This window comes from Ovis aries, chromosome 7 (assembly GCF_016772045.2).
Source record: "Ovis aries strain OAR_USU_Benz2616 breed Rambouillet chromosome 7, ARS-UI_Ramb_v3.0, whole genome shotgun sequence".
Taxonomy (NCBI): domain Eukaryota; kingdom Metazoa; phylum Chordata; class Mammalia; order Artiodactyla; family Bovidae; genus Ovis; species Ovis aries.
Window position 1 is genome coordinate 12,252,764 of NC_056060.1, and position 142,600 is coordinate 12,395,363.

Below are 142,600 nucleotides of genomic sequence, written 5' to 3' on the forward strand. Positions count from 1 at the left end.
CCCCAGGTGGTCCTTGGATGGCTCAAGTTGAAGAATTTCTGTGTTTGTGGAGTGCTGCGTAAAGAAAGGCAAGGTATTATTTCTATATTTGGGCTTAGTTCCTTCCTCTGGGAAAATCAAGACAAGTCAACCACTGCTCACCAAGACCCATGACGGTACCATGTGGCCTCAGGCTTCTCTCCCAGCTCAGCATCCACTGCACCATCACTGTCTGTGGCCTGACCTTGGCCCCAGCCGCCCCTGCAGGCCTCTTCCAGAAGTGCCAGGCCAAGGGCTTTCAGATGTTTCTTTTAGAAGCAGTACCCTGTTTTCTAATGAAAATCTCATGCAGAGTTCAACTTAGAAGACAAAAGAAGTCAAGCTGCTCTAGGTGTGATGGGCAAGGAGGCTCCCCCAGACCCTCTAGCCACAGCTGGAGAACTCAGCTTGCCAACCACTGTCCTTGTCTGTTCCTCTCAAAAGGTGCCTCTGGGTATAGAACCCATTCCTCCAGACTTGCAGAGTCTCCCAGGGGTGAGCCTTGGCTTTCCATTTCAGCAACAGAGAGGACATTGACAGTCTAAGCAGTTGCGTTACACCATTGCTTCTTCCTAAGCTTGAGGCCCACTGAGACCTCCGGGTCTTTTTTAATTTTTTGGACTTGCTGTGCGGCACGTGGGATCCAGGGACCAGGGATCAAACCTGTACCCCCTGCATTGGAAGGGCGGCGTCTTAACCAGTGGACCTCCAAGGAAGCCCTGAGACCTCCAGATCTTTGTCAGCATGACACTTTTAAGCCCCGTCTCTCTTGGCCTATTCTCAGACTCAGCAGCTTCAGGAGTCTGGACTGAAGAAACCACAGGGGGAACAGAGAGGCCTGGCCAAGGGTCTGGCCGTGTGTCCTGTAAAGCCTCAGCCAGTCAGGGCCCCAGTCTCCTCAACTTTAGTCCTTCCTCATAGACAAGGCAGAAAAAAGCACATAGCTGGGATTTCTCTGGTGGTCCAGGGGCTATGTCTCATGAACTTCCAGTGCAGGGGGCTCGGTTCGAGCCCTGGTCAGGGAACTAGATCCCACATTGCCACATCTAAAGATCTTGCATGCTGCAACCAAGACCTGGGGCAGCCAAAGTAATTAACTGATTATTTTTAAAAGCACATAGCCCTGCCCAGCCACCGGCTCCGTACGGTGGCCTGTCAGCATCTGGTGGAAGGACTAGTCTTGGATCCCTTCCTGCCAGCTAGGGAGGCACGAGCCACGGTCAGAAGGCAAACTCTGGAACCAGGCTACCTGGCCAGGATGCGAACTGATCTCGGCCGACCATGCCGAGATGGGCCGTGTGGGATATAAAAGGTTTCCTTCATTTCTCATCCTTTCTCGGTTCCATCATTTGTGAGAGGAGATGGTGATAACGAGAACATCAAACTCCACCCCTCCAACCCCCGCCCAGGGAGGCTGCGAGAACCTACCTGGCCTCTCCACCCACGGAGAAGACCCAGCAGGCTCCTGTAGGACCACCCAGGGCTCCGCTGTTACCACGCTGGGCTCCGACCCTGTCAGAGTCCGCCTGGATCGCCCCGTTATCCAGCACTTCCACCCCTCCCCTAGGACCTGCCACAGGCACCCAAACACGCAAGCTTCACTTTGGCAACAGGACTTTTATTCAGTCAAAATGAGTGTGGCAAACCCAAGATGGGCCAGGTGGCCCCATCCGCCCTCCCGCATGCCCACCCTTCCCTAGGGAGAGGGCATTCCAGGAGGAAGGGGGTGTGGAGACAACTCTGCAGGGACCACGGGGCACTGCCTGGGAGGTCTGAGGCACCCTGGGCTCAGGCCCAGCACCGGGGAGAAGGGACAGCGCCCTTCCCCAATCCACATGGATGAGACTTCAGTCTTTCAGGAAAACCCCGTCAAGTGTACCTCCTTCAGCTAATCCACTAAAGTCTGGGGTGGGGAGTCCCTAGAGGGTTGGGAGTCAGGGACTTTATGGTCTAATCTCATACTTAAGAATACAGTTTTATTTTCTTCTTTAAAACAAAAGTTTTCTTTCTGCTATTTAAAAAAATGTTTGCGTGTAACCAAAAATACGTATTTGTTTCCTTTGCCTTTTTTCTTCATCTTTAACTAAGTCTTTCGAAGAACACAACAGAAAAGAGAAACAAGAAATCACAAGAACATAAATCCTTAAACACACCTCGTATAAAAATAGTTTCCGGCTGTAGCTGCTGACAGTGGTTGGTCCACTGCCCGGGGGAGTGGGTCAAGCTGGCAGTGTCCCAGGGGACAGAGGGCTGGGGACCCCCCCCCCCCACCTCCGCCAACATGCACACAACCAGCACACACAGTACATTCCTGGGGCCAGTCTGCTCCAGCGGCTCTGTGGGCAGGCAGGCTGCAGGGTGACGGCCCACCCTCCCAAGGCCCAGGTACAGAGAGGGTCCTTGGGGTCCCAGTCAAGGATGAGTTGGCTGAGAGGGTCAAAATGGGAGTGGACAGGCCGACGAGATGGAGCTGAGAAGCGGCTAGTCTGGAGCAACAATTTACACTCCCAGGAACAAATTTTCCTCTTATTTTTGGCTTTTCTTTTTTTTTTTTTTTTTTCACATTTTCTTTGACCAATTCCATCTTTATTTCTGCAGGCCCCAAGAGACCCACCCTTGGTGAGGAGCCAGGAGGGACGGTCCAGTGACACAACACAGGCCTGAGAGCCAGTGAACTTCGAGGTAGACATTTTCTTTCACACCTGGAAATGGGGAAGTGTTTTTTTTCCTTTTTTTTTTTTCTTAACTCTGGGCAATAATGTGGGGAGGGAGAAGGGGTGCCCCCAAAGGGGCTTGAGGTAGGAGTGCATTCGGGGTTCTGTGGAGCAAGGGGCTGAGGCCACGGCCCCACTCCCCCGAGGACATTCATTCCGGCTGAGGTAGGTGCTGAGAGCCAAAACAGCAAAACTCCATCCTGAGAAAACAAGGTCGCAGAGGCTGACAGTGTCGGGCGCCCAGCCTCAGCTGGCGCATAGTTTTGGAGTCTAATTCACCTTCTCTCTTCTCTTTCTCTCTCGCTCTTTTTTTTTTTTTTTCTTAAGTTTGTTCTTTTTTAAAGGAAAACATTAGTTCAGTTTCAAGTCATGTGGGTACAAGCAGAGGTGAAGGGGGTCCTTGGCCCAAGGCGGGGGCTCCTGTAGGAACCCTTCTGGGTCCTTGGAGGGGTTCTTGCTGACGCTACTGTAGGTCTTGAGAATCAGAGGATCAGTCAGGACAGAAGCGCCTTGGAAGCCCCTACGTGAATCCCACATGACAGGAGAAATCTTGCCTTTGACCTGAGAATGGGGGTTGCTCCCTGCAGAGCCTGCCAGACACCAGCTACGGTCCCGAGGGAGCAGGCTGGGCAGCCAGTCCTTCACTCGGGAGGCCAGGGCTCACGTCCTGGGGTGGCGGGGCCTCCGACGGCATCTCCTCCAGGAGGCTGAACCCCTGAAGCGGCAGCATGGAGAGCTGGGTCTCCTCACACAGGGCAGGGGCCTCGGGGTCCTGCTGGGGACAGGGCGAGTCACACAGGCCTCAGCAAGGGGGGCCAGAGGCCCACGAGCCCCGAGTCAGAGGGTCAGGCGCCGGAGCCCATTCCACTCAGGGGTTAGGTCTCCAGGCCTTCCTGCCTGACTTGGGGGCACAGAGAGAGATGCTCTGTGTCTTGTAGCTTGGCAGAGGCTGGTGACCGAGGCCTATGGCCAAGGTAAGGAGGGCACAGCCTAAAGCAGGGGGCTGGCTCAGGCAGGAGCACTCACCGTGGGTCTAGGGTGAGGCTGCATAGCCCCTACTCGGGGGAATAGCTGCTCCAGTTCCTTCACGTCCACACGTTTCCTGTCTCGGCCCAGCTGGGCCCGCTCTGCCCGTGCCGCCCCATTCAGTGCCAGGATGCCAGAGTCCCTCTGGCTCCGGGGGCCCTGAGGAGGGGAGAGCTGGTTTTCCACATCCTTGCACAAGAGGACCCTAGGGGATGAGCCAAGAGTTAGGAGGAGGGATGTGGGAGCGGCAAGAACACAGGGATAGAGACAGTGGGCCCCAAACTGCCCCTCCCGTGTGGCTCCCCTGCCCTGTGCCGGCCCAGGACCCACCTGCCCCTTTGGCCAAATAAGAGGAAGAGGACACAGAAGATGATGCAGGTGACCCCAATGTGGATGCCGATGACGATGCCCGTGGTGGACGTCTGGTTGGTGGCCTCCTCCTTCCGACAGTCACATGGTGGGCTCAGGGCTGGGGTGTAGAAGCAGGGGCAGGTTGGGGGCTGTGGCTCCCAGACACCCAGCCTTTGTGGGTTACTTCTCCCACATCTGCTCCTACCCCCCTAGTCCCCATGGCGTTTGCCCTTGTCTACGGGGTCCCAGCCCATCGTTTTTGGTTCTTTTTACCAATGACTGAACACTAACTTGGTGCCAAATACTAGGAATAACACTTGAGATGGACCATTTCATCCTCCATACACTTCTATAAAGGTATTCCATCTCTGTTTTATGAAGGAGAAAATGAGGGCTCAGAGAGGTTAAGTAACTTACCCAAGGTCACATAGCCAAGCATCAAGCTCAGATCTAAGCCTATGTTCTCCAGCTCTTCGTGTACTGTTTGAGCCTCCTTTCCCTGGATGCCTGCTCCCCCCGCCCCCCACTCAGCTTCTGGCCTCCCTTCCTAAGGGCCAGTCTTTGGCCAGACCCCACACCCACCCCTCACCTGTCCTCTCAGCTGCTCCCCTCAGAGACACGAAGCGGACTGTAGCATTGCCGTCCCCATGCTGGTTGTAGGCAAGCAGCTTCACCTCGTACACTGCAGTGGGGTCTGGGGGCAAGGGCAGGTTGCTGAGGGACCGCCCCAGGCCCCACCAGGCAATGGTGTCTCCAGGGTGAACTGGAGAAGACCCCTGGGAACCGCCTGCTGGCCCCAGGCACCGCACCCCTGCCCAGCGCCCCAAGCCCCGGGCCGCGTCTGCCTCACCGAGCTGGCTGAGGTTGTAGGAGGAGACAGCTCCGGGAAGCAGGATGGGGCCAGTGAAGGAGGCCTTGCTCGCGGGGCGGTAGAACAGCTTGAAGCCGCCCTCGTGCTGGGCAAGCCGGGGCCAAGGCTCCCACAGCAGCTGCAGGGTGGAGCTGCCCAGGACCCGCACTGACAGCGGCGGTGGGGCGGGGGCTGTGGGTGGAGAAGGGGGCTGAGATGTGAGGACGTGGTGGCCACTGAAGTGCTTCCCTCCCACCAGCCACCTACGCCCCACACCCCACTGCCCCCGAGAGCCCAGTTGCTGACTCTACCCAGGGCCTCTGCTTGCTCAAACAGCGCCTTTGCATGAATTATCAACAGAAAAGGGCACCCCTTCTTCCAAGCTGACCCAGCCCCGTCTCAGCCCCAGGGCGAAGCCCTATGTGCCCTGCACAGCCTGAACAACGGTGCACGTGGGTTCTGCCTAAAACCCTGGGGCTTTGTGCTCCACACCCAGACCTCACCTTCGCCTAGAGTGCTAGCCAGGGTGGGGGCGGAGGCTGAGCTGGCTCCCCGGGGCGTGTAGGCTTTGATGTAGAAGCTGTAGGCAGTGGAAGGCTCCAGGTCGCTCACCAGATGCTGGAAGGTGCTCTTGCTAACTGCTTCCTGGTACTCCAGTTCCGGGGGGTCTGGGGAGGCCAGGGCGGGGTAGGCAGTGAAGGGGCAGGAAAGAATCCTGCCCACACTGGGGAAACGGGGGCGGCCGCCAGGGGGCAGTCCAGAGGAGCAAGGGAAGGTGTAGGGTCAGGAGGGTCAGGACGCGTGGGAGTAAGAGGAAGGCGCTGCAGAGGCAGCCTTGCCCTCCGGGGCCCCACCCACCGGCAGCCTTCCTGATGTGCAGGACATAGCCGATGATCTCCCTGGTGTTCACCAGGGGCTCGGTCCAGGACACGCGGACCTCGGTGGACGATACGGAGACCGCCTGCACGTTGAGGGGGGGCCCGGGCAGCCCCTCGGCCCACAGCACGGTCAGCCTGGCGCTGGCTTGAGAGGAGCCGGCGCTGTTCTCGGCCACGCACTGGTAAATGGCCTCATCTTCAGGGCCGATTCCAGAAATGGTCAGGGTGCTGCAGGGAGAGGGGGAGTCTCAGACCCCTCCTCCTCTCAGAGTCTCCTCGGAGGTGGGCCACATCTCCCCACAACAACAGGCTTGTCTGAGGTTTCTCAGCTAGTTAGGGGCAGACCTGGGACTCAAATCCAAGTCTCCAGACCCCCAGTTTAGTATTCTTGGCCAGCAGGAGGTGCATGGCCTGCCTGGACCACTCATCCGAAACCCCCTTCCCCGATACCTCCCCAGGCCTCACCCCCACACACGCCACGCACGTGCCTGTTGTTATTCTTGAGCCTGACGTGGCCTCCGGGCCCCAGGACCTGTCCATTCTTCAACCATGTCACGTGAGGAGGTGGCTCGCCCTGAGCTTGGCAGGTGAACATGGCTGTGGTCCCAACCGGCCTGGAGATGGACTGGGGGTGCTGGACAAACTCTGCCGGGGCTAGGGTCAGGGTAGGGGCACAGAGAAACGTGAGGGGTCAGGGGGAGACGCAGGGGACACCTCTGAGTGAAGGGATGAGGAGGGGAGAGGGCGGGGCCAGAGACCTGCAGGAGAGCCGGTGGGCGGGGAGAGTCCCCCCCCCCCCGCCCCGAGTGGGGCCCACCCTCCAGCCTGGTCCAGCCTCCAGGATATGGCAGCCCTCACCTCCCTCCGCCTCGGAGAGGCAGACCCAAGAGAGGACTCCATTTCAATGACTATTTAAAAGACTGACATTTGTATCCGAAAGCAATCAAGCTGAGCTCCCTGTTCAGGAAATTGTTAAATAAATAAATGTGCTAATAGGTTTGGCTGCACCTTGAAGGCGGTAATGACGGGGAGATGGATGAGCCCTCAGTACCGGCTCCCCTCACCCCTACATTCTGTTCCACTCTCCTCCAATCCCAAGCCTCGAGCTTCCATTAACACCCGAGAAATGAAATGCTCCATCACTTTCATTTGGACAGATTAACGGCACATGGAATGCTAAACAAACAGGCATTTAAGTTCCTAATTCCGCTCTCTCCCATCTCTTCCCCAGCTCTCCAGGAGGGAACAACCACAGAACCCGCCCCCGACCCCCACCCCGAGAATGGATCCCCGAGCCCAGTTCACAGAGACAGCTGAGGTCCAGGACAGGAGGATGGACAGAATGACCTGGTCAACTGCAGAGGGCCCACACGCTTCCGGAGGGGAGAATGTGTGTGTCTGTGTTTGCGTGTGTGGAGGGAGCTGGGGTGTGAGAGTGTGAAATGACAAACATGCTGAGAGCGTGCGTGCAGGTGTGAGCGTGGAAGTGCCACATGTGTGAATGAGAACAGCATGTGACGGGAGGGACCCAGGGAGGGGGATGGCACAAGTCAGGCAGACCCGCTGAGATTACAAGGTGGAAATGAATGGGGGGTGATGGCACCTGGAAGGACCAATGACCAAAGATGCCCTTCCCTTCCCAACACATACATTCCTGGGGGGAGGGGCCTGGAGAGGGGAGGGGCCTGGAGAGGGCAGGGGCAAGGTTAGGGTGAGGACAGGCACGTGGGCAAGCATCAGGCCCTGGGCTTGGGCAGGATGGGGCAGGTGAAGGGGCAGTGTGGGGCGGCGTTGGGTGGGGGAGCCCGTACCTTGCACCACCAGCCGGCCCTGGGCTGTTCTCCTCACCCGGGTGCCGGGCCTGTTGGCTGCACAGACGTAGACGCCTGAGTGCTGTACAGTTACGTCTGAGATGATGAGGTTCCCCGTGCCCAGCACCTGGATGCCCTCCACCCCAATGGGGCGGCCATCTAAAGAGGAAGGGAGGGTCAGGGAGGGAGGTGTCCAGGAACGTCCCAGCTTGAGCACCATCAGTCCTCCAGGGAGCCCCTGTCTTTGCCTCTGGCTCTTCTCTCCAAGCATCACGGCATGCTGGAGGGGCAGGGGCAGCACAGGAAACTCTTGCCCCGGCAGGAGGGAACTGGGTCCTAATCCTGCCTCTCTGGTGACCTTCAAGTCCCCTCCGCCTCGTTTCTCAAACAGGAAAGTAAGGTCTTACGTGGATGTTCCCCAGCCTGATTTGTCTCTCCTGAGCAAAGTTCCTTGATCAAATATCCATTCTGCTCCTTGACTATCCCAGTGCCCATTAATATCAAGGCTCTGACAAGTCCCGCAGCCAAGGCATCTGGTTAACTCGGTTTCCCAAACTTGCTAGACCACCAAGCCATCCCTTCCCCTTGCAGATCACGCTTTGGGAAATGCTCTCCCAGATGGTCTTTACCAGGCCTATGGGCTCCTCCTAATGGTGAGGCCACTCTTTTCAGCCTCTCCCAGGCCCTGGGCCCTCCCCCCACCCAGGATCAGATTAGCACAGTCAGAATGCGAGGAGACAGCTCCCCATTCAACCTCTGAAGTGGTGAAATCTACTCCATTATCCTGCCTGCTGCCCCCTCCTTCCCCATCACTCAGCTGCTACAATGTACTGCAGTCTCCTTGTGAATGCGACCCCACCCCGTCCCCTCCAGACTTTCCTTCCCCCAGTGACCTCTCCACTCAGACAATGTGGGCCCATCTGCACCCTTTCATTTCTCTCCTTCAGCTGCCTGGGGATTTAGGCTGGGGATTTAAGGGACCAGGCTAGAGACTCGGGCACTCGGAGAGAGGGTGTGACTACTGGCTGAGATTTGGAGGGGTTTGGGATTGCATCGCTGGGTAAGATGGCCAGGGTGTAGAGGACAGAGATGAGCCGGAGGGGGAAGTGACTAGGGGTGCTGAGAGCTGCAGAGAGGTTCTGGAGGCCCCAGTGGTGAGGCCAAGGGTGAGCGGAGCATGGAGGAGGTGAGCTGGCACAGGACTGGAGGAGGACTGGATGAGGTAACCCGGGGAGCTAAGCCATCTACACGGGGGGGAGGGAGAATGCAGTGGGCAGGCGGACCTCCCTGGTCCTGCCAAGGAGAGGGAAACCACCCCCTCCCTAGGACTCGAGAAAACGGACCCCCACGGAGAATAAACAGGATTCCAAGTTCCCCCAGCACTGGGAGAAGAGACTGGCCCTCCCAGGGTTGGGGGAGGCGGGGGCTGCAGGATGGGGCTCACCCAGGCGGCTCCAGGACACAATGGGGCGCGGGTTGCCCGTGGCGACACACTCGAGCACGGCGGTCTGGTGCACAGTCAGGGTGAGGTTCTCAGGCCCCACGAGGATCGTAGGTTCCTTGTAGGCCCCAGAGCCGGAGCCTGGGAGGAAGATGCCACATTGCTCACTGTAGCTGGGACCCTTCCCACCTCCTCACCACACTCCCCCCCCCCCCGCCCACCCCATACCCATATACACAGCTTAGGCCATGGGGGGTGGGAGACAAGTTGCAGCCCCAAACCAGGTCCGGTGGGTGGAGAGAGGTGACGCTGGCAGTCCCTGGACGTTATCACACTCATCTCTCCAGTCAGGGCCTCTCGCGGTGGGACAGCCACCCCCACCCAACCACCTAGAAGCAGAGGGTGGGCTTCCTCCAAGAGATCTGAGCTAGCGAGGGACCTCGAGGTCCCTGCACCCTCCTCGGGGTCCCTGCGCCCTCCTCGGCTCCTCCTGAGCACAGAGCTAGGCGCTCAGAAGGTGCTCGGTACACACTCGACAGTCCAGGCCCTGGAACTCCACTGAAGGGAGGGTGACGTGGTGGTGGGGAAGGATGCGATGGGCAGAGGCCCGCACCTGTCACGGTGAGCCTGGCCCCGCGGCTGACCCGGACGCTGGCGATGTTCGAGGCCACACAGTGGAAGACGCCGCTGTCCTCAGCCCGAAGGCCTGTGATCTGCAGGACTCCCTTGGGCAGCAGCGTGTACCTGTGGTGGGGGGCACGGTCAACCACCAGCACAGCACCCCTGGCCCAAGGACACTCAGCATCACGGACACAGCCCACCACCCAGCCACGGTCCCAGTCTCACTTTCGTCATCGCAGACACACTCTGGGACTCTCACTGGTGGACACACCTGCAATTCCAGCCTCAGCAACAAACGGCCACACACCCATCTTCTCACTGACTCAAGTATTACATCTGGGTCCACAAGCCACCCAGATACTCAGTCTCAACAAAGTTGCAGGAATACCACCCCAGAGGCTGCAGGCAGGCCTTCTTCAAGGCCCAGACACTGGACTGGGCCTGCCTCCTGGTCATACCATGAGCCTCCCGGTCACGCCCACCCAGGGCTCACCTCTCATTGTCCGTGTCAATGGGGACCCTGTTCTTCTCCCAGGTGATGAGGGGTTTGGGGAGCCCGTGGATTTGGCACTGGAAGCGGGCCACACCGCCCTCCTCGCCCACGGTGGCCTGGGGATGCACGTGGAAGTCTGACATGGCTGGAGAAAGAAAAGGAGGTGTGCACGGGGGAGGCACGCTGCCGAGGAGCAGAGGGGATGGGAGAGGGTGTGGGGGCCTCAGATCGCACGGCAGCGCTTACCCTGCCTCCTACCTGTGGGAACATCTCCCCCAAAGGCACAGTATAGGCCTGGCTGGACACTGAGAAAGGTATGGACGAATTCTTGAATGATAAACCTCTAACACTGAAACAGTGGGCTGTGGGCACACAGAGGCCAGTTACGGAAAGCCTTGCTCCCAGGGCCTGCTCCCCACTTTTACAGCTGCTTTTGGATTTATTTTTTATAAACTCCCCCTTAGGTGGTGGTGGTTGTTCAGTCGCAAGTCATGTCCAGCTTTTTGTGACCCACATGGACAGAGGAGCCTGGAGGGCTACAGATTTCCCAGGCAAGAATATTGGAGTGGGTTGCCATTTCCTTCTCCAGGAGATATTCCCGACCCAGGGATTGAACCCAAGTCTCCTGCATTGGCAGATGGGTTCTTTACCACTGAGCCCCCAGGGAAGCCCCCCTCCCCTGGCTAAAGTATGCAGGTGCTAAATAGTATGCTGCACATTTTACAGAATAGGAAACAGGCCCAGAGAGGGGAAGTGACTAGGCCAGCGTCACCCAGCAGTCCTTAGACCCTGGTGACCAGAGCCCAGTGGCTTTCTTTGCCCTTCATCCTCATCCCTTTATCCCCGGTTCTTCTGCAGCTTCTCAACGTACCCCAAGAGGGTGGTATATCCATCGAAGGTGACAAGCCTCTCAGAAGACTGTCAGACCCACCAATCTACATTTCAATGTGTCATAAATATTCAGGGACTGCCTCCCCACCTTTCGGGGATCTGAACTAACTGCTCCAGCGCTGATCATGAGAGGGGTTGATCATGAGAGGGGCCGTAGGCCACCCCCCTCCCCTCACTCCATTTTCAGCTGGTTAAGTGTCCCTGCCCACCCTCATTCCCAGCCATCCCCACTCCCCAACCTGTAAAGCCCCGGGGAAGGGGCCCCTCCCACGCGGCTTCCCAGTTTCAGCACCAGGGCTGTGATTTCATTAAAATCCACTTTGCTTCAAGTGCGGGAAGGCGGCTCACCATCTGTCCAGGCAGGCAGCCCCTCCCCTCCAACACTCCATCAATGGGGACAGTTGTCCCCTCCCAGAAGGAGCCCTCCCCCACAGCAGCAGGGACCCTGGAGCTTGTCCCAGCTCCGGCTCCCAGCTCCCTGGTTGCAGGTGGGCACACCCCATGTCAGACCCCCTCAATCCTCCAGCCTGTGCAGGACTCCAGGGCAGCTCAGAAAGGCCAAGCCTTTGTGCCCTTCTTGCCAGAGTCTCTGGGGGCTGACTCTTTTGTGGCACGTTCTCCGTCTCATTTGCATGTGGTTCATTAAATATAAACATGCATAAAAATCCCCAGCCTTGCCTCCTCCTCTTTCAGGGCCTCCTGGGAGTGTGGCTGATGGGTGTGAGCACCTCCTTGCACATGTGTGCAGGGCTGTGTGTGCGGGAGGACGGGGCTGTGTGTGTGTATGTGTGGTGTGGTGTGTGGGTCTGAGGCTGGATGTGAATGGGGGTTTGTATCCCTCAGCTCCTGTGGCTGGTGTATGGTTCCGCTTCTGTGGCTTCTGTGTAGGTAATCCATCACACATGTCCCCAGGTAGATATAGTTCTTACAAAGGGCACCTTGGGCCCTAGGGGAGGGGGGTGGGGGCAAGTGCCCAGCTGGTGTCCCCATCAGGCTTGGTGAAATGATCCCCAGGGAGCATCGTGAGGTCAGTCTACCCCGTCTCAGGCCAAAGGCTGTGTTTGGCCAATAGCCTGCAGGTCAGCCCAGAGGTTCAGGGGAGGGGGCAGACAAACCAGTGGGACCCCTCTGCTGCTTCCAGGCCTCAGCCTCCAGGAGGGCAGGGCTGGAGGCAGGCCTAGGGAGTGGAGAGGGCACCCAGACTCCTGGGTCAGCTGTCTGTGCCCCCACAACCCAGCCCGACCCACTCAGGAGCTGAGGAGCTGCCTGCCACCCCCCCCTTCTCCCCCACCCACCCCCTCACTCCAGCTGGAGAGGAGCCTGCAGTCCCCCAGGGGATTGGGGCGGGGACTAATGGCTCTGCTGAGTACAGATGCCTCCTCATTAAGGAACCGAATCCTTTTGTGTTTCCAGCCCCCATTCTGGGCTCCCTGGAGGTACAGAGAGCTAGGAGCTGGCCTGGGGAGAGATACCAGGGAAGGGACTGCTTCTCCTCAGGGCACTGAGGATGAACAAAGTTTGGCTTCTAAGCTTCTTCCTCCCCCTAAAACTAAACAATGACAAAGCCTGGCTTGAATGCCCTGCCGGATAGGAATGCTGGAGCAGGAAAAGGCGGTAGTTAAGGAGTCGTTAAGGAGTCGGTCTGCTCATCTTTTCACTGTACAAGAGTCTGAAAGGTCCCCAGGGCCCCTGGGAGGCAGCCAGGGCCCCTCCCCACCCAGGAGGGCTGCTCTGCTCCCTCAGAGCAGCACCTTGATGAACCTCTCTATCAGCTTCACCCAACTGCCATTCTGCCAAACATCTCCTTTGAAGCGTAGCTTTGTTTTGAAAAGTGCATGAAAACAACTCATCGCGAGCCAACCCATTTACTTTAGGAAGGGGAAACTGAGGCCCAGGCCCAGTTGGTGGCTCTACCAGCCCCAAATCAGAAGTTCCACGCCCTAAGCCCTGTGCTGGGGTGTCCCTTAGTGCTCCAGCAAATTGTTCACTCTCCAAGGCCAGGTGACCCCAGAGTGGACTGCAGGTGGGACTAGCCTTTTCTCACTGGTTGGGAGTTACCACCGTGCTGCAAGTTGTGGTGAGCCCCGGAGACGGTTCCTAAACCCCACCCCTCAAGCCCAGTTGGCTGCACGGTGTGCTCCAGGTGGTGCAATAGGAGGGCTGGCCCCCTTTATCGGAGGCTCCTTCTTCCCCTCCTTTCCTCCCACTCCTATTCAACCCTTGGGTCAGCCCCGTGAATCCCTGCAGTGTCCTGGGGGACTACAGTGAGGCCCTGGGCAGGCAGTGTCCGAGGGTAATAAGGAAGAGCAAATCCGACTCCATGCTGGATCCCTTTCTTTTACTTTAACCTTTTATTCTACTGCTTTGGCTACAAGTTCATCTCTAGAGTGATGATGCTGAAAGTATACATAATGGCCCATCTCTGGGAACCCTGTTTCCACTGCTTCAGTGTAACAAAAGCGCCTGCCCTCCCCTCCACAGATGAAGGGGTGAACAGGAGCTCCTCAGGGCCTACCATCTCTGATTCCTGCCACCTTCATAAACAAGCCTTTGCTTCCTAGTGGCTCAGACAGTAAAGAATCTGCCTGCAATGCAGGAGACCTGGGTTTGATCCCTGGGTTGGGAATATCCCCTGGAGAAGGGAATGGCAACCCACTTCAGTATTCTTGCCTGGGAAATCCCACGGACAGAGGAGCCTGGCAGGCTACAGTCCATGGGGTTGCAAGAGTCAGACCCGACTGAGCAACTAACACGTTCACTTTCTTTTGTCTATTCTCAGCTGAGCTGGGGTCTCTGGGAATTGTCCACTCACTCCAAGTTCACTCCTGAAGTCAGGGGAGAAAGTTTCTAGGGTCCACTTAAATCTCCGATCTCTCAGAGTAGGACGTGTTGGGTTGACAAGTCTGTTCTGCACTGGATTGTACAAGCTGGCCTCGGAGCTAGGGGAAGCAGTCCTTGATCGTGTCTCACTCTGGGAAAGGGTCCCTGGGCAGCCATGGGGCTGACGGGCTGAGGACTGGACCTCCAAAAACCCTGATCCCTGAGCAAGCCATCCTGGAGGCCACTGTGGTAGATAACGGCAGACACGGGTCACTGTGGGGGCTGGAAACACTGCCCAGAGGCCAGTGTGGGTGGCAGCGTGTCCGTGGCTGGCGGATGCGAAGGTGAGCTGTGGCTTGTGGCTGCCGATGCTTTATTCTCCTGCTGACACCTGTTGGTCAGGTAGGGGCCATTGTGGGTTCCTTGCTTCAAGTTGGGTTATGGGAGGGGGTCGTGTTGGGACGCCCCTCTGGGGTGAGGACCAGAGAGAGTGACAGGGTGGACAGAGGTCTGCTTGCGTGGGGGGGGGGCGGTCACTGTGGAGAAGCGAAGAAGGAAGTAACTTTGTCCCCCAACAGTCTGCAGAGGAGTCTCCCAGCCACTCCCTGTTTCCGCTATGGGTATACACACGCCATGAAGAAAGAGGGTTCAGAGAGAGAGCCCAGCAACCCACCAGCCTGGAAGGGAGCAGAAACAGGCAGGATATGGCTCCTGGATGCCCCTATAAATCACCCAAGGGGAGGGGAGTTCTCCTGAGAGCCAGATCTAGAGTGGCTCAGGGAGGGGAGGGGGCTTTCCTCCTGGTCCAGGACCTCTGGCAAGGTCAGGCCTGGATCTGATTAGACAGGCTCCAGGGGGACGCTGCGGGGCAGGAAGGGTCGGGCCAGAGTTCTGGGAAGGAAGCCGGCCACATCCCCCTGGCCCAGCCTCTAGCCCTTGGCTACAGCCAGACTCCTGTCTGGTGTATGATGACAAAAAGATCAGTGGGCTTGCCAGGATGGAGCGTTCAAAACACAGCCTTTGTGGAAGCTGGAGGCCCTGGGGGTCTGAGGCACCAACTGCCCCCATCCATACTGCCCTTCAAGAAGAACAACCACGATCTGCAAACTCTTCCGAAGGCCATCAAGGCCAGTCCCTCTCTTTGGATCCTTCCCTGCCAAGGACCAGGGATGTCCTGAATGCCCTGCTGCCCCTCAAGCAGCTCAGATGTGAACACTTTTCCTTGTGCTAGAGACATGCCTGAACCCCATATGCTTCCACCCAATGAATGCCCCAACTTTCCCCCTGAGAATTTCATTTTCCAATAGAGGAGCCAGCTATTAAGCACTTGAAATGTGACCAGTCCAAATTTAGTTGGGCGGTACCTTTAAAATACACACTGGAATTCAAAGATTTAGTACAAACCAAAAGACACTAAGCATTAGAGAAATGCAAATCAAAACCTTAATGAGATGCCACCTCACACCCATTGGGATGGCTACGATCAAAGCAACAGCAAGAAATAACAGAAAATAACAAGTGTTGGCAAGCCTGGGAAAAAAATGGAATTGTCGTGGACTGTTGGTAGGAGCGTTAACTGCTGCAGCTGCTAGCAAAAACAGTGAGGGCGTTCCTCAAACACTTAAAAAGAGAGGACTTCCCTGGTGGTCCAATGGTTAAGAATCTGTCTGCCAATGCAGGGACCACGGGTTTGATCCCTGGTCTGGGAAGATCCCACATGCCACGGGACAACTAAGCCCGTGGGCCACAACTCCTGGGCCTGTCTGCAGGAAATACTGAACCCCCCCTGACTAGAGCCCATGCTCCACAAGAGAAGCCACCACGATGAGAAGCCCGCCCACCACGACTAGAGAAAGCCCAAGTGTGCAACAAAGACTCAGCACTGCCAAAAATAAACAAATAAATAGAAACTTAAAAGCAGAACCACCATATGACCCAGCAATTCCACCTCTGGGTATCTACCCCCAAGAATTACAGGTCTCAAAGAAGTAGCTGTACATCCACGTTCAAAGCAGCCTTATTTACAATAGCTAAAATGTGAGGGAAGTCCAGGTGATCATCAACAGATGAATGGATAAACGAAATATGTTTACACAATGGGATATCGCTGCTGTTGTTTTTTAGTCACGAAGTCGTGCCTGACTCTTGTGCAACCCCGTGGACTGTAGCCCGCCAGAATCCTCTGTCCATGGGATTTCCCAGGCAAGAACACTGCAGTGGGTTGCCATTTCCTCCTCCACGGAATCGTCCCAACGCAGGGATAGAACCTGCGTCTCCTGCACTGGCAGGCAGGCAGATTCTTTACCACTGAGCCACCAGGGAAGCCCACAGTGGAATATTACTCAGCCTTCTGACCCATGCCACAACGTAGATGAACTCTGAGGACATTCAGTTCAGTTCAGTTCATTTCAGTCGCTCAGTCGTGTCCGACTCTTTGCGACCCCATGAATCGCAGCACGCCAGGCCTCCCTGTCCATCACCAACTCCCGGAGTTCACTCAGACTCACGTCCATCGAGTCAGTGATGCCATCCAGCCGTCTCATCCTCTGTCGTATGCTAAGTGAAATAAGCCAGTCACCAAAAGACAAGTACTACATGATTCCACTTATATGAGGTACCTAGAGTAGTCAATTCATAGAGACAGAAAGTAGAATGGAAGTTGCCACAGGCTGATGGGGAGAGAGGTTGAAGGAATTACTGTTTAAGGGGAACAGAGATTCACATTGGGGAGGGCAAAAGAATTCTAGAGATGGATGGTGGTGGTGGTTTGCATAAAAAATGAAGGTACTTGGAGAATCCCAGGGACAGAGGAGCCTGGTGGGCTGCAGTCTATGGGGTCGCACAGAGTCGACATGACTGAAGCGACTTAGCAGCAGCAGCAGCAATGCCACTGAACTGCACACTTAAAAATGGTTAAGATAGGGACTTCCCTGGTGGTTCAGTGGCTCAGACTCCTGGCTCCCAATGCAGGGGGCCTGGGTTCAATCTCTGGTCACGGAACTAGATCCCACAGGACTAAGACCCAGCACAGCTAAATAAATTAAAAAAATTTTTTTTAATGGTCAAGACAGTAAATTTTACGTTACGTGTATTTTACCACAATTAAAAAGTTGGAAAAATAATTTTAATTGATAATAATAGCTAAGAATTTTAAATACTGATGAAGTTGAAACGATAATAGTTTGGATTTTTAAAGACAGTCGAAAATATAATAAAGTTATTAAAATTTAAAAGTAATGATTTTGTGTTGGAATAATACTTTGTATATATTAAGTAAAATAAAGTTTATTATTAAAATTAACTTCTCTGTTTTTTTTTTTACTTTTTAAAAAAATATATGTGACTATTAGAAAATTTAAAATTATCTATGTGGTTTCTGTTATATTTCCACTGGACATTGCTACTCTAGAAGACAATTCTATTCTTCATGTAACAGACCTTCAAATACTTGAGGTCCAGGGTGTTTCCTGAGAAACATCTTCTGAGAGGAGTGAAAGTTGTTCAGTTATGTTCGACTCTTTGTGACCCCATGGACTGTAGCCCGCCAGGCTCCTTTGTCCATGGATTCTCCAGGCAAGAATACTGGAGTGGGTTTTGGTTCACTTCTCCAGGGGATCTTCCCAACGTAGGGATTGAACCCGGGTCTCCCACATTGCAGGCAGATTCTTTACCTTCTGAGCCACTGACGAAGCCCACTGAGAGGAAATACCCTTAACTCCTTCAGTCACTTGTGATGATGAGTGACGCTCAGGTGTCTTGAGCCTGAAGACCATGGGCAACGCTCTGAACCCACAGAGCCTTACACCACTGGGGACTTGGAGCAGATTTCAGCTATCAGCTGTAGTGACCATCCCTGTGCTATCCAATATGGCAGCCACTAGTCACATGTGGTCACTTAAAATTAAATTACAAATTCAGTTCCTCTGACTCACTAACTGCCTTTCAAGTGTTCAGCAGCCACAAGTGGCTACAGGCTACCTTATGGGACAACACCAATAAAATACTTCCATCGTCACAGAAAATCCTATTGGACAGCACTGGCCCACACCCAAGGCAAAGCCTCAGACCCACAGCTGCCTTCTGCATCGTTTCCTCTCTCCTGCTACCCCACCGGAGAGCCCCTGCCTTCTTCTGTATCGTCATCATTAGCCCAGCTTTTCCCCTGCCAGATCCCCCCTCTCCCGGCCACATGGATTCAGAGACTGCTGACAAGGCCCATGTTTGATTGCATCTCTGCATGGCAGGAAGGCCTCACACAGCAAGATTTCTGTTCCTGGTGGGGGAATACTTGCTAAGAGCATTTTGAGGGAACGGTCCAATGAAGAGGTTAATGGTACAGGCTCTGGAATGGGACAGAACTGGGAACAAAACTCAACACCACCACTCTCAGCTCTGTGACACTGAGTGAGTTACTTAGTCTCTCAGAACCTCTATTTTCTCACTTATATTAATAAAAATAAGGTTGATAATAGTTCATGTCGTTAGAGCCGCTGCACTGGGGGAATCAATGAGACCTGTTTGTAAAATACTTGGCCCAGTCCTCAGAAAATAGCAAAAGCTTGCTACCTATTGTTGAGGGAAAATAGAGGAATTGAGTTAAAAGATGCTGAGAGGTTATGGGACTTCCTTGGTGAAGCAGTGGTTAAGACTCTGTGCTTACAATGCAAGGGGCTTGGGTTCAATCCCTGGCTAGGGAACTAGGATTCCATATGCGGCACAGCACAGCCAAGAAAATGAAGGAAAAAAAACCAAACAGGCGCTGAGGTTATCGTAGAGCACGGTGGGATTGGGGGTTGGAGCCATCTCCTCCAAGAGAGTAGCCATATTCTCACGGACAGGCAAAGGCTCAGAGAGTTAGCAGTAGAGGCTCTGAAAAAGTGAGTAAAGATAGAATTTGCAAGGCTTGAATGGTGAGAGGGTCACTGCAGGGGGAAGGGGGCAGTGGGGTATAAACCAAACTTGGCTTCTATTTCACTTCTGCCTGGGGGCTTCACAAAGGCTCTAATAGGCGAGCTGTCAGTTGGAAGAAGCCATTGGGTAATTGAGGCCTTGACTTCTCTAGTAAAATGTTTATGAAGCCCATAAACTCATGCCTTTATTGGCCAAGCTCATTCCGGTGGATGGATGTGGCTCTCTGAGGTGCAGTTAAAGCACCTGCTGAACTCTGGCACCCTGCAGCTACTTCGGGCTCCACCCAGACCCACCAGGCAGAGCAACCCTGGAGGGGTGAGGAGGCCAGCCAAGTCCCACCTCACGTGCCCTTTAAACTCCACAAAGCACTTGTAAATGGCCTATCTCTACATGTGAATGGGAAGGAGGGAAGTGATGGCAGAGAGTCCCGAGTCCTGGGGAGGCTGGCAGCTTGCCACAGTCCCCATGGGGTATTGGTTTTATCATCAGGCTTCTCTGGCCCAGGCTCACCCTTCCTAACCCCTCTGTCCCAGTCTCCCCAATATCTGGGTCCCCGCCTCGCACATGACTTTGGCTCTGTTAGGGAAGAGCACCCACATTGATTGGCTGTTGACATTTGGGATGGAGCAAAGTATGAACTCAGAAGACCTGAATTTACTTCCCTGGGCCTCCAAAGGGAAGTCAGAGTTGAATTAAGGTTTTGAATCCAGGGAGTATGGTGTTTTGCGGGGAGGAGGCTCTGTGTGGGGTTTGGGTGGATGGGTATGGGTGGATGGTGTCTGGGGCTTACAAACAGCCCCAGAAGACTGCAATGGCTCAGAGGCCCTGCTCAGCTTTGCTGGGGGTGATTGATTCATCTGGGCCTTTGCCTGGTGACCCTGCTCTGAGAAGCCTCTGGATCCTTTTGTCCCCCTCCTCAAGCCCCTTACCCCCTGCCTTAGGCCCCTGAACCCCAGACCCTCCCTCCCACCCTCCCACACCACCACCAGCTCACCACTCCCCCGGCCCCCATTCTAACACAAAAGGCAACTTTGTCTTTCAAGTCAGCAGCCATAAATCCACGTCTCTCCCCTGCCTCCTGGCAGCCACCTCTGACAAATGGGAGGAGTGGGGGACAGTGGGGGGCCAGACTCAGCTTGGGAAAGTCCCTGCATCCAGTTGTTGGCCCACCGTAGGCTGGTGAGCATCGAACCTTTATGGCCTGATCTTTGATTCCAACGGACAGGAAGACCCAAGGCACAGCTGCAGGGGAGGCAGTCGGGCTCTCTGCAGTCTCTGGGCTGGGCTTTTACTGCCCAAAGAGCATAAAACCTCTCAAAGCCCTCTTTTCAATTATTCAGCCCGTAATTCGGAGGCTCCGGTTCTTCCTCCACAGCAAGCAGTGGGCTCCCCATCCCTCCCCTACCTCCAGCCCACCATGGAGGGTGTAAAGGTGTCTGGTGGAGTGTGCTGTGGGACACGGGGGAGGCCCTGCCCAACGCGGCATCCTGGCTGAGCCACTAGGTGGGTGTGTTCCCTTGCTGTCAGTGTGGCCCCTACACACGGGAGGGGAAAGGCGAAGCGAATCACTCACCCCATGAGACCACCCTACCCACTCCACTGCTAGGTTTTCAAAAGCAGTCCCAACTTCAAATATTTAGCTCCCACATATCAGGCAGTGAGTCAGAGGATGCGTCCTCGTCTGGGAAATACAGTCATCTGTCCTATGTTTACATAGCACACCCACTAAATCAACTCTAAGCATTCATTCAACAGATACTTACTGATTGCTAACGTGTCAAGATGATGTCCTGGCACCCTGGGGCAAACTCCCTCCTCCCACAGACCCTGCCTTTAGACTTTCTGCCCAAGCTCCTAGAAATATCAGAAAGGTGGAAACACCGGAGCCAGAGTCTTAGGGATGGTCACAGTCCTGTGACCCTGAGAAACAGAAGCCTGCAGACACCACTGATGAGCAAAGCTAAGGTATTATGTCAGTATAACCCTGAGAGGCAGGGGTTATTAGCCCTTCTGAAGCACAGAGAGGTTAAGTAACTTGCCCAAGGTCACACAGTCATTTAATAATGATGCTCACGCATTAACATTTAATGATGCCACAGCAGGCATTTGAACTTAAAATGTTCTAACCCATGCTCTTTCCTTGCATCACAGCTGTGAGACACACATTCAAATGCTTCTCAAACACGACTGACCATACCTTTGAACAATGGTACAGAAAATCACAGAAGCACAGACATCCTAGACCCTTAAAAGTACCATGCCCCCAAAAAAGTATCATGCCCATGTACATTCAAAGACACCCATGACATAGCAGGCTTCACTTTAACTGAATTCCCCCAGGGTTTGAGGTAGGTTTCACAGAGCGTAACTAATGCAGATAAGCACCATGATATGACAGTGTTATTAGCCTCCTAATGGTCACTGAGCCCACACATGTTTCCTAAATTCTATTAACACAGGTAAATAAACAACCCAGACGCCAGTCCCCAGGTAGCCCTTCCACGAACACTTGCATGCTCGTGGAAATCGGCAAACCAAGAAACCAAGCTGCAAGGATGGAGCCTGCAGAGTTATTCCTGTCACTTTCAGGCCTTACAAAACAGAGGAGTAACTCATGCGAAGAGTTGACTCACTGGAAAAGACTCTGATGCTGGGAGGGATTGGGGGCATGAGGATAACGGGACGACCGAGGATGAGATGGCTGGATGGCATCACGGACTCAATGGACGTGAGTCTGAGTGAACTCCGGGAGATGGTGATGGACAGGGAGGCCTGGCGTGCTGCGATTCATGGGGTCGCAAAGAGTCGGACACGACTGAGCGACTGAACTGAACTGAACTGATTTTCCAGGTTTTGCAGGAAGAGGACAAAGCACTGAGATGCCAGTGGCTTCCATGGCATGAGTCGGGGTGGTGGGGCAGGAGAGGGAAGGTGAATGCGTTAAAGAGAAGGGTCGCCGTGACTGTCTCAGTCCTTTTAATAACTGGGTCTTGATAAAGCCAAAGCCCCTCTCTGGGACTCTTATCTCCTCCTCTGTAAAATGGACGAGTTGAACTGGGCCGATTACAAAGTCTATCTGGCTACAGCCTGAGACGCACATGCTTGCAGGCGGCAGCCGAGGGTGCTGGACTGGGGGCTAGGAGACAGCTTGGGAATCCCTCTCTTCCTTAGACTTGAAACTGTCCAGGCCCGGCGGGGCCCCTCTCCACAGACTGCACGTCTCCACCTGTGTCAGGGTCACCAATCTCCCTTATGTAAACGTGCCTGGGCCCACGACATCCTTAACTTCCGTCATTCTGGTCGGGATACCGGATCTCCCTCACCTCCCGGAAGGACGTCTGGCTTGAGGGCACAGGCTGGAGCTATTAAGTAAATTGCTTTCACGTGACCATGAGGACAACTCAACAAAAACAGACACTGCCCCCAAATTTCCAGAACCACATATTAGGATTTGTAGGGGACTAATCTAGCAGGCATTAGGTAATGGAGGGGTGACCTGATCATGTCTGACTGTCACAGATTCCTTATGTAACCTTTCCATTTCAACCTTGGTTTGCTCATTTTTAAAATGGGAGTGGAGGAGGATAGACGAGATAATCTGTAAGGTTCATACATTTAATATTTTGGGATAACACTAGGTGAAATGGTCTCTCTCCTCCCATGAAAGGACTTCTCTTCTCAAACCTTGATCTGATGCTGTATTTATCTCTCATGATTCTACAGAATCTCCCTGCAGACCCTCCACCCCGGCAACACTGCAGGAGAAGCCTTATCTGCTGGGGGAGGAAAGAGGCCTGCATTCCATGAGGGGATCATGAATTTTCTTGGCTGAGGCACCAGCTCTTGGAAGTAGACTTATTTGGTGAACGCCACTGCTGTCCTCTAGTTGTCAGAGGTCTCCCACAGCCCTAGGAATATTCTATAGGTTTCAAAAGCCTTCCCTTAAATTCAAAGGTTTCACACATCCACCCCTAACCTCTTCCTTTTCTTGCGATTCTTAGTTAGAGCCTCACCATGGGCCAACTACCCAAGCTGGAACAAAACAAGGGGTCACTGCCACACCTGTCGCCTTCTCCCCCACAGTCAGCTGGTCACTAATCACGGGCTAATCTCCCTTATTGCTCCCACCGCCTTGGCTCAGGCTCTCGACACTCTCAACTGCTTCTGTAATAGATTCCCCTGCCCAGCCTTCCCATTTCTAGGGCTCCCTTCCTCCGCTTCTTGGGCTTCCCTTGTGGCTCAGCTGGTAAAGAATCCGCCTGCAATGTGGGAGACCTGGGTTTGATCCCTGGGTTGGGAAGACCCCCTGGAGAAGGGCATGGCAACCCACTCCAGTATTCTTGCCTGGAGAATCCCCACGGACAGAGGATCTTGGCGGGCTACAGCCCATGGGGTCGCAAAGCATCAGACACACCTCCTCTTCTTAGTCCATCCTGAGGCCATAATCATCTTCCTGAATATCCAATTTAACACCTTTGGTGGTTCTCCATTGCCTTGAATCAAGGTAGTCTCCTTGGGATGGCATTCAAGGTCTTCATTATTAGATCCCGATTCATCTTTCCAGCTTCAAAGGCAGCTAGTTCTCTCTTCATGTAATTTGCACTCCGACCGTGTGAGACAGGCTTGTCTTTTCCAGACATATCATAGATGTTCATACTCCTCTTTGGTTCTGCTGTCCCCATTTGCCTGGAACTCTTTTGCCATTTTCTCTACTAGCATCTCATCTTCTACAGCCCCCAAAGGAGGCAGAATTAATTCCTGCCGTGAATGTGTTGCCTTTGTGCCTCTCTCCTAGCCTTTAACAAAACATATCACAATCTGTTGCTTACACATCAATCACCTACTAGCCTATGAGTCCCTTATGGGCCCAGAATGGTCTAATTTGCCTTTCTACCTCCAGCACCTAGAATAAATACTAGGTAAATAATAAGTCTTCATTAACTGTGTCCTGAATGCTAGCGTTAAGGGTCATATGATCTTGGGGGTCATTCATTACACATTATCTTCTCTTCCACCCAAGTCCCCACCCTGCCACAACTCATTGTTTATTTGGGGCAAGTTACTTTCTCTCCTTGAGTCTCAGCTTCTCCAGTGAAATGAAGGACTTGAGACTAAGCACCCCCACTCCTCTTCTCAAACCTGACTGTGTATCAGAATAACCTAGGGTGCTGAGTAACAGTGCAGATTTCCGGACTCCACTTCCTTGGTCTGGCGCGGTGCTCAGGAATCTCTATTATCACTATGAAAGCGCAGGAGGCTGTCACATGTGCACGGCCGGCATTGGGACCCCCTGGGCTGGCAGGTTCTCGAGAATCCTTATCGTCCCCCGAGCTCCAGCATCCGACAAGGGCAGCTTCTCAGCCCAGCACCCCTAACCCCATCCACCCATCCAACCCCTCCAGCAACGAGGCAGGCTAGTTAGTCCAGGCAGTCTGACTCCAGTGCCAGGAGCCGGCAGCGGGGCGGGTGGAGCATGTGGGAGCCCGGCCCCCGCGGGGCCCCCAGTGCTGGCATTCGGCTGCCGGGCGGGGTCAGGGCCCCCGAGCCTGGGGCCCTGAGAGCCGCTCGCTCGGCGGCAGGAGTAAGTGGGACCATCTGCTCCGCTCGGCAGAGGTCAGCGCTTTGTGTCAAGCTCCCATCCCCCCTCGCTCCTCCCTCCACCTTCCCCTCTTTGCCCTTTGACTCCCGGGACTCAAAAGAAAAAATAAAAAAGAAGCCCTTGAGGTCCTGATGAAAGTGGGAGTGTGATGGGGAGCGACACCGGAGCTCGGGGCCCGGGCAATGCTGAGCCTGCGCCGGCGGAGAGCGCGCGGCGGGCGGCTGCGGGCCGGGGAGGAGCAGCCGCGTCCGGTCCGCCGGGCCCGGGCCGAGCCGGCGGGGCGGCTCCCGAGGGAGGCGGCGCCGGTTCCCACAGCCGGCCGGGCCGTCGGGCCCCTTTGAAGTGGCCGCAGCTGCACACCCCGAGCCGCGGCTAATCCCCGCCAACGCGGGCGTCCTCGCCCCCCCGCATAGCAATAGTGTCCGCGCTGAATGGCGCTGGCTAATTACCTCGCTCGCACCGCCGCGGGTGAATGAGAGAATCCGGCATTGTGCGCGGCGAATGGAGAAAATAAGACAACCATTGTCCTCGCACGCCAAACGAGGGTTTGATGTCGCTGGGGCGAGCGAGGCACCATTTCCCGCCACCCCCTCCCCCCAGCGGGGCAAATGCCCCAGCTGCGCCCGGGGGGACCCGGCCGGCCCAGGGAAACTGAGGAAGCAGGTCCCGCCTCCCCACGGAAGAAGCCCTCCGCGCACCCCCCTACCCATGGAAGCCCGGCGGGGGCTACGAGACTGCCCCGGGGCTCCCCTCTACACCAGTGGGTTCTTGGGTAGGTGCCCTACTGTGATAGCTCGGTTCGGAGAAAAACCAAGCGCGGCCCTGCCTTCACAGCCTAATTAGATTTCGCTGGGAACACATGAAACAATGGGAAGAGTCGGATTTCTATTCTTCAGTGCCCAACTGTGTGCCACCAGCTGAAAGGGCTGGAGACGTTCACAGAATGGCTGGGAGAGATGTGAGGAGAGGAACAGGGCTCTGAAAAGAGGAGGCAGGAAGATGGGGAGCTGTGGGGGCTGAGGAATGTACTGGCATGTTCCGGGAGGAAGAGAGCATGGTTGGAAAGGGGAGGCCCCAACAGTCAGTACCAGTCAGGAGCACGGTTCAGGATTGGGACGTGATACCGGAAGCACCCAGGCCACTGCTTTGATCCAAGTAAAGGTCCCCTTGATGAAAATGGTGCATGGGAAGGAGGGACTGGAGTTTCAACCTCTTGCCTGTGAAAACCGACTCTTCATCAGGAACTGGACTAGCCTGAGGCACTTCCCTTTTCTTCTCGTATGAGGATCTGAGAGGCTGAGCTTAGAAATCAGCACTAAAGGAAAATCACGATGCAGATGGACAGGCTGACAATCACACTGTTAATCAGTTCAACAGATTCTGTGCTTTATCAGGCTGCCTTCTCTTTTCACCATCACCACCAGTTATGGTTGCTTTTTGGCAAGGCGGGAAGAGGAGCTCACATTCTTCAAGATCAGGAGGTGTCTTATCTTTCTGTCCCTCAGAGTCCTCAGCTTAGAGGCAGGTAGGTGTAGGAGAGATGCTCTTAGAGATTGGTTGATTTGATAACTGACCTGCTTTAATATCCTTCAGTTCCAGTATCCTTTTCCTGGAAACACATACTTCCTAATCCCTTCTGATGGGCTCTTAGATTATGTCTGCCTAAAGGAAGAACATACAAGATCCAGTGTCCTTTCAGGCTTCTCAACTGTTAAAAAGGTCCATTGCTCAGATCAACAGTAGGCTGTTGGGCTGACCCAGTAGCCCTTAGTTAGCATCACTTATGATGCATATTACTGGGCTCTTTCTAAGGCAGCAATCTTTTCTAATGTTCTATGGCAGCCCACTCCAGTACTCCTGCCTGGAAAATCCCATGGACGGAGGAGACTGGTAGGCTGTACTCCATGGGGTCGCTAGGTGTCGGACACGACTGAGCGACTTCTCTTTCACTTTTCACTTTCATGCATTGGAGAAGGAAATGGCAACCCACTCCAGTGTTCTTGCCTGGAGAATCCCAGGGATGGGGGAGCCTGGTGGGCTGCTGTCTATGGGATCACACAGAGTTGGACACGACTGAAGTGACTTAGCAGTAGCAGCAATGTCCATGTTACACAACGAGATTATGAACCCTTTGTGTACAGCCGATAACTAGATTCTGAAACAGGACCACCCATAAAGTGAAGTCGCTCAGTTGTGTCCTATTCTTTGCAACCCCATGGACTGTAGCCTACTAGGCTCTGCCATCCACGGGATTTTCCAGGCAAGAGTACTGGAATAGGTTGCCATTTCATCCATCCATTTATTTGAGAATAAAATTAAAGGCTGGACAACACTTGTTGAGAGACTAAACAGCCGCCAAAATGGTTCCTTGTTTTGACTGATCAACCACGTCTAACATTACCGAGTGCTAGTTGTAACAGTGATACATGAAAAAAGTATGCTTTTTAAAGGAGAGAAAAATCTAAGTATAGGTTATTATTTTCCTAACCCAATTCTCAATCAAGGTTTAATTTAACCTGGTCATAAGTGCCAATATGATCGTAATGTTTTTCTTAATAATTCTCCTAAATCTTCATCTCAGAGTCATGTTTCTTCTGCCTAAGGCTCTAGAATCTTAAGCGTATCTGGTATCCCAGTGCCTGCTGAACTACTCCCCTGCGTAGGCCAGTCTACCTAGTTAGCTGATATGCCTAGTTAGTTGGTCTAAAGAACTTCAAAACAAAACAAAAAGGTAATTCAGAACTGCTGTGGATATGGTAAATATAAGAAGCCTGAAGCTCCACCAATCTGACTTCTCTTTCCCTCCTCTGCAGTCCCTGAGCCCCCTTCACAGACCCAAGGACCGTAAAGAATGATCCTTAACGTCCCTTCATCTAGAGAAAAAAAGGACCTACCCAAGGAAGCAACAGTTAGTTTGTAGTAGATCAGAGATCATTCTAATGCCATACAGGCCACTAGCTTCATTTTACAAGACTAAAATGACCATTCAAACAGAAACTATAATTGTTATTATATAGGACTATACATGTGTCTTTATAGTTTGTCCAGATTTCAACAATCGCGCCTGAATGTCTAATCCCCAGAAAATTACACTTGGGAAATGACCCACTATTCAAAAAACATGAGGCGCCTCCAGGCCCAAACTGGAGATTCAACACTTTTAACTAAAAAAGTGCTTTTTAAAGGAAGCCTATTTCTCCTCACATCTCTTCTTTCCCCTCACATCTCTTCTTCCCCCAAACCCAAGACCATTAAGTAACTTTAAAAATAATGCTCCATGGGTGAATATTTTGATAAGAAGATAATGAGTATAATAACGAGAGTGTGTTTTTTCTTCTCTTATCCATTCCCACAGCAACATGCATTCACAGGAGGCTTTGTTATCATAGTTATGATTTTTCAAGATAACAGGAAGTTAGGCATGTACATATGCAAGGATAGTCCTTCCCAAGAGGATGCACATGAAGTACAGGGGAAGACGAACACTTCCCAGCATGGAACTAGCCTGTTAGCCATTTGGGGAATGAGGCCAAAGGTCTGGCATCCTCGGACTTTCTATAGCTTGTCTGGAAGGGTGTCCCACCCTGAGGTGACTGCGTATCGGTAGCCACCTCTCCTGGTAAACTGAGGTCTGAATCCACCCGGCCAACCCCTTCCCCCTCAGCACTCAATCGCCTCACCTGCAGCTTCGTCCAGTCTCGATCCTCCCCCAAGTGGCCAGTAGTGGGACCTTGGAAGAAGGCTGTTTCAAGGAAGGGAACAGAAGAGGGAGACAGGGGTGCCTCTTAAGACTACAAGAAGCTGGTTTAGGAGACGGTGATACAGTTAGATGCAGACATGGCTGCTCTCGGCTCCTGACAGTAGGGGACTCAGAAGCCTGCGGAGAACGGCTTCAGTGAAAGTACACTGTAGGCTCTCGAGAGATATCCGACCCGGCCTTCGTTGCCTCCCCCAAGTCAGGCTGTTGAGCTCCAGAGGAAGAGTGTGCTGACCACAGCGGGCAGGACATGTTCCCTCCCTCCCTTTCATATGCCTGGAGCTCTCCATTCTCACCCTTCCCAGGCACCACACTGTGCCTAGCACTGAGGATGCTCAGAGGAGCTAGCCCCACCCCTCAAGGAATCTGCAAACCAGTGGGAGGAACAAGCTTTATACTCACAGTCCCAGAGCAGACTGGGGTGTCTTCTGATTCTCCTCACCCCTAAAAAGCCAAGCTGGGCATACAGTTCAATGACTCCTTCCCGAATTGATGCAATAAAAGCTATATGGCTTTATTTCAGGGAAGCCTTGATCCCATCAACCTTATACTTAGCAGCCTTGCTTGTAATGATCTTGATTTTGTCACGGTTCACTGGGAAAATGACTGATTTGAGAAGCAAAATCAGAAACACAAGAGAGCAGGAATGTCAAACAGGCTCAGTCCTGAGACTCATTCTATGATATATTACGGGTCTTCTGATATAATGGAATCAAGGATATTCTAACCCATTCTTCAAGTGGGACCAACTTAAAACAGGGTTTCTCCAAGGTATTAGAGATTTGGCATACAATTTTCGTGGTGGTGATGGTGTTCAGCTGCTAAGTTGTATCCAACTTTTTGTGACCCCATGGACCATAGCCCAGGGTCCTCTGTCCATGGTATTCTCCAAGGAGGAATACTGGAGTAGGTTGCCATTTCCTTCTCCAGGGGAACTTCCCGACCCGGGGATTGAACCCATGTCTCCTGCACTGGCAAGCAGATTCTTTACCATTCATCCACTAGGGAAGCCCAGCATACAATTTTAAGAGGCCTCTAAAAATTTAGGGTGAAAGGAACTACTGCAGAAAGAGAGTGATATTCCATATAAGCTGGGATGTAAGAGGCAAAACAAAAATAACCCACGAAGAGCAGGGTAGGTGAGGAAAAAACAGCCAGATGTGAAGATGGCAGGAAAAGATCCAGGAATTGTTTATCATAAGCAAATACTGGGTTTCAGCGTTCTCAGATCCTGGCTCTGAAGTTAGAATCCCAAATCCCATTTGGCCAATCAGCTCATTGGAAAGAATGCCTGAATGCTTTCTGTCCCAGTTCTGTACACCCAGGACTTGGGGCAAGGCCTGCTCTCTGGGTCTCAGCTTCCACAGCAGTGATGTGAGAAACATGGGCAAGAGACTGGAGGACAGGGCAGAGCAGGGTGAGGGTATATCAGGAAAACCCGGAAAAGTCCCTTCTCCCTATTCCTGCCTGCCCCTGGGGGGAGCGCACTCCCAAGCACTGTCAGGGTGACAAGCACACATCTCCATTCCAGCTGCCCTTCTGTGAAGGTTCTGGGACCCACTCTGCTTCCTGTTCAAAAGATGGCCTACAAACTTTTGTCTAGCTCCCTCCCGCCCCTTGTCAGCAGTCCCTGGCCTGCACTCCAAGCCAATCGGGAGGAAGGAGGCTGGGAGCCCTAGACCTGGTGGCCTCCAGTCGGTGGGAGCCAGTTCCCGAGTTACCAGGTGAAGGCCAGGGAAGTGGTGGAGCATACACAGGAGCTCCAAGGAGGACACAGGCGCACTCGCAGACCGCAGGTCACTCACACACGCACACATGTTCTCACATCCAGAGACACAGGGCGCGGTGACTCGACAGCCCCGCGACTGCGGGCGCGGGTTAATTGAAGGCACATTGATTCTGCCGCTTTGTGCTGACGGTTGGGGGCATCCCTCTTCCCCGATGCAAAGGAATTGAGTCGTTTTCGGGAGCGCGGCTCCTCCCGGTACGCTCATTTCACACCGCGCTTGCCGCGGGGCGGAGAGCCAGTCCCTGAGCAGGGAGTTGAGGGCCCCCGCCACACCCCAATCCCAGGGACTCAGTAGCCCCGCTTCGGACACGTGCGCTGGCAGCGACAGACGGTGAGGATGACAAGAGAGCTTTGCTGTAGAACTGTGATCTTGACAGTTCAAAAAGGAAGAAGCCAAGCCCAGCCCGGGAGAGACAGAGGAGCGGGAGAGGGAGATGGAGGAGAGCGCTAGGGCCAGCCTGGGGAAGGGCAGAGGGGAGAGTTGGGGAGGGGGGAACTACCTTCAGGGCAGAACGAGTCAGAAGTGAGAAGGGACTTCGAGAACCTTGTAATCTGGTCCTTTCCACACTACCTTCCACCCATGAGGAAACTGAGGTCCAGGAAAGTGGACTTTGGGTTTTGTGGGTCCAAAACCACATGGGGATGAGTTGAATATTTATATATTACAAGCAGCTCCTGGTTGAAGTGGGAGCTAAGGAGGACACAGAAGTAATGATGACTCCTACGTCAGGCCCAGGCTCCTCCCAGTCCGCAGTCTTGGCAGACCCTTTCCCAGGTGGGAAGCGGGTAGACTGGGAGGAAGACATGCAGGCAGCTCCGCGGCAGGCAGGGCCCCAGGTCAGGGCATACGCCCCAGGAATCATCAGCCCCCAAACCAAGGCTTTCAGGTAGGGATGGGGGCAGGATCCAGGATCCTCCCCAGAAGTCACGTTGCTGAGAGTGAGGGTGAAGAAATGCACAGTGCCCAGGGCTGCCGCGGCGTCCCAAGAAGGTCTGGTTTGGCGCTCCCTCCCCACCCTCATTACCGGTTCTCACTCAGAGATCCGAAGTTCGCCCTGTTCTAGGGATCCCGGCCGAAACTGGCCCCCTCCCCTTGGCCAGTAAAGCCCCCGCCCTGTGCCCTCCCAGCAGGCACAGCCCGCCCCTCCCTGCAGTGCTGCTGGGTAGACCGTGGAGCCTGCCGTCCAACACACACTGCTCAGTGGGGCCGAGAGGGCAGGGGAGGGGCCGAGAGGGCAGGGGAGGGGCCGAGAGGGCGGGGGCGGGGCCGAGAGGGCGGGGGCGGGGCCGAGAGGGCGGGGGCGGGGCCGAGAGGGCGGGGGCGGGGCCGAGAGGGCGGGGAAGGGGCCGAGAGGGCGGGGAAGGGGCCGAGAGGGCGGGGAAGGGGCCGAGAGGGCGGGGAAGGGGCCGAGAGGGCAGGGAAGGGGCCGAGAGGGCAGGGGCCTCACGTCGACCAGTCACCCAGGATGGGGCAGTAGCCGAATCTTCCAGCTACCACAGCGGGCAGGGACTGTGGTCAGGGGTGGGGCCCACGTAACTCCACGAGGCCTTAGGCCACCTTGCTCAGGCAAGGGAACAGCAAAAGGACAATCAGCAGCCTGGCTCCTCCATCTTCCAAGGCTGATTATGTCTCTTCCCTACTACCCAGCCCCCACCCCCGGAACCCCTAGGGAGAAGGATCCTACTCAAGCCACACCAGTTCCTTTCCTGTGATTTGTTCTGAATTTTCAAACAAAGAGTAATTATGACAGATGTGGAGCAATCAGCATCATTATGCGGGGGGAAACAAGAAAGGGAAAGGGAGATGAGGGGCTCCGGGGAAGGGGAACTTGTCTTTCCTCCTTGAAACAAGCAATTCCCACACCTACAGCCCAACACCCTCCGGACTTCTGCTGGGAACCTGTATCCAGCCACTCCGCCCAGCCTCTCAGGTAGGACAACTTTTCTCTGCAGAGCATCCCAGTAGAGCACCCAGCCTAACTGCCCTCCAGATTCTCCCCAGACCTCCAGCAGCAGCTGGGGGTGGGGACCATGTAGCCCCATCTGGCACACCCAGAAGTGGCTCCCACTTTGGCCAGGGTTCTAAGTTGTTCGCTCCCAATACTCCCGCACAGAAGCATAGCTCTATTAATATTTTTTAGGCAAAAATACTGATTATGTTCTCAAGGGACTTCTAGCCCCCTTCAAGGACACTCAGGCCATTGAATTTTGAGTCAGGCAGACCAGGTTTAAATCCCAGCTTCTCTACTTACTGTGTACCCTTGGGCAAGTTAATTAACCAGTCTGGGCTTCTGTTTGCTGCTACTGCTGCTGCTAAGTCACTTCAGTCGTGTCCGTCTCTGTGCGACCCCATAGGTGGCAGCCCACCAGGCTCCCTCGTCCCTGGGATTCTCCAGGCAAGAACACTGGAGTGGGTTGCCATTTCCTTCTCCAATGCACGAAAGTGAAAAGTTCTGTTTACTCATCTGTAAAATAGGCCTAGTAATGCCTACTAATGGAAATCTGTGGGAATTAAGTAAATTAACATACAAAGGGTTTAGGACAGTGCAGGACTTCCTTGGACTAGGAAGACTCCTGCTACTACTACAGGTTCCCCACCAGAGCCAGCACGTAGCTAGCCCTCACACCACTCAGTTCAGCATCCCAGGTGCTCTGGAAACTCAGAGACTCTCTGAGATGTGCCATAGATGTCAGGAGCCTATACCCCCTGGCTGACGCACATTCAGAACCACCCCCACAGACAGGGGTGGGGGTAGATCGATCTAGGAGAAAAATGAAAATATATGTGCCAGTCTGCCCTGGAGGGGATATAAAAAGATCTCCCCCATCCCCAACCAGAAAGTGGTGAGGCACTGGGCAGGGCAAGCGGCACGAGGGACTCAAGGGGCTCTCCAACCTGCCCAGGCTGGAGGACCAATCACATCCTTGGGCAAGATACCTCCTCAGGGCCTCAGTTTTCACCTCTGTAAAACAAGGAGGTGGGACCAGGCAAGGTCCAAATGGATGCGGTCTGGATGCCTGTGGTCCCACTGCGGGGCTGGGCAGACCTCCAAGGTCCTAGATGGACCAGGAATTTTAGGCTTCTTTGACTGTAGCATGCAACTCAGTGAAAGGGCTAGAACTTGGTCCTCTCTCTTGGTGGTCTGCCCCCTCCTCTCCATTTAGGTGGTCTGGTCTCCATCTGCCCACTCCAAGTCCCTGGGGCCTCTTGCTAGTCCCCCCTCACATTCCAATGGCCTTGGGGGCAGCAGCCAGACCAGAAAGTCCAGTTCCTGCCCTTTATCACTGCTTGCATCTGCACTGCAACCCAACACCAGCATTCCAGAGAGGAGCCTGGGGCTGCCCCCACCACCCACCGTGGTCAGTGTCCGGGCTCAGAGACAGGGCCCAAGCAGGGGCCAGCGTTCTCAGATTCCTCTCCCGGGAAAGTGTGCCCCAGCGAGACTCTGACTTGCTGGGGAGGCCACGAACCCCTTCCTTTGGGGTCCTCTTTGCACCTCATCCTCTCTGACTCCCCTCTTCCCATCTCTTTGCTCTGTGCCGAGGCCTGAGCTCACCTACTTTTGCAGTGGTGTCTCCCTCCAAGCACAGCAGTGGAGGGTGGACACAGGAATTGCTACAGTTGGAGCCAGAGGCAAGAGGAAACACAGAACAATAAGGAGAGCTGGAGATAGGAAGAAGGGAGGGCAGGAGAAACCAGGAGGCAGGAGGAATGCTAAAGACAAAGAGGAACGTGGCCTCACAGGAGGGCAGAGCGTGGCCTCACAGGAGGGCAGAGTGGGGGGCAGAGTGGGGGGGGGGGCGCTGTAAGAGACTGAGGAGCCTAAGATCCAGGGACGAGATGGAGAGGGTGGGCTGGGAGCCCTCTGCATCGAATTGTCCTCCCTCTGCCTGAACCAGGTGGTGAGCTGGCCTGGATTAAGCCCACACTTCCATCCCCTCCGTCTGCCTGGGGTCCAGGGTCTGGCCTGGCACTCCTCCTTGCTTGCCCCTCTTCAGGCCCTTGCTAGGCCCCTGTCTTTGCCCTTCCATAGGTCACATCATCACCTGTCCAGGAAGCGCCCCTGGGGCTACTCGGATTCACAGAGAACAGTCTCTTCTCTGCTCCTCCCTTACCTTTGAGGGCAGTCAGAAAGGGTCAGCCTTTCTTGAAACAGGGTGAACAAAGTTGGGGGCAGGGGAAGCAAGCTCAGACATCAAAGAATGGTCATTTGGTGGTGGGGGGTGGGAGGGGGTGGGCACACGAGCAGCCCAGACCAGCAGGCTCGGATTGCAGCCAGATTGCTGGCACTCGCCTAATAAATAAGAAAACCACGGCCTAGATTCCCAGAAGTTACTAAGGCCAGGCCCCCATTCCCATCATGTAAGCCCCACCCTCCGCCAGTGACCTAAGGCTAGCTTTCCCTCCTTCCTCACTTCAGCTATAGGACCTAATAAAATGATCCATCACCCTCTCTTGCCCTGTACCAGTTCGGTCCATTCTAGATCTCTAGCCTGGTCACACTGCTCAGGGAGGAGGGATTCCCACAGTAGAGTCCTTTGAAAGCTGGACCCTCATCCTGAGCCCCATGCACCCTTCTTCCGCTCGTAGCTGTATGCTCAGGTGCCCACAGAGGCCCACGTGGCAATATACACACACATTACTGGTCTCCATGGGCTCCCTAGATGGCGCTAGTGGTAAAGAACCTGCCTGCCAACGTAGAAGATGCAGGTTCGATCCCTGGGTTGGGAACATCCCCTGGAGAAGGAAATGGCAACCCACTCTGGTATTCTCACCCTGTAAATCCCATGGACAAGGAGCCTGGCGGGCTACAGTCCATGGGGTCACAAAGAGTCAGACACAACTGAAGCAACTTAACACTAGCACTGACCTCTGCATTTCTTGTTGCAACAAGGCTAGGGCCAGAGATCTTAGGGAGCCATAGGTTAGTTACACAGGCAGACATTTTTGGAACCACTCGGTCCAGTTTAAACAAAGACAGCAGTGAGCTGTTTGGTTTTCCATCCTGGGTGCCTTTCTGTTCCATTCTACTTGTTTTTTTGAAGGCTGTGTTGAACAGCCTTCAAGCTGCTGTGAAGTCTCTTACACACACACACACACACACACACACATACACACACGCCTGCAAGGACTTTGGAGAGGCGAAGGGAAGGCAATACAAGAAGGCCAGAAGTGAAAAAGTCCTTTCTCCTGGGGGTGGGGAGGGAATGGGGAGCTAAGGGGGCTGGGGGCCTGTTTCATTTGCAGGCTGCAAATGCCTCCGCTATTCACCGGCCCGCATTCCCAGCCAAGGCGCCCGGCCATGGACAATGCCGGGAACGGGAACAGAGAAGATCTGCACATTGTGTTCAAGGGGCCAGCTGGCTGCCTGCGGCAGCGGAGCCAAGGTGTGGGAACCAGAAGCTTGTAACTTCCACACTCAAGTCCTGCTGCTGGGGTGAGGGGCGGTCCTCCCACTACAGTTGAGGCCAGCAGGCCTGGGGACACAGCCTTTATCCAGCCAGGGAATACAGTCCAAGGCGGGAGACCCCAAGACCCAGGCATGAGGGCTACCAAGCAATGTGGTTTCTGATTCACACGCCATCTGCTGAGGAAGAGAGTCTCAGCTCCTCCAGAGAAAAACACGCAGCCACAGCCACCCCAAGATTCTGCCCCTAGTGTGTTAAATTCCCCACTCACCAGCTTCTGTCCCTTTGAGCTATGCTATCAATTACGAGGTGGGGAGAAATAGGGAAAGTCAAAGAGAAGCAGAGAGCGATGGAGTTTTGCACCTACAAGGCCACATACTCATTTAGTTTTTATCGGGCTCCACAGGCAGAGGACGTGAGAGATACAAAAGAGAGAGAAGCCCTTTAGGAGCTTAAAATCGAGTTAAGGAAACAGATGGAATATCCAGCCACAAAACAGTTACTTAACAATGCAGGCAGCCCCCACTGAGAGGAAGGCTGAGCCTGAATGCCACAGACCACAAATACTCCCCGTCTTAGGAGGGCGAGGAAGAAATTACAGTGAATTAAGTGGTCTTTGGGGAGGGATCGGGTAAGGGACGAGCAGGGGCAAGAATAGACTGGGAAAAGGCTCAGAAAGGCAGGCAGTCCAAGGACTAACTGGATGGAAAGGAAGCCTTAATACCGCAGCACAGAGATGAACGTTGGTCCAACAACTCAATGTTACAATCAGAAAAACAAAGTCCAGAGAAGGTGACTGACTTGCCCAGAGTTACACAGGACTCCAGTGTCCAGGCAAGGGCCTTTCACCACGCCTCACAGCTTCTCAAGAGCATCAGAAGAGGTCAGGCTGTGGAGTACTGATTTCCACCTACCTCTGCACCCTGGCGTACTTACGGGTGACCTACCTGGTGTGAGAGTAGGCCCTGGCATGCCCATCACTCGTCACACTGGTGACACCTCAGCAGTAGCACCTGCTTTCTGCTCTAACAGGTAGGTGGAAGCATGTGAGGGGCAGAAGTAAGATTTCCTCAGGGTTACTTTGGAGAGAGTCCCCGGACAGAAAGCAGATCAAACCAGTCAATCCTAAAGGAAATCAGTCCTGAATATTCTTTGGAAGGACTGATGCTAAAGCTGATACTCCAATATGTTGGCCACTGATGTAAAGAGCCAGCTCATTGGAAAAGACCCTGATACTGGGAAAGACTGAAGGCAGGAGGAGAAGGGGACGACAGAGGAAGAGATGGTTGGATGGCATCACTGACTCGATGGATATGAGTTTGAGCAAGCTTTGGGAGATGGTGAAGGACAAAGAAGCCCGGTGTGCTGCAGTCCAGGGGGTCACAAAGAGTTGGACATGACTGAGTGACTGAACAACATCCACTTTGGCTGAGCTGCCCCTCAAAGAGGAGAGAAAAGCTTGGGTTTCACACACCAGGCCTCCAGGTGACAAAGACCTCCAGGGTCACTAGTCACTGTGCCAGGAACCACTTCCCTGCACAACTCGCTGCCCTACACCGAGGCACTGCCGGAGTCCCCTAAATATACCACACAAGCTGTGCCACTCAGCAGCTCCAGCCCATAGTTTCCCCAACCTGCCCACCCAGACCTGGCTCCACAGATCTGTCCTGAGACCCTGTCCCCACATCCACACAGGCATGGACCTTGCTGCTGGAAGAGATTTCAGAGTAGCTGGTGAAACTGCCCTCGCTCAGACAGGCTGAGAATGGTTCAGACTTCAGGAGCGGGTGACTGACGGCCTGAGCAGCAGGTAATTTAGTAAGGTGGAGACAGCAGGGGATTAGACCTGGACTTCCTTCCCTCTCACCACACCCCACTGCCTCTTACTAGGAGTCCAGGCTACCAGGGACCCGCCTGGAACCACCATATCTAAAGAAACTTAGAACCTCACGTCTCACCTTTGTTATCACCCCAGAATAATAACAGTATCTAAGGAACATTTTCTATGTGCCCTGCACTGCGCTAAGTTCTTTACACGTATTGTCATGGGGGATCCTCCTAGCATTCCTCCTTGCCAAGTGTTATTTCCTCCAATTTAAAGATGAGGAAACTGAGACTCAGGGATTCCAGTGACTTACCCAAGTCCATCCAGCTAGGGATCTGTTTCCCTCCACAGCCTACCCTCATAACCATCGTTGGGAACGCCCAGTCAGGATGGCTCCGGGCTACGGGGGAGGCAATCCTGGCACTTCGAGAATCCTACCTGTTGGAACAGGCTTGTCTTCATCCTAAATTAGTGCTCAATACCTATCACTAGGGGCTTCCCAGGTGACTCAGGGTAAAGAATCTGCCTGCCAATGCAGGAGATGAGGCAATGATCCTTGGATCAGGAAGATCCCCTAGAGAGGGAAACGGCACCCCACTCCAGTCTTCTTGCCTGGAGAATCCCATGGACAGAGGAGCCTGGAGGGCTACAGTCCATGGGGTTGCAAACAGTCGGACACAACTTAGCAACTAAACAACAGCAACAGCAAACCTAATACTAACAATAATACCTAATGAGCATTTCTAGAGGCCAAGCCCTGGGCCAGATACGTTCCATCCATCACCTCATTTGATTCCCCAACAGCCCTGATAGGATGACGGGATTATGCTTTTTTTTTTCTTTTCAAATGAAGGCAGAGACTCATTTGACTCAAGAGTTGAAAGTAACTGTGCTAAGGACATGGCATCTGTGAGTGGCAGAGCTGGGGTTCAAACCTGCCCAGATATGACCCTGAAGCCTATGTTCTCCAGACTCACTGTACTGCCCACAGACGCCCCTACACTAGCAGCTATGATGTGGGAGAGGCCCTCCTCTCACACCCGTGGACCAGCACTGTGGGCGTCACCAGGGATCCCTTAGACCTGCAGGACCCCCAGGCCTTGGCCTAGACCCACTGACTCAAAATCTGAATTTTATCAAGATCATGGGCACAGCAAAGTCCGACAAACTGTGTTCCAGATCATCTACCTCTTTACTCCAGTTTCCCAAAGGGCTCGAGACCAGGAACTGAGGCCAGAAAGTGGGCGGCAGGAACTAAGAGTATTGCCGTATTGCCGGAGGTGGGCTGGGGATGGAGGGGAGCTAGGGGTGGAGGGGAGTTGGGGATGGAGAGGACCTGGGGGTGGAGGGGGGTGGAGGGGGCTGGGGGTGGAGGAGAGTTGGGGGTGGAGGGGGGCTGGGGGTGTGGAGGGGAGTTGATGGGGTAGAGGGGACCTGGGGGTGGAGGGGGGCTGGGGTGTGGAGAGGAGTTGGGGGTGGAAGAGAGTTGGGTGTGGAAGGGGACCTGGGGGTAGAGGGGAGCTGGGGGTGGCGAGGGGCTGGGTGGAGGGGATCTTGGGGTGGAGGGGGTAGAGGGGGGCTGGGGGTGGAGGAGAGTTGGGGGTGGAGAGGGGCTGGGTGGAGGAGGGTGGAGGAGGGCTGGGGGTGGAGGGAAGCTGGGGGTGGAGGGGAGCTGGGGGTGGGGCCCCCACTTATCTGCCCTCCTTGTAGCCAGGCCATCCATCTTTGGAGTCATCCAGGCACACAGATCTCAACAGGTGTGAGTCACTGCCTATTGCCACTGGATCAGGTGTCCCACATGCCCTTCCTGGAGCCTCTCCAGGGGGATGGTAGAAGGTCTCACAGGGCAGCCAAGCTTCACTGGATGCTCAGAGGCTTGGGAGAATCTCCAGACCCTCCCAGGAAGGGGTTAAAACAGAACAGGTTGCACTCCGCCTCTGAAGTGCAGGATTCACTCCCTGAGAGATTTTCCTGGAGTACTCCCTAACTAAATCCCAGTGTGGGAGAAAGCTGGGGGCTGGGAGTGGATTCAGGAGTCTGCTTTTGCTGGCAATGTCACTGGGAGTGAAAGTTGCTCGGTCACGTCCAACTCTTTGTGACCCCATGGACTGTACAGTCCATGGAATTCTCCAGACCAGAATACTGGAATGGGTGGCCTTTCCCTTCTCCAGGGGATCTTCCCAAGGGGATCGAACCCAGGTCTCCCGCATTGCAGGCAGATTCTTTACCAGCTGAGCCACAAGACTGGAATAGCCTTTAAAAGAAGCAAAGAGGATTGACTCCATTACTGAGTACCAACTCTGTGCCAGGCAAAGCGTGGAGTGTGCTAGTCCTTACCACCATCCCACAAAGTAGGATTATATGTACATTTCACAGGTGAGGACACTGGGCCATGGAGAGATTAACTTGTTTAGGATCTCTTCCTTCACAAGTGTCGCAATTTTCAGCCCCCAGGCTATAACCACATGGAACAGCAAGGCAGAGAAACCAGACATGCTGGAAGCATGAGTATTCCTAGGACCCTGAGCCACTTCTTCCCCAACAGCAGACCTTTGCTACTGAAGCCCCCAAGGAATGGCCTGAGGTCTAGTCCATCATGGTCAGGCCATCTTTCAATGACAGCATCCAGGCCCACTGGATGGAAGAGGAGGTGTTCCCAGCCATCGGCCTCTGGCTGGTGCCCCACACCGACCTGCCTCACCGGGTGTGCTGGGTGGATTGTGTGTCTGTGAGGGGTGCTTAGCATCCTCCTGCCCCGTCAGCCCCTGTGGAGCAGGCAGGAGAAGCAGGGGCTCTGGAGGGCACCTCACACCCTTTCAGAAGGCTTCCTCCTATGTCATACGACATCTGCCCAGCCTGTGGGCACATGGGCAGGGCGTTGTTACCAAAGGAGAGAACCCAGGCGGCTAATCAGCTTTGGAGGTTTCTAAAACCTCACAGGGACATGAGCCTGTGACGTGAGGAAAGGGGATCCAACCGTCCAAGCCTTCCCCGAGGGGCCACAAGCCTTGCTGGGGAGAGAACCCGTATCAGACTGCCAGGGTTTGGAGGCAAATCCCCAGCTGTCCCCAGGACCCCAGAGGCTTAACAAAGCCGAGCTCACCCGCTGGCCCTCCCCGCAGCCAGAGCCCACAGCTCAACTGCTTATACTGTTAGGAGTTTAAGGAGGCTGAACATCTTGAAGGTATTACCATTTATAGAAAAGCACATTTACGATTAGCTCTATATAAACACCTGGGGATTCATCTCCCAGAAGTCTAGGCTGGTGATGCAGGAGCCATCAGGCCCTCGGAGTTGACGCAGGCCAGGGAGAGCTCCCTGAGAAGTCTCTTCTCTTCTGTCCAACAAGCTTCCTTGGGTCCCCACTCTCTGTCCCCACTTTCCCTCCTCACACCCAGCCATCTGCTCGGAAGACGCACCAGCCTCCCCTACACGGCCAGGAGGGCTGGAGGATGAGGGGTTGCTGAGCCAGAAGTGATTCCGTCTCAAGGTCCAGGGCCGCGTCCCAGAGAGCTCCATATGGGGGCCTAGAAGAGCCTTCGTTAGAACAAAGGGGCATCTTAAATCCAAGGAGAGGCCTCCTGCCTCGGAACAATTCATCACTCGCCAGCCATTCAGAGCAACTGTGCAAATGCCCTCGGAGCCAGGGAGAAATTGGTCAGTGATCAGACAGGGAGGAGGCAGCGTGCCACAAGGGTTAAGTGGGAGGCTGCAGGATTCAGAACACCTAAGCTGCAGTCCCGGCTTCTCTGCTCACCAGAAGGTCGCCAATCCCCCTAAGTCTCAGAGTTCTCATCTGTAAAATGAGGATGATGACTGCCTATCTTCCAGTGTCAACACAATGACTAATAAGATAATTCATATAGAGCACCTGGGCAGGATGCCCAGTACGCAGCAAGTGTTTAATAAGCATTAATTTGAATGATTACCAACCAAAATTAAAGCAGCCTTTTTAAGGGACACCACCCAGAAGTACAGAGATTATGGGATACAGAACATTTTCCACTTGGCAAAACTTTTACCCTTTCTCAAAAGCAATGGTTCTTGGGACTTCCCTGGAAGTCCAGTGGTTAAGACTCCCTGCTTCTAATGCAGGAGATGTAGGTTTGATCCCTGGTCAGGGAACTAAGACTCCACATGCTGAGCAACATAGCCAAAAGAAAGAAAGAAAGAAAGAACCAGAAGTCTGTGAGCAGACTTCCCACCCTCATAGCTTGCCACCTTCCCAAGATACATAAATAATTTTGGTTTATGTGATAATACCTATGAGTGTACACAGATTAAACAGCAACAGCAGACTTTTGGCAGGACAAAGCAGGAGAGCACGACCATAATTTCATCATCACAATGACTGCTGGTCCATCAGCTAAGCACAATTCTAGAGATGAAACACCTCTTCTCTCCCAATCAAAAAAGCACACCAAATATCAAGTAAAGTGTATCATAATGTACGCTTTAAATATCTTATAATTTTATTATCAATTACACCTCAATAAAGCTGAATTTTTTTTTTAAAGTACACCAGCAGGAAGGTGAGTGAGGGGAATATCATCACTGTGTTAACCCTGAAATTATTCTATCATATTTTTTGTAAAGCAAATTGTGAAGCTTCAGAATGTTATCACTGGTACAGTGAGGTTTATTCTACCCCAAAGGTTTGAAAGTCAGCACGTAATTAAAAACTGCATGTAATCAAAATTACCCTTCAAAATCTTCTTAAATCACCCCCAAAGTTTATCTTTAAACACAAAAATCATGCTCAAAAGACTGGGATGCTCATAATATACAGGCATATGGAAGCTAAGACATACTGAACCAAGAGCTGAATAAAGCTGGCTTTCTCTCTCCCTTTTCCTACAAGAGTGTTTGGCTACATTCTTGTCAAATTGCATTCCAGTCAGTTAAATGAGTAAATGATATAATTCCACCACTGCAAATTGCTGCTATGCTCCTCTCAACTGACCCATGCTGAAACAGTTCTCCAGAAGCTACATAAGATGGAACTGCTCCCTTTATCCCTCCATGACCTGGGGGAAAAAAAGTAAGGGCACCCACTTACTTGCAGCCTGGATTCGAGCCTTCCGACTGACCACCAGCCCAAAGCGGTTCTGAGCCACACACTCATAGTCCCCCTCATCTGAAGGGCTGCCTCCTCCATCCAGCAGGAAGTGGCGGATCATCAAGGATCCATTGGCCAGCACAGTGGAGTGGGTACTGTCCTCCAGCTCCACCCCATTCTTCCTCCAGGTGATTCGCACTGGAGGAGTCCCCTCTACCTTGCAGCCCAGCATTATGGGCTGCCCAGGGACTGCAACATCATCGCTTGGCTCCACAGCAAATGCCAGTTCAGCAGAGTGGCCAAGACCTGCATCAGGAGGGGGAGAGAGAGTAAAAGGAGAAGTTAGTGTGGAATGAACTCGAAAACACAGGGCTTCCAAGTTCTCTGGATCTGAGTGTCCCATCCCCATCATTCTGCGATATTAATTAGTCTCTATTAATATATAGAAATGTATGCATTATGAAGTATCATCTCATGTAGTACAGTTACTTAATCAACAGACCGTCTCAGAGAGATGGATATTATTTCTACCACCTTTCTTTTATTTGTATGGTTTTTAAAAATATTTCTTTACTTGGCTGCATTGCAGCATGCAAGATCTTCATTGTGGTGCATGGACTCTATAATTGTGGCACGAGGTCTTTATTCATATCTTTTACAGAAAAGGAAACTGAAGCCCAGAGGTGTTAAGCAGCTTGTCCGAGACCTCAGAGTTAATAGTTACAAGTCTGGGACCTAAAAGCAAGACTGATTCCAGCATAGCTGCTGCCACTTCTGTGGCCACCTGGTTAAACACTGAAGCCGCACAGACTTTCACAGTGTGACCTCAGGTAAAGTATTCAATATGCCCTGGCTTTTCCATCCTCATCTGTTTAAATAAGGAACAACAATATGGCTTGTGTCGTTTGTAACGTGCTAAGTCACTTCAGGCATTCAGTCACTTCAGTCCAACTTCGCAACTCCATGACCTGTGGCCCACCAGGTTTCTCTGTCCATGGAATTCTCCAAGCAAGAATCCTGGAGAGGGTTGCCATGCCCTCCTCTAGGGGACCTTCCCAACCTGGGATCAAACCCACGTCTCATGTCTCCTGCATTGGCAGGTGGGTTCTTTACCACTGAGCCCCCAGGGAAGCCCTATGTTAAATATGACCTACAGGCGTAAAGGCACTATGAAAAGTTAAAATTTCTGAACAAACATAAAGTGAGATAGTAATAAATCGCTGCTTCTTTTTGCTGACAACACCATCTGAACAGGGAGAAGGGTGTGTGGGTTTAGGACTGGGTACAGGCCAGGTTATGGTCCAGCTCCACTGGCCCACCCCTAGGATGCTCTGGGGTTTGGCAGTTCCGTTTGTTTTGCCTTTGTCATAAAGAGGATGAGGGATACCAAACATCTACTCCGATTTCTCAAAATTCAGAAAGAAGGCGGCTCCTAGAACCTTTCTCCCAGCAACCTCTTCACTCCTGCAGAAGAGAAAGGAACTGGAAAAGGGGAAGACGAGGGGGAGGAAGAGAAGGGAGAAGATGAGGGTGATCAGGGAACCAGAAGTGGGAGAGGAGGGACGAGAGCTCCAAGCCCAGGCATGATGCCAAGTCCCCAACTTCTCCAGCGAGCAACTTACCAGACCAGTTACAACTTCAGTCCTGGGGAAATGAACCCACCTGGGCTGAGAAGGCAGCCACAGACCCCCTCCGCATTTCTGGGCAACTAGTGATCCCGGAGCGGGCCCCTCCCTTCACGGGCCAGCGCGCTCCCTGGCTGCGGGGAGACGGGGCAGTGAGGGGGAGAAAGGAGAAGGAGGAGCGCTGCGGCGAGGGGCGTTTCCCCCACCTTCAGGGAAGTGTAATTCGTATTTTAAGATATTTGAGGGTCACGCCCCTCCAGATCCCTTCCCATCCTTCCCAAGACTTGCGTTTCAGCTGCCTCGGCTCCGCACCCCAACCCCGGTATTTTAATAGCAACTGGGGGATGGATAAACTTTCTACTAGATGCGCTTGCGACATGCTGCTTCTCCGGAGCTAAGAGGGGAGAGAATACTGCCCAGATGAGTGTCTGCTGAGAACTTGGGGTGGGAGGGGAAGCGACTAGATTTTCACCTCTCTCGCGTGAAATGGGCCCGCTACAGCCCCTGAGGGAACAGGGTGGTGGTGACGGAGCTCCGGGCAGCAAAGCCCGCAGACCCCGAGCTCTGCGTGTGCTCCCTCCGGGGCAGGGCGGGCACGTGGGCATCCCCGCCGCTCTCTCGCCCTCGGCCGGCTTCTCTTTCCTTTCCTCAGCTCGCAGGGTGTCTCCCCCTCCCCACGCACGGCCAGCCGGGGACCTCTTTCTTCCTCGATCTCTCCCTCGCACTCCGCGTCCCAGTCCCTCTCCAAACCCGCAACGCGCTCTCTTCACCCATCTCAGCCCGCTCAGTCCCGGACTCCGCCCCCGGGGTCGGCGGTCTCCTAACCTCGGCCACCGCGGGCCACTCGGTGCCCACCCTCGGGCTCCGCGCTCCCCAACTCGCCCCTCGGACCGGACTCAGCCCTGCGGTCTCCCAAGGCTTGTTCCCCCCTCTCCCCAACTCCAGCCTGCCCGCCGATCCCCTGCTTTGCCGCGCTCCTTGCCGCTTGGTCCGGGCTCGGACACTACCGAGTCTTGGAGCCGCAGCGGACTGAATGTGAGGCTCTCATCTGGGGGGTCCGTCCTCAGCATCGCCTGGCTCCGCGCTCCCGGCAGCCGGGCCTCCGCGCCCTCTCCCGCGGCTCCTCCCCGTCCCGCCCGTCTCCCCTTCTGGGGCAAGTCCCTCCAGCCCGCGGGCCGCCGGCAGGTCCGCGCCGCTCTCCCCAGGTCCGCCCCGCGCGCCCGCTCACTCCCTTCTCGCGCCTTCCGGGGCTCGGGCCCCAGCAGCCGCACCGCGGGCGCCCTAGCTCACCGTCGCTCGGCGCAGGCAACAGCAGCAGCGGCAGCAGCGGCAGCAGGAGCCGGGGCCGGCGGCGCGGGGGCGCGGCGCGCGAGGCAGCCATGGGGCTCGCGGTCCGCTCGGATCGGCGACGCGCGGCTCTGGGGCCTCTCGCGGCTCACAGTGTCCCGCGGGGCCGGCGCCGGGGCCGGGGCCGGGGCTCCGGCCGGGGCCGAGCCCGGGCGGCCGGGGGCTGGGGCCACATGCCTGCCTAGGAGCTCCGGGGGCGCAGGGCGAGCGCGGCCGCTTGCGCCATCTTGCACCCACCCGGGCGATCTGTCAGCCTCGCCCGGGGTGCGCGCTCCGCACTCTCACCACCCGCCCCGCCCTCCCGCCGCCCGCCGCCCCTCTTCCTTCCCCTCCCGGTCCCCTCCCCCAGCCCCTTCTCCCCGGAGGCCGGGTCTGGGGAACAAAAGAGCCGGCGAGCGCTTTAAGCGGCCGGACATTCCCGGCTGCGCGGCGGACGCGCCCCCTGCGCTTTGAACTGGGGCCGGAGCGGCGGGCGCCATCCAGAGCTGCAGCCCCGGACCCCTCCCTGCGGGCCAGCTCCGAACTTGGGGGGCTGGGGGAGTGGAAACCCAGTGGACTGCGGAGTAGGACCGGGTTGCGGAGAAACACGCAAAGCTGCTGGATTCTCTCCTACCCACTCTTTCTGCTGCGCCCTTCTGCACCGTGTCCAAGTCTGTATTGTCGAGATAATTCCCTGAAAGCTGCACAAAGTTGTCAAAGATTCGGTTTTCCATGGGTTTCTGGTTCTTCCACCCAAAGGTTAGGACGTTTAGCTGCAAGGTTGGCCTCTTTAGACTGAAGAGTTGTGGCGCTTGGGTGGACAGGAGGGAGGAAGAGTGGGAAGGCGGCTTGGTCCAGGGCCCTGAGAGAGCAGACCTAACAGGACAATGAGAACGCTAAAGCAACCCGGGATCTGACCCCACTTCTCCCTGCTGGTTAGTTCAGCAAACCCGGGCAGTCACTCTGAGAGCTCATCTGAAAGATAAAGATATCCTGTCTCCCCTGCTCACTCTCAAGGAAATGTAAAGGATACAGGTCATGACAAATGACCTGATAACTGGAATAGCACACTGAAAGTTAACATTCCCAATAACACTTCTGTGCCACAAAGACTCAATGTTTCATGTCAGGGAAGGTAAAAGGAGATGACATCAGTCTCAGGTAAGGATTGTTACGGGAGATAGGCATGCCTCTTAGGAGATACAGCCCCACGCTCGCCTGCAGAGACCATCAGTCTTGGCCACTCGCTATTAAATGATCTTCTGTTGAGTTCAGCATGATGTGCTAGTCCATCAAAATTACTGAGCATCTACTAAGTTCGAGGAGCAAGAGGTTTAAAGAGAGTAGTCTCTGCCTTACTCAGCTATTGGCATTGAATTGGTCGGGCAGAGGAGTAATTACATCTCTCTTTTGATACCAACTGTGGAATTGCAGAGCAGGAGTGTTAACATATATAAAACTAACTCGGATGCAGATAGGTAAAGAAAGGGCCTCCAGAAATCAGGTAAGTTTACTAGTGATGGGGTTTGTGCAGCCCAAGGACTCTGTAGTAGCAACTGGAAGATGAACAGGACTTGAGACATATGAGCAAGCAGTAGGAGGCAATGGAGAAATTCAGGGTCAGGGAACACACCGAAGTACCAAACCAATTTCCTTACAAGGAAGGGCAGGAAGGATGAGCCTCTATTGGCCATAGGAAACGGAGGGGTAGGGGCCTTCCCTGGGCCGAAAGGCCTGAAACTCCCTCCTGCAGGGCTTGAATTCTCAACAACCCCTTCTTGGCTTGTCCTAGACTCAGGAGAGGTCAAATTGGTGTCCTGAGTTGCTGTCATTTTAAATTCATTTTGACAAGTGTTTAATTCTTCTTTATCACAACGCTTGGTCTGAGAGTGATATGCAAATAATGGCTATTCTCCTGCATGCAAAATTAACTCAGGGCTGGTTCTCCAGCCACTTTGGGGGTGGTCCTGGCCAGGAAGGCCTCTGGTTCTTGGTTCCCAGCAGTAGAAAAACACCCATAGTCCAGGCACTATAAAGATCCTAGCAGAGCAGTTGCCAACTGTAATCCTGAGATGTGTGTGGGGTGTAAGTGTGGAGTCTGGTGTATGACTGTTGTGCCTAGGTTTGAGTTAATGGACACCAGCATGATTGTGAAGGTGAGAGTGCATGTGTGGGTCTCTGAGCTCATAGGCACTGCACCCATATGTGTGAATGGGCATCACGGGCCATTTTGGAAGCCAGATTTATACAAAGAAGATTTGTCGAACCCAATCTCTGGAGTTTGGTGGTTCACTCCTCCCTTGCATCCGACAAAGTTAAAAAAAATGTGTGTCCAGATGAAAAGAGATCCTTGAAGAGCCTAAAAGAATGCCATCAAAGAAAGCATCTTTCCTAAGTTCAGGTGTTTTTTCTAAGTGCCTGTTGAGGGAGGGAGATGGTTCAGTTCCTTTTTTGAGGTGGGGGGAGTAGTTCCTATCCTAGGAGTCTGAGTAACCTACTTTATTGAAATATAGTTGATGTACAATATAAGTTACAAGTGTACAATAGTGATTCATAATTTTAAAGGTCATACTCCATTTACAGTTATAAAATTCTGGCTCTATTCCCTGTATTTCGCAACATATCCGTGGAGCTTATTTTATATATAGTAGTATGGACTTACCCTATCTTGCTCCTTCCCCTCTCCCCACAGTAACCACTAGCTTGTTTTCTCTATCTCTGAGTCTGCTTCTTTTTTGTTATATTCACTAGTTTGTTGTATTTTTTAGATTCCACATATAAGTAATAGAGTATTTAACTTATTTCACTCGGCATGATAACCTCCAAGTCCATCCATGTTGTTGCAAGTGGCAAAACTTCATTCTCTTTTATGGCTGAGTAGTATTTCATTGGCAAAGGTGATGGCACCCCACTCCAGTACTCTTGCCTGGAAAATCCCATGGACGGAGGAGCCTGGAAGGCTGCAGTCCCTGGGGTTGCTAAGAGTTGGACACGACTGAGCGACTTCACTTTGACTTTTCACTTTCATGCATTGGAAAAGGAAATGGCAACCCACTCCAGTATTCTTGCCTGGAGAATCCCAGGGATGGGGGAGCCTGGTGGGCTGCCGTCTATAGGGTCGCACAGAGTAGGACATGACTGAAGCGACTTAGCAGCAGCAGCAGCAGCAGTATTTCATTGCTTAACCATACCACATTGTCTTTCTCCACTCATCTGTTGATGAACATTTAGGATGCTTCCATATCTTGGCAATTGTGAATAATACTGCTGTGAACATTGACATGCACATATCTTCTCAAATTAGTGTTTTTGTTATGTTACATACCCAGGAGTTGAAATGCTGGGTCATATGGTGGTTCCATTTTTAGTTTTTTGAGAAACCTCCATACTGTTTGCCACAGTGACTGCACCAATTTACACTCCCATCAACAGTGTACAAAGGTTCCCTCTTCTTCAGAGAAAGTCCAGTTCTTTCTTATAACCACCTGCTCTTCTGCTCAAAACTCAACATTTCCCATCCTGGTAAGAAATACATTCTTTAGGGCAGAAAGGCTGAAGAAATTCTAGTCACTTGGTTCTAAAAACAAGAACATTTTTGGAAAATAGTTTATTAATTCATTACAGGGACAGATATATGATCAATGCATTGGCTTAACACTAAAGAATATCATAATTGTAAGGAGAAAAAATGCTGGAAAAATAATTAAATAATACAGCAAAACTACAGACAAATAAATGAGCAGGTACCGATTATACTTGTCATGCATCAAGAAAAGGTTTTTAAATGAGACTCAAAAACCATAAGGCATCCATGGTAGGTGACAAAAGGATTAATACCCTGTAAAAGGCCAATGGACTCTTTTCTAATAAAAATACTGCTACAAAGACACAAACCTAACACTTCCAAATTACCCAGAGCCCAAATCATATATAATGCTAGTGAGTAATGGCCATGTTCTTATCAACTGTGAGTTATAGGCAGATACCAGATTTATTACTTATTTGCTTTTGAGAAACAATTTTCCACCCAACCTAATGGGTTATAAATTGTCTCATTTGCAGCTATTTAATTTAAACCAGAACCTCAGTGCCTGTTAAACAAGAACATGAAAAATGACTATGTGGTGTAATGCTAAGAGCCTACTGTTAAAACAGCTATTTAATTCAGGACAGTTTTTTTTTTTCCCCCCCTTTAGGAAAAAAAAGAAAAAAATCAAAGCAGCCAAATAAAATGAGGCTTTTGACCTTCAGAGCACTGATGAAACATATACAGTAGTGTTAGCCACAGCAATGCTGAATGCTACAGAAATAGTACAAATGACAGTTCTGTCCTTAACGAGATACAAAACCAACATTAATAATCTTTAGTGTTATCATAGGCTGCCTGAAGGGGGAGGAGGAGGAAATGTAGGTGCGGGTGTCAAACCTGAGTGACACCCGAGTGTAATAAACACAGATGCTGAAAGGGTCTGAGGAAGCTGCAACTCCACGGAGAGACATTTCACCATTAACAAAAAAAAGGAAAGATAGACTGGTTATTTCTAATTTGGCTCAGAAGCCAGAGTTAACCCTTGATGTGCTTGCTGCTCTGTGAAAAAAAAGGTGAATTCAGGGAGAAGAGACCAAGTCCTAAATGGTCCTCTGAGAGGCTGAGGTGCAAAATCAAATAAATGAAACAAGTCAGGCTTGTCCCTGTGTGGGGGGTCAACAGAAAATGACTTCAGGACTGAATTTAAAGAAAGAGCAAAATGAGATGAGCCCATCACCCTTGTCCTGTGCGAAGACCCTACTTCCAGCACCCTAGAGGATGAGATTCCTCCCAGCCCCACCCTGTCAGTTCCTGGACAAGGTGCACAGAGTGGGAAGCGAAGGGGCTGCCCAGCCCCTAATTCCCACCCCGTTCTCCCTTTCAAGCTCCAGCTGGGAAGGAAGGTGCCTCAAACGCCTCTGTCCAGCAAACCAGACTTACCGCATGGAAGGGAGGGAATAATTGTATCCCAAGCCTCTGGGTCATGTTCCCCCTTCCCTGTCTCAAAACCTTCAAGGATGACTTGCATTTATCCTCTCTAAGGAGAACCCTCCAGTCTCAATCCCAGGGAGAAAGATGCAAGGGAAGCTGAAAAGTCCTCTCCCCACCCACACTGGGGGTGTGCAGTCTGCCTAGGGATGGGGTCTACAGAGGCACAGAGAAGCAGGGGCAGGAGGAGGATGATGGCTGAAGTGGACGGCGGACACAGGAGTCCCATCACAGCCCCAAACAGACATGAGGTAGTCGTGTTGTGAGGGAAGGGTGCTGAGACTGAACCCAGGCAGGAGAGCCACATGACACAGTGTGGGAGAGGCGAGAGAGAGACAGCAGGGACAGACAGAAGCCCCAGAGAGGAGGACAGAGCCCCGGAGCACAGGGGCACAGAGAAACAAGACCTTAGAGGAGTGAGGGGGAGGAGAGAAGGAAGAGCAAGATAAAGCAGATTTTCAAAAGCAGGCACTTCCCCAATTACAAAATTAGGTGCAGACTCGCTCTGAGGGGAGCTGGAGACACCCTCTCAATTTGGGCTCGGGGCACATGGCAGATGGGAGGTGATGCAACTGAAGTGTCAGGCATTCAGAGCCTACTTGCACTCAGCCCAGCCCAACCGGAAAGTGGGCCGGGGCTGTCTTTGTCAGACAAGGCATTGGAGACACTCTCAGAGTGTGTAATAAAAGGCTGGGTGACAGAGTAGGGCCCGCAGGGCTGGGGACAGACCACTCTGGGGCAGTGTCCTGACCTGGAGGATCAATTAGGCCACAGTGAGCACTGCCTGGCCCAGAGCTTCCCAGCTCACCAACCAGCACACACACATGTGCTCCACACATGTGCACATCACATGTAACTGTGCGTCACATGTGTCACAGAGTATGGGGGGAGTGAATAATCCAATCCTTCCTCTCCCCGAGCCAAAGCACCCCAGGAGGCTCCAAGTGGCTTGATGACTTGCAGGCAGAGACGAGTACACGTGTAGCCACACACATGTCGCATGATCCAAACCAGCCTGTCCCAAACGGTGCCCTCTAGGGGAGCTAAGTAGAGGAGGACGGGACTGGGGCTTTGGGCAGGCTTGGGCTGGCTCCTGGAGGGCAGGGGGCCTTTGGCTGGCAGTTGTTCCCAGGGGCCTCCTCCAGAGCCTCACTGGACTGGAGGTCCGAGTAGGGGCAAGTATCGCTGGCTGCCTCTGGCAGGCAGGTGAGTCTGTCTGGCCCAGGGGCTGCTTGCTCACACTCTCCTGGCTCTCGGTCCAGCCAGTCTTCCCCTTGACCGAGATCCACAACACTTGAAGTGAGGTCAGGAGCCTCTGAAGGCAAGGAATCTTCAGGCTCCAGGTCTTGGAGGTGGAGGTCAGGGGTCCCATTGGATGCACTAAAGTCAGAGTGGACGATGACTTCGGCCTCCACCTGGTTCCTGCAGGCTGGGGGAGGCTTCTTCCTCCCGTTGCCCTGGTCAGAGCAGAGAACACAAAAACCGTCACTGAGCGTGACCATCAGAAGAATGACTGTCACTCTCGGGGTGGAGAGAGGCTGACCCCCAGCCTAGAGCCCTTTATATATCATGCGGGAGTTGGTAAGGGAAGAACAGTGACTGTCCTCTAGGAGATGATCAGATCCAGGGGAAGGCAGGGAAACACTACGATTTGCCCTTGTCACAGAATTTCAGAAATACCAGATACAGGCAGGGGTCCGTGAACACGAAGAAGGGCTGAATGCAGTCAGACTGGTACACCCTCAGATCCGTGGGAATTCTGCAGTGGCCCACTTCTGCCTAGCTCGAGGAGGGACTGTCTTCCCAAACACTGGCCTGCCCTCCACCCACTCACCTTTAGAGGCTCCGGGGGTCTCCAGGCTCGACTTTTACCCCCGGGGATGTTACCACCAGGGGGTCTCCAGAGGATTCACTACTTGCTCTTACCAAGCATGGGAGCTTCTCTCCTTCCCTCCCCCTTTCTTTCCAGGACACTGACCTTTATGGCCTCGTACACCAGAGCCTGCAGCAGCAGTGTCTGCCCAGTTCCAGCAGGGGGCAGCAGGGCCCGAGTCAGAGAGGGCATGGGGCCTGCCTGGGGCAGCTCACAGCCTGCCCAGGAACCTGCCCAGCTGGGCCCACCGGGCTGAGCCCAGGAGATCTGCACAGGGAAAGAAGCAGGAGCTGAGGGCTTGGCTGGGGATATACCCAGGAAACGGCTGGAGCCCCCTCCACAGACTCTTGGCCCCCTTTCTACTTCCCTCCCCAAGGCAGTGGGGACAGGCACAGAATGGGCTGAGAGTCTGGGGGTGGATTTGAGGGTAGAAAGATGCTCCTGCAGAACAGTCCAGGAGTTTCTGAGCCAGGCAAGGTCTCCTTCACCACAGAGTCAAGGAGAGGGTGAGAAAGGACTCAGGGGTTCGAGCTGGCTGGTCAGAGAATGCAGGACAAGCCAGCACTGCCAGCATGGACAGGACCCTCCCTGTGGGGACGCACCTCATCTGGGTCCCTGTCCTACCTGGCCACAGCCTACCGGACCAGCCTCCTTCCCCCACGCTGGGGAGAACTGGGTCTTAGCGCTCTCCCCAGCTCCCAGCACGAGGTGTGTTCTGGCCACCTTGAGTCACCCGCCAACAGCCCCTCGGGGGCTCTCCCCTCCTTCCTGAGAACCAGGCTGACCTATTCTGCCAGAGATGGAGGCCCATCTGCTTCCCTGCCTTGCCAACCCTTTCAAAGAGGAGGGAGAGCCTTTTCTTCTGCAGCTGGTCCAGGGAGGGGAGGGGGGAGCGGGCCTCTCACAGCGTCACACAGCGTGCTCTCGCGCCCCCTAGTGTCCTATTTGGGAATGAACCGCTGTGTGGGGCTCGGACCTCCCCGGCTCCAGGCTCACCTTTCTCTTGGAGTGACCCCGGGCGGCAGAAGCGCCACCACCCATAAGGCTGTGCACTTCAGCCCTGTCCTCGATGTCGGAGGGCGGTGGGGACCAGTCCTGGGGACGAGGGTGCACAAGGGACTCCAGTTCATGGACAGCTGGGGGGCTGGGGGGGGCCAGGCGGGCTCGGGAGTACAGTGCGGGGTTCCCAGCAGTGGCCGAGGAGGACAGCCCTGGGAGGGCTTCTCTGGAAGGGAAGATGGGGAACAGACAGTGTGGTCAAAGAGAGGGGCAGGGCTGGGATTGGGATTAGTCCAGCCTATGTCCCTGGGCAGGTTCCTACCCATCTCTGAGACTTAATTTCACCATCTGTGCAATGGATAAGAAATTCTGTGACTGTTCACAACAGCTGTCACACTGCACTGAGATCCTTCCTCCTCCGGCTCTGGGCATCTGGAGATTTGGGGGCCCTCTTTGCAAGACGCTAGCAGCTACCAAGGAGTCCATGAGATCACAAAGAGTTAGACACGACTGAGCGACTAACAACCACCAGCAAGGAAGCAGGAGAGAGGCAGCTATGCTATGCCAGCCCTTACTGAGGGGATACGCTGGGGGCGTCCCTAAACCCACTCCGCTCCGCATGCTCACGAGGACCTCACCCCAACCCATTCATCCCAGACAACTTAAATGGGGCCCCCAGGAGGGGCTAGAGCAAGTCACAGCCACTTTCCCTGCTCTCTCTTCTCTGCAGAGGAAGTTGCTCCTCTCTGTGGTCAGACTGGTCCTTCCACCCACCTGTGGGGGCTGCGGCGCAGGCCAGCACACATGCAGGCCAGGAGGCAGAGGAGGCCCAGGCAGACGCCCACGATGATGCCCGTGACTGAGTGCACATCCAAAGAGTCTGGCAGGGGAGAGGGAGGGAAGGGAACAGATCAAGGACAGGAGAAAACCCGAGGCTCATAGACCAGGACATCCTGGGGCTTCCTCTGGAGGCCACTGGCCTGAGTCTCTTCCTTTGGACACGTGAAATCTCTGATGCAAGGATCAGAGGGCTCCACAGATTCACAGGGACCACCACTACCTCTCTCTCCAACTGTCAGCCCCATTGGACAGTGAAACATGCCTCTTGCCTGCCTAACAGGGCTGGTTTCACAGGTGTGTAACACGTGCAGTGGCACGTGGCCCATGTTTAGAAGGGCTCTGGGCTTGGTTTAATGCTCTGCTGTCACCACCTTGAAATTCTTGCCCATTTAAAAAAAAATGTATTTATTTGGCTATGCTAGGTCTTAGCTGTGGCACACAGGATATTTTTTTCTTTTGTGGTTGCTGTGCGGCATTTGGGATCTTAGTTCCCTGACCAGGGATCGAACCCATGCCCCCTCCAGAGCGAGTGTGGAGTCTTAACCACTAGACTGCCAGGGAAGTCTGTCTTCTTCATTTTTTAATAAGGGGTCCCACATTTTCCTTTCACACTGGGCCCTGCAAATTACGGTGTAGACAGTCTCATGGCCTGAGACCTCCACCATACAAAGCTCATCGCCTCTTCAAGCCAGTTCTCCAGTGAAAGTATGCTCCCAAAGAAACCAAGTCAGTCTCCCACAAATCAGACCTTTCGACTGAATTACCACTGAACCTCACCTATTTCCCCTTCAAATTTGTCCTCTCCACACCAGGCTTCCCTGGTGGTTCAGACGGTAAAGAATCGCCTATAATGCAGAAGTGCTGGGTTCAGTCCCTCGGTCAAGAAGATCCCCTGGAGAAGGGAATGGCTAGCCACTCCAGTACTCTTGCCTGGAGGATTCCATGGACAGAGGAGCCTACAGTCCATGACGTTACAAAAAGTCGGACATGACTGAGCAACTAACACTTTCACACCAAATAGAGAGGGCAGCTGTCCAACAACATGTGCCTGAACGCAAGGCCTTGGAGGAGATGACTTCAGGATTAGAAGCCAGCTCTGGGGGCCTCTGGAGAGCTTGGGCTGCCCCAGGATGGAGCCCACCCCTTCCTCCCTTTCCACCTCTTACCTGAGAGCTTCTCCTGGAGAGTAATCACATCCTGCAGGCCAGAGAAGGGCCCAGGCCCCACCTCTGTGCGTGCTCCCATCTTGAAGAAGTACCTAGTGTCGCTCTCGAGGCCGTGGACCTCAGCACTGAAGATGTTTCCTGGGGGGCGGGGGAGCCAAGGAGAGCAGGGTTGGTGACCCGGGTGGGGGTGGCCTGCAGGGCTGGGCTGGGAAGTGGCCCTGGGAAGACTTGCTGCTCCCACCCAGGCAGCAGCTTCTGCCTGCTCCTCCTAGAACAAACCTCCGTGGCTGTCTCAGTACTAACCCAGCCACTGGGGAGGCTGGAAAGGGGTGGGGGGAAACGCTCAGAGGTCCTGCGGTGAGGGCACTCACCCTCTGTGGTGAGCAGGGTCCACTGGTGCTCGGGCTGGGTGTGGTTGTTGCTGTAGAGAATCAGATACTCCACGATCTCCCCGTTGGGCTCCGTGGGGGGGCACCAATGCAGCCGGACGGTGGATGGTGTCAGGGGGCTCAGGCGCAGGTCGGATGGGGGTGTCGAGGGCCCTGGGTGTCAGGGGAGGAGACGGGAGAGGCAGGGTCACTGACAGCCCCAGCTGTGGGCGCAGCTGGGCGCCAGGGTGTGAAGGCATGGCCTCCTTGCTTCCGCCTTTACTGGAACAAACCACAGACCACGAAGCAAAATGAGGTCGGGTCTCTCACTGGGGAATTCCTGGAAAACAGTTAGGGAGGGGGGCTTTGCCACCATTCTGCCCCTCTTAGAAATTCTCTTCCACTCTTTCGAGCAGAGCGCCTCAAATTTCCACACCCGAATACTTCCAAGGGCTGAGGATGGTTGGCTGGTCCTCAGGGGACCTGGGGGCAGAGCTCAAAAGTTTTTGGAAGGCTCACATTTCATTTAAACTCATTTCTTCCATGGTAACATTTAATATCTATATAATATAAAGTTCCTAACTCCCCTTGCCACCCCAAATCTTCAGTAAAATTGGTTGATGCCCTGTATAGCTTCCATGTACGCCTGCCCGGGCCCAGGACCTTAAGAGTCACAGGAATCCTCATGTGAGAAGTACCACCTTGAAAGGCTTTGTGTTTTGTTTTCAGAGAAGTTGACGGGGGCGGGAGCGGGGCAGGAGTAAATGAGGAAGGGAGGGAAGAAAGGAGGGACAAAAGGTGTCTAGTGAGTTGGGAAACAACAGAAATTTGGGAGCTCAGGTTTTCAAGGCCCAACAGAGAGTGAGATGGGGACCCAGGGCTGTAAGGCTTAAAAAGGCCACAGCACCATGGGCTGTCAGAACCCTCAATGGCCCTAGGTGACTCCCCACTTCTCAGGCTCTAGTCTCCCCATCTGTGAAAGGAGAAAATATTCCCCCCTCTGTAATCAGGTCAATTGAGCTGGGGATTCCATGTCATGGTCTCCCCTGAGAAAACACTGAGGCTCCCTAAACTCCACGTGCAAGACCACGATAAGCGGAGCTCTTGGGCTTCCCTGGCGGCTCAGACAGTAAAGAAACTGCCTGCAGTGCAGGAGATCCACGTCCGATCTCTGGATCGGGAAGATCCCTTGGAGAAGGAATGGCAACCCACTCCAATACTGTTGCCTGGAGAATCCCATGGCCAGGCTCCTCGGTCCGTGAGGAGCAGAGTTGGACACGGCTGAGGGACTAATGGCACCTGAGCTGAGGTCATGGGTGTGTGAGAAACAATTTGTAAGCATTTTTTTTAAAAAAAGCGCATTCATGAGGGTGGATGGCCTCCCTACCCTACCCTACACACGTCTTCTTATCTCAAATCAGGAACAAAGGTCTGCTGATAGAATGGGGAACTGTCTCATCAGCAGAACCTAAGAGGCTGTGCTGTGAGGACAAAGAGCCACTTGTCTCCAGATGCGTTTCCAGAGGATTCCAGAGTCACAGACCTGCAGAGCTCATGGTCTCACCTTCCCTTTTTACAGATGAGGACCCAGAAGCCCTGCTGGGGAAGGGGCCTGCCTAGGTCTCCCTGTGTGTCAGGGGCACGCTGGGGACCCAAACGCAGAGTCCAGGACGCCTGCCTCCAGAGCTGGCCCTCTTCACAGCTCAGTGAGGTCTCAGCACAGCCTCTTAAAAGAAACCGCTCCTCTAAACCTCACGTGATCATGCCTGTGAGTAAATGGTTAAGACCAGCACTGAACTGCCAGCATAAATGCAAAGCGAGTGACAGGAACTTACGGGGTTCTGAGGGGCATTTCAGAAGAGGGCTGCTGGGGCAAGAAGTTTGGTGAAAGATGGACTTGTGGTCAAGGGGCTGAGGGGCTACTCACGGTCAGGCAGGGTGGAACGCTCTATCACGGAGCCGAAAGGCCCGTCCATGTCCACGCCATGAGACTGTACCGCAAACTCGTATTTGGTGAACGGCTTCAGCCCGCCAATGAGGATGTCTTCTCCAGAGCTGCCGAGGTAAGAAATGCAACTGGGACTCTCAGGCCCCTTCAAGTCTCCTCCCCCAACCCAGCCCCAACCCCTGCCTCGGGCAGGGAATCTGCTCCCTGACACTGGGGCCACCAACACCATCCAGAGACCTGCAGAGAGATGTGGATGGATGGACGTATATATCAGATTCCAAGTCCAACCACCAAGCCAGGGCCCCTCTTTCAAGAAATATTCCTGGGTTAATCCACGTCATTCTCCACCCAAAGAATCCTCTCTGATGCATCTTCTCCTTGACTTAAAGGAAAAGACGCATAATTTTCCTTCAGCTGCAATCGTATTAATACGTATCTATTGCTTTTTATGCTTTGTTTTGTCTGCCAAACAACAGAGATCAAGAGGTCTCTGACTCCCCATCCAACAGGGGGCCTCTCAAGGCAGCAGCTGGGCTGTCTCTTCCCCATCACCTGAGACTGAAGAAATAGGTCTGTCCTGCATGATGTCTCCCAGGGTTGAGCCCCCCGGTGAGGGGACAGGACTGGATGGGCTCTCCTTTCCCATCTGTTGCCACCAGGCCATCAGACTCTCAATGTGCCCCCAGTTTAACACCTGAGTCATGGAATGTCCCTGAACCCTCAGGCCCCTCTCTTCGTCACTACCTGCTGCCTTCTTCCCTTCCACTCAGCTCCTTCACAGCCCCTCTTCCCACCTGGTGTAATAGGTGACCAGGGAGGCATTCCTGAGCCCCCACGGGCTGAAGCGCACAGTGTAGTTGACAATCTTGACTGTGGTGAAGTCTGGCTTTTTCCACCGAAGCCAAATGGAGGTAGAGCTGTTTGATTCCGCATGGACATAGGCAGGGGGCAAGGGCGGTCCCCTCTGGATGGGCAGGTCTGGGAAGGGAGGGAAGACACTCATCTGGAAATATGTACTGTGGTTTGCAGTTCCCAAGGCACTTTCTTTTACCCTTCACTTGTGATACTGTGAGTTGGGAATAATGCTTTATTTCCACTTCACAGATGAGGAAACTGAGGCGCCCAAGGATTTAAGTGATTTTGGCCAAGGGCATACAGCAAGCAGACTATGGAACACTAGTATGTAAGAATGTAAGAGAGAGAGAGGCAGCAAGTCATGGTAATTATGAGCATAGATTCTGGAGCCAGGCTGTCCTGATTCAAATTCCAACTCTGCCATGTACTGGCTGTGTGACTATGGAGAAGTTAATTAACCTCTCTGTGTTTCCATTCTCTATTCCATCAGTGGGGCTAATAATAGTATGTACATTTCATAGGGTTGTTAAGAGGATTAAATTAGTTAATATTTGTAAAGTATATAGAAGTGTCATGGAATGAATGTCTGTGTCCCCCCACAAAGTTCCTACTGAACTTTGAAATTTGAACATATGGTGGAGTCCTGTCTGTCTGGGCCGCTGTAACAACCACAGACTGGGTGGTAAACAACAGAAATTTATTTTTCACAATTTCAGAGTCTGAGATCAAGTTTTGGTGAAGGCCCTCTACTGGGTTATAGATTATCAACTTTTCATTGTATCTTCAGGGCAGAAAAGGGAAGCAAGCTCTTTGTGACTCTTAAAAGGGTACAAACCCCATTCGTGAGGGTTCCACCCTCATGACATCATCTAATCCTAATTACCTCTTAATACATCACACTGGAGAGTAGGGTTTCAACGTATGGATTCTGGGGGACACAGATTTTTTGTCCATAACAGTGCCCTTATAAAAGAGACCCTAGGGAACTCTCTAGACCTCTTTCTGCCCTGTGAGGACATAGCGAGAAGATGGCCTATGGTCTATGAACCAGGAAGCGGGTCTTCACCAGACACTGACTCAGCTAAGGCCTTGATCTTGGATTTCCCAGCCTCCAAAGCAGTGAGAAGTCAATGTTGGCTGTGTAAGCTACTCAGCTTATGATGTTTTCTTACAGTAGCCTGAACCGACTCTGAGCCTCAGTTTCCTAGAGGGCCACATAGGGATACCCTCCCTGCCTAGAGCAGAGGAATAATCTGAGAGATAGTGTGATGAAGGTGGGTCATCTTAAAAATTGTTTAAAGGTTAAACTTGGGGCCAGAAGTCATTGATGAACCATTGGGTTTCTCTCTGTCCAAACCTTCCAAATTAGCACTGCTCATGGATAATGAAAACATGGACCTATAAGGCAGAAGCGGGAGCTTCTCCCTATGATCTAAACAAGCCAGTAGAATAGGTTTGTAGGTGGCTGAAACTTCCAGACGGCCTGCCCACAAGGGCTGGCCCGGAGGAGAGGGAAAGGAGGCCACGCACAGCCCTGCTGACCGAGCCCTCCCTCTCTGCTTCCCCAGCCTCCTCACCTGGGGTGGGGGCCTTCTCCGTCTTGCCCTTCCACACTGCCGCATAGCCATCCTCATGTTTGTTGAATGCCACGAGCTTCACCTCGTACAGCCGGCCAGGGACTGGGGAAGGCCATGGGGGTCACTCGCTGGTTAGAGGAACCCCCGGGGTCATTCTCGCGTCCCCTGAGAGATTCCATCTCCAACCAGCAGCCCAGCTTGTCCAGCCCCCCGCTGGACCTGTGTCCGTCTCATCCCCTCCCGGGCGGCCCTCCTCACCTAGCTGGGTCAGTTCATACTGCTTCACTTTCTTCTTGAGCCGGACGGGCCCCACATCCCAAGCCTGGTCTCCACGGCCCCCTGGAGGGCTCTCACCATCCGTCTCCTCTTCCTCCGCTCCCACCTCTCGCCAGTACAGCTTGTAGCCAGAGATCTGGGCGGGGTGCGGAGGTGGCTGCCAGGACACGACCAGGGACTCCATCCTTGCCCGTACCTTCAGCTCTGTGGGCGCAAAAGGGACTGGGGGCGGAGGAGCAGGAAGGGAGGAGGAGTGAGAGAATGAAGGAGAAGGAAGAAGGGGAGGCCGGGGAAGGGAGGAGGGAAGAAGCATGGGAAAGCAGAAAGCAGGAAGACAGCACTGAGTGAGGCCCTTGCCAGAGTTCTCCCAATATATCTCACCACTCAGCCACCAGCCTAAGGGTCAGGCCCAGGCTGGGTCTAGAGGAGAACTCACTATTCCATAAGCCCAGAGTGCTGGGAACACGGGGACATCTCCTGGGTGTTTGCAAAGAGGTTGGCCAAGAGCACTTCTGGGGCAGAGCTGTTAATACCTGACTTAGAGGAGGGCTCTGTAAATCTTCTGAAGGGATGAAGGCATGGGCACCAGCAGGCAAGGGGATCAGAGGGGTTGCTGAAGCCAGGAAGGAGGGATGGAGCCACCGAAGTGGGGAGACCTCCTTGGAGCCTGAGAGTGGGTTGGCTCACTGTGTGTCTGATGCTGTCCTAAGCACTTCAGAGCATGTATTTTAACTTTATTCTCACAACTCTACAAAATAACAAAACTACTAGTGTCCCCATTTTACAGATAAGGAAACTGAGGTTTAGAGAAGTCCAGTAACTTGCCCAAGATGACACAGATAGTATGTATGCCAGGTTTTGTCTTCATTTATCCACTCTACTATTGGGCCTCTCAACAAAACCCACAACAGTCATAATCACAGAAGCAGCTACTATTTATTTATTTTTTCCCAGCTGTGCTTCGCAGCACATGGGAATCTTAGTTCCCCAGCCAGGGATCAAACCTGTGTCTCTTGCTGTGGAAGCATGGCTTCTTAACCACTGGACTGCCAGGGAAGTCCCCTATTTGCTACTACTTAACCAGTTCTAATTATGTATCAAACTTTTGTTTATATTAATTAATCTTCATGATACACCTGGCAGTAGTAAGTGAAGTCTTGGAGTTGTGAATGGTCTGTCCAAGGGCACACAGCAGATGGAAGGGATACATGAGCCCAGGGGTCTACAAACGCCAGCCCTTTGCCTCTTCACCCATCGAGCAGGGGCAGCCACGGTAGATCTCTCATGCAGGGGGTAGTTCGGTCTGGGTTCCAAGGGCTCCCAAACGCCCACACAGTCACTCACATCACCCCACCTGTCCCCTCTGACCCCATACCATGGCTCTGGTTGTGCACACTGGGCGTCCTGTGCTGCATCCACTGGGAGGGCGCCCCATAGCCAGCCCCTGTGCCAGCTGAAATCCGCACTCGATACACCTTGTTGGGCTGAAGCGAGTTCAGCGTAAACTGCGTCTCATTCCCCGGCACCTCGGTGGAGAAAATCTGATCTGCTGGGACAGAAGACACTGGCTCTGGGTGGCCCCCTTAAGAACTCCTAAACCCCCCTACACTGACTCTTCCACCTCAGGCCCTGACCCCTCAGTGCCTGGATGGACTCCATGCTTCAGTGAATGCCCAGGCCTCTGACCCTGGCTGATGCCAGCCATGAGCCTGGGCTCATAGTGGGGAGAATCAGGGCACACGCTCCCCACTGCCCCAGGAGCCAGCCCACACACACCAGGGCATGGGCCCGAGGGGCTGACTGTGAAGCCACCAAGCACCGCCTCTTCCAGAGCCCTATCGACCACCCAAGCTCCCTTCCTCACCCTTCCCTCCCTCCTCGCCCTGGCCCCCTGGCTCCCAACCAATTGCTTTCTCCTGTGTCTTCATCAATTTCATTCCTCCTCCCCGAGATTCTTGACATCTGTCCTAACACCTCACCCATGCCTCATTTCCCTCAATCCCACAAGCAAGCCCTGCACCTCCCTATCCCTTCTAAGCTGGGAGGGACCCCAGGGATTACCTAGGTCACCTGCCTCACTTCACAGACAAGGAGCCTGCAGTAGGGACTGTCAGATTACGCTGTATAGAAGGTGGGGCTAGCCCCCAGCCCTACCCCTGTCTTGAGCGAGCCCTCTGATTGAGCCTTTCCTTCCACTCCTGCCCTCTCAACCCCCAGCCCACCTTCCCCTTTTCTAGATTTACCTTGCCCTACTCCACCAGCTGCTCTGACCGACCCCTCACCTCACTGATTCCTGCCCCCACTCACCTTCCTTTCCCAAACCGTACTCTATCTTGTACTTCACCACCTGCCCATTGCTCAGGCTGGGAGGCAGGGGCAGCCACGCCACCCTGATGTCCGAGGGGTTGGGGCTGGACAGGGAGAGCTGGGGTGCTGCACTGGGGACTGAGACAGAAGAACGTCAGCATGAGCTCTGCTCCACCGACGTGGAAGGTGAGGCCCAGGAGTGGCCAGAGACTTGCCCAGGTCACACAGCAAGTCAGAAGTAGGCCCAGGACCAGGATCTGAGGGAGGAAAGGGAGCCTCTCAGGGGAGCCCCAAGCTGGAGAGGATGGGACAGCCTTCCTAGGACATTCCCCCAGCACAGTCTCCTACATCCAGCAGACTGTCACTGGCTCCTGTCTGACTGGATGGTACCTGGGTGCAGCGAAGGGCCACCTGATTACAGGCAGTCATGAAACCTGGGCTCAAGTCCCAGCTGCACTATTGACCTTGGGCAAGTCACTCACTTTCTGGGCCTCAGTTTCTCCAACTGCAAATTAGGGAGATGAACCCTTGCCCACTCTTTTACAGGGCGCAAAAGATGGCACAAGGCATGTAAAAGCACCTTGGCGTATAGGAGTTAAGAGAAACTAAGCTACCATCCCCAGGGAATTCCCTGGGGCCCAAGGTACCCACGGCAGGTGCAGAGGCCCTACCATCATCCAGTGTGTGGACCAGTGCTGGGGAGGAGGTGCGGCTGGCCCCCAGCTGCGAGTAGGCCACCACGTAGAACTCGTAGTCTGTGTTGGGTTCCAGGTCTCGAACCTGTAGCTCAGTGGTGTCATTGTTCACTGCAAACTGGTATTCCACATTGTCCACGCCTGAGTGGGTTAGGGGACAAAGTGTCTGTCACAGGGTCACTGCTCAAAGCTGTCTAGGGAATCCTTCATGTTGTCCAGTCCCTGAAATAGCCTCTTTCTAGCTAAATCATTCCAGATAATCTGAGTAGGAGACTATAAACTCCCCTGACATCTAGTCGCACTGTATTAGTTCCTCCCACTGGTTAGAAGTCTTTTCTAGCGTGTAACTGAAGTGACTCCCTGCTGCAATTAACAAGCTGGCTCCAGGAATGCCAAGGCATTTTCCCTGGGAGAAGCATCCTCTCGCTGCTCCTCTCGCTGAAGGGGAAATGCGCTAACCCACATCTACACACAGGTCTCTCACCCCATCCCATCCTATCCCAAAGGCAGCCTTCAATCATCCAGCCTGTGCCCGTCCCTAACCCCCACCGCGGAGGCACGCCCTGCAGTAGGCCTTTGCTGGGCAGACGCACCCCGCGCCTTCTGGTAGTGCAGGGAGAAGCCGATGATCTGCTCGCTGTGGAGCTCGGGCCGCTCCCAGGCCACCAGCACGGCGGAGCTGCTCAGCGGCGTGGCGGTGACCCGCGTGGGGGCGCTGGGGAGCCCCTCGCGCACCACGACCGCCAGCGGCGCAGCGGCGCACGCCGTTCCCGCGCCGTTCTCGGCCACGCACTGGTAGTAGCCGGCGTCCTGCAGGCGGATCTGCGTGATGACCAGGCTGCCGCCGCCGCCCTGCACCTTGACGCGCCCGTTGGGTCTCAGCGGCGCCCCGTCGTGCAGCCAGCGCAGCCACGGCCGCGGCTCGCCGGACGCGCGGCACACGAAGCGCGCGGTGCTGGCCCGCGTCCGCGACAGCGCCTCCGGCGCCTGCGAGATGACTGGAGCGGCTGGGGGACCGGAGAGGGACGCTGACTGCGCGCTCCCGCCGCTAGAGGCCTGCAACGCCTCCAAATACCCAAGGGACTCCCGCAGCCCCTCACTCATTCTCACCTCTCCCTGATTCACCCGTCCCCCCAAAATACCCTCAGCAGCGCAGCTCTAGCTCGCTTCCTCCTTCTACCCCGGCCCTACACTAACCATTCTCTCCAGGCCTCCTCGGCCTCCCCAAATACCCTGGCTTCTCCAGGATCTAACCCTTCTCCCGCACTTATTCCGCCTCCCCTACCTCCCAGGACCCCACACCTATCACATGTAGCCCCCCCCCCCCCGAATAACCTCACTCTCATCCTTCCCCACATTACCCGGATCCCACCCAGACCACCTCTCCAATAACCCAAGCAATGCCCTTTATCACCCCTCTCCTCTTCCTCAACTCCGTCCTCCAATCTCCTCCCACACTTGTCTCCTCTAGTTACCTAGTCTGTCCAAGGCACCCCACCCCCTTACGAAGGACTCCTCCCCAGGTGCTGGGACCCCGCCCCCCTCAGCCTTATCTTCTTCCCTTTTCATTCTCCACCGTCGCCTCTGACACGCCCACTTGCCCGCTTTCCCACTTCCTATTCCTCCTGCGCTCAGGCCCCGCTAATCCTCCGCACTGCAGTCTCCCCCTACACCTGCTCCCCGGTCCTTTGCCCCATCTCACCCTCCACCCCTCCTCACCCAGCACGCGGAGCTCGGCGGCTGCGGTGGCGAAGTCCCGAGTGCGGGGCTTGTTAGCTCTGCAGACGTAGACGCCAGAGTGGCGGGGCTGCGCGCTGGTGATGAGTAGGTTGGTGCGGCCCAGGACTATGACATCGGTGGAGATGGGCTCCCCGTCTGCGGGAGGAGGGAGAGTGCTGGAGCGGGGAGCTGACGGCTTCCCCTCCATCCACTCTCCGGACCTCAGACCTCGAGTGCGGGCGCCCTCTCCACCCGGGTTAAGAGAACCTAACAGTCTCTGGTTGGGTCAGTTCCTCCATTTGCTAGACCGGTGATCCCCGCTGAGCCCTAGGGTCTCTCTCTGTACGGTGGGGAGATAGTCCCTCGCTGGAAGGGCTGTTCTGAGGGTGGAACCAATAAGGTCTGTGAGACTGGCCCACACGAAGCAGGCACATTAATAGGTGCTCTGAACACCACTCAGTTACAACTGTTACCATTTACTGTTCAATTCATTTCTCTCAAGGACACACTCCTGCAGTATGATCTCAGCCCAGGGCTATGATGAAGATAGGGCTGGAAAGATCTGCACCATAACCAGAGGCCTGAATACCTGAAGTTTATTTTGATGTGAAGTGAGAAGCATTTTGAAAGCCCTTGCCTTACAGTCAGGAGCTGAAATGCAAACCGCCAAGAAACAAAAAAACTATTCTACTTCACAAAACCAAATGCATGTCAAAACACAGATGTTCATTTTCACCTATTAAAGTGGGAACGTTTTTAAAGACAGTAAGTTGCAATGCCTGAGAAAGGGTAAATGCAGATAGGGCTATACAGGGGCTCCAGCTTGACCTTGAAGCCCGGATTCCACTTGTGGGCACCCTGTGGTGGGGAGCTGTTAACAGTGCTGATCGCCTCAGTGTTAACGGTAACAGTGGACAACTGGGAAAGACTTCAAAAATTAAATAATGCCTATACTCAAATGATGGACTATCAGTTATTAAAATTATTTTTTGAAAAAGCTTTAAAGATGGAGAGGGAAGCCCCAAGTAGTCCAGTAGTTAGGACTCTGAACTTCCACTGCAGGAGATACGGGTTCAATCCCTGGTCAGGGAACTAGGATCCCACAATCAGCATGGTGTAGCCAAAAATAAATAAATAAAATAAAGATGGGGAGATGCTTATGATATACTGTTGAATGAAAACAAGACTTGGAACTGTAAATACAGCAAGCTTTTATTTGGGGGGAAAATATACATGTGCATAGAAAAAAACTCTGGAAGAAAACACACTCATATGTTAGCAATTTAATCTCTGAGTGGTGGGATGTCTACTGGTTCTGTTTTTCCTTAGTTTTCTATAATGAATATGTACACCTTTTGCCATCAGAAGAAAACAAAACAGAACAAAAAAGCCATGCCCCTTGCCTGACTTAGTGGAGTTGTTGTGTTGTGTTACTCACTCAGCCGTGTCTGACTCTTTGCGACCCCATGGACTGTAACCCACCAGGCTCCTCTGTCCATGGGATTCTCCAGGCAACAATACTGGAGTGGGTTGCCATTTCCTTCTCCAGACTTAAGTGGAGTAAGTTCCTGGAAAAGGAACAGCACCCAGGGACAGGAGTGAAGCCAGTCTCTGTCTTCTAAGTGTGGTATTAGCAGAGTTTCAAGTGAGATCCCAGAACCACAGTGTCTGGACCCTCTAGGACAGCAATTCTCAAATCCCCAACTGTGCAAACAAATCACAGAATCACAAGAGACCTCGTTAAGATGCAGAGGCGTCAGGCACCCTAGATTCTGCATTTCTAACTTCACCCAGGAGGTAGGTAAAGACCACACTTTCGGTAGAAGGACCTTAGGAACTTGTTAAACATTAAGAATCCGGGGTCATGATCTTTCAGGCGTGAAGGGAGGGAGTCTGCAGTTTGAAGAAGCTCCTGGGTCATCCTGATGCCTGGTCAGGATTTGAGAAGCACTGATGATAGAATTGGGTGACATCACAGGCTTACCCCAATAATACTATGAGGGTCCTGCTGGCCTAAGATTCCCCCTAACTAGGCAAGTGTCAGGAGTCCAGTGAGGTCAGGTAGGTCAGAGAGGCACAGATGAGCAGCACTGTTCTTTCTCATCAGCTCGGTGGGGGTACACAGTCATCTTGGGGTATTATTTTTCTTTAAAGTCTATGTATTCATCATTATATAGCCTTGAGTGTGAGATACAAACTTACAAAAGGGAGTGTGGGATCATGGACTGAACCAGGGAAGAGGGGTAGAAATAGCTGGATTTAAGACTTACTTCTGCCATCAACTTGGGACAAGTGAAGTCACTCAGTTCTATTTGCGACCCCTTAGACTATAGCCTACCAGGCTCCTCTATCCATGGGATTTTCCAGGCAACAGTACTGGAGTGGATTGCCATTTCCTTCTCCAGAGGATCTTCCCAACCCAGGGCTCGAACCTGGGTCTCCCACATTGTAGACAGACGCTTTACCGTCTGAGCCACCAAGGAAGTCCCAAGTCACTTCTTATTGACAAGTGGAAACAAGAAATCCTTGCTTTTCTTCCATTCAGAGCTGTAGGGGGTGGTGTACCAGAAAAGGAACAGGCTCTAAAGTTTGGGTCCTGGCTTTCCACCTGCCTTTCTGAGCTTTAGTACCCTCATCTGCCCACCAGGAATAACAGCCCTGGCCCTTAACCTCTTTGAACTGCTCTAGGAGGCTCCAGCAGGAAAGTGGGTTTCGTGCTCAGTAGACTGGAAGGTTATGTTGGCCCGGCGCTCTCATTACCCTGACAGCATCCTCTGTAATGCAGCCCTGCTTGGCACTCATCACTTGCTGCCGGATACCATCAAGTCTCTTCACGGACATGTGTTTATCTCCCTTACACAGACTGTGAGATCAGAGGGCAGGGGCCCCATCTCTTTCACCTGGGTCTTTCACTCACTGTGCCCAGCATGAAGCCGGGCACACAAAGGCAGGAGCAGACTGGGTGGACCAGGAGGGGCTGTGTAGTTAGACCAGCAGAGAGTCCAAGTGCTCCCTGACTCACTGGCCCCACACTCACTGTTGTAAGGACTGGAAACATAGAAGGTGGAGAAACAGCCCAGCGCCCACCCCCAAGAAAGGTCTCAAGAGTGATTTTGTGAGAGGCAGACTGAGTGAGCTTCATAAAAGAAACTTGCTATACGGATTGATTCATTTGGTCCAGGCTCCTCTACCCACACTCCACTCTGGGACAGAAGTTGGTTCCTGCCACACCAAAGGTTGGTGACCATACTGTGGTCACGCTCATAGATCCTTGACTTGGGGGTGTGTGCAACGTCACCCCCTTCCTCTCCCATGCCCTCAAGTCCTCTCCCTCCACTTACCCTGTCGAACCCAGGACACAAAAGGGGTAGGGTCAGCTGAGGCCACACACTCCATCACCACACTCTGGCCAGACACCACGGTGGTGTTCTCCGGGGCTGCCACGATGACCACGTCCTGCCCTCCAGCGGATGCCAGGGACCCTGGAGAGAGGTAGCCTTACCATCAGGCGTCTTCACAGTCAGCCCCTTACCTGGTGCTCAGTCACTTGGTGAGACAGGTGGGGCAGCCAGGGTTCCATCGGACAGATGGGAGAGCAGCTGCGTAGTTCAACAGAGCTGGGACTGGAACTCAGAGGTCTTTCTCTGGGAGCCAGAGAAGAATAACTGGGCCTCCGACACAGCGCCCCCATTCTTCCTGCTGGATGGAACCCACCCTCAAGGCAGAGAGCCAGCAGAGTCAAGAGTAGACTTGCAGTCTGGACTTGAAGTCAACAGTTGGAGTCTCCAGTTCTGGCCAGTCCCTTCCCTGGAGCGCCTCAGCTCCCATGTGGGGAAGGCAGGGGAAGGGCTCGAGTTTCTGCCAGCGTGGCGGCGCCGGGAGCACCCATTCCCTGCTGAGTTCTCAGCATGACCCTGGGTCCCTGGGTCAGCATGGTAAATACCCGGTTTGTCCAGCAGGTGGAGGCAGAGACCCCGGGCACTGAACGGGCAGCAAACCAGACTCAGCTCATCAGCTAAGCCCCAGAAATAGAGTGGGAGGGAAAGTGGACGGGATGAGAGGGGGATGGGAAGAGATGAGTGGAGGGGTGGGGGTCGAGGGGAGCTGCCTTGGCAAAGGAAGGCAAGACAGAGGCCTTTGCGGGAGGCCTGAAGTGAGATCTATTGAACACTCGCCAGGCACCAGGCACTTCCCATTCCTATCCTGGCGATTCTCACCACCTCCCTGGGCTGGACATTTGATAAGGAGCCCAGGGTCACACAGATGGTGCGTAGAGAAGCCAGGATTCAAACCAGGTCGTTCTGACCCCAAAGCCTGTGTCCTTTCTACCGCGTCACTCTGGGACGGGAGATTTTCAGGGAAATGGAAAGAATAGTCCCAGACCTCTAGGAGCCAGATGCACAGCAAGCAGCACGGGGCGGCTCCCCCAGGGCAGGGGCTGGCACCTACCCTCTCCACAGACACCTCACCTCCCTGCACCCGTCCCCAGCCCTGGACACTCCATCCACCTACGGAAACAGTCTCAGCAGGAAGGGCGCCCTGGACCGGAAGTCTTGGGTTCCAGCCCCAAGTGCTCTCTCTGACTTGGGTGGCATTGCCTTCTGTGGGCTTCACGGCCTCATCTGTCACCTATTTGAAGGCAGGTCTTGGACCACCTGAGGTCCCTCCCAGCTCTGAGATGGATGACTGCCCCATCCGGCCAGCCCCCTTACCTCTGTGGGCCACGCGGAGTAGGGCCTCCTGGCTGAAGCGCTGGTGTGCTGAGTTGGTGGCCACACAGCGGTAGGAGCCTGCATCACCTTCCTGTACATCCAGGATCTGGAGGACCCCGTTGGGAAGGGTGATGAGCCTTGGGAAGGGACAGAGGGCACCTGTGAGGCGGACAGGAGCTCTACAGGGAGGGTGGCGGTGCCCCAACTGTCCTGAACCCACCTCCCCCTCCTTCCTGAAACACCTACTGTGGCTTACTAAGCTCACCCGTAATAAATGCAAATTAAAACTACAAGATACTGGAACTTCCCTGGTGGTCCAGAGGTTAAGAATCCGCCTTCCAATGCAGGGGACCTGGGTTCTATGCTTGGTCAGGGAACTAAGATCCCACATGTCACGGGGTAACTAAGCCTGAGCTCTCCAACTACCGAGCCCACACTCTCGAGCCTGCGAGCCACAACTATGCCGCAACTAACACCCGACACAGCCAAATAAGTATTTTATCAAATCTGCATGCACCTTTTAGACTCAGCAACATCACTTCAAGGACTTCATCCCAAGATATTCTCATACACATACACAAAATGTATGTTTAACAATATTCACTCCAACCCTGTCTGCCACAGCAAAAGACTGGCAACAATCCAAGTGTCCATCTGTAGGGTGGGAACTAGCTAAATTGGTTCGGGTACATTCATAGAATGGAATGCTAGGCAGCTGTTAAGAGGATGCAGCTCCTTGTGTGCTGATACAAAACCATCTCCAAAATACATATGGTATAGAACAGTGTGTGGAGGACATGTACACTTACATGCTTTTGCACGGAATGTTCCTGGTCATAGCAGTTGTCTTGAGAGGGGACCTGTGATCTGGGGAGCTCTCAGGAGGAGACTTTTTAACCTTCTGTAAATTTTGAACTTGTTTACTTCCTGCCTGTATTACCTTCTCTCTCCTCTCCCTTCTAGTCACATCTCAATCTGAACCTTGAAACAAGCCTAAGAGATAGAGGGGATCATAGCCTTCATTTTATTGGTGACAAAACCAAGTCTTGGAGGGAGGAGGGTATCTTTCCAGAGTCCCACAGTTAAAGCAGAGTTAAAATTGGAACCCACATCTCCTGGTGCCAAATCCCACGTTCTTCCCACCTGCCTGTCTTAGCAGCCATTAGATGGCTAACAATGCCAGTGGGAAGGGATGTAGTCCCAGCAAGTGCCCCCGCCCGCCAGTCAACATGTACATTGAGGAGGGGCAGGATGGATGAGGGTGGTGTTGTCTGCCCTTTTGGTGAGGGTTGGAAAGCAATTTGGGCTAGAAGAGCCCAGAGATCTTGCTTAGAGACAGTACAATCCCAGGCAGAGACGTGTCCACGGGGGCCTGGGTGGTGGGAAGCAGAATGGGCTCTGGCCCCAGCAGGGAGGGAGTGGGTCTTCCTGAATTTTCTAGCTGTGATCTCTGCAGGGTCAGCTCAAGGGTGAGAGTTCTAGTTTCTCACTGTGGATGCAGGCTAGGTCAAGGTCAGGGAGGGAATGGGGCAGCTGTGCACGCGAAGATCCCTTGGCTCGTGGGGAAAGCGGGGTATGAGAAAATCTAAACACAGGAGAAAAGCACTAGCTCAAGGGTGTTGGGAGAGAATTCTGGCCATAAGCCTAGAAATCTGCTGTGGCCCAAAGACTTAGAACAAAAGCATAAACCTTCATCACTCCTTCCCTCACCCTACAGGCAAACTCAACTCTGCCCCCAGAGCCTTCGCCTCAGCTCCAAGAGCTGCCTGCAGCAGTGCTGGGGCCAGCAGGAGAGAAGTGACGAGGAGGTGCAGGGTGTCTAGAGCTAAATCCTGGGCCAGGACGCAGCCTGCTGCCACGGAGAATTTGATGGAAAAGACAAGGACCCATCTCAGGAACAAGGCCCCCACCCCCATCCTGGGCTCCTCCACCTTATATTCTCTAAGACCTTTCCTCCTTCCTCAGTCTCAATAGCTGCCCACATTTCCTGACCCCAAAGGTTCCCGGTCTTTCCAGGGAAATATTGCTCCAGGTATCCAAGAGTTTCTCTGGTGGCTCAGGGGTAAAGAATGCGCCTGCCAATGACACGGGCCTGGCCTCTGGGTTGGGAAAATCCCCAGGAGGAGGAAATGGCAACCCAGTCCAGTATTCTTGCCTGGGAAACCCCCTAGACAGAGAAGCCTGGAGGGCTACAGTCCGTGGGGTTGCAAAAAACACGACTTAGCGACTAAACAACAAAAACAACAATCCAAGAGCTAATACCTCCTATGACAAGCAATACTGCCTTAATTATGTGTGCCGAATGAACGAACAAAGGAACGGATATCTTTCCTTGGGTGTGGTGCTGTTGCTGCATTTGCTACAGCCAAAGAAGTGAGATGGTACCACTTTTCATGTTCATTTAATATCTTTTCTGCTTTGTTAAAAATGTGGTTTCAAAAGCTCTGTCCTTGGAAGGATGTCCAAGATACATTGGTTAGTGGTGGGGGTGGGGGGAAATCACAAAACAGTGTTTACGAAGCAATGCTATTTTTGGAGAATAGATAAATGATATGCGAGGATGTGCGCAGAAAAAGTCAAGGGTGGTAAAGCTCACGTCATTCGTCGAGGTTTTCTCAGCAAGGGGGATTACTGGGGGTGGGGGGGCTCTTCTTTGTTCTGCTTTTAAATTTCTTAGTTACAGCGAGCATTTATTTATTAGTTTGGGAATATAAAACTTAAAAAAATTTAAATGGAAAGACGCACTTTGTTTTGTCATTTCTGGCTCTGGAATAAAAGCAGCTGTGGCATAGTGGAGAGAATTGATTCCAATATATGCGACTTTTAGCAAGTGACATCCAATGTCCAGGCCTCAGGTTTCTCATCTGAAAAACGGGCTTCATAATTCCTACCTATTTCACACTCCTGACCCTGTTAATGTGTTATAAGCTCACATAAGATCATGGTAATAGCTATCTGTGGTCAATCTGTAGGTGACTTTTTCTCCTTTAAGTTAGTAGTATACTTATAGTTTTAAAAGGACTTCAAATAAAATAGCTACTTGTAGAATGAAAGCAACTTCTATCTAAAAGGGAGGAATCATTCTCTTTCCAAGCCTGAGCCTGCTTCCTGTACCTGCAAAACGACACTTGAACCCCAGGATTCAAGAGCAGAGAAGAAATGGCAGAGCTGCTCTGAATTTCCTGAGGGCCAAGGCGCCCCACCCAGAGCCCTTCAGAGATCCACCCCAGGAAAAGGGATATGAGCTGAGGGTCACATGAGGCTGATACAAGATGGACCCTGGAAGATGGGCAGGGCAGAGGACTGGACCAGGGATCCTGCAGGAATTAAATCCATTTGTTTTAAAGTGTGAGTACGGGAAGATCCTCTGGAGAAGGAAATGGCAGCCCACTCCAGTATTCTTACCTGGTGAATCCTATGGACAGAAGAGCCTGGCAGGCTCCATGGGGTCCACGGGGTCGCAAAAGTCAGACACAACTTAGCAACTAAACCACCACCACCAAAGTGACCAAGCAGACCTCCCCGGTGGCTCAGCGGTAAAGAATCCGCCTGTAATGTGAGAGACCTGGGTTTGATCCCTGGGTCGGGAAAATCCCCTGGAGAAGGAAGTGGCACCCCACTCCAGTATTCTTGCCTGGAGAATCCCATGGACGGGTGAGCCTGGCAGGCCACAGTCCATAGGGTCGCAAAGAGTCGGACACGACTGAAGCGACTTAGCACACACACACAAAAGTTATAAAAGAGAGAGTTGATTTGAAGAAATGTATAAAGTGAGTGATTGTATAAATGGCTTAGGGGTGGCCAAGATTATGACAGGAGTTTGTGAATGCCTGTGATTTGGGAAACGCTGCTCTTGGTGATTATTGGTTGGAAGAAAAATGATCCCCTCTCATTAGAAATTAGTTTAAATATCAGGCAATTGCCTTAGGGTCTAGACTTTGCCGTCAGTGCCCAAAATATGCATACAGACCCTGATAGAGTGTGCTTATTAACTGCACATGTGCACAGCCTACACCTGGGCATATGGTCTCCTTCAAACCTCTGAGTTGAGTTTATGAATAGCATATTTGTACATGAACTCTATCTGGGCATGTGTAAAAATACATACCTTGGGCATAATCAAGTTGCTGTTTTAGGTATTTCTTTATCCCCCACCCCACACACAATGTGCTGGGACATATGAGCCTGGCTTATTTATAGATGAGGATCAATTTTCAGAGGACTTGGGGGCAAACGCTTCCAGAGTCCAGGAACAGGCAGCTCCAGCCTCCTGGGAGAGGCCTAACTAGATGCTGGGAGGTGCGGGAACTCCTCTATTTGTGGAGAAACACTGAGGAAGTAACTTCTCTCCTCTGAGCATAACTGGATCCATCTCTAAGCCCACCTACAACAGGAGCTTCTTCAGACCCTGCGGTTTCCCCACCCCAACCACCAATTCATCCACCCCAGGGCTCCAATGCCAGATACTCTTAGCAGCAGTTGTGTGACTTGAGGCAAGTGACTAGTGTCTCTGATCCTCAGTTCCCTCATTTCACAGTTCAGAGAAGAGCATCTGCCACAGCCACACAGACAGACCTGGAAGGGGGTTCTGTACGCATTAAGTGGAAAAAAAAACCCAGCAGGAATTGCAATATAATCCCATTTTTGTTTTCTATAAAAAAGATTGAATAAAAATACCCAGTATATATCAGCCAAAATTTTTAATATTTATAAACATATAGGGGAAAAGTCCTGAGGGTGGACATCAAAACTAACAGAGGCTTTCCATGGGTGGTAAGAAGATGAGTCATTTTTGTTTCTTCTTCTCTGTTTATACGAATTTGAAAAAATGGGTTTAATAGGAATATAAACAAAGTAAATAGAGGAAAATGTGAAAAATAAGATACCCTTAGCTTGAAGGATGACGGGAGGGATTAAGTGAGAAAACACCGCTCTCATTAAGCAGAGCCTCTCGTGACTTTTAACGTGGGGACAGTTTTCTGCTCTCTCCCACCTCTCACTTGACCCAGCAACCTGCTGGAAGCATCCACCCCCAGCAGTGAGGGGCACCACACGCGGAGGCACAGAACTTAACATGCCAGTGCTGGGAAACTGGGTTAGCAATCCCAAGGTCCCCGCCCTAGAATGTTCATTCTGGGGATAGCAGAAGGGCATGGCAACCCATTCCAGTATTCTTGCCTAGAGAATCCCATGGACAGAGGAACCTGGCAGGCTACAGTCCACGGATTCGCAGAGTCGGATGCAGCTGAGTGACTGACACTTTTGAGCAAATGACTCTAAGAGGTGGTTAAACAAGTTAAACAGGTTTCTCAGCACAGGGCTTCTCAGGGGACTTGTCAACTCCAAGGTCTTATTTGACCATGGAAAAAAAGAATTTTTCCAAGAATCATCTTTAGGGACTAATATTCTCAAAAAAACTCACTTTGGAAACCACGATCTAGTCCAACCCGTTGGACCACTGGGGCCGACTGATCACCAGAATCACAGGATCACTTACATCTTGGCTTCTCACCCTTCTTTCTCCCTTCCAACTGTTGCAGAGATGTGGCCTGTGGCTTTTCTATCTAGAACTTTCTCTCACACTTTCACCCCTATCGAGACATGGATAAAAGTCAGAGGAGCTGGGCCAACTCAATACTCTATAAGACAGGTTAGTTCCAGGGCAGAGAGATCTGGAAACCAGTATTTCTGAGCCTGAGGAATCTCACCTCAACTGGGAGAGGAGAGAGTGGGCTGGTAACTACAGCCAGAGAGATGCACGGAAAGGAGGGCAGGGCGGCTGGGAAAGGCCTTTGGAGAAACCTCTCCAAAATGTAACAATCCGCGGGGTGGGACTTCCCTGGTGGCACAGTGGTTAAGAATCCGCCTGCCAATGCAAGGGATACAGGTTTGATCCCTGGTTTGGGAAGATTCCACATGCCTCCGAGCAACTCATGTGCTGCAACTACTGAGCCTGGGAGCCGCAGCTGCTGTAACCAGAGTGCTAAAGAGCCTGTGCTCTCACCCACAGAAGAAGCCACCGAAATAAGAAACCCACGCGCCGCAACTAGATAGCAGCCCTGGCTCATCGCAAATAGAGAAAGCCCATGTGCAGCAACAAAGACCCAGCACATCAATTAAAAAAGAATCTATGGGGTGGCAGCCAAGTCACGAGACCAATTCCAAGATCAGGGATGCAAACGAGCCTCATGCCTTCTGGACAAGCTCTGTGTACGTTTGGGCCTTCCCAGGAAGCCACAGGAGCGATCAGGTCCTGGGTCTAGCCTCTGCTTCTCCTCTGCCCCAGAAACCATTCCCTGGGATTGCTCCATTGCCTTTATGGGGAGAAAGGAGGGTGACACAGGAAAGCTCTCCACAACCCAGTTATCAGATGCTGCACCCCACTGGATGGAACTGAGGGAAGAAAAGAAGTTATGTTTCTAGGGTGGAAACTTAGAGGAACCTGCAAAGGGAAAGCCTCCCAGCAGCCTCCTGGCCCTGAGCAAAAACAACGAACATCCAGCCAATGCCTCACTGTGTGGCCTTGGATAAAACACAGCTCCTCTCTGGCCCTTGGTCTCCTCCTCGATAAAACAAGTGGTTAGGCTACATATGCTCTGAAGTACTTGATCACTGCTCTTAACCCAAGCCGCATAGCTCGGTAGGTGGCTTTTCTCCTAGGGAGCAAAAACCTCTGGCCCAATTTCTCTTTGGGACCAGAAATGAGCTGAGCATCTGGTGGTGGTTGGCTCCTAAGTCAGTTTGGGCAAATGGAGCCACCTTGACTCTAAGGATCCCAGTTTCCAAGAATGTCCCAGAGCCCAACCTACCGGCCCTCTGGGACCCACTCCCCACTCCCCTGCAGGACACTCACCGAGGCTCCTCAGGCACCGTCACCCGGTCCTTCTCCCAGGTAATGATGGGTGTTGGCAGTCCTTCGATTTGGCACTGAAAGCGAGCGGTCCCATTCTCCTCCACAGTCTGAGATTCTGGGTGCAGGGAGAAGCCTGCGAGGGCTGGGGATGAGGACAGTGAGAAAATACAGCGACAGGAGAGGGCCACGAGAAAGGAGGCACAGCGAGCATGGATGGTGAAACACACACACGCACGGACAGAGGGGCACGGGGCAACAGAAACACGAGCAGAGAAAATTCGGCCCGACGCAGACAGGCAGGCAAGCAGAGGGTAAGTGGCGATGACTGGTCAGATGAGTTCCCTGCCTTACTCATGTCAGACTACAGTGTCTCCTCTGGCCTCAAAATTATGTCATGGTGATCTGTGCCTCCTAAGAGCCCCCCAAGGGGTGGCTGGACGATGCAGCTCAGCTCCACACACTCTACGGGCGTGGGGAGCACCGTTGTGCTCCTGACACTCTTACAAGTCTCTGGTGGGCTTCCTGGAGGAAAGCACAGGTCTAGACTCTCGAAGTCACAGGGAAGGAAAAAGAGGAGCAGCAGAAGAGTGGGGAAGAAGTGAGACTATTGAACGGTGAGACAGATAGTAGCAGGAAGGGACCCACTGAGCAGGACAGGAGGCAGGGAGAGGGGGTGGCTCAGAGACAAGCCTTTGTGCAAGTAACTGTAATGGCGGATCCCAGTTCCCACACCCCACGTTGTGTGGGTCTCAGCTCAGCCCCAGATGTAGCACTTACTGGCGAGCTTGACCACTGCAGCCTGGCTGGCCATCACCCCGAGGGGCCCATGGGCCAGGCAGGAATAGCTGCCCTCAATGACCTCTGGAGCCCCAGGGTCTGCCTTGTCAGCGCCATCTACTGTTGGCAGCTGGGACAGCCATAGGGAGCCATTGGGTAGCAGGCGAAGGTGCTCGTGCTCAGGGAGGGCGCCTCCATCCTTGCTCCACGTGATGCTGGTTGGGGGTCCGGTGGCAGCTGCCCCCAGACTGCAGTCCAGCACCAGGGCTTGCTCTGGGCCCAGGATTACTTGCAGCGGCCCTGCTCCACAGCTCAGCGACACGGTCGTCTCCTGGGGCAATGGCTGCTCCCCTGTGTAGAGGAGGGACACCAGGGCCATCAGAGTGTGTCCTCCGACATCCCACAGCCTCCAGCTCCTGAGTCACTTGCACCAGGGTTGGGGACAAGCCTCGGAGAAAGAGCGCTCATAAGGAAACCTGTGTCTGGATCCCAGCTCTGCCTCTGCCTGTGATCTTGGGCCAACGACTGCGCTTCATGCCCATCATGCGCGCCCCTCAGCCCCACTCAACTTCCTCATCCACAAAATAACACAGTTCTTAGCAAAAGGTGGAAGCAACTCAAATGCCCAATCACCTGTGCGTGCATGCATGCTAAGTCGCTTCAGTCGTGTTCAACTCTGTGCAACCCTATGGCCCACCAGGCTCCTCTGCCCATGGGGTTTCTCCAGGCAAGAACGCTGGGATGGGTTGCCATGCCCTCCTCCAGAGGGATCTTCCCAACCCAGGGATCAAACCTGCGTCTCATGCCTCCTGCACGGGCAGGAAGATTCTTTACCTCTAGCACCACCTGGGAAGCCCAATCACTTGACGAATGGATAAATATATTACTCAGCTCTCAAAAGAAATGAAGAACTGACATTTGCCTCAGAGGAAATAAACCTTGACAACTTTATGCAAAGGGAAAGAAGCCAGTTATGAAACGCCACATATTGTATAATGTGATCTCATTTCTATGAAATGTCCAGAATAGGCATATCCATAGAGACAAGACCATAAATTCATGGTTGCCAGGGACTGGGGAGAGGGAAGAATGAAGAGAGATGGCTAAGGGATCTAAGGTTTCTTTTTTGGGTGCTGAAAATGTTTCTAGAATTAGATAGTGGTGATGGTTGCACAACCTTAACCCACTGATTTGTACCCTTTAAATGGTGAATTTTGTGGCATCTGAATTGCCTCTCAATTTAAAAAGACACAGTCATTTGTTCTTCAGAAGGCTGCCCTGAGTGGTCAGTGAGATGCCGCGTGTAAGGGAGAGCGGCACAGTGGCTGACCTGGCTCAGTAATGTCGTCCCCTCTCCTGGAATCCTGCAGGTCGTCTCAACCATGATTGTCCAATTCACTTCTGCTGCAGTGACTGCAAGAGTTAAACTCTCCTCCCTGCAGCTGATTCCTCCAGAGCCACACAGTGAGCCAGCACAGAACCTGGGCCTCCAACCCTCTGCAGATGCCCCAGAAGAGCCCACAGCTCCAACACCACCCTGGCCACAAAGGTGGACAGTAGAGGAAGGGAGCAGGAGAACAGGGAATGCCATCCCAGGGTCAAGGCAAAACACCCAAATGCCAGTGTTTATCATTTTAAGCAACATCTCAGCCAGGCTAGTAACCATTATTCACAGGGAAATGGTGGGTTCTCCCCACTGTATCTCCCACAAGGTTGGCCTGCTGCCTCCTTGTCCATAGACACTCCCAGGCTGAAGGCCCGCTCCTATCCTCTGGCCTGACACCTTGCTTAAAGGCACCATGGTGTGTCTGAGAGGGAGTCAGGGACGGAGGTGAGGACAGTGGCCCGCACTCATGAGCAGGCAGGCCAGGGCTGACAGCGCCTCGTCAGGGCCACGCAGGCAGCACAGCGGTGCGGGACTCAGGCGACCCTCAGTTCTGGACCTGGACCTGTCACAGTCCAGCTGTGTGCCCTTGGGACTTCCTTGCCCCCAGCCCGCCCTGCTCTTGTTTACTCAAACATAGCGGGTAATGTCTGAGATTCTATGACGGCAGGATTGTTCAGTGAACGGGACACACCTGTTCCTAAACTGATTCAGAGTATCATCCAGCTGCGCAGGGCTCAGTCACTTCAGTCGTCTCCGACTCTTTGTGACCCCATGGACTGTAGCCCACCAGGCTCCTTTGTCCATGGGATTTTCCAGACAATACTGGAGTGGGTTTCCAAGACCTCCTCCAGGGCATCTTCTCAACCCAGGGATCGAACCTGTGCCTTCTGCATCTCCTGCGTTGTAGGCGGGTTCTTTACCCACTGAGCCATCTGAGAAGCCTGAATCATCTAGATACTATAGATACCTTCCACACCTAAACACGTGCACCCGAATCTCTGCTACACTCATCAACACCTAGACACATGCATGCCAACACTTAAAGCCCCGAATAGGATCAAGACGGAGGGGAGAAGTCCTGACAGGTAGAGATACAGAGGCCAGGGCAGAAGCCAGGACACCGCAGTGGGAAGGCAGGCAGACAGAGGGGGTCTGAACGGCCTCTCTGCCTTTCTTAAAGGCTCTGCAGGCACCTTCAGCGACACAACTGGCTTCAGCAGTACTAGAGGCTGCAGCCAGGCGAAGGCAGCACTTGGCCTCACCTGGCTTCCAGCCAAACTGGGGAAGGAAGCCACAAAGAGCACCTGATCCTGGGGCAGAAGATCAAGCTTCCAATCATGCCGTTCCATCTACCAGCTATGTGACAAGCCACTTCACCTCTCCGGGCCTCAGTTTCCACATCTGTAAAATGAAGGTGATACTATGGAGCCTGTGAGGATTACACCAGATGATGGAGGGCAGGGCTCCAGTTCAAAGCCTGACAGGCATCAATCAAGGAATGGGAACTCATTCTTTAGAGGCACTTCATAAACTGGAGGTCTCACTGGTGGCTCAGATGGTAAAGAATCTGCCTGCAGTGCAGGAAACCCGGGTTCGATCCCTGGGTTGGGATGATCCCTGGAGAAGGTAATGGCAGCCCACTCCAGTATTCTTGCCTGGAGAATCCCAGGGACAGAGGAGCCTGGTGGGCTACAGTCCATGGGGTTGCAAAGAGTTGGACACGGCTGAACGACTAATACTTTGACTTCATAAACTGGAAGGGGATGTACAAATGCAAATCACTATTCTCAACACCCAGTCCCTTGTCTATCTGAGCCCCTAGATTCTGATGCAAACGCGGTGGGGGCAAGGCCAGCCTGGGCTGTAAGGCCAGCCTGGGCTGTCAGCCCAGCGGCTTCCAAATGCCCCATTCCAGCCGCCACCGAGCAGTCGGTTTGAGTTTCAGGGAAGAAAAGCCCCACATGACTCGAATCCCTGAGCCCTCTGGCAGCCTCCCTGCCCCCCAAAGCATGTCGGAGGCTTGGAAAATCCCCCGCCGTGGTGAACAAACAATGTGAACAGTTGGGGCCCCGAGCAGCTGCTGGGTCTGTCAGCAGCCTGGGCTCGGTCGGGCAGGATGGCGGCCAGAGGGGCCGTGGCTGGCTGGAGAGTCCAGAGAAGGCTCCAATTCCTTCCTGAATATTCATGGATCAGCAGATGTCTGGCTGCCCCAGCTCAGAGGAGCTCAGCACCCAGCAAGACCAGGCGGCAGTGGAAACCAACAGGGATGTAGATGTGGGGAGAACTCGGGGTCCCCAGCGGGTACAGGGCTGTGCCAGGAGTCCAGGTCAGCTCACGTTAATGAAATATGTGCAGAGCCTGAGACTGCTCATTTTATAGACGGGGAAACTGAGGCCCAACAGAGGAGGGTCTCGCCTCTCTGGGAGATAGTCTGGGGAAACTGCCCTTCTTGGACATCCCAGGGGTGAACCCAGCATTGAAGAGAGAGCTGCTCCCGAATAAGAGGAGGTTCTCTCTGCCTCAGGGCCCAACTTCTGTGCCCAGGACATGCGCATCCTTAGGGGCTCAGCTCAGGTGCCACATCCTTCCATGAAGCTGCCCGTCCCCACCAAGGAAGGTTTTTCCTGGGTCTCACAGCATGCAGCCACTCAGAGGTACCCTACCCATCCTTCCTAAGACAGACCATGGGATGTGGTGGGACCAGCCTTGGCCTAGAGTCAGAGTCCTAGGTACATCAGGTATTGTATGACCTTGGGTCCATTCTCTTCCTTTCTGGTTCCGTTTCCCTAGTTTTAAAATGAAAAGCTGCCACAGTTCTTGTTTTCACCAAAATTCTCCCAGCAGTAGAGGAGATCAGACTCAGGAGGCTTACTGACCACCTGAAATGCTTTTATTTTGAAACCTCTGGCCCATTTTGCATCCTATTCTGTTATACAGCAGGGTTTGCTTTCATGTAAATGTGGCTCCTACACCACCAAATCTTTTTGCATAAAGTGGGCCGTGTTTGCCCAGTGGTTTCATGCCCCCCCCCTTCCCACTGCCCCCAGCCCCTCCCATGAGCACTTCTCAGCCCTCCCTCTCAGGCCAGGGCGGACAAAGTGGACACTTGCTTGGCCAGCTTTCTTCCTCGAGGGGGTCTCCCTCTCCCACAAGCCCTTCTCCTCACTCTCCCAGGTGGGGAGGGGGGACCCTGCTGGAGATACAGAGCTTCTATGCTCAGAAGCCCCAGGATCATCTCTCAGTCTCCTTTTTCTGGCATTATCTTACCCACCTGCAGGATAAATTAGATTTTATGAGGCCAATTAGGACCCAGACAGAAAGGAGATTCGCTGCTGAGCCCTGGGGCCAGCTCAGTGCTGTTCTGCAGGATTTGTGGGGGCCTGGCATAAGCCAGGGTTCTGTTCCTCAGTGAACGCTCAGAAAAGAGGATGAGGGAGTGGGGGGAAGAAGGGGGACAAAGCTGAGATGCCACCTTTGTTAAGGCAAGAACTTGCCACAAACATCAGTGCCTTGTCATTTTTGAATTTCAGGGCCCAACAGATTTATAACTTGTTTTCAGTCTACAAGGGCAATTCTCCATGACACCAACACCACTCTCTTTCCCAGGAGACACAAGCCAGTTTCCTTCAGAAACCTCCTTCCCCAGGCCCCCACCTTGGGCACCTCCCACACCACCCGCTAAGCCCCTCCCACAACAGCTGGAAGGAGAGCTTGGGGCGCTTGTCTGGGAAGCAAGGAAGACAGCATTCCCTTCATCTGTGATCCTGCGGAGTCAGGCTCGGCCCCAGCAGGCTTGACAGCAAAGCCACCCTCGCTTGACTGGCCTACCTCCTGTTTCCTGTCACGCGGAGCCCCCACCGGACCAAACCACTTCCTGTTCTCTGAAAGCACTGCTGCTCCGTCTTCCCTCAGTAGCTGTGCCATCCCGGGGTCTGACCTCGAGGCCACTCCTTTTTCTGCCCCATAGGACCCTGGGTACCTGGGCCATTGCAGTTAGCATGGCAGATTTCTGACTTGCCTATCTCCCCAGCGAGGCAAGTTTGAGATTATCGTCTTGGTCAGCGTTGCCTAGGACCTAAGACACTGTCTGGCACACAGCAGGTGTTCAATAAATAGTCCTTGAACAGATGAGAGAACAGGCAGAGACACACGCAAAACGACAAGACACAGAGCCCCTTGTGCTTTTCCAAACATCCATTTCCTTATCTGGAAAAATTATAGGAACTCCCTTCAGGGCTGGGAATTATCTGCATAATACATGTGGGGAAATGCCTAGCATAGTATGTGGCACCTATGAGAGATTCAACAAAATGCTGAAAATGCACCAAGGCAGGGATTCCCTGGAGGTCCGGTGGTTAGGACTCTCTGCGTTCACTGCCGCGGGCCAGAGTTTCATCCCTCACCAAGGAACTAAGGACTTAAGATCGTGCAAGCTGTCTGGTGCAGCCACAAAAAAAAAAAAAAGAAAGAAAGAAAAAGCCCTGAGACAGAACAGCAAACTCACATTCAAAGAAATTCTGTACTTAAACATTACCAGGACTGGGGAGCTCATTACCTCACCTCTGCTGCTATATGGAAGGTCCGTTTAAAAATACCTTGCTTGAGTGCCCACCTTTGTCTCTCTTATGCTCCATTCATTTGCCAGAGCTCCAAGCTATGTGCAAGGTAAGTGAGCCTCTTACGAAGCCATCTGGAAGTCTTCACTCTGCACCAGCTTGCGTGTTCAGGTTTGCACCTGAGAGACGGCTTCCTGAGCCTCTGCTTCCCAACCCCAGGGACCCCACAGCCCCTCAAATCCAGAAGATGCCTCAGCAGTGAGGCAGTAGGACCTGGCAGCCCAGCCAGCCCCAAGCACAAGGATTCCATTTCTTGGCATGTCAGGCCCAGATCATCCTCTCTGGTTTTCTTCTCTCCCCCCAGCTGCCATCCCCCGTCTCTGACCAGGCTGGAGCTGGGGTCCTCCCCCATCAGAGCCACTCTTTCTCTTCCTCCCCTGTGACCCGGGGAGCTGGGAGCCCCTAGGCCTGCTTGGCAATAACATCTGTTCTGCATCTGGAATTCTGTGTCGAGTCTGGTTCCTGTATCTCAGAAAGAGTGGAGGCAGAACAGGAGGCAGTGGGTGGGGGTGGGTGAGGAAGAGTGGATTCCAGGGCCCAGGCCCAGACACACGAAGTGAGGGGGCTAAACCCCAAGTTGTTGATAACTTCTCATGTGAGGGGGAGGGGTGAAGAGAGACTGAACTCCGGTTAATGTGTACCGAATCCCAGGAAGGCATGGCTACTCCAATAGCCAGGAGATTGGTTACGGTCCCAGTTCAGTCTCCATCCATGTAACTCTGGGAAGTCACTCAGTTTTCTCATCTGCAAAATTAGTTCACGCTAAAATTATTTCTAAGTTTTCCTTAGTGCTGACCTTTGAAGACTCATTGTGAGATTAATCAACTTGAAACTTATAATTAACTGAGCCATGAAAATACATACAAGATCAATGAAGGTTTAACTGGAAGGTTTAACTGGATTGTTTAGATTCACTATTAATAGAGATTGTCTGGGACTTGCTGGCGGTCCAGTGGTTAAGATGTCCTGTTCCAACATCAGTGGTATGGGAGCTAAGATTCCACATGCCTCTTGGCCAAAAAGCCCAAACACAGAACAGAAACAATACTGTAACAAACTCAATAAAGACATTTTTAGAAAATGGTCCACATCAAAATTTAAAAATCTTGAAAAAAAAAAGAGATTGTGTTTGACCTAGTTCCTAACCCCCAAGATGAGGTCAGAAAGGGCCACCCCAACACTGCAACTGATGGAGGTTGGCCTTCGAGCCTCTCGACTGAGAAAGGGATGAGAGGTGGGAGTTTCCTGGTGAGAAGAAAGCAGCTCACCTATTCTTAGAGCCCTCCTTCTACTGACCTCTTGCATCACCACCCTTTAAATTCTGCTTGGGTGTAAGGGAGAGCCCCGTTTCTCGCTTGTGGTGAAAACAGAGCACTGGGCATCCCACCACCACTCCCAGGTAGGATCCCATTCACATCAACATTTCCCCAGCTCCCAACCCCTGACCAGAAGTACGCTGGGGAGACAGGCAGTCACAGTCTTGACTCCAACATGTCAAGGTGGCCCAAGTGTCTATTATTTTTTACTTCTCACCCCCTCACTCTCTACAAACTCCCTGAAACTATCATGCTAATTCTACTTCCTAAATATCTCTAGAATCCAGCTACTTGGCCATTCCAATTGCCACCTCTTTAGTTACCACCACCCTCTCTTCTGGATTACTACCACAGCCTCCCAAGAAGTAGCAGCTTCCTGCCTCCATCCCATGCAGTCATTCTCTGCCTTGGTTAGAGTGAGCTGATGCAAAACAGATCTCAAAACCCTCCAGGGTTTCCCTGGTGCTCTGGTGGTTAAGAATCCGCCCCGCAATGCAGGGGACACCATTTCGATCCCTGGTCCAGAAAGATCCCACATGCCAAAGGGGCAACTAAGCTCCTGAGCCACAACTACTGAGTCTGTGCTCTGGAGCCAGCAAGCTGCAACTACTGAGCCTGCATGCGTAAAGCCTGTGCTCCACAACAAGAGCAGCCCCGGCACTGAGAAGCCCAGACACAACTAGGGAAGGGCCCTCAATCTCCAGAACTAGAGAAAGCCCACAAGCAGCAACGAAGACCCAGAGCAGACAAAAATAAGCAAATATTTCAAAAGAAAAACAAAAAACAAAATCCAAGGACTCATTTGGGCTCTCAGGCCAGAAACCCTGGTGGGGCTTATAAGCCCCTTCATGAGCTGGATCCAGCTCCATTTTCAGCCTTCTCTTTTTGACACTCTGTGGCCGCTGGCCCATTCTTCTTTAACCTGCCCCACCCTCATGCCTTGCACTCTAAACTCCAGCCATATTTAGTTTTATTCGATAGTCCAAAGAAAGTCACTTCTGAGCGTTTGCACGTGCAGTTCTCTCTGCAAAACTCTCCCCACCATCGCTCTCCTGCCGTGCTAACTGACCCTCTGCACAGAGCTCTAGTCTTCACTACTTCCTGAAGGAAGCCTTTGCTGACTACCTGTCAGTCTCCTCCTTATTTACTATATCCAGGCACCGGTCACATGCTAGCCAAAACGAGTACTCAGTAAATATTTGTTGAATAAATGACCTCCATCCAGATGGGGCTGGGTAGTCAGAACTCTAGCCTGGGGAGTGTCCCCAGGACTGAGAAGATTTGCACACTCAAAGGATTTAGTACTGAGGACCAGCAGCGCAGTAGCTTCAGCCAAGCACACTGCTGCCAAGGGAGCCCCAGCTCGGCCTTGTGCACTCGGAGTCCGGAGAGGCCAGGTCTCCGAGGCAAACTGAGCCCCTGGCGGGAGGCCCCACCGCTACTCCATAATGCTCGATTGAGTGCAGTTCCCAGCCCTGACTCCGCTTAGCTGGATGATCCCGACCCCGGTCTGGAGCTCTGGAGAAGAGGGTGGGTACAACTCTTCGTTAATCCCTAGGCCTCCAGAAGCACAGACGCCTCTCTGGCACTTCCCCGCACCCCACCTGACAACCCTAGACCCCCCACTACCCCGGCCCAGAGGCCGGGACCCTGCCCCCAGGCGGCCTCCTGCCGGGTCAGCACTCAAGTCTGAAAAGGGGCGTGTCTTTGTAGGGAGCTAGGGGGTCCGAGTAGTTCCTGATACTTTCCCACCCGCTGTTTGGGTTTCCTGGAGAAGGGCCGGGGCGGGCCAGGCGGAGGCTCCTTCCCCCCTCCGCCGTCCTTGCCTCCCTCCCACGTGGCCTGGCTGAGTCTCTCTGGAAAGCCGCAGCAGCTGGAGAGAAATCCCCCTCCCCACCCCCACCGCCAAGTCCCTCCCCGACTAGCCCCGGACACATCCTCAGCTCCCCGCTAAGCAGGGAAGGCAAGGACTAGGCGAACAAAGCGGGCAGCCCATCCCCCTCCCCAGCGCTCCGAACCACCTTCCCCCTGGGCCGCCCCCCAAACGCACACAGGGCCGAAAGGGAGCGGGCCCGGGGTGGAAAAAGGCTCCCTTAAGCACAGACACTTGGGACTCCGTCACCCCATCCCCAGCCCTTTCTCCAGCTAGGACAACTCTGGAGAGTTACCTACCCCCAATGCGCCCTGTGCTGGGGGGCTGGAGGGGGCCTTGCTGACCTCGTCAACGCTTTTCAGATGTGTCCCTGGGGGGTGGGGCAGAAGTGACACGCGTCCCAGCCCGACAGCGAGTACTGGACTCGTCCACGAAAGCAACTGATTCCTGCCCCCTCCCCCAGCCCACTCCGGGCCTCGGGTTTTGGGGGAGGCAACAGTCCCCCACTCTCCCCACAACCAGCCTCAGGGACACACCCACTGGACAAAGTTGAGTATTTTATCAAAACTAACCCCAGTCAATCCGGAATCTCCTACTCCTGTCCCCCCACCAAGGGCAAGGACACTCCCCAAAAGCCAAGGCCAAATATTAGCTCAGTGCCATGAACACAATTACACACAATCTCAACACACACCCCTCCTCTTTCACACTCCCAACCAGGAAACGCGCGCGTACAAGGCAGTACCCGCCCCGCACAAACCACCGGCACCGCAGCCACTGCCCGCGATGCCACGCAGCGATCGGCCACGCACTGCGGACCTGTGCGCCAGGCAGAAGCCCCCTCCCCACCCTCTGCGCGCGCGCGCGCGCACACACACACAGACACACACACACACTCGTACACTCACTCCGGACTCCACAAACCAAGGACATACACACCCCCTATGGACAAGTACGCGCCGCGAACGCCACCAGCCGAGGCTCGCGGACCCCGGAGCGCAGGCATCACCGGCACCAGGGCGCGCAGCCGGCGCCCCCACGGTCCCTATTCGCTCGGGACTCGGGGCGCGGCGGCCCCGCAGCCCCACGCAGCCCGGGGCGCACAGTCACCCCGCAGGCGCTCCCGCCGCTGCCTGGGCGCCCGCCCTTACCGCGCGCGGTCAGCAGGCAGAAGGTCAGCGCGATGAGCCCGCTGCCGCGGCCAGCGTTCCCCCGCGACATGGGGCCGGGCCCGGGCTGCCGCCGCCGCCGCCGCCTCCCCGCGCCTCGGCCGCCGCCGCCGCCGCCGCCGCCGCCGGGGGAGGGCGCGCCGGGCGTCAGTGGCCCGGGGAGGCGCGGCGCCGCGGGCGGGGGCGCGGCCTCGGGGGCCCGGGCCTGAGCGGGGGCCGGCGCGGGGGCCGGGGCTGCTGCCGCCTCGCCCGCCCCTCCATCGCCATCTTGGGCGAGCCGCCCAGGCGGGGGCGCCAGGCGAGCGCGGCCGGTCGAGCCCCGCCAGGGACCCTGGCCCTGTGCTGTGACCTGCGCCTCGCGGGTGCTCCGCCCTGCTGGGGTCTGCGCGCGTGTGCCTCGCCGGCTCTGGCTTGCCATGGGCACCCCCATTTGGGCAGTTGGTTTCTGGGGCTGTTTGTCTCTTCCTCTCTGTCTCAGGATCTCTTTCTGCCTCGATGTCTCTATTCCTTTTCTCTGCAGCTGCCTCAGGGTCTCCAACGTCTGGGTTCCAGGCTCAGGGGAGGCAGATTCAAGGCCTTGGTTTCTGTCCTGATAACCCCATCTTGCCATTTGAGCCAGTCCATTCCAGCCCAGGTCCTGGCCTGAATCCTCCTTAGCTTCTCCTCCGACAGACCCTCTGGGGACACGCGGTTCCCTCCTCATCTCCACTCCCACTGCCATAACACACTGCTGGCTTCTGTTGACCTTCTTTTGGTCTTGGAATAACCAGCCCCAGCAGGGCATTTACTCTACTCCAAGCACTGGCTCAGGCTTCCCAGGTGGCTCAGTGGGTAAAGAATGCACCTGCAGTGCAAGAGATGCCAGTTCAAGCCCTGGGTCAGGAAGATCCCTGGGAGGAGGGCATGGCAACCCACTCCAGTTTTCTTGCCTGGAGAATCCCATGGACAGAGGAGCCTGGTGGGCTGCAGTCCACAGGATCACTAAGAGCTGGACCCAACTGAAGCTACTCAGCACCCATGAACATCCGAGCACTGCCATACCTGGACCTCTCTGCAGCCCTGGGAGAGACGAGGAAGGTTTGATTGCTCTCATGTTACATGCAGGGAAACTGAGGCTGGAGGAGGCAAAGTGACTTGCCTAAGGAAACAAGGCCAGAGGGTAGCAGATACAAGACCTGAACTCTGGTTTTCTGACTCCAGAGGGTCATTCCCCACTCACAATTTCAACTGTGCTTTCTGTGTCCTAGCTAGACTGGTTGTCTTGGTATCCTGAACACTTCTTTCTCTAAAGACAGGGATTCAGTGGTCAGGCTAGGGTAGGGAGTGAAGTACAGACAGAATGACCTATTTAAGGTCATTCCTAAGACCAAGATACCATGGTTCTTCATCTCCTCTGTCTCCATGACTTAGAGCTATTTTGTCTCTGTACCCAGTGTGTACCATACCCATCTGTTGCTAATTAACCCTTAATAATGACCAGCACTTTGCAGGTCCAGTGGAATTTAGCATTTATTCATTCATTGCCAAGCGCATCAGTAGCATTTGACTTAGCCCGTCCCTCCTACTTGTTTCTCTTAGTGATCTCATTTGGTCATCAAAGCTGTAAATTAAATCTTTATGCTGAAGATGCCTACATTTATATCTCAGCCTGCACCATCTCCCTTGAACTTCAGACTTGTGTATCCAGCTACCTGCTCAACATTTCCATTGGCCAATGCGCATCTCACCTGTAACGTGTCCAGGGAATTCCCTGGTGGTCTAGTGGTTAGTGGTCTAGTGGCTTTCACTGCCAGGAGCACAGATCCAATCCCTGGTGAGGGGGACTAAGATCCCCATAAACTGCAAGGATTAAAACAACAACAGCAACAAATTTAACATGCTTGAAACTGAGCTCTGACCTTCCCTATTAAATCTGCTTCTTCCCCAGTCTCCCCATCTCAGTTCCTAGCGGCTTCATCGTTCCTGATGCTCAGGTCAAAAGCCTTGGAACCATCCTTGACTCCTTGCTATCCCGTCTTTCACACTTCAGTTTCCTGCTACTACCTTCAGCCAAGCACCATCATCTCTCACTAAATTGTCACAACAGCCCTCTCACTTGTTTCTGTCCTTGTCCCCCTTCAGTCTTTTCTCAGTATAGCATCCAGAGTGATCTTATTATAATGGGGATGAGATCATGTCGCTTCTCTGCTCAAAACCCACTAGTGCCTCCTAGCTCAGAGCAAAAGCTGGAGTCCTTCATATATATGACAGGAAAGCCTATCTGATCTGGAAGGCCAACCTACCTCTCTGACCTCTCCTCCTGCCATCCCCCTAGCTCACTGCCTCTCCAGTCTCACCGGCCTCCTTGCTGTAACTTGATTGTAGCCAGTCCCCACCCCCACCCCACCCCCAGCCTCTAGACCTTTACTCAGCTGGTGCAGGTCTGGAGCTCTGTCCCCCACATCTCATATCCTCACAAGCCCCCCACTCTGCCTGTGTCCCCCATTTTTCTAACATGCCCTGTACGTGCTAAGTTGCTTCAGTTGTGTCCGACTCTTTGTGATCCTATGGGCTGTAGCCCACCAGGCTCCTCTGTTCATGGGATTCTCCAGACAAGAATACTGGAGTGGGTTGCCATGCCCTCCTCCAGGGATCTTATCTCCATGCCCTGAATCTCCTGTATTGCAGGCAGATACTTTATCCCTGACCCATTTCGGAAGCCCCTCTAACATCCTCTGTTTTACTGATTTCATTTATAATCTGTCCTCCCAACCAGAATGTGGGCTTTGTGAGGACAAGGATTTTCGCGGGCTGGGTTCACTGCTGAATTCTAAGCAGTGAACCAGTATCGGACACCGTGTAGATGCCAGGGGGCCAGGATAAGATACAAGTCACTGCCCACGGAGATAGCTGTGTCCTAAATGGCATGGGGTGGCTAGGAGAATGGAAATATGAGAAGGAGGGACTAACCGTGTGTGGTGGGAGGCTGGGGAATAGTTGAGGAAAAAGCCTTCACAGGATTGTTAATTGTTGTGAATGTTTGACCTAGGTCTTGACAGTTTAAGGAGGCCTTGGTAGGGGAGGAACAGCCATGGTCGGGGAGGAAATGCACTATTGCATGAGGGCACGAGAAATGGCACATGGATTTTATCTATGTTATTTGTGGAGAGGTACTTCCCAATAGATCCTAAAATCTTTTCTTTCACATTTCAGAAATAAAACTCAAAATTTGTTTTTTTCACTTTAGCACAAAATGCAATCACCAAATAAAGGCAATATTTATCTTTGATCCTATAACATGATTAAATTTCAATGTACATTTGGTCCCCAAATTTTATATATCATCTTGTTTGTTGACAGAGCGTACGTTTTTGCAATTAATTTAAAACTAGCGCCCATCACTTCTTTGATAGGGAAGAGTGTTTTTTTAATCATCAGTTTACTTAAGTACTTTAAAACTGTCTTAACAATATACTGTTACAATTGTTTTTTTCTTAAAATAACTTTCTTGAGACAGTCTGGGACAGAGGTAACATTGTGGGGACAGGTCAATGTAGGGGACTAGAGACTGGGAAAAGGCTAGAAGACCATAGTTTCTATTAATTTGGCCAGTTGGGTGGAATGTCATTAAATAAAGAGAACAGAGGGAAAGTCTGTATAGAGGAGATAATTTGTTTTTTAACATCTTGAGTGTGAGGAGCTTTCATGGCCTGGCATCCAAGTGAAAAATATTAAAGTCTTGGAAACACCGCTTTGTTCTGAGCAGAGAGATCAGAACCAGAGAAATTATTCTGTGAGCTGGTACTTCTATCAGTGCATCCAACACACTTTATTATAATATACTTCATTAAGTTGTCTGGCTCAACCGCCATACAGTAAGTTCATTATGGCAGGAACCATATATATCTTGTTATTTTCCTGGGATCCAACACAGTGTGCAGCGTATAGTAAGAGCCCAGTGAATGCTTCTTAAGCGAATGCTTCAAGAAAGTTACTCTTTTGTCATTTACTAAGCAAAAATGACGAGAGTTTTAAATCACTAAGGAAGCTGTGAAGAGAGTGTATTACTGTGAAAGGGATTTGAGCAGGAAAAAGCATCGGCAAGCATTTGCCTGAGTAATCTCTAAGATCTCAGTAGGTTCTGTGATCCTAAATTAATCATTTATGGAACACTTGCTCTATAGGACCAGCAGTGGGGTTCTGTGGCATTCACATCATTCTAGAATAAATACCAGAATCGATGACTGTAGTGATTTTTAAAATACAGTCATCCCTTGTCTCTCAGTATCTGTGGGGGCTTAGTTCCAGAACCCTCCATGCATACCAAAGTCCGTGGATGCTCAAGTCTCTTATATAAAGTGGGGAAGGATTTGCATATAATCTACATATAACATCCCATACACTTTAAATCATTTCTAGATTACTTGTAATGTCTAGTACAATATAAATGCTATATAAATTGTTTTAAGTGCAATGTAAATGCTATGTGAATAGCTGGCAATGGGTGAAAAATTCAAGTTTTGCTTTTTGGATCTTTCTGGAACTTTTTTTTTTTAATGTTTGTCTGTGGTTTTTTGAATCTGCAGATATGGAACCCACAGGTATGGAGAGTTATACCAGTTCTTTGACATCCCTCCCTTCAGGTAATCTCCTTCCCCTGCCTTTGAATATAGTGACCTTAGTGACTCATTTCTAAAGCACTGTATGTGGTAACAGTGTCAGACTTTATTTTTGGGGGCTCCAAAATCACTGCAGATGGTGACTGTAGCCATGAAATTAAAAGACGCTTACTCCTTGGAAGAAAAGTTATGAGCAACCTAGATAGTATATTCTAAAGCAGAGACATTACTTTGCCAACAAAGGTCCGTCTAGTCAAGGCTAAGGTTTTTCCAGTAGTCATGTATGAATGTGAGAGTTGGACTGTGAAGGAGGCTGAGCACCGAAGAATTGATGCTTTTGAACTGTGGTGTTGGAGAAGACTCTTGAGAGTCCCTTGGACTGCAAGGACATCCAACCAGTCCATTCTGAAGGAGATCAGCCCTGGGATTTCTTTGGAAGGAATGATGCTAAAGCTGAAACTCCAGTACTTTGGCCACCTCATGCGAAGAGTTGACTCATTGGAAAAGACTCTGATTGGGGGCCGGAGGAGAAGGGGACGACTGAGGATGAGATGGCTGGATGACATCACTGACTCGATGGACGCGAGTCTGAGTGAACTCCGGGTGTTGGTCATGGACAGGGAGGCCTGGCGTGCTGCGATTCATGGGGTCGCAAAGAGTCGGACACGACTGAGCAACTGAACTGAACTGAACTGTATGTGGTGAAGGTGGTACTACATGGCTTCTGAGCTGTGTCAAGAAAATGCAGCTCCCACCTGGCTTTCTCCAGACGACACGTGCCTTTGGATCCCTGAGCCATAGGTAGGAAGTCTGGCCACCCTGAAGTTGCCCTGCTGGAGAGTCCATGTGGGGAGACTTTATGGAGATAGAGATGCTGGAGGAGCCCCAGTTGTTCCAGTCCAGGAGCCAAGGGTGTGAGGACACCTTCCCATGTCCACCCCGAGCTCCTGTCTGACGGACCACACCACATAGGAGATCCTGAGACCAGTTAACCCCCAGCACTGTGAGAAATAGTAATGGTAACACTCGGTTGTTGTCAGTGTTTTGCACCGTTAATTTTGGGATGGTTTGATATGTATTACCAGATAACCAGAACACATGCTAGAATCTTTACTGGGTTGGGTTCACCACTAGAACCACTCTCTGCTTCTTTTATTCATCCCCTTTTGAGGAAAATACTAAAGATAGATATGTTTAGAATATCTTCACTCTTCACATTTGAAACCATCTCCCACAGGACGCCTCTGCTCATATCCTCTGAGCCAGGGAGATGGGTGGGTCTTCTCACCCTAAGATATCTTTTCATTTCTTTCTTATCAACAGATGCTAACAGATTTGTGAAATTACGGGATATTTTCATTTTTCCTTTGTGCTTTTCTGTGTTTTTGTTTTTGTTTTTTTGCCAAATTGTCTACATTGAACACATATTATTTTTGTAAACAGAAATAGTAAATGTAACTAAGGGAAAAATATATCCGTTAAGGAAGATGAGAAAGTTCTGAAGATAAATAGTGGTGATGGTTGAACAACAGTGTGAGCGTAGAGAATGCCACTGAACTGTACATTTAAAATGTCTGAAATGGTGAATTTTGTCATGTATAGTTTACCATAATGGAAAAACACATACAATCCTGTAAAACTCGACTTGAGTCTCAGCTCCTTCAAGGTTACCTTCCAGATGTCACCAATCCAAACCTATTAAACTCATTAAATATCTGAAATGCTGGATATTGGCAATGAAAGTGTACTTTTAAAAGAAAAACATTGGAAATGTTAGCAATTAAAACAAAAAATATCAGTGGAAAGGGTGACCAGTTTGGGACTGAATCTGTAATAAATACATACACTTTTTAAAAAAAATTACCATTAAAAAAAATCATGTTATTTACTTATTTTTGGCGGTGCTAGGTCTTCGTTGCTGCATGGACTTCTCTTTAGTTACGCTGCGCAGAGGCTACGCTCTGGTTGCTGTGGACAGGCTTCTCATCGCAGTGGCCTCTCCTGCAGGGCACAGGCTGTAAGCTGAGCGGGCTTCAGTAGTTGCGCCCCTTGGCTCCAGAGCACAGGCTCAGTAGTTGTGGCTCACAGGCTTAGTTGCTCCATGCCATGTAGGATCTTCCCAGGCTAGGGATCGAATCTGTGTCTCCTGCACTGACAGGCAGATTCTTTACCACTGAGCCACCAGGGAAGCCGATACTTACACTTAAAAAAAAAAAGATAATTATATAGATAAAACAAAGTTCTGCATAAATGAAAATGATTCAGTTTATTACAATATGTGACTCATCTCTGAGTATATTTACATAGTTATAATGATGTAAACGCTGAATATTGATCTAAATAAAACTGCAGTAGAACTGCTCTATTGAAAAGATGAGGAGGGGGGTAAGCGATGTGTGTGTTTGGTGGAAATGGGAGGGAAAACAGCTAAATTCTAATCTTTTGTCGTGGGACACCACTAGATAATGAAGTAAAACTGGAAAAACGAATCACAGAGTAACGTTACAAACATGTTATTTAGAGATTTTAGAACCTGACTCCTTAAGCTATGTGGGTATGTAACTATGATAGAGTTAAAACTTAAAAAAAGAGATGATACAAGTATTGTTCACATGGTGGCCCTCCTGCCCTGAGCCATCCTTCCCCCACAGCTTTCTACACCACCTTGCTGAGCCCAGAAGCTAATTCCTGCTGGAATCACTGCTCTTGGACACCCACTTGTGCCTAAGGCCACCTTTCCCCTGCAGGCCTGGGTTTGGAGTGGCTCTTTCTGTCCCCTTGTGTGGGACCTCTGTACACCCAACACGGTGGGCTGAGACCAGCTCTCTCCTGAGGTCTCTGGAAACTCTGCCTGTCGCTGGACATACTGACTGTGGCAGGATGCAAGCCCTGCCTTCTGCGGAACTGAAGGTAGGTGATCCTGGTCACACTGTCCACCCATCTGTGGAAGCTGCACCCTCCATGCTGGATACTGTGGCCTCCTTCAGCCCCTGGGGGCCCGAGTCCTCCCCAGGTCCTGTCCTACCTAATAGCCTTTCTCCTCTTCACTTTCCCCATTAAAGTATATATGTCTTAGGGGCTTACCCGGTGGCTCATTGGTAAAGAATTTGCCTGCCAATGCAGAGTCCGCCTGCAATGCAGGAGACACAGGTTCCATCCCTGACCTGCGAAGATCCAACATGCCTCAGGGCAGCTAAGCCCCTGAGCCACAACTGTCGAGCCTGTTCTCTAGAGCCCAGAAGCGGCAGCTACTGAGCCCAGGGGTCATAATTACCAAAGCTTGCAAAACCTAGAGCTCGTGCTGTGCGATGAGAGAAGTCACTGCACTGAGAAGCCATGCACAGCAAACAAGGGTAGCCCTCACTCTCCGCATGGGTAGCCCACACTCTCTGCACAGCCTAACAAAGACCCAGCAAGGGCAAAAGTCAGTCAGTCAAGTTAAAGTATATCCACTCATGACCCACCTTCTCTTCTGGTCTCTCAGACAAACTAAACCTGTTGAGGGGCCGCCAGCAGGAGAGGGGCGGGGGCCGGATGCACAACCCCGAGGGCTCTCACTGTTCAAGGCCCTTACAGCCTATCCCAGCAACTCCCCTTCCCTATCATAGCCTCCCGGGGCCACACTCAGCTTCCAGCCTTCCCGAGTGCCGGCTCCCAAACTTTACCCACTTCATGCCTGTGAGGAAAGGATTCTTTGCCTAGAATGACTTACTCTCACCTGGAGAAGCTCATTCCTTGACGCCTAATCCAAACGCCACCTCCTCTGTGCAGCCCCACTTGACCATCCTCTTTTCTTTTTTTAAAAATTTTTATTTATGTATTTATTCTTGGCTGCTCTGGGCCTTCATTGCTGTGAGCGGGCTTTCTCTAGGTGTGGTGAGCCAGGGCTCCTCTTCATTGTGGAGCGGGGACTTCTCGTTGTCGTGGCTTCTCTTATTGCAGCTCCTGGGCTCTAGGGTGCACAGGCTAATTTGTTCCAAGACATGTGAGATCTTCCCAGACCAGAGATTGAACCAGTGTCCCCTGTATGGCAAGGTGGATTCTTAACCGCTGGGAAGCCCTGACCATCCTCTTTTCCACTGCCCAGAGAAAACAGTCACTCATATTTGTTGAGTGCTGTGTGTCAGATACTAGAAATTCTGCATGCATTTTTTTCATACTGAAGCTCACAGCAACTCCATGAAGTAGTGCCATTAATAACTCTATGTTATAGAAGAGGTGGCTGAAGCACAGAGAGGTTAAGTAACTTGACCATGGTCACACAGTAGGAAGTGATTCGGTGGGAGACAGGAAGACTGACTCTCTAGGTCAAAGCCCATTGTTCTAACTGCTGTTCTTCCCTGCCTCCTGGGGGTGGGGTGCTCACGCAAGACTCAGCACTCAACATCTCTCTTTGTACTGACCCTCTTTTGCTTATACATCTATGTCCACTTCTGGATTGAGAACCCTTGAGAGCAGACTGACTCCTCTGAGCATTCCCAGATCCCTGAATCCTTCAGCATGAGCCAGGCCATGGCAGCTGCTCAACTCATGTTGCTTGCTCAAGGATGAGCGAAGCCAGGAATAGCATTCTGCTTCTGCACTGTGACCTTGGACAAGGCACACAACCTCCCTGAGCTCTCATTTCTTCCTTTGGAGGAAGAAAAAAAAAGCAACATGGTGGGTGGAGGGTATTAATACTGCATAACTAAGCTTACTATGAAGATCAAATTGAACATGATGCTGTCATGAGGAAATATAGTGTAAGCGGTGGGGCACTCACCATATAGGTGTTGCTGCTGCTAAATCACTTCAGTCGTGTCCGACTCTGTGCGACCCCATGGACTGCAGCCCACTAGGCTCCCCGGTCCCTGGGATTCTCCAGGCAAGAATACTGGAGTGGGTTGCCATTTCCTTCTCCAATGCATGAAAGTGCAAAGTGAAAGTGAAGTTGCTCAGTAGTGCCGAACTCTTAGCGACCCCATGGCCTGCAGCCTACCAGGCCCCTCCGTCCATGGGATTTTCCAGGCAAGAGTACTGGAGTGGGGTGCCATTGCTAGCGGTTGATATTCAGGGTTTCCGTGGTGGCCCAGCGGTAAAGAACCAAGGTGCCAATGCAGGAGATGTAAGAGATATGGGTTTGATCCCTGAGTCAGGAAGATCCCCTGGTGAAGGACGTGGCAACCCACTCCAGTATTGTTGCCTGGAGAACCTCCATGGACAGTGGAGCCTGGCGGGCTGTAGTCCGTACAGTCGCAGAGCCAGACATGACTGAAGCAACTTAGCACGCAGCTGGTATTCAGAGGGAAATGTGTCAACTGCTCACAGGTAAAACATGTTATGCTAACAAGGGTCTTACAGTTAATGATATCTTCATCCAAGTTAAAGTGTAATTCTGGAAGATCAGCCTTCAGTCAGGCCAATGAGAAGTATCTGAGGTCAAGGCAGAGCCTGGTCACCCCCATGGGAGGCTTCTGTCCCCACCTTCCTTACTCGTCCTGGAACCTGGTCTTCTCCCAAGATCTCTGGGGCTGACTTATGTTCCCCTCCCCACCCAACATCTAACTTCTCCCCAGGGCTTGGGTCTGACAGCTCAGGTCTTGGAAGCAGACTGCTCCCCTTGGCAGCCCTTCACTCCTTGGAGGAGATGAGGTCAGATCAACGGCAGGAGTGCCAACTTGAACTTCATAAATCACTTCCAACACGTTGACCTCACCGCAACTCCGTGAAGAAGGTATTAGAACCCCACTGTAGAGTCCAAGGTTACAGAAGCCAAGGGCTTGCTCAAGAGCACAACTGCTGGACTCAAACACAAGTCTATCAGATTTCAGATACGCTAGTCTTTCTCATGCTCCCCCTTCTTTCTCTGGGCAAGTTCAGGGAGATTCATATCCAAGACCCACCCAGTTCAGGCTTTCTGAGCTCAGCATGAGCTCAGTCCCCAGAGGAGCTCAGATTTCAGGCAAATTCCATATTTCCTTGATTCTAAGACGTATTCTTATTTAGTTTTATGTTTCTGATATGAAGATCATGAAAATGATAACATCTGAGATTTTAGGAAATTTAGAAGGAGTCCTGGGACCGCATTCAAGGGTCTCTATTCAGTTACCAACTGGCTCTGTGCCTCTGTCGTTCTACATGCCTGTGCCTCGGGGAGTTGGCCTGACTTTTGGCACTGGCTCTGCCACTTGACAGCCATGTGGCTCTGTGGTCCTCTCTGGGATTCAGGTTCCTCATCTCTAGAATGATTGGAGGGGTCACTGATTTTATTTACTTATTTAAATTTTTGGCTGTGCTGGGTCTTCACTGCTGTGCCTGGGCTTTCTCTAGTTGCAGCAGGCGGTCTTTTCACTGTGATGGCGTCTCTCGTCGTGGAGCACAGGCTCTAAGGCATGCAGGCTCAGTAGTTGTGGCACACAGGATTAGTGGCTCCATCGCATGTGGCATCTCCCCAGACCAGGGATCAAACCTGTGTCCCTGCAGTGGCAAGCGGATTCTTAACCACTGGACCAGCAGGGAAGTCCCAGATGATTTCTAAGAGTCTGTTCTGGCTCTGACATTCCGTGAATGCGGGCTTCCATTGCTCTGTCTCAAAGGTTCTACATCACTCTGGCTGTACATTAGTATCACTGAGGGAGCTTATCAAAAATTATTAAAACATGGCTGACCTCCCCCCCACCCCGCACCATGTTGATGTAACTGACCCCAGGAAAGACTCAGACATCCGCCTTTTTGTAAGCTCCCCTGGCAATTGTGACTGCAAGCACGGCTCAGACCTAAAGCCTCAGTGCGGGACAAAGAATAGGAATTCCAATGACATGTCAGAGGAGTCTTAAAAGCTTAAATCTGGGGAGAATTTTCTTTTGCAGTCTTACAAATAGATTGGTGGATGGGTATTCAGGAAACTATCACCTATCAATTAAATGATCCCATATAGGGGAGGTCAAAATAATTTTTTCATTAAAAATTTTTTGATATTCCAGTGTCTAATAAGTGATTCCTACCTGACTATAGTAGATTATGATGCAGAGAGTTAACCAAGTATAATACAGTGCCTAGTCTAACAGTCTGCAATCTTAAGTGCAGAAACAAAATCAGCGGCAAACAGTATGGTATAAAATTAAGTGCTAAATCTAAGATAATTTTTATTGAGCACTTTTATTGCATGCCAGGCACCAAGTGCCTTCTAGTATATTAAACGAATTTAATCCTCACAATAACCCACTGAGGAGGGTTCTGCTACTATTCCTACTTCTCACTTAAGGAAACCAAGGATCAGAGTGTTATGTAAACATGCACACGCCCATAAAGATAGCAAGTAGCAGAGGCAAGGGTTGAAGCCAGGCTCCAAAGCTGACGCTGGTACCTTTGTGCAATGTCACCTGTGTTGGCAGGGAGACTCTCATATAAGCTCTGTAGGGTACCAAGAGGAACCTGGGTCTGGCCTCAAAGCATGTGTTTTACTAATTAAAAGAAGAAAAGGAGAAACTTTCCAGATGCTGGTGGGTGAGAGAAGAGACCATGTGAGGGAATGTGAGGTGACACAGGGCTTTGAGTGTTGAGTGGATTTGACTAGGGACAGGAGTGAGACGGTGCGGGTTTATCATGCTGTTAAGGTGGCAGTGCTCTGCCGAGTGCACTAGTGAGGTGGGAGGTGAAGTTGGTCCCGAGGACCTGCTAAGGGCAAGGGTCGTGTCCTCTCCATCTTTGTTTCCTGTACACAGGCCTGGCACATGATTGCTACTATGTTTGGTCAGTGAAGTTGGCAATTGCTTCTTTGAAGTCACTTGGGATTCTCTTTAACCTTTTATTTTGTATTGGGGTATAACCAATTAACAATATCCATTTTAAAAATAGCCGTGGGTACATGTCAATCCCAAACTCCGTAACTATCTCCCCTGGCAACCATAAGATCATTTTCAAAGTCTGTGGGTCTCTGTCTTGTAAGTAGGTTCTTTGTATCATTTCTTTTTAGATTCCACATATAAGGGGTGTCATACGATATTTCTCCTTCTCTGAAGAAAGTCACTTGGAAAAATTTTTTTTTAAGTAGAAAACAAAACTTTAATGAAAACTTGAAAGCTCCAGTATGAAGTAACAAAATCAACAACCTACAAGTCTTTCAGTCCTTTGCCTTTCAAGCAAAATATTCTCTTCAAAAAAATAAAAAAGCCCATTTCATAATAAATATCCCCATCTATAGGTTAGGCATGTCTGAGCTGATACATGGATATAAAATTCAAAAGAGAAGGAAACAAAAATATTTTAAAAATAAAAATCTGAATCCTTTCCTTGAGGTGTATTGCAATATGGTTACCAACATATGCAGCACCTTGTAATAATCAGGTTACTGATTGGAGTCCTGGAACAGCCCCTGAAATGAAAGAGCAAGAGATCCTAGTTGTTCATGAGTCACAGGTTGGCAGAAGAAAAACTGACAGTAACTGGACAGGTACTCAAATACATGAAATCCACATGTTCTGAACAATTACACACTCACTTCAAATAGCTAACAGTCTATATGGTTTTACAAAAGTAAGCAGCTCAGAGCCTGGAATATGGATAGTTGCCCTCTGAGTGATGGGCATTCCTAAAGCATACTTAATGCTTTTTTTTTTTTTAAATCAACACATGACTCCATATGAGGGGACCAGTCAAACATCAGATCCCATCTCACAGATTACCTTGGGTGTAGAAACTTCAGATGCCACTTATTTTGTTTTAGTTGCTCAGTTGTGTCCGACTTTTTGTGACCCCATGGACTGTAGCCTGCCAGGCTCCTCTGTCCATGGGATTTCCCAGGCAAGAATACTGGAGTGGGTTGCCATTTCCAGCTCCAGGTGGAATTCTTTATCTTCACTCTCTACTCCAACCCAGCACGATATTACAGGTCCTAGACTGAGGAGGTAGGAGCAGATAGGACTGAGGACGGACAGCTGAGACAACGAAAAACAATGATGTGGTTCAGCAACACTCCATTAAGTGCCCAAGTACATTAGGTACAGAGGGTGGTATTCACATGCCTGCTGAGTATGGCACTGTGGCCACACATGTGCCCAGAAACCGAGCCAACATGGAGAGTCCATTTCACAGAAGAGCACTGTGGTTTCCAGAACCTACCTGGCCAGACGACCTTCCTGCGAATAACTGTCACTTATGAGAGGAATGCTAAAAGTGAAAGTGTTAGTCACTCAGTTGCATCAAACTCTGCAACTCCAGGGACTGTAGCCAGCCAGACTCCTCTGTCCCTGGGATTCTCCAGGCAAGAATACTGGAGTGGGTTGCCACTTCCTTTTCCGGGGGATCCGACCCAGGGATCGAACTGCATTGTAGGCAGATCCTTTACCATCTGAGCCACCAGGGAAGTCTGAGAACGCTTAACTATGCCCTTCCGCAGAGTGCTTTTCCAGTGAAGATGTGCAGGTGGGGGCAGCGGCAGGGAGTGGACTCCTGACACTGGCTAAGGACCACTGTCCTGTTCCCAAACTTCTATTTCAAGAGCTCAAGTAGGGAGCCAATTTAGAAGGTGTATCTTTCAGTAAGGAGCACACAAACTCAAAAATCTCATTCCCTGTGTCAGACCTGATCCCATGTAATCCATTTCAGTGAGAGCTCACACCCATCCAGGGTGGCATGGCCAGGGCACCATATCTGTGGACAGAACTAGGCTGATTATTTAAATCCTGTTAATTCCCCAAACTGCTCCAAGCCCCAAATAAAATTATGGTTATGAGATCCTTACACTGCAGTTGTTTTAACTCTGCTCCCCTCCAAAGCACGAAGGGATCAATCCATATTTCTCATAACCACTGCTTGGGTGAGGTCAGGCCAGAGGGCTGTCAGAGGCCTTGAAGTCATACGCTTGCTGTGACAGGACCCTGGAGCCCAAGAGCCACTGGCAAGTCCACACTGCCATCCATCTTTGTGGGATGATTATGGGCAGTTTGAAAGCTAATTTTTGATTAGCATTAATCCTGGCTAAATTAAAGAGATCATAGTCTATAAAAAGTTTCTCATCTGGAGTGCCATAAATTATATATACGCTGAGGCACTAAATTTCTTTAGTTTGGGTGGGTCTGGCTGATCATTTCTGGCTAAAAGTAACCTCAACAGGTTAACCCAGTGCACCTTAGTTTATCCCAGAGTCATTTAAAGGTCTTTTTTTCCTTTTTAAAATATGTCATGAGGTAAAAAGGATAGGTCTATGGCTGTAGGATGTTTAATCTTTTATTTCTAAATTTTTATATATAAAAGTTTAAAGACCCTAATATAGAACACAGCATTAAAACAAACAAACATTATCCCTTTGAGACTCTGATGCCAAAGCCCTGCTCCCCAGAAGGCACCCCCACTCACTCATGGAGTATTTTGCATACAACTTCAGAGGGCTATAAAATCCAAACTGAAGGTCTGTTCTGGAAGAATTATGAGACAAATACAAATTTACTATTTTTAGAGGGGTTCATCTGCTTCTTTCCTCCACCCTTTCTCTAGTTCAGCCTTTAAAGACCAGAGAATTGCCAAAGAAATCTCTGAGGAAAGTATTACACTGACCTCCCTTGTAACTTCCTAGGGAGCATGCAGAAGCCGCTGTCAACTCCAAGAGGCATTCCAGAGAGACTGCCAGCTGCTCAGGGAGGAGATGCTCATCACTGGCTCCAAGCATCGCCCACCCTTGCAGCACCAGCTCTGGGTGCTGGGAACCACTTACCCATACAAAGCACACCTCCCTCTGTGTCTGGATGCATCTTTTAAAGTGAAAGTTGCTCAGTTGTATCCGACTCTTTGCAATCCCACGGAATATTCAGTCCATAGAATTCTCCAGGCCAGAATACTGGCGTGGGTAGCTTCTCCCTTCTCCAGGGAATCTTCCCAACCCAGGGATTGAACCCAGGTCTCCTGCATTGCAGGCAGATTCTTTACCAGCTGAGCCACAGGGGAAGCCCAAGAATACTAGAGTGGGTAGCCTATGCCTTCTCCGGGGATCTTCCTGACCCAGGAATCAAACCAGGGTCTCCTGCACTGCAGGCAGATTCTTTACTAACTGAACTATCAAGGAAGCCAGGATGTACCTTTGGTTAGTATCTATATTAGAAACCACATGTAATCAATCACCTTGCAGTCTCCATTCTCCACTGCAAGCACATGATCTTGTTCGTGTGTTTTAACCAGTCACGGTTGCCACTAGTCAAAGCAAGAGTGTACAAGTGCGGAATGGGGGAAAAAGGGACATTTACATCAATTAATTTTAGCAGCATCTTTATTGCAACAAAGAACCTGTAATAAAATGCAACAAAACTAATGTTTCACTTTACATGATTAAAAGCCATGTAGCTGAAAATGAGAAAACCCATAAACTTACTGGAGTGAGACATGCAGTTCTTTTTATACAAGTCAACGCTTAAAACAGCAGGCACTTTATGTTCTAAAATTAAAGACCTGAACTCCAATTGTGCTGAATGCAACATAAATTTGTATTTGGGTTATTTAAAAACAAACATACAAACACTACTTCTCTCTCTGTGAGGGACTTCTTAAATGATTACCTAGAACTGTCCTTTGACAAAGTAAGAAAAAGCTGGAGCCAGCACCTTGCACTAACATGCCTTCATATTTTAGGCTGCGAGATGGACAGGTGAGGTTGGGCTGTGGAAAGGTGAGTCAGGAAAGTTTCCTATGTCTGCTGGGAACGGACACTCAGCTTCCATATCTTAGTTTAGATATGGCCATGTCTCTTTGCTTACTTTAAATAGCTCTAATTTGGGTTCCTAGGCTTAAACAAGCACTTTATATCCCAAGCCCCAAACCTCCCACTACACCGAGGAAGACATGTTGAGTGTAACAATTTTAATTAACTTCAGAATGTCATATACTAATTAGAAGTACTGCTTCATTAATAAGCATGCTTAGCATTTACTTCAGAATGGAAAAATTAACCATTTTATGTTATCTTTAAAATGTTTCATAGGAATATATTAATAAATACTTCTTTAAAAATTTGCCTTTTCTACATATCATTTAACTACCATGAGTTGGGATATCTGGATGGAGTCTAGTACTGACAAAGCACTAAGGGGCTGTGTGGCCACGGGGATATTTTCTCCTCTCTATATGGAGGTTCCTCCTCTAAAAAATGAGAACATCAGGTTATATCAAAGATATAATAGCTTGAAAGTTCTGTAATTCTATAATAATGAGAGATCTCATCGGAATCATTCCACCTAAAGAGAGACAATATTACAGAGAGGTGGGATACACTTTTCTTTAAGAAATAAAACAGGTAAAAGTAAGCATCAGTTATCTATTACCTCATTCTTTTGAAAAATCATGCATGCATTGTGACTTCTTCCTCTTATGTATGAGGCATTGGAAACAAGCCAGGAATAGCAAGAGGGAAAAACCTTCATTCCAAAATTAATCTCCAGACCAAGGGGAGATAGTTAATATCTTCTGCTTCTTTCAGAGTGAAAAAACAGCCAATAATTATTGTATGAGGAGCTATCTTAACTATTGTTTTAGGTTCTTGAAAATCAGTCCAGTGTGAAAATCACCTATTATTTTCTTAATCCAACTCAGTCCTATAGGAGAGTTTCTTAAAGTAGCCCCACAAATGACTTGCTTTAGTCATCTGGAAAGCTTGTTAGAAATGCAGATTCCTGGTCTCCACTTAATCAACCAAATCCAAATCTCTAAGAGTAAGGTTCAAGAGTGCATTTCTTTTGAAAAGCATCCCAGATGAATCAGATCTTGAGTCTCGCTGCTCAACATACAAGCAACCATACCTACCTGATGGCTGTTCAAGTGCACTCAGTTATCAAACCTGCAAAACTCCCCGTTGATGTTTAACCTAGTGCTTTTTGGTTCTCATTAAAAATGTTGCTATACTCTTGCCTTTTAGTTTGTTGCCCATACATAGGGTAAAAATAGTTTTAGTGAGGTTTCTACAGATTGCCTGAATTGACTATGCTTTTCACATTGATTTTAAAAATCAAATTCAGTCAAGTTGTCTTTCTGCATGCAAATTCAGTCAGGTGTTTTCCCCCTCTATAGAAGGCGAATGGCCTGTAACTGACTGTCAGGGCAGTTAAACAGATGCATTCCTTGTGATGGGAGGAAAGCAGATGGCAAGAAGCAAAAGGAAAACACCTGTGAATCTGAGCGTCCATGAGGTTCCTCTAAGGTTTGTTTGGTAAAATACGAGATGCCATTTTGGAAACACAGCGATATTGGGTAAAAGGTTTCAAATGAACAACTGTCTAAAAGCTACTGTATACCATTTCTACTTTGCATATTATATAAGGATATATCCTCGGAGGCCAACTAGGTCCACAAACAAAAATCGTCTTCAGTAATCAGATACAAACTTAAGTCATGGGGGAAAATACTTTCTTGGGGAAGAATATTACCCAAATCAATTTAATTTAACATTGAAAAGAATATAAACATATCTCAGCATGGGAAAATATCATAAACAAGAAAATCAATACATATACAGTCATAGGGAAAAGTGTGGTACCTATAATACAGTATAAATACAAAAACAGCAAAACCCAATCCCCCTCCATGGACAGAACCACCAGGTCACCCTGCCATCTCTGGACCTCTCCCACCTCCCATGTGGCCCTCAAAGATGAAGTCCACATCTCAAGCACAGTTATCTTTACTAATGGAGGCTGTGCTCTCTAGGATTAGGACTCTATTCACTCCGTAATGGTGACAGAGAATAAAATTTTTTTCTCTTGGAACATTGTTTAGAAGTACTGATAATGACTTTCCAAACATTGAAGCTTGTGATAAAAAGGGTCAACTCTTGGGTGCCTTCTCTGACATTGGCTCCAATGTGACCCAGCTAGCACCCTAAGATTCTAAGATGACAGATCCCAATCAGCACCAATCAGCACTATGGGCTCCCTTAATAGTCAAGTGCTAGGGCTAAATCAGGAAAATGTCATGGCCATTCAAAAAATCACTTATAAGCTTTGAACACTGAAAAAGAGTCATGGCTGGCTGGGGATCAGTTTATGGTAAAGAGGTTGTCTGGAAACCTCTGTATTTTAAGATCACAATATTTAAATGATGCTCAAATAATTTATAAAGGTTCAAGAAAGTTTCAATTTGCAAGGCTTCCAAAATTAAGAAGAAAATAACAAAAAATTAGAATTAGAAATGTAAAAGTAACTGTAAGGAGCTTTTCTTCCCCTGAATAAAGTTAGTCTGTAACTGTTGGCAAGAGAGTGATTTCTTAATTCTGGTTTCCTTAACTAATATTCTAGGAGTTTAAATTTCAATTCTTAAACTTTTTCATGAGTATTTTTGGTCAGATTATACTTCTGCTTAGTTCTTAAGCAGACCCTTGCCTTCTCCTCTCCTTGCCATTCTCCACACCCTGGTCTCCCTGACTCCACCAAAATTCCCTTCCATTGCCCTAAAACTCTGGAACATTTCAGTGAGGAAATACCCAATGGAAAATGGCACCACTAAATTTTCTGAAGAATACGAGTGAATGTGTACTTTCTTCTTTTCCCAAAGGGAAAGGAACTGCCTGCAAATATTTAAGCTCTAATTATCTGATTAAAATTTTCCTGCCTGTAATTATCAATATTATAATCATGCTACATATATAGTTACTTGCCTTTATGTGAAAAGAAAAACCCACTCAGTCATATCATCAAAGAGAACCATTTATACTAGATACAATTTAAATTGGCTAAAAACTGGTCAGAGTTTGAATGAAACAAAGTAAGTGTCTTTAGGAGGCCACTAACTTAACCTTGAACAATCATTAATGATTGGTTAAGTCTTAGGTTTAATAGTGATTACTTTATAACATGCTGGATACACCCCAAGCAATGAAGCAGAAGCTAGTCAATTACATTTAAGTGCTATCAAATCTGTAACTAGTCAGAGATTCTGGAATTGAACCAAGCCAATCACTAATATCATCATATTTTAACAAACTCAGAAGTATACTGTAAAAATACACTAAGTCCATGAGGTTTCATAATGCTATTAAAAATGAAAATAAGGTAGTATGAATACATGGTGCTAATGTCTTATTTTTCTCAGTGATTTTCAAGGTATTGCTGGGTCCCTTAGAAATATGTGTCATTTAATTTTGTGTGTGTATGGTTAAGGTATTAGATTACTATCCACAAGCTGTAAACACCTGCATGGCACCAGATATACTTTCAGAAGTAGATGTTATGTGGCAAGTACCAAAATGTGATGATCAATTCTCTACTGATTAAATTTAAACTTCCTCATTTGGTTAAACAGCCAGTGTATACCAGAGTTCTACACAGGTCAAAATTATATCACTTTCAGAGCAGCAATACGTGATCCAAGGTTTTCTTGAAGGTAGTGCAAAAGGTGCAGTTCATAATGTTCTCCAGATTCAGGGACTCTTATGCTGTGTCTCTCCTGAGGATAGATCTTAAAAACAACAACAAAATCAAAATACAAAAAATAAGAACTTAGTATCTCCTTCCAAAGCTTTCCAGAGATTCTCAATGGGATTAATCACATGGAGCAGAGCTTCTCCAAGATATTGCATACACACCTCCAATGTAAAGGCTCCCCTCCTTTTTTTCTTTATCATTATTAAAAACCTTTTTTTTGGCCATGCCCCACAATGTGTAGGCTCTTAGTTCCTGTCCAAGGTAGGTACCAATGCCCCCTGCACTGCAGTGTGGCATCTCAACCACTGAACTGCTGGGGAGGTCCCTCTTCTTTCTGTAATTCCCTATGTATCACTAAGCTTACAGAAGGACCAATGGTTCTCCAAGTGTGGTTTGCAGACTTCTGGAGTCTTCAGAAACCCTTTCAAGGGATACACAGGGCCAAAACTACTTTCAGGACAAAACTAAGACAAAACTAAGACATTAAAGAATAAGCGTTTATTCACTGTGTTGGCACCTGCACTGATAATGAAAGGCAATGGTGGGTAAAACTGCTGGTGCCTTAGCATGAATCAAATCAGTGACGCACACTTTAGTAAATAGGAAAAAATGCCAGCTTCATTTAAGCAGAAGTAAAATTTAGAATTTTATTAAATTGCAACCCTTGAGCAGAGGTCTTTTTATATTCTGTGGTGATAAAATGGGCAGAATGCATAAAGCACTTCTGCTACAGGATGTCTGAAGGGAAAGACTTGTACAACTGAGTTTTCTTTCTTTTATCTGTGCCTTGAGGCACGCAAGCTCTTAAATCCCCAACCGGGGATCGAACCCATACCCCCTGCACTGAAGTGTGGCATCTTAACCACTGGATTGCCAGGGTCTCTAAAACTGAGCTTATAAATGGAACTCCATTTTCTCACTTGAAAGAAAGACATCTACGGTGATTCAGACTTGGCTATTTGGCAAACATTCTCTCAAAAATAATGTGAGCTGGCTACTTCAAAGACAACATTGACAGTATTTGTTGTTAGTGACAAATTTTGAGATTTTAAGTGAAAATTAGAATTTTGGAAAACTTGCATCTGCCACTACTATTTCATGAGTTTCCCAATACCTGGAAGACTTTTCTGTTGGGATCAGTGGTAGCATTAATGCATGTGATTTTTAAAATATTGTATGATGAAATCAGTCAACAATTAGAGGTGAACCAGTGTTTTCCAGATGACCAATGCATGGATAAAAGATGCATCTGAAGTACAAGATCCACCCAACAGACTATAACAGAGCATGAAAAGTTTATAGATACGGCTTCGGATTCCACACTAAAACTAACCTGTAAGAAAGTACCATTTGTCCAGCTTTAGTGTAGCAACAAAGAAGAACAGCCATTATTATCTGAAAAAGCTAAGATATTACTCCCATTTCTTAGCTAGGTATTTTGTGAGGCTGAAACTTCTTCACTTATTTAGCCAAAACAACACTGCACAACAGAAGTAGATACGAGCATTGAGGTGTTATTTCTTATTAAGTCAGATATTAAAGGGATTTACAAATATGTAAAACAGTACTAACTTTCTCAGTAAACTTTAAATTGTTTTCCCCCATTAAAAAAATGTGATCTGTGCTAATATGTAATAATAGTTTATCACTGTTAAACAAATAAATATTTTAAGATTTTCTTAGTCAATGTGAGAGCAATACTCATAGACATAACTCACGCAAACAAAAACTGTTTGGTATATAAAAGGGTCCTGAGACCCCTGAAAACTGATGCTATAGCTAAATACCTCATAGTTTACCTGAATAAATGCCAACTGAAACATAAAAGAAGGAAAAGTCACATTTTCATTTCTTACGAGTGTATAACCCATGCAAGGAGTAGAAACAAGGAAGGGAAGGAACAGTTTCTCTTAAAGGCTTTTTTTTTTTTTTTAATAATGGAGCAATGGAGGTGGGTAACTTTTGGTTTCTGCCCCACTGTCAATATAAAATAGAAGAAAATTAAAAGACCACATATTCAGGTCCTAAAAATCCTTTACAACAATGAAATCAAGCAGCATTTCCTCACCCTTCCAAGGGGAAGAAGAAAAGCAAAGGAGGATAATGAATGGACTCCTGTCATCTTGTCCACGATTACAAACTGAAAGCAGATACAGATACACAAGTCATGTAATCGGACAGGCAAATTTTCATCCTGACTTCGATAGAATAGAACCTTAACTTTTATCCAACCAGAGGCACTGCTAACTATGCCTATTATTTCAGTTCTCTTAAGCAGAGAGTAGCCACAGCTGAAAATTCAACCTCACTCCATAGTTTATTATATTCCAAAGTAACCAATCATGAATCATGACTATTTTAATCAGAAAATTAAAAGAACTCACCTGTAAATCATATGGCTTTCCAGCCCTCACTAAAAAACTCAGTAATATACTGGTGTGTGCAAAATGAACATTCTCATCCAAGAACCCATGTAAGAGTAGTAAACGATTTGGTCTGGAGAAATGGAAATATCAGAGGATGAGGTAAAATAGAGAATATGGGAAAACTACTTAACTTGTTAAAACTAACCATAACCTACTACAATAACTTCCTTATACTGTAATGTTAGAATAAGGATTCAACATTTCAATATTAAATTAGTAATATATCAACCAGATGCTACATGTAATGAAAAAAATTAAATGTGTTCAATTTTTTATTAAGATATTATCATACATTAATAATTACAGCATATCCCTAGAAAAAGAATAATCATATATGCTATTTGTAAAATATATGGAAGCAGAAATGGGATTTTTTCCACTCTGAAACAGTGGTGGTGTGCTGTGCTTAGTTGCTCAGTTGTGTCCAACTCTTTGAGACCCCATGGACTGTAGCCTGCCAGGCTCCTCTGTCCATGGACATTCTCTAAGCAAGAATACTGGAGTGGGTTGCCATGCCCTCCTCCAGGGAAACAGTGGTATACTTAATAAGCTTCTTTTAGCACTTAAGCAATTGCTTCAAATATAACTTGCTAAAAAACCCAAATTATATGAACTAGCCTATAATTCAGCTTTAAGAAAACAGCCATGCTTTCTAGTAATCCATAAAATATTAGTTTTATTTTTGTCATATTTGTAGCTTTCCTTATTATTAAAGACAATCTTAAAAAATACAATTTTAAATTTATAATTTTAATTTTAAAGCTTGAACTTACTCAGAGGGGAATTTTTCTGCTTGCATGGCTACAGATCCTAAGTAATAGCCCTGTTCATTCTGGTCAGGGTGACCCATGTAACGTTCCGTGTAGCCTGTATCATAGAAGATCCACAGAGTGACTGGGGCCCCAGCAATAGCAACCTACAGAAGACAACAGTGACAGTCAAACGCGGTTCAGAAAAGAATGGTTAACACTGAGAGTCTGTAACTGCAAATTTATAGGCTAAAATTATCTTTAGGCTTTAGCCTCACAACTGCGGTCTCAGGCTACTCAGAAAATCAAAGGGGAATGCCAAGGTCAAGAACTTGATACTTAATGAGTCAGATAGCTTCATGTTCCACAGAGGTGGCACACACTAAATCCTTAACCTGGGCTGGATGAAACACAAACATGAGTCTCCATGAGAAGAGGAGGCTGAGCTAGAACATATGACTGCCTCGGTGTAATGAGGAAAAACACGGGACAAGCGCCAGCTTTACATAGGAAGGGCAGTCACTTTCTTCTTTTTTGTTCTTTTAGCTTCCGTTGGCAGTACAAAATGTAAAACAATGAATGAAATTTATTTACGTACTAAACACTTGTCTCATTTTAAGGCTCCCACACAGTTTTATATTTAATTATTGTAATTACTTTCTTGACAGCTGCAAGCCTGAGAAAATTATGGCAGTATTCAGACTTCATTTCGTGGTTATTATAAATAAAGATTATCTGAATATACAAAAACCTTATCACTTTTATTCCTAAAAATAAATAATTTCCACTGTAAAATAAAATCATGTTAATGAAATATTAAAAAAAGAAAAATGCTACTCATTATTTCCATTTTCTTAACAGTTTTTAGCATCTTTTTTCTAACATATTTTTCTAAGAGTTTGTTTATAAAGTTGTAATCACTGCTTATATATTTAGTAGTTTATTCATTTGGCACAGATTTACTTAGGACCTACTATGTGCTAAGCATTGTGCTTGGCTGCTGAGGATACAGTATAAGGCAGATAGATCCCTGCCCTCAGAGGCTGTAGCCCAATAATTAAACAAATAAGAACAACCCAATAAGAATGTGGGTTTTACTAATCATGACTATCTCCCATAATATTTGGCATATGTCTGTTAATAGCTAATAACTGATCAAGCGGACAAGTATTTTATACAGATATATACAGATAAAGAAATATAAATATATATCCCACAAGTTGACAAGATAAATCTATTATTTCTCATGGCTGTTAAACACACAAACCCTAACATTTCATAATACTGTCAACTTCAGAAATTTGGTTCTTTTCTTGTATCTCAATTTATAGAAAATTCTACCCTTATTGCAAAAGAAATACCATAGGAAATCACATACCCTGAAGATATCTGACCTCTGCATTAACGCCATTAGGGACAGGTATCCTCCATAGGACCAGCCATGGATGCCCACACGATCTAAGTCAATGAAATCATATTGAGAGGCTAGATACTGGAGTCCTTCCACTTGATCGTCAATTTCTATTTGACCCTGTCAAAAAAGGGAGAACATTTCACTGATTCTGATAAATAAAAATCTCATTATAAGAGTGTTTTGAAAGCTGGCAGATGTTCTTACTAAAAACACCTGTGGTTTTTTTTTTTTTAAGAAAAGAACTTATTATTGATTGAGATTCTGTGGCTTGGAAAAAATTTTTTTACCTCTATTTAGAGATAGGAGCCTATAGCTTCTGTTGCTAGCCTGTCCTAGAGTTTAGTTACCCGTTAGTCACAAAGTTCTTTCCTACTGCAACCCCAAATGTCCTTTGTCATGTGGGTATTTCCCATTTCCATTTGTTCTGTTGTCTGCTAAGAGGTCAGCATCTTCCTTGTAACAAGCCTTCCTATACCCAAAGATGAAAAATTAGCCCCCTTAAGTGGATGACTAATTTTACTTCTCTTTAAAACTTCATGCAATAAAGTAGAAGGAATCACTCTTGAGGTCTTGTCTTCCTCTTTGCCCATTATCTACCTCTAGGAATTGAACATACAGTTTCTTTAAAGTCCTATATAGTCCTAATTCCTATCACCACCACCCTATCTGTATTACTAGGCCTGCCAGTGCACACAATCTCACTTCACTGAGCCAAAAACAAAAATAAAAACAAAAACTTACATGAGAATACAACATAAGGTCAAAGAACTGGCTGTGGGAGAAAATCCCCATGTCTTACTCAGCATGTCCAATACACTGGCAAACACAGTAACTGCCTTACTGTGCAAAAGGAACATCGGATTCTCATCATTTCCCAAAGCAGCAGAAAGGACATGGGGCATCTCTAAAAGGTAGCATTTAAAGCTTCCTGTAGAGAGAAAGAGGCTTGTCACAAGGAAGGCACTAACCAGTTGGTTTCTCTCTTCACAGAGGACAGAACAAATCTCAATTATTCCTCTTAATAGTGTACAGGATGCTGAAAACTAAATGTGATGCCTTCTGGCTAAACTGGACATAAAAAATAGAAAGAGAGGGGGTTTCTATGTAAAGTGGTTCTTTCTCAGCTCCACAGAGCTACTTATAGGTGGACTGGAATAGCCTAGTGAGGATCAGGTAGCACCTCCCCTCCCACCCCAAACACACACTCACATATGTACACACGCACACTCACTCACAGTCCCTTCCCCATTTCTGTCTCTGGGATTTCACATCAAACAAAGCACCAAAAACTGCAAATGTCTTTAAAAGAGAAATGCTGGTATGCTCACACACCATTTTATACTTAAAGGCGCCTTCAAATTTAAGCCCTCGGTGGCAGGACCCCCTGTTGTCTATCACCACGACCACATAGCCCAGAGAGGCCAGGGTGTTCAGTCGGAAGTACTTCACGCCTTTAAACCGATTATTCACCAACTGCACCTGAGGAAGAAAGACAACTTCAGTGAAACGTATTCTATGGTGACACACAAAAGCAAATGAGAGAGGCAGGATGCTGCTAAAAACAGAAAGCTTACATTTTTAATATTATTTTGCCTATAAAATGAAATTATTTTTTTGTGGCAAGAATACATAAAATGGACCCTCTTAAAAATTTAAGTGTACCATACTGTATTGTTAATCATAGGACAATTTTGCACAGCAGATCTCAAGAACTTATTCAACTTGCATAATTCAGGGTTTTTTTTAAGGTCACTGTTTAGTAACTCCCTCTTTCCCCTTCCCTGATATATTTTTAAATTAACTTAAATCTTTTCACGTTTATGTTCTTTCTTTTCTTTCTTAACTTCATATGCAAAGTTAGAGGATTAATGAACAATTACAGACTTCAAAATCATAATCTAGATATTAACTACAAGATAAATGATTCAGTCTATTCCATAAAAAAGTTACAAAAATGATTACTTCTACCTTGAGAAAGAAATGCACCCTTCAAATGATGGAACAGGATCATTTTTTTTTCTCCCTACCTGTATATTCTGGGATTGTCTCTGACCAGTAGAGGGAAAACTTCAGTACTTTAATAAAATAGTGACCAGTCAGCTTACTTTTTCCTGTTACACAGATCAGTGCAAAAGGTGATGATTCTCAAAAAACTTTCGCATCCTAGAAACTATACTTCAAAATGACTGAGAAATTAAATGCAGTTTACTGCTTCACCAGAAGTAAATTCTCCAGTGAAAAGACTTTAACTAATGGGCAAAAAGCTACAGAAGTTCAAGGTTTTGGTGGACACTAAGAGGAAAGAGGAACTAAAGAGCCTCTTGATGAGGTGCGGGAGGAGAGTGTAAGAGCTGGCTTAAGACTAAATATTTAAAAATTAAGATCATGGCATCCAGCCCCATTACTGCATGGCAAATAGAAGGGAAAAGGTGGAAGTAGTGACAGATTTCCTCTTCTTGGGCTCCAAAATCACTGCAGACGGTGACTGCAGCCATGAAAACAGAAGACAATTGCTTCTTGGCAGGAAAGCGATGACAAACCTAGACAGTGTGTTGAAAAGCAGGGACATGACTCTGCCAACGAAGGTCCATACAGTCAAGGCTATGGTCTTCCCAGGGGTCACATATGATTGTGAGAGCTGGACCATAAAGAAGGTGGAATGCCAAACAACTGATGCCTTCAACTGTGGTGCTGGAGAAGACTCCTGAAAGTCCCTTGGACAGCAAGAGATCAAACCCATCTTTTGTTTTGTTTTGTTTCATTTCTTGGTGCCAGAACCTGGGACAAACCAGTCAATTTTAAGGAAGATCAACCCTGAATATTCACTGGAAGGACTGAAGCTGAAGCTGAAGCTCCAGTATCCTGGGCATCTGATGTGAACAGACGACTCACTGGAAAAGTCCCTGATGCTGGGAAAGATTGAGGGCAGAAGAAGAAGAGGGCGTCAGAGGAAGAGATGGCTGGAAGGCATCACTGATGCAATGAACATGAACTTGGGCAAACTCCAGGAGACGGTGAGGGACGGGGAGGCCTGGAGTGCTGCAATCCATGGGGTCGCAAAGAGTCAGACAACTGGGGGACTGAACAACAACAACAAAGACAGATAATAAACAAAAAATGCATTCTGGCAAAATTGAGAAAGTGTTCTCTGGTGGAAACCATTGGGAAAACCAAGTCAGTCAGGAATTAAAATAAGAATTGATGCTATCTTCACTCAATCAACATCTACTGATCATTTACTGGGCTAGACTGGAGGTGGGTGTGTACAAAAATCTTCCTTTTGAACTTCTGGATGCTTAGTTACCACTGTAACAACTGCCAAACAGATCTTTCTGTTTCTATACTTGCTTCCATATAAGCTATTCTCATAGTAACAGAACGATGTTTTAAAAATGTAAACCAGGTATGACTTTATAGCTTGCCTCCTTCTAATGGTTGGGCATTTAGATCAAAGATCTAAACTCCTTACCACTACATTCGAGACCCTACAATATTTGGTCCTTGGCTATTTTCTCTCACCTCGTCTCATACCATTTCTCCCCCTTGAGCACTGTATTCCAGTCTTACTATCGATTATATTGAGTTGGTTCTAACCCCAGGACCTTGACATTTATTTTTCCCTTAGATCTTTAACGTGGCTCATCCCTTCTCATCCTCTGCAACCTTAGAGAGCTTGCTTGACCTTCCGATCAGAACCCTCATATTAGTCACTTTGTTATCTTCCTTCTCAACAATTATTCATAACACTGCCATTATATGAAGTTATAGAATTTACCTTATTTTCCTCATTAATCTTCATGAGGGTGGGACATTAGTCTGACTTGTTCATTGTGGTATCCTCACTGCCTAGAATACTGCTTGGTACATAACAGGCACTCAGTAACTATTTGCTGAATGAATGAATGAAAAATAGAGAATGATGGTTTTCCTTTCTACCTTGGAAAGAGGTGTTTGGTGGGCAAAGGTGCTTGTTTTTCAAGGAAGGGAGCTGCAAAAAGAAGTAGTAAGCCTAGAAGAGCACAAATACGAACATATAAAAAAATTAACTCACTTCTTTGCCTGCTGTAAATCACCGAAGACGGCCTCAGTTGCCTGATAGAAACATTTTCCCCCAGAGCCAGTGTTTTTGCCTTTGTAGCCTCAAGGCCTGCTTCTTCTTAGAAGAAGGTACTTACACATAATGCCCTTTAGCACTAAGAATCCAAAAGTTTTCTTCAGTTATCAATTCTTCAAAACCTGTACTCTGCTATTTTAACCTCACTTATGCATTTATGTTTGCAGAACAGTGTCCAACACATAGGAAGTATCGTAAGTATCTGTTAAATAAACATTTTTACTTATTTATTTTTAAAGGTATTCACTTTTATTAATAACCATGTATTGATTTCACACATAGTTGAAATAAAACTTTTTACAATCCACGGTATGATCCATGATTAAATACACATCAAAAGTACAGAGAAAGACATTCATTTTTTGATATAATGATGTGAGATTTGTGACTTTAACGCTTACCAAACAAAGCCTAGGAAGCACTTAGTAAGCATGATATACACTAATTCCATGCCTTTTCCAGGAAGGGTTTCTAACAGGTTTCTAGGTTGCTGCTAAGTCACTTCAGTTGTGTCCGACTCTGTGTGACCCCAAAGACAGCAGCTCACCAGGCTCCCCCGTCCCTGGGATTCTCCAGGCAAGAACACTGGAGCGGGTTGCCATTTCCTTCTCCAATGCATCAAAGTGAAAAGTGAAAGTGAAGTCGCTCAGTCGTGTCTGACTCTTTGAGACCCCATGGACTGCAGCCCACCAGGCTCCTCCATCCATGGGATTTTCCAGGCAAGAGTACTGGAGTGGGGTGCCACTGCCTTCTAAATAAACAACACTACTGTTATCAGTAAAAAGTTTAAAGCAATAAGCCTTAACAACTTCAAATAGAATTATTTGTTGCTTTCCTTGGTTTCACTTATGTCCTACTGCAGGCACTGCTACATTTAATCAGGAAGTAATTCCTTTCATGTTATGAATTGAGACATTGTTCCTTATTCAAAAAGACTTCCACTTTGACCTGAATACCCACCAAGGGAAGGAAAAAAAAAAGGCTTGGATCACTTTTAGGATTTAATCAAATTTTGCAAGGTTACTGTGTGCTAGTAGAAAGATCTGGTCTTACATTAAGGAGTCTCTTCATAACTAATCAAAACGATTATCAAACACAAGGATGAATGATCTCCCAATGGCTTGAAGTGCCAACCAATTTTATCACTCAAAGTCTTATGGTGACATCTCCCTGCAGACTGAACACCAGATTTTCCTCTGGCCTCACCAAAGAACACTTTGAGAGGCAAACAGCCCTATTTTAGTGGTATTAAGCACATTCACACTGTTGTACAACCACCACTGATTTCCAGAGCCTTTTCATCATCTCAAACAGAAACTTCAAATCTTTAAACAATAATTCCCTATCCCTCCCCCAGTCCCTGACAAGCTCTACTCTACTTTCTATCTCTATGAATTTGCTTCTTCTGGGTATCTCACACAAGTGGAATAATACAATATTTATCCTTTTGTGCCTGGCTTATTTCACTTAGCACAATATCCTCAGGTTTATCCATGTAGCATAAGTCAGAACTTCCTCCTTTTTTAAGGATGCATAATATTCCTTTATATATCTTATTTTGTTTACCCATTCGTCTATCAATGGACACTAGGGTTGCTTCCACCTTTTGGCTATTGTGAATGATGTTGCAATTGACACTGCATACCTGTAACTCAAACAAGTATCCGAGTCTCTGCTTTCAATTCTTTTGGGTATATGGCCTGAAATGGAATTGCTGGATCAGATTACGATTCTATGTATACATTTTTGAAGTACTGCTATATTGTTTTTCACAGCGGCTGCATCATTTTACATTCCCATCAGCAAAGTAGAGTTCCAATTTTTCTACACCCTTACCAACATTTATTATTTTCCTTATTATTTAAAAAAGAGCTATTCTAAAGGGTATGACGTGCTATCTCACTGTGGTTTTGATTTGCATTTCCCTAATGATTAGTGACACTATCTTTTCATATGGCTTAGACTTTTTAAACTTAATTACTAATGTAAGGGGGGCTTCCCTGGTAGCTCAGACGGTAAAGCATCTGCCTACAATGTGGGAGACCCGGGTTCAATCCCTGGGTTGGGAAGATCCCCTGGAGAAGGAAATGGCCTGGAAAATCCCATGGACTGAGGGGCCTGGCAGGCTACAGTCCATAAGGTCACAAAGAGTCGGACATGACTGAGCGACTTCACTTCACTAATATGAGGAGTCCTTTAGTCTTAAAAATCTAGATAACCAGCTAGTTTTTATAGTATGTTTTTCACATATCTCATATTTCATTTCTTCATTGGGAAGAAGAAACATCCTTCTTTTTTAAATAACAGAACATGTAAAGCTTTTAAGAGTGCCCTGTAGTTTCTTGAATTTCTTTATATTACACCTTTAAGTTCACAAAGATCTGGCTTTCAAGTTTTTAAGAGAAGTCTCATTTAACTCTTTCATAATTTATGTGTAGATAACTACAATGAAAATCATGTTTTGTTTGTAAAACACATTAAACAATGGCAAAGTGACAAGTTGATATATGATCATCACTGCTGAGATGTTATGGCTTATGTAGCTACCTTTTATGTTTTCGATAACTTGACACCTAGATACACTTCCAGATCTGAATTACTGGATATAACTACAAAACAGGATATTTACTGAATTCTAGAGAGTTGTAATTGGACCTCCCTGATGGTGCAGCAGATAAGAATCCATCTGCCAATGCAGGAGACACAGGTTCAATCCCTGGTCTAGGCAGATCCCACACGCCACGGTGCAACTAAGTCCATGTGCCACAACTACTGAGCCTGTGCTCTAGAGTCCAGGAGCCTCAACTCCTGAAGCTGGGAAGCCCACGCACCTAGAGCTGTGCTCTGCAACAAGAGAAGCCGTCACAACGAGAACCCGCGCGACTGCAACAAAGAGTAGCCCCTGTGGCCAAACCTACAGAATGCCTGAGTATAGTAAAAAAGACCCAGCACAGTCAAAAACAGATTAATTTTAAAAAAGAGAGAGAGAGTTATACTAGGAAAAAAACATATACATATGTATAATTCTAACTTCTTTAGGGGCTCAATGTGAGATATATAACCAAGATTAAACTTTAAAAAAAATTACCAGTTAACCAACTAACCTAACCAAAACACTTTACTCTGATAGTAAAATTTCCTTAATACTCACATGCTACTATTTAACGCAGGAAAAAAAAGAAAATCAATATGTAAACTTCTTGCGGCGCTGAAGAATAGTATGTGCTGTACTAAGCTGCTTCAGTCATGACTCTTTGCGACCCCGTGGACTGTAGCCCAGCAGGTTCCTCTGTCCATGGGGTTCTCCAGACAAGAATACTGGAGTGGGTTGCCATGTCCTCTTCCAGGGGATCTTCCCAACCCAGGGATCAAAACTGCATGTCTTGGGTCTCCTGCACTGGCAGGCAGATTCTTTATCACCAATGCCATCTCGGAAGCCTCGGGTTTAAAGTCTGCTGCTAAGTTGCTTCAGTCGTGTCTGACTCTGTGCAACCCCACAGATGGCAGCCCACCAGGCTCCCCCATCCCTGGGATTCTCCAGGCAAGAACACTGGAGTGGGTTGCCATTTCCTTCTTCAATGCGTGAAAGTGAAAAGTGAAAGTGAAGTCACTCAGTCGTGTCCGACTCTGTGTGACCCCATGGACAGCAGCCCACCAGGTTCCTTTGTCCCTGGGATTCTCCAGACAAGAATACTGGAGTGGGTTGCCATTTCCTTCTCCAATGCACGCATGTGTGCTAAGTTGCTTCAGTCGTGTCTGACTCTGTGCGACCCTATGGACAGCAGCCCACCAGGCTCCTCTGTCCATGGGATTCTCTAGTCAAGAATACCAGAGTGGGTTGCCATTTCCTTCTCCAGCAGCTGCCTTAACTAGCTGATAAAAGTATTATAGCTTGCTTGAGAGATCTGGCCTTAGAATGAAGAGGGGGAATTCATTAGGATACCAAAGGTTTCAAAAATATCTGTTAAGATTCTTTATTAATCAAGACATTTAATTATTTAATATCATTTTCCAAACAAGTTCTCTACCTAGAATACAACACATTTACTAACTGACATGACTATTACATTCCCCATGACAGTTACAGTCCACACTGTGAATTAAGAAATTGACATTGAGGGAATTCCCTGGCAGTCCAGTGGTTAAGACTCTGTACTTTCACTGCCAAGGGCCCTGGTTCAATCCCTGATTGGGGAACTAAGATCCCACAAGCAAAGCAGCATGGCCAAAAAAAAGAAAGTGACACTGATTTTCAAATTCGCTACCTAACAAAACCCAGCTTCCTAAACTCCTAAACTGGGTAATGAGAGCATAAGCCAGAGTCAGTAACAGCAGAGGCTCAGCAATGCTCAAATCTTAAACAACTGACCAGACATTTAAATAACAAATTATCTAAAAAAAAAGAAAATGAAAACACATACACATAGGTACAGAAATATGCCTACCTGAGGACCACCATATATAAACAGCACAGTGGGGTATTTCTTTCCAGGTTGTAGATCATGAGGTTTGTACAACATCCCATACAATGTAAATCCAGTAGTGCTTTCAAAAGAAAAAATTTCTGGAGGGGTATAGTCAGGAAGAGGACCTGGGAGGAGGTAAACACATTCTGTAAAGTTCTTATGGGAGCTTGACAAGCTGAGCGAAAGGGAAAAATACCATAAACCCACTACCCTAATAACTAACTATCCCTCCTTTAGACGAGAAGCAAGAAATTAAGCACAAATAGTTATATTTAAAAAGGAAATCTAATGAAGACATCAAATATCCATTTCAGAAGCAGACACAAAGTATTATCAATAATCACTGGAGCCCAGGAGGTATTTACAAGGAGAACACAAATACTTCACTCTCCGCTTGTATAACTTATCAATGGTTAAGCCATATACCTGATGAGAAACTGAGAGCACAAATTAACTTAACTTCCTCACAGCAGGTGCTCAAAACACATTTCTTTATGATCATTAGACAATAAGCCTAATCAGAACCCAGAAAAAAAATTCATGATCAGTGTTTGAAAGCTTCACAGACCTCTCCCAAGTCTGTGTATACTGGATGATGTTCCAGTTGAAGCAGAGATCAGCATATTACAAACTCTAATTGTGGACACCAGAACATACCTATACCTTGTGGTTTTGCACTAATTTCTTAACCCCTTAGGAGATATTTATGAGTGAAAATACCTAACAGAAAAAAGGATTTGGGTACAAAATGAATTAAAAGATATATTAGTCCATTATTTATATTTAAGAAATCAAGCATTTTAAATTCAGGTAATCATAGTGCTCTTCACTCCCATACAAAATGAGGATTTATCTTTTATTAAGATGGCCATTGCAACTGCTGGTAGAAGTTTAAGAAAGCTACCAGCTGGCTATTCCTTAAAGCTGCAGCTTCCCTGCTCGTATTACTAGTTCAGTCTCCATGACATTCGAGTTCAGTTGTTTACCTGGAAAATCATCCAAACATGAATAAATCACTTCCTAGCTGTTATCTTGATTATTTAATTTTTTATTTATTTATTTTTTATAGAGTGCTCTCTTTTTTCAAAAATATAAATTTACTTATTTTCATTGGAGGTTAATTACTTTACAATATTGTATTGGTTTTGCCATACATCAACATGAATCCACCACAGGTATACACGTGTTCCCCATCCTGAACCCCCCTCCCTCCCTGTACCATCCCTCTGGGTCATCCCAGTGCACCAGCCCCAAGCATCCAATATCATGCATCGAACCTGGACTAATCTTGATTATTTTAATCTTATTTTCAAAAAGGCCTTCCAGTCTTGCTCCTGCCTGGAGTAAGAAGTAACCAGCCTTATTTGATAACTGATAGACTAGGCGGGATGAGATCAGCCAGCAGCCGAAGGACAGGCGGTGGTGAGGGGCGGGAAGGCTCTGTCAGGAAATGTGGACCTACGACACGGGTTTAGAGCACTAATGTACTAATCTTGCTAAAGATAGGGTTCAGGAGAATGAGTACCTGCTGAATCCAAGAGTGTGGCCCAGAATTCTTTTGTTTTGCAGGTTGGGTCATCGTCAGGACTTGACAGCTTGTAAAGGGACACACAGTGTGGGTTCTTCTGGTTACTATACTTACTTATAAAGAAGTCACAATGCTAGAAAAAGGAAAAACAATTACTTTTCCCCCAGGGAAAACTAAAAAACAGTTATCTGTTGCTATATCTGCACTGATGCTACAGCAGGAGTATGATAACAGTCTGACCATTTATGTGAATATATATACAATGTTAAAGTTGAGGCTAAGGTTTTTATAGGCCATTTCACTTTTCACGTTACTAAAAGGAGTATTATATGAGCAGAGATTTTTTATATGACAGGAAACCCTTTTCAAACAGGGACTTAATACCCGGCTGATGCAGCAAGAGTGTGAATAACCACGGTCAGTCAGCCTCGTCACCTCTCCAGGATTTACATAACTGACCACATACAGGTGATGTTCTAAAGGAGAGTCTTTGGTGCCTTCAAAATATACCAGCTTTCTGACTTCATCAACCTGGATCTGTCAAAATAACAACATAAAAATCAGTGCTAGTATGACCTTGGCAAGACCAGTCAATTTTACTCAGAATCATCTGAGTCACACTCTGACTTGTGCCTCTCTTTAAAAATTTGTCACCGATGTTAATAGCTTGAGTTGGTTTTGTTCATGTCTTAATAGATCCTGTTCAGAAAGTTAAAAGGACACCTGAGCTGCATGCTGCTGCTAATTTCCTATATGGTAAAATGTGTGCTTTTCTTAAAATAAAAAAATTATTTCATTAAAACGACTACCCTTTACAGAGAAAAAATATCTATATCACAGCTCAGGTCAACCATTCACGCACACCTAAGAGAGTCTAATTTTAGCATCCTGTCTATTTCTCAGTGCAGCAGTATCTTAGGCAGTTTTTTGTTTTTTGTTTGTCTTTTGTACAAATTTGCAAAAATGTTTTATCTATTGGGTTGGGGAATAACTCTACTCAATCACTCCAACACTTTCAATACTGGCATAGTTTATAAATAAGTATGAAGGATCTTTTAAGTCTTCATTCAGAACACAAAAAAAACTGCCAGTACACTCACAGCTGAATTCACTTAATATTCCTCCCAAATTACAGTGAGATTCTAAATAAATGGCTTTTATTGTTCCTTTTCAAAATCTTCCAGCAGCCTACTCAAATAATGTTTAATAAAATCCAAACTTTTATACAGAAAACAAAGGTGTATTTCTAAAAGCAAATACTTTTAGATGCCACATTTTCTTCAAGAAGCTTCTTAATCATTGCAAACATATTTTAGCATGCATGGATATAGAAATAAACACAGTTGACATTAAGTAAGGCCTATATGACATAGAAAGGATACAAAGGATAAGAGATGGCAGAACAAACTTTCATGAAGCTTCACAGGTATGTGTTAATCTGTGTAAAAGGTCAGGACTGGTTCTGCTCTTGACTTAGCAGTTAGAAGTCAGGCCTTTCAAAACTAAATAAATAGTTAATTCCTTATTCCTTTTTTCTTTGTTTCATGTAACAGCTTTACATCAGAATCACCTGAGGGGTTTGTAAAACAGATTGCTGAATCCCACCTCCAGACAACTTTCTCAATTCAAGAGGTCTAGGGTGGGCCTAGCAGTTCTAAAGTTTCCAGGTGATACTGATACTTTGTGGTCTAGTGACCACACTTTGAGAACCCTAGTGGCTAACAGACTTAAAAGCCTCAAAGATTTACTCAATTACTGGCATTAAAAATCTTTGGGTGAACACGTCACCTGCAAAAGTAGAAAATGGAAAGATAACTTCAAAAAAAAATAACACAAGAATAGAGGGAAAATAGAAGAGTAAGAAAGAGAGATGAATATATCACATAAACAGGCATGATAGAAAAGAGCTGATGCACATTATAGCAAGTAATAGAAAGACATTTAGGTTGCCCAAATAAGGTTCAGCTCTGTATAATTTTGGGGTTTCCCTCAGTATTATCCAACCATTACATAGCATGAAGTTTATATTAGTGTAAATTTTTATTATCAGAACTTAAGAATTCCACTAACATCTGACAGTAACATTTAAGGGTCCCTAAACAGGAAAAAATATATTGAATATATAACCAGAAGGCCAACTGACACTGCCAGTGGAAATGAGACTTTAAAGGTCGCCTAAGTTATAGGCGACCTATATATCCTATTATATCCTAAAGTTATCACACCAACAAAAACAAACCTGGGGTCTGTATCTTCATTCGTTCTCCTTAATCATCTAAGGAACTGAGTGACTTCTATAGTAGCCAGTATACATAATTCTTCAATAAATTTCTCAATCAATTTGAGGAAGTCATAGGCCTTCACTAAATCCTGGTAGCATACCTCAACTTAACTTTATGTATCACACATACAAAGGATGGAGCTCTGAGAGATCTCATGAAACTGACCACCTAACTGAAAGCTGAAAGAAGCACAAGGTACTATGAAAGGCAAAAGAAAAAAATTAGAGTTCATTGAATTGCTATAGCAAGCCATATGCCAACAGTGAAACAGAGGGTGGACTTCCTCCCTTCCTTACCAATCTATACTCTGTATAAATGTCCATTATAATTTGCAAGTGGTATATGAAACTTTAAATTTGTGAGATAAAACAAACAGGCGAATGGAAGAGCATCACTACCTCAGGAACTGTAAACGCACTAATGCAGAAATGACACAAGTAGTCTATAAGAGATTCAGAAATAATTTTCAAACTATATCCTCACTCACTTTTGTGAGACTTGGAAAGTATGGACCAGCCCATTCCTTACTAAGACGCAACACTGCATCTGAAAATGGTGACCTTTAGTCACCAGAACACATCTAATAAATGGGTGAGATTTAGAATTTAAACTAAGATTCTCCCTTTCCAACAACTTGGGTTTTTTGAGGCCCTAGCAGTATTTTCGGAGAAGGCAATGGCACCCCACTCCAGTACTCTTGCCTGGAAAATCCCATGGACGGAGGAGCCTGGTGGGCTGCAGTCCATGGGGTGGCTAAGAGTCGGACACGACTCAGTGACTTCACTTTCACTTTTCACTTTCATGCATTGGAGAAGGAAATGGCAACCCACTCACGTTCTCGCCTGGAGAATCCCAGGGACAGGGGAGCCTGGTGGGCTGCCGTCTATGGGGTCGCACAGAGTCGGACACGACTGACGCGACTTAGCAGCAGAAGCAGTATTTTCAAAATACTGGGGTCATATGAAGTTGGACTATCGATTTTCAGTACTGCATACACACAGCTGATGTTGACTAAACATATCAGTAGAATAAAAGAACATACATTAGATCCATGCCGGCCAAGAACTTCCCATTCACCACTGGTAATTGCTATTTCCTCTTTGATAGGACACTTGAAATCACCTAAAGATAAATATAATTATAATTCAGTACTTTACATCAGACTATAATCAAATGAAACAATGAAAAATAGTATTCTAAACTCTCTTTTTCAAAAAGGGAACACTGAAAAAGTCAAAGTTATGTCTAGAATAATGAAAATCCTTTGGAACTAAAGAGAGGCAGTAGCTGCACAACACTGACTGTACTAAAGCCACCATTCATTCTGGACATTCCCTTTAAAATGGTTAATGTCATGTGAGTTTCACCTCAACATAAAGTCTACAGGTAAAAAAATTCCAAGTATGAGTCTTCATAGTAGTAATGGAATGATCCATGTAACTAAAGTTAAAACAGCAAAATACGCTCTAACGGTAAAGACAGAAAAGAACTCAAAAGCACTTGCATTCCTAGACCTTTGGTTAGATAGACAAAAACAATCTAATGCGTCCAGGAGGCGTTTCTTCTAGAAATGCAGCAAACTACTTAAGCCAGAGAAGGAAAATTTTAATACAACTGTTTATTATTTGCAAAAAACAAACTGAATATTACCATAGCAAATAACAACATGTTCCATTTATCTTTGTAAGATTCTGTCTTGGTAGATGAGGCTCTCTCAGTGGCCTAAGGAGAAAGTTAAAATAAAAAAAGAAAGAAACCCCTGCTCTCTGGCTAGCTACTGCCAGCTCTGGCTCTCAAAGTGATAGCTGAGAAGAGGCTGAGATGATATAGATCTTAAGTAGGGTCCTACTCAAGTTAAAAAAAATAGACTCATTTTCTTTTTCTTAGATACAAAAATTCAACTTAGTACTTTAAATTTTATCACCAGAAAATAAGTATTATTTAATATATAACAAATACTAATTGTTACATATTATAGCCACTTATGGAAGAAAAAAGAGAAGGGAAGAGGAAAATAAAATGGACATCAAGGAACAGGACGAAGATCTGGAGCAAGAAAGTCTAAGTAAAAAGGAGGGAAATGGAAAGAGGTAGACAGGTTGAAGGGCCCAGAAGCAGACACTGAGAGGAACAGGGGCTAAGTGTTCTGAAAAGAATGTCAGCTGAGGTGACAGTGCTTCTTATTCTTCAATACGAGTATAAAATTTTAAGTTGTCTTTTAATCCTGTCCCAAGAATGTTGTTTTAGTGAATTACTATTCATAGCTCTTTGACCAGTCTTCATCACTAAACTTTCTGGAATCTCTAAGTAGATTTAACTTCTGAACAACAGAGGAACAAGTAAGAGCAATTTCACACCAAGGGTCAAATTAAACTAAGGCTCTTAGGGAAGAAATCTCCATCTTGGATATACAAGATCTAGTCTGATTTAAAAAAAAAAATTCATGCTAAGAGAAGGAGCAAGTCATAGGTAGTATTCACTCTGCTGTCCTAAATTGTAGGTCAGTGTTTCCCAAATAAGAATGATGTTAAAAGGCATGTTGAAAAAACAAATAATCCAATTAAAAAGTCCACAAAGGATTCAAATAGACATATCTCTAAAGAGATACAAACTGGCTAAATAATATGATGTTACTAAACACTAGGAAAATGCAAATCAAAAGCACAAGGATATACCACTGCACATCCATTAGCATGGCTCTTACCAAAACCCCGCCAAAAACAAAAACCAAAACAAAACAAACAAAAAAGGAACTATACCCAGAAAACAACAAGCGTTAGCAAGGATGTAGAGAAACTGGAACTTCTGGGCACTTTCTAATGGGAATGTACGAAGGTGCAGCTGCTATTGAAAGCATATGGTGGTGGTTCCTCAAAAAACTTTAAAGAATTACAATACTAAGCAATTTCACTTCTGGATAAATACCCAAAAGAATTGAAAGCAGGGTTTCAAACTGGTTATTTGTCCACTCATGCTCATTACAGCATTATTTAAAATGGTCTAAAGAAGTAACCTCACTGTTAATAGACAGATGAACGGGTAAACAAAATGTGTTTACATGTACAATGGAATATTATTCAACCTTAAAAAGGCAGGACATCAGACACATTCTACAATCCGGACAAACCCTGAAGACACTATACTAAATGAAATAAGCCTGTCATTAAAGGACACACACTGTGTGACTCCACGTATACAAGGTAGCTAGAGCAGTCAGATTCATAAAGATGGAAAGCGGCTGCCAGGGGAAGGAAGGAGGGAGGAATGAGAAGCTATTAATTATTTACCACTAAATTGGATATTACTTATTGGACAGAATCAGTTCTGAAAGACGAAAAAAATCCTGGAGATGGATAGTGGTGACGGTTGCAGAACAGCACGGAATATACTTAATGTCAAGAAACCACACACTTAAAATGGTAAATTTTGTTACGCATATTTTACCACAATTTTTAAAAAATGGCTATGTTGAGTCTGTTAAGTTATAAATGGCAGTAAAGCATACAGCATAACATCATTAAATGTCCAGTATTCTAAAACAAACTCTGTATTATTAAAGTAGAAAACCATACTCAGTCTTTTTAAAAACACAGAAGTATCCAATGCACTATTTCATTTTTTCTAGGCTTACGCATTTTCCTTTCAGCCCCTGGCAGCCACTTTCTATGTCTATGAATTTGACTGCTCTAGCTACCTCATATATACCCTCCCACCTTCTGCCTCTTTTTAAATAGAAAATAACTTCTTACTTGGGGCAGGCAGCCCACCACTGGATCGTTTATATTTGCTCTCCTTTAAAATGGATGTGATTTTATATAAGTGACGGAAACCTGTTTTGCATTCAGAGGCAAAAATAAATTCAATTTCATCTTCATGACTTTGGGGAAAAACATGAAAGATGTCATGGATCTGTAAAATAAATAGATTAATTTACTATATACATTAATGAGAATACTATGCAAACAATCTGACTAAGCCAGAGAGAAAGAATTACTTGATAAACATTTTCTGAAATATAAGTAACTGTCAGATTATGCGTTATGGTATATGTACAAATTACAGATTTTTCCTGGGCCTTTCATATTTACCTTATTTTAGTCAAAGACATCAGCTACCAAGAAATAAATGTTTCCAAATGGAGAAAAATGAAAAACACAACCAAAAGCTGTTCCTTACTCACCATCTCTGCAATTCTTTGAAAAATGGCACAAAGTTTATTCAATGATATAAATCTTATTACAAGAATTATGAGAAAAAATGTTTTTTTTACTTTTCCAGAGAGAAATATTCTAACAATTCAAGGGAACCAGATGTTAGGTGTTAGGTGGGTCACATGAAGCCTATATGCGGCGAGAGGAGAGTGATCTGGCTTTCTTTATTTTGCACCTTGTGTGAGTTTTTTCCTTTAAACTGGAAAAGGAAAGATTCAATCCAAAACTGGTATATTTTGGGATAGTTTACCAACTTAAAATAGAAAGTTTTTTCTAGTCAGGACTCTCGTGGTCCTCTCAAGAGGCACTGGCGAGGTTGTGTTTTCAATATCTGATGTGTCCAGAAACAAGGGCAATTCAGCATCCAGGGAGATGTCATTGGAATGGCATCGACCTTTCATCTACAAACCATTCCCCATTATGGAACCAATATTCCCATTTGAAATGTTCAAACTAAGCAAATAACATTCAAAATTGCTGTGAACTTAAAAAATTTCTTTTGATAGTTTGCTATCGAGCTTCATTTACTTTAGCATTCTGAGAAAATATTTAAACCAAGTATTACAAGAAAACATGTATACATTTATCCAGATGTCTGTTGTTTCTTCATAGATAATCAGTGGTGTCACAGAGTCAGGCACTGACTCGATGAATCTCTGTCTTTCCATGGCATCATCTTCTACTGGGATAAATAATTCAGGTGAGATCAACACTATCTGTAGGCGAGTTTGGGAGCGATCTAGTAGGATGGCCCATGCACTATTTAAATAAACAAAAGAGAAGAACAAAATAAAGCTCATTTTCGGAAAATGAATATTCCACTAATCTTTCCCCTAGCACCCATCGGTTATTTCTGTAATCAAGGGACAGTATTGCTTTAGTATATGTTAAATTATCACTTATAAACAGCTAATGAAAAGTATTAGTTCATTCTACATTTATTTTTTAAAGTTTATTTTTAATTGAAGGATAATTAAAATACAGTGTTGGTTTCTGCCTTAGATCAACATGGATCAGCCATAGGTACACATATTCCACTTATTTTTTTACAGTTAAGCTTGAGTAGAGGTTTTAAAAGTAGTTTTCTTTAAATTTCCGAAATCACAGATGGCCTTTGAAATTATTTTCTCCCTTTAATGTCAACAAATGCCAGCCCCATGAAAACTCCTGTTGTCCACATCAGACACAGGAAATACATGTACATCTTCACATAAGGCTGTACAAATATTTTTGCTTAAATTATACAATTAAAAAAATACATATACTTACATATGAGCCTGAAAGTCCTACTTTAACCACAAGTAACACTGTGAAACTGTCACTGGCTAAGTAAGAGACAGAAATAAAATGCAGTGCACCTATGCTTATAGGATTACAAGTCCACTGAGTTCAGGAAAAATTCTTTGTGCAGAACTAACTACCTTGCAAATTTACATGTGAAAACAGCTCCAAAGGAAAGGAAGGGCCTAACAGCACAGACAGTTCTGGGTCCTAAATTATTTGTAAAGAAGTGACAATTTAACATACGCACTATTTTCCCTCTGGAGTCCATCCAGCTCTGGCAATATATTCAACTCCTTCAAACAGAATCTCAAACGGCTGAATTAGCTCCTTATCTATGACATCTATAACCTATTGAAAAAGAAAAAAGGGATCTAGTTACAGAAGACTGATACTGGTCTACTTAAAGCACTGTCTTTAACAGCATGACACTTGTTCAGTCTTAGGTACACAGGATATAGCAAAACCAGCAGTAAGTCATGGGTTACCTTTATTGGCTCTCTTTATGTCTAAAAAAGTTCTAACTAAAAGGATTAGCACAGTCTAAAAGTTTTTTTCCATGAGTTTATACTAATAGAACTCTTGATAGTAACTGGTAAAATCAGATTTTAATCACTTTATAGACTTCAGTATCTAAGAAAAATAGTAGTCTCTAGTTCTTTACATTTTAGTTTAAAATACTATATGTATAATATATTAGTGAAATGGTCTTGAGTAAGCAAACTTTTTTCCCTAAATAGTCTGGCTAACACACTTTAAAATATAAATTTTTAAAAATGAACAAAAGGATCTGAATAGATTGCTCTCCAAAGAAGATATACAAATGGCCAATAAGCACATGAAAAGATGCTCAACATCAACAGTTATTAGAAAAATGTAAATCAAAAGCACAATAAGATGCAACTTCAAATCCCCTAGGATGGCTATAAGACACATAACAACAAGAGCGGATGAAGATGTGGAGAAGTCGCAAACCTCATACACTGCTGCTGGAAATATAAAGTAGTGCAGCCACTGCGGAAACCGTTTGGAAGTTCCTCAAAAGGTTAAAATACAGAATTATAATATGACCCAACAATTTCAATCCTAGGTATCTAACCAAGAGAAATGAAAATGTATGACCGTACAAAAACTTGTACACCCACATTACTGGTAGCATTACGTTTAGTAACCAAAATTTGGAAGAACCCAAATGTCCAAAACTGATGAGTGGGTAAAAAAAATGTGGTATATAGCCACACAATAGAGTATTTTTAGGTGATAAAAAGTAGTGAAGTGTTGTTACTTGGTGCCACAGGATTAGTGCTTGAAAATAAGATGTTAAGTGAAAGAACAGACTAGATGCTGTATGATTCCATTGATATGAAATGTCCAGAATGGGTAGATCCATAGACAGAAAACAGATTAGTGGCCGCCTAGGGCTGGGGCCATGGAGAGGTTTGGGGGTGATAACTAAGGGATGTGAATTTCCTTTAGGAGTAAGGAAAATGTTTTAAAATTGACTGTGGTGATAGCTGCACAAATCTTGAGAATCTACTAAAAGCCATTTTAAACTTTAAATGAGTGAATTACATTGTAAGTGAACTATACTTCAATAAAGCTGTTTTTAAAAAGTCTAGCAGAGAAGATTGTTTTTTTAATTAATTATGTGTACATTAAGCTTATAGGCATCTGACTGTGGAAAGCAGCAGTATAAAAGACATGAGGGATATTTAATCTAAGACAGATAACTATTCAACACATAGGGTAACTCATCAGTCAATAACCACTATTTAAGAAATACTGATCTGGAGAATTAACAAAGGCAAAGAGGAAAAACTACTGGAAAGGAATGGTAAATACGCATCTCCTCATATTCCTAACTTGGGAACCAGTAAGAAAGTTTTCAAAGTAGAAAATGAGGTCAACCTGAAATCATGATCTACAGATGTCTCAGCAAGTTCCACAAGTCCAAAATATAAGAAAGCATATCTACAATCTCTGTTGACAGACAAATGATACAAAAAGTTAACTCAGCATTTTATACTTACCCTTCCTTCAGCATCAATCAGTATTTCTGACATCTTAAAAGTGACTTTTGGATTTGCTGTGCCTTTAGGAAGAGATATAAACAAACAGTAATAAAAAGCCATTCAAACTAATTTTACCAGATGAATCCTTTTTAGTCAAATCAGGAATATTGCATTTAGTCAGGGCTTTATTACATAAAAAACTCAAAATTCTATCTCAAATTCATAATTTTCAATATGACTATAAAAGGAGCCAAAAAACATTAGGAATTAGTAGGTAATGAAGGAGAATCCTATTTCATTTCACAATCGAAATGCTGTAAATAGCAATATGGGGAAAAAATTGCTAATTTATTAAGATTATAATCCCTTAAAAATCTTTAGTTTGTAGCAAAGATACTTCTTTATCCATTCCTTGAAATAATCAGTTTTGTGCACTTCCCTACCTTTGAAATAATTTAAAAGGATCAGCCTATAATTTAAAAAAATTCCCTTCAGAGACACTTAACAATCTCTGCTCCGGTCTAGAGGACCAATGGTAGCCAAGCTTTAGAATGAACGCGGAAGAATCTTGTTTGCGAAGCAGGAATGAGTGTACATAGACATCAGCGGAACGCAGTACCTGTTTTAGGGTAGCGGAATGAATCTGCTCTCCTTGTTTCCAACATAGGGGATGTAACATGAATAATTTCCACCTCAGATTCATCATTTTCTTCATATAGAATTCTAAGAATTTTACTGCCACTGGGAGCTTAAAAGGAAATTGAATATTGAAAATTTGGGAGCACTATGCCAGAAAATCATCACAATTGACCATTCCCTCTAGTATTCTATTTCCCATAGTAAAAAATAGTTTATGTAAAATATATTCTCTTTCATGTATGAAAATACTACTAATCTTTGCAGTAGCAAGGTGAGTTACTGCTAAGCCACTTTTATTGGTTAAAGGTTACTACTCTTGGAGATAAAAACTGAAAATCATCACACACACACAGACACACACAGAGACACACACACTCTCTCTCCCTGGAAGAAACAGACTTGTGATTTCAGTTCCTGCATACCTTAAAATGCATTCCTTTCAGGAATTATTACACTTAAGTATTTGCTATAACAAAATAAACCCCACTTTAAAGGAGTCCAGGTTTTTTTAAATGATTTTTCTAATTCATGTCATAATCTTGTTTTAACAACAGAGTTATGGCAAAACATTTTACATCTTAAAATGTCCAAATCTAAGATATGGCTTAAATATAAATACTTTTCATGGTCCCTTAGAGATGTGTTCAGAATGCTACGTGCAATCCATTAGTGGGTCATGAAATATTTTACCTGGTCATAATCAGCATTTTAAAAATAAGACAAGCAAAAAAAATATATGAGTGCATTACATGTAAGATTAAGCATTGCTTCATGAAATTTGTTTTCAGTTTTATATAGAATATATGTACAATGTATTAGGCTAGAATGTAAAGCAAATTTCTAACCAGATCACAGTCAAAAAGTTTGAAAGCTTCTGCTTTAGAGAGCTGTTTCTCAGCTAGTGAAATACTTGTGAATTCACAAAGAAAAAAGGAATTTTTGCCTTTTTTTCCTGATCCATTCATATACTAATTTGGCCATCTGTTCATGCAGACTCTCTAGGCAATCCTACATTTTTATAGCAACTCCCACTAAAGGGTGGTATTTTTAGTTGCCACCAACCAGCTTCTAGATGAAAAACTGGCGGGACTTCCACATGGTCCAGTGGTTGAGACTCTGCGCTTCCAAGGCAGGGGGCATAGGTTCGATCCCTGATAGAGGAACTAAGATCCCATAAGCCGCATGGTGCAGCCATGCCAAGATTAAAAATGAAAAAAAGAAAGAAAAACTGGCAAGGAGAGTTGAAGGACTTGGGGCACTGAACCATAATACAAATAATTGTTTTTTATGAGAATTCATTATGGTGGTATACAGCCTGAATATTCGCAGTAACTACTGGTAGGATCTAATCTTTATCACTTAAGAATCTACTATTCAGAATTAAGAATCTGTGCAGTTAACTAACTAGTAGTTGAATCTCATAATACTTTAACTGACTTATAGTATATTATTTTGAACCCTCTTACTTGTTTCAGCTTCTGGACACCACCAATAACCAGAGTATCTATCAAATTCTTCTTGAAGAACAAAGGTAGCAACTCCGGCTGATCTGGGATCCTCTTCCATGTTGGCTAGCTCTAAACAAACATAAAGGCAAAATTTTCACAGAAGTTCTCATCTTTTCACAGGTACAAAGCAGAATGATCCATTTATTTTGAAAGGCAGCTATAGTATCGTGGTGAACTGTGAAACCAAATGGACTGAATTCAAATCTGGACTCCATCATCCACCAAATGACTGATCCTGGGCAAATCACCTGATCACATTCCGTTGCAGTGTCCCATTTGTAAATGGGAATAAGAACCTACCTTATATGGTTGTTATGAGGACTAAATGAGCTATTTTTCATAAAGTACTTACAACAAAGCCTGAACCATCATAGTACGTGCTCCATAAATGTCAGGTTTTATTTTCCCATTTAGCTAGGACCATGGGGAAAAGAATACACGAGAAGGGTCATGGTGCCTTGTAACTCTCCTAAGCCTACCAAGACACAGAATATTTCCATTCTCATGTCCCTTCCCAGTCAATGTCCATTCCTGCCTCAGAAGCACCACTGATCTGATTTCTATCACCAAAGGTTAGTTTTACATATTCCAGACTTTCATGTAAGTGAAATCATACAGTACATACTTTATGTTTGTTGCTGAGTGGTAATCCATTGTATATCACAATTTTTTTATCCATTCATCTGTTAATGGACATCTGAACAGCTTCTAGTTGCTATTATGAAGAGATGCTAAAATCACTCTTTTATTTTTCCGACCCTAGTCACATTTATTGGGGTGTTCACAGAATTCAAGTTATCTCTCCATCTCAAAAACTTCACATTCCACAGTGAGTTTGTGTACAAGTAAATATATTCTTGTATAGTTTCTATGAGACTTGATCTTACAACAAAACAGAAGTCTGATACATCAGTTTCAGCTAAGAATTTTATTTTCAATTCTGAAACTCACATTTGCTCAGAAAAAATTTATCTGAAGCAAACTAAGTATTTGTTTAAAAATGTTATTTATCAATTGATAAATGTCACTTATCAGTTTATAAAAATGTAAGATTTTGATCTTATTTGATGTTTAAGGTTTACTGTGCAGAAAAGGTTTTTGTGTTTTTCCCTGAGATTTCTGATTTTCATTCAAGTTTTCTGATCAATCAGGATACTGACAGAAGTTTGAATTATCCCCATGGAAACTCTGATATACAATGATAGGTTAAATACTTACAGGTCTTCTGACATTTATTATATTCATAGGTTTCATCCAATCCTAACAGTTAGCTAAGCTATGTGCACTTAGGCAACAGACCAAAATCTGAAAGAGCTCAACAGAAATCATTCTTGTATAAAAATCTTTGTGAACATATGTTTTCATTTCTTTGAATAAAAACCTAGGACTGAAATGGCTGGAATGGAATTTTATGTTTAAATTTATAAGAAACTGCCACATAGTTTTCCAAAGTATCTGTATTATTTTATACACTTACTAGCAATGTATGAGAATTCTTCTCCAATTCTAATGGGTGTATAGTGATATTTCAGTGATTTTAATTTTACAGGTAAGTTTCAATGTATTATTTTTTTCTTATCTGTATTTTCTATATATATTGTCTGAAAATAACGTGTAATATGAACCAGTTGCTCCTTACCAAAAAATTTTGAGAAGGAAATGGCAAAATAGTTGGACAGCACTAGTGACTAAACAACAAATATTGGTTTCTATACAAACACGTAAAAGAAAAGAAACTGGCACTCTTAACATAAATTAACTACTATATATAAAATATTAGATAAGCCAAAAGGACTTACTGTAAATCACAGGGAACTCTACTCAATATTCTGTAATAGTCTAAATGGGAAAATCATTTGAAAAAGAATAGGTATAACTGAATCACTGCTATACACCTTAAACTAACACAACACTGTAAATCGACTATACTCTAATATAAAATAAAAATCAAGTAAGAAAACAACAAACTTTTGAGTCCAGAAGTGTTCAGAACACAGAATCTGTGGGATTCTTTTCATGTTTATATATCAACACATAATTATGTTGTATCTCCAGCAGGGTAATCAAATACACTAATATTCCTGCAGCAAATTTAGGAATAGGCAAACTAAGGAGGATGAGGACTATAAATAACCTCAGGTCAGTTCAGGTCACATCCTGCCACCAAAGAAGTTTTCACAACAACTTAATCAAAACTAAGCTCAGTTTTCCGGGTTTCTGAATTTTGTAATTAATGATGTAGCCATCAGTGCTCAGCTTTCTTGGATCATTCAACGACTCCAAAGTTACACCTCCCATACTGTTTTATGTTTCGTTCTCCTGTAGATGTGATAATATGTATCAGTCGTTTATATCTATCACTTATTACAGGCGTCCCTGGTGATGACCTCAATCACTAAGATTAATTAGATGAATAAATGGTATCACCTTGTTAAGATATGTCCTTTGAGAGTAGAGGTTGGTATGACGTCACTTTTAAGTTTCTCTATATACAAGGCAGAGAATAAGCAAATGCACATGCTGAGTGACTAATAAACCCGTGCAAAAGACTTTCATTTGGAAATTTATTGTGATAAGAGAAATAAAAGTGATGATGCTTACTCTCTACCTACTTCTCTAAATAAACAAATTTCAGACCCTGTCTAAAACACTTCGCAAATATTAAAACTTCAACAACAACCTATGATGACATGCTATTCATTAACCTTTTCACAGATATGAAAACAAAGATAGGTTAAACAACTTACTCAAAAGAACAGAAGTAAAAAAGAGTAGATGAGACTCAAATCTAGATACTCCAGTTCTAGATGGTATTAACTACTACTCTAACCCTGAAAATAAAAAATATACCATATACCTACATGCACAGAAAAAAAATTAATAAAAATACTATTATAGTGGGCTTCCCTGCTGGCTCAGTGGTAAAGAACCTGCCTACCAATGCAGGAGACACAGGTTCAATGCCAGGTCTGGGAAGATCCCACACGCCACGGAGCAGCTAAGCCTGTGCACAACTACTGAGTCTGTGCTCTAGAGCCTGTGAGCGCAAATACCGAGCCCATGTGTGTCACCTACTGAAGGCCACATGCCTGCAGCCCTTGCTCTGCAACAAAAGAAGCTACCACGATAAGCAGCCTACACATGGCAACGAAGAGTAGCCCCCACTCACCGCAACTACAGAAAAGCCTATGCAGCAGCGAAGACCCAGCACAGCCAAATATAAATAAAATGGTTAAAAGAGAAATGTCACACGAGAGAATCACTTCTCAGATCTGTAAAATAAATTCCAACACACACACACACCCAGCATACACACACATCCAGCAGGATCTCAGTGGTTTCTACTTTAAATTCTGCCAATCTTCACAATAATCCTGTATGGAAAACAATTCTACTGCAGGAAAAAACATACAGACTAAAAACATGCCTTATTTCTAACAGTCACTGTCAAAGCAGTCCCAGCCCCAAGTACAATAACTAGTACATAGTGAGTCTCTAATGTTTGTTGAAACCATGAACAAATGGCTAGGATTTCCAACCCAGATTTACTAACTACTAACCTAAACTTTGTTTTGCCAGTGGTAGCTGTCCCGACTTCCTGACTCCAGATGAAGACTCATTAAACACCAAAATATGGACATTTTACTTAAAAATTTCCCTACTCCTCCCCCTTTTCTCTATTCTACACTCTAGTTTTAGGTTGTTAAAACCTGGGTATTTACAGTATTTATACTAGTTAAGCTTTGCCCTCTCTCTAGACTTGCACTTTTCAAATATAACTTTCACAAACTATTCAGAACAATTTATCTACAATATGACTCTGACCACACTACTCAACTGCTAAAAGCTTTTTCCAGTGAACCCCCATATCATGATAAAGGCCATGTTCATTTACCTAAGAAATTGTCCACCCTTCTCCTTGCCCTTATGTTCCAGCCTCATCTTTCTCTATATCTTGACTCATACCTCATGCTTTAGGAGCGTAGGACTGCTTCTAATTCATACAAACTATGATGCCTTCTGCAGCAAGGCCTTTCCAGGCTGTCCTTTTGACTGGAGTGTACTGGCTAATGTACAGTCACTAGCTGAGAGCAGTTTAACTGTCATCTCTGGTGGCTCAAAGGTTAAAGTGTCTGCCTGCAATGTGGGAGACCTGGGTTCGATCCCTGGGTCGGGAAGATACCCTGGAGAAGGAAATGGCAACACACTCCAGTATTCTTGCCTGGAGAATCCCATGGACAGAGGAGCCTGGTGGGCTACAGTCCACAGGTGGCAAAGAGTCGGACACGACTGAGTGACTTCACTAAGTTTCATCTCTTCAGGTAAGCCTCCTGGGACCACTATCCTGGCTTGTACTCTTTTAACACCCAATGTTTGCTATTTATCATTCTGTTTTGTTATTTGTTTATAAAGTTTCCTGTAGGGCCAGGACTATGTCTTATTCAATTCTGTATCCTTAGTTCCTTCCACATTGTCTGGCACACAGGAACTTGATATATCTTTGTTGACTGACAATGGTTAGAACAGATTTCTTGACTTCTATTCAGTGTTTTAAATCAATGTAAGTTGTTCAGGAAAAGGCTTCTTCTATAACACTGACTATCCTAATGAAAAATCTGTTGCCAATACACTATCATATTCTAAAATAATTTATTAAGGAAGATGCCCATGCCCAATAAATCAGTTTTATGACCATCAAATTATGGGAAAGTTGGACAATAAATTTTTAGAGGGACTGTCCTTCATCATGGAGCTTAACCTTAAGGTCTATTTCCATGTTAAAAAAAAACCAAACACTACTTCCCTTCTTTCATTTGTATAAGAGCTTTAGAGGAAAAAGGAAAAAAATCCATATCATTTCTGTTCTTTTAGTGAAAGTGGCTCAGTCATGTCTGACTCTTTGAGACCCCATGGGCTATATATATAGCCCAAGGAATTCTCTAGGCCAGAATACTGGAATAGGTGGCCTTTCCCTTCTCCAGGGGATTGTCCTAACCCAGGGATCGAACCAAGGTCTCCTGCATTGCAGGCGGATTCTTTACCAGCTGAGCCACAAGGGAAGCCCTTTTAGTAGTGCTCAGCATTATTAAAGTCATTTCAATAAAAATTGAATATTTCTAAAACATAGAAAGTTTTATTTTTCCTATTACGACAAAATAACTAAGTAGGCTCTCCAAAAAGGGAAAATACATTTTTAAGTAGTTCTTACAGTGTGTATTGAGTTTTTCTGTTTGTTTTCCTAAAAACAAGATTTTTTAAAATTAAATTTTATTTCAATCAGAGAAGTGCTACTGCTGTGCTGTCTGAAAATAACCATTAAAACAAGGCAGCATTACAGTGACTCTTTTTGTTTGTTGTTTCATTTTTGGTGGTGGTAGAGGTAGTTCTTTCTTCTACCCCATAGGAAGTTTTATGTAATCTAGTGTTCTCAGAAACTTGTATTCTTTTTGTTGTTTTAAGCTTCACTATCATCTTTTCTAAGGTTTACTGAGGTATAATTGACATTAAAAGTGCATGCATTGAATATATACTTGATTATTTGGGACATGTGAAGACACCTATAATATCAGCAAAATCAAGACATTAAACATAGCCATCAACTTCAAAAAAAAACAAGTAGCATTCTAGAGGTGATATATACAAGTTTATAAAAAAAGTTATATTTGTTTTTTAATTTTAAAGATTTAAATTTAAAATACAAAGATCATCTAGCATGCTTTTATTTCAAAATGTAAGCAAAGGCAAATTAAATTTTAAAAATACTTTCTAGGAAAATTGATTTGAAGAACCTGAATTACCATTGTGCACATAAGTGAGCCTCCTTTCTTCTCTCGTTACAATGTTTGATATCCAAATATCATTGCTATGTATAAAAGCAATCCAGTCTGGATCAGCTGGGCATAGTTTTGGATCCATCCGAATGTTGGGACAACTAGTCTCCACTAAATTGGGCCGTAAGGGTTGTTGCTAGAAAAGTAAACAATATTTAAAGGCAAGTATCAGGCTTATACATATGCATTTACATACATACAATACAGGGTGTTTGCTGGCACCCTTCCTATAAAATGAATAATAATCCCAAGTATAATATCAACTGTGATAACTGCTCTCCAGAAAAATGTACTGATATGTCTTAACTTACAAGAAACGAATCATTTTTTTCCTATGAATTAATAAGCTAAGCATAACAGGAATGGAAATAAAGACAATATAACAGCACCTCACAAATTTTGTTGACCAAACCTGTTAAACAGAGTAATTATCATTTCTTGCATACTTTTATTAAACTTATACGCCTATTTCACTTATTAAATGTTTCCATTTTACCAGTATAAAATAATCTGTTCATAAAATTGTAATGAAAGCTAGAAGCATCACAATTTTATCAGAAGAACAGTTCTAATATCACATGAAAAACTGCCTGGAATAAAATCAAACTTTTAAACTATTTATTGAGATGAATTAAGCTCTTAGAAGAACCATAAAGGGATTATCTTGTGATATCATTATCTTTGAAAATCCAACTCAGCAATTACACAAAAAATGGCACACTGACTCCCTTTACTAACTCTTCCTACATAACAAGTGTTTTCAGTATTTTAAAATTATATAACTAATGTCACTGAAAAATTATTAACTAAAAATTGGAAATTAATACCCTATTTCCTATTTTCTTTACTACTAAGTTAGTGGTAAAAAACTGGTAAGCAGAATTTTTTAGTTTAACTATCTTTCTGATTTGGACACAAATAATTTTAGGACACCTAACAGTTTATCAAGTAGTAAAATCAACTTACAGTAAATCCTTGTGGCCCTCCATCTTTTACATGGTAAATTCCACTACCAGCTTGAAATAGAAATGTTCCACTTCCTTGGTGATAATCATAAGAAGCAATTCCAACTGTTCCAATGCGTTTTCTTTCCCGTAATAGTTCTTCTTCTCGAGAATACATTCCATAGTCCAGTGTCGCCTAATGCAGAAAGAGAGGTCTCCTATTCCAGTTTTCTGAAAGCCAGCTTTTTGCTTTTATTAATAGCACTGAAATTCTAGTATCTACGGTATTACTGAGTTTACATTTTGAGTGATCCCAAAATTTGTTACAACTTTAAACAGATTAATTTTGGGAAGTCTGCTGAAAAATTTGGTAAAAGGTCCCTAGATGAATACTGCATACATTAGAGAGCAAGAGTTAAGCTCCATCACTTTGTTTTGTTTTGTTTCTTAGCTCCATCACTTTGACTTGGCATTCAAGATCTCCTACAACTTAAATGTAATACAGCAGCTCTGCATGCATTTAAGAGGAGACTCTGAAGTAGTTTAACTTCTTCAAAAGTAGTTTTCTTCACTTTCAGAGTAGTAGTAAACCATCTACTTCAGCACTGTGAAGATTAACTTAGACAAAAATATGTAAAATGTTTATTAGCACAATGACTGGCACAGAGTAAAGTTCTCAAACATGAGCTGTCATTAGTACCTTTCCACTACATCCGCTAATACTACTCTAATAAAACCCCAGGTCAGGCCCATCACATCACTGATGTAAAACCCAGTACGTGGTGTTCTGGCTCCCGGCCTTTGTTCCATTTCCCTTCACACCAAGAGGCCATTTTTCTTTCTATCCATCTGAGTTTTACTGTTATCCCAAAACCTCAGCCCTAAATCAACGCTGGCCAGGAAAGTTTCCTGATATTTATATGAGTTACTATCTCTTTTACTCATTTGGCTATAGTTTTGTTTTTCACTTTCTTTCAGTAAATGAATTAAAAAAAACCTTGAGAGCAGAATCTGTCTCATTTTGTTTTCCCACTTAAAGCAACAGCTAAAATCTCCCTCAAAGAATATTTGTAATTAATGATTGATGATGATGAGGGGCCTTCCCAAACTAAAAGTAGTATCTGATACATATATATAATTTCACATGTCTAAGAAGAAACATAAAGAAAAATCTAGTAAGTGCTAGTTTTAAGAATTTATATCCATAGCTTCCCTAAGAGCTCTTTATGATAAAGAGATAAATAAGGGAAACAGACATGGTTTCTGCTATCAACGATTAATTACTTTAATTTATTTTATTTAGCCATGCCACAGCTTGCAGGATTTTAGTTTCCAAATCAAACTTTGGTTTCCCACAGTGGAAGCATGGAATCCCAATCACTGGATCATCAGGGACGTCTCAAGGACTAATACTTTAAAAGTAGTCTAGTTTATATATCCGGAAAAACACATAATTTAAGAAGATACATGCACCCGAACGTGCACTGCAGCACTATTTACAACAGCCAGGACATAGAAGCAACCTAAATATCCATCAGCAGACGAATAAACAGAACAGATACGGTACATGTGTATGTACAATGGAATATCACTCAGCCACAAAAAAGGATGAAATAATGCCATTTGCAGCAATATGGATGGACCCAGAGATTGCCACATTGAA

The 142,600-nt window shown here is 48.1% G+C and overlaps 3 protein-coding genes across 9 annotated transcripts in view; all 3 read right to left on the minus strand.

Moving 5' to 3' along the window:
- Nucleotides 1-1,615: 1,615 nt before the first annotated feature.
- On the minus strand, nucleotides 1,616-45,483 carry IGDCC3 (immunoglobulin superfamily DCC subclass member 3). 2 transcript variants are annotated; one of them, XM_042252050.2, is made up of 14 exons: nucleotides 45,179-45,483; nucleotides 42,264-42,569; nucleotides 10,204-10,348; nucleotides 9,703-9,833; nucleotides 9,093-9,230; nucleotides 7,649-7,807; nucleotides 6,326-6,491; nucleotides 5,818-6,065; nucleotides 5,463-5,627; nucleotides 4,960-5,151; nucleotides 4,699-4,803; nucleotides 4,089-4,227; nucleotides 3,759-3,963; nucleotides 1,616-3,504 (listed from the first exon to the last, which is right to left on the minus strand). In XM_042252050.2, the coding sequence occupies exons 1-14, from the start codon at nucleotides 45,267-45,269 to the stop codon at nucleotides 3,337-3,339; spliced, it is 2,358 nt and encodes a 785-aa protein (XP_042107984.1). In that variant the 5' UTR covers nucleotides 45,270-45,483; the 3' UTR covers nucleotides 1,616-3,336. The 2 variants fall into 2 exon arrangements, with proteins under 2 accessions (XP_042107984.1, XP_042107983.1); XM_042252049.2 differs by having other exon boundaries at nucleotides 1,616-3,507.
- Nucleotides 45,484-48,806: 3,323 nt separating this feature from the next.
- On the minus strand, nucleotides 48,807-87,629 carry IGDCC4 (immunoglobulin superfamily DCC subclass member 4). The gene is made up of 20 exons (XM_027971500.3): nucleotides 87,540-87,629; nucleotides 77,197-77,547; nucleotides 76,420-76,561; nucleotides 69,567-69,703; nucleotides 68,196-68,336; nucleotides 64,855-65,010; nucleotides 63,729-64,142; nucleotides 63,112-63,276; nucleotides 62,441-62,578; nucleotides 61,509-61,679; nucleotides 60,116-60,355; nucleotides 59,858-59,959; nucleotides 58,220-58,403; nucleotides 57,405-57,532; nucleotides 55,481-55,651; nucleotides 55,110-55,247; nucleotides 53,878-53,983; nucleotides 53,101-53,329; nucleotides 52,210-52,371; nucleotides 48,807-51,688 (listed from the first exon to the last, which is right to left on the minus strand). Exons 1-20 carry the CDS (start codon nucleotides 87,607-87,609, stop codon nucleotides 51,275-51,277), a joined length of 3,759 nt encoding a protein of 1,252 aa, XP_027827301.2. The 5' UTR covers nucleotides 87,610-87,629; the 3' UTR covers nucleotides 48,807-51,274.
- Nucleotides 87,630-103,376: 15,747 nt separating this feature from the next.
- Nucleotides 103,377-142,600, minus strand: part of DPP8 (dipeptidyl peptidase 8) — a 53,483-nt gene continuing 14,259 nt past the window's right edge. For 5 of the 6 annotated variants that reach the window (XM_042252051.1, XM_004010233.4, XM_042252052.2 and 2 more), the window contains 17 exons: nucleotides 140,960-141,133; nucleotides 139,961-140,129; nucleotides 134,121-134,231; nucleotides 132,635-132,763; nucleotides 132,034-132,095; nucleotides 130,254-130,354; nucleotides 129,304-129,481; nucleotides 128,261-128,420; nucleotides 125,554-125,633; nucleotides 122,614-122,766; nucleotides 122,227-122,362; nucleotides 120,681-120,826; nucleotides 113,454-113,600; nucleotides 112,086-112,238; nucleotides 110,732-110,874; nucleotides 109,917-110,028; nucleotides 103,377-107,566 (listed from right to left, as the gene is read on the minus strand). In XM_042252051.1, the coding sequence (XP_042107985.1) occupies nucleotides 107,444-107,566; nucleotides 109,917-110,028; nucleotides 110,732-110,874; nucleotides 112,086-112,238; nucleotides 113,454-113,600; nucleotides 120,681-120,826; nucleotides 122,227-122,362; nucleotides 122,614-122,766; nucleotides 125,554-125,633; nucleotides 128,261-128,420; nucleotides 129,304-129,481; nucleotides 130,254-130,354; nucleotides 132,034-132,095; nucleotides 132,635-132,763; nucleotides 134,121-134,231; nucleotides 139,961-140,129; nucleotides 140,960-141,133 (2,277 nt within the window). In that variant the 3' untranslated portion in view covers nucleotides 103,377-107,443. Of the gene's footprint in view, nucleotides 107,567-109,916; nucleotides 110,029-110,607; nucleotides 113,050-113,453; nucleotides 113,601-120,680; nucleotides 120,827-122,226; nucleotides 122,363-122,613; nucleotides 122,767-125,553; nucleotides 125,634-128,260; nucleotides 128,421-129,303; nucleotides 129,482-130,253; nucleotides 130,355-132,033; nucleotides 132,096-132,634; nucleotides 132,764-134,120; nucleotides 134,232-139,960; nucleotides 140,130-140,959; nucleotides 141,134-142,600 lie in introns of those variants that run through there. The other variant, XM_012180743.5, reaches the window with a different exon arrangement.

Excerpts from the sequence above, each read along its gene's own strand:
- IGDCC4 (XM_027971500.3), bottom strand. The coding sequence starts at position 87,609 with ATGTCGCGGGGGAACGCTGGCCGCGGCAGCGGGCTCATCGCGCTGACC. Across the intron at positions 76,562-77,196 it reads TGCAGTGGTCAAGCTCGCCA|CCCTCGCAGGCTTCTCCCTG; the intron begins GTAAGTGCTACA and ends CCTCATCCCCAG. Across the intron at positions 55,248-55,480 it reads GACCCTGCTCACCACAGAGG|GAAACATCTTCAGTGCTGAG; the intron begins GTGAGTGCCCTC and ends CCCGCCCCCCAG.
- IGDCC3 (XM_042252049.2), bottom strand. The coding sequence starts at position 45,269 with ATGGCTGCCTCGCGCGCCGCGCCCCCGCGCCGCCGGCCCCGGCTCCTG. Across the intron at positions 7,808-9,092 it reads TGTGTCCTGGAGCCGCCTGG|ATGGCCGCCCCATTGGGGTG; the intron begins GTGAGCCCCATC and ends CTTCCTCTTTAG. Across the intron at positions 5,152-5,462 it reads GGCTAGCACTCTAGGCGAAG|CCCCCGCCCCACCGCCGCTG; the intron begins GTGAGGTCTGGG and ends CTCCACCCACAG.